Source organism: Syngnathus typhle, linkage group LG8 (assembly GCF_033458585.1).
Source record: "Syngnathus typhle isolate RoL2023-S1 ecotype Sweden linkage group LG8, RoL_Styp_1.0, whole genome shotgun sequence".
In the NCBI taxonomy this organism is placed as follows: domain Eukaryota; kingdom Metazoa; phylum Chordata; class Actinopteri; order Syngnathiformes; family Syngnathidae; genus Syngnathus; species Syngnathus typhle.
The window spans coordinates 131,713-239,547 of NC_083745.1; the positions used below are offsets into that span (position 1 = coordinate 131,713).

General features: G+C 43.7%; 3 protein-coding genes and 1 long non-coding RNA gene across 6 annotated transcripts; 3 read left to right on the forward strand and 1 right to left on the reverse strand.

Moving 5' to 3' along the window:
* The first annotated feature begins 2,846 nt into the window (after positions 1-2,846).
* Positions 2,847-8,583, forward strand: pwwp2b (PWWP domain containing 2B). The gene is made up of 3 exons (XM_061285433.1): positions 2,847-3,420; positions 5,338-7,075; positions 7,840-8,583. The coding sequence occupies exons 1-2, from the start codon at positions 3,281-3,283 to the stop codon at positions 7,073-7,075; spliced, it is 1,878 nt and encodes a 625-aa protein (XP_061141417.1). The 5' UTR covers positions 2,847-3,280; the 3' UTR covers positions 7,840-8,583.
* A 1,126-nt stretch (positions 8,584-9,709) lies between these two features.
* On the forward strand, positions 9,710-17,368 carry LOC133158313 (uncharacterized). Of its 2 annotated transcripts, XR_009715194.1 has the most exons (4): positions 9,710-10,284; positions 10,501-10,983; positions 14,854-14,926; positions 15,802-17,368. It is a non-coding gene; the product is annotated as an uncharacterized LOC133158313 (long non-coding RNA). The 2 variants fall into 2 exon arrangements; XR_009715193.1 differs by having other exon boundaries at positions 9,710-10,983.
* Positions 17,369-20,846: 3,478 nt separating this feature from the next.
* Positions 20,847-94,735, forward strand: LOC133158178 (inositol polyphosphate-5-phosphatase A-like). Of its 2 annotated transcripts, none has more exons than XM_061285173.1 (16): positions 20,847-21,352; positions 29,766-29,807; positions 34,082-34,182; positions 34,323-34,410; positions 52,901-52,964; positions 54,356-54,459; positions 58,685-58,737; positions 59,861-59,980; positions 65,602-65,686; positions 76,855-76,950; positions 77,286-77,360; positions 82,404-82,477; positions 90,562-90,673; positions 92,486-92,554; positions 93,558-93,645; positions 94,573-94,735. In XM_061285173.1, the coding sequence occupies exons 1-15, from the start codon at positions 21,272-21,274 to the stop codon at positions 93,636-93,638; spliced, it is 1,245 nt and encodes a 414-aa protein (XP_061141157.1). In that variant the 5' UTR covers positions 20,847-21,271; the 3' UTR covers positions 93,639-93,645; positions 94,573-94,735. The 2 variants fall into 2 exon arrangements, with proteins under 2 accessions (XP_061141157.1, XP_061141156.1); XM_061285172.1 differs by having other exon boundaries at positions 93,558-93,594.
* Positions 94,736-96,833: 2,098 nt separating this feature from the next.
* nkx6.2 (NK6 homeobox 2) lies at positions 96,834-101,172 on the reverse strand. The gene is made up of 3 exons (XM_061286119.1): positions 100,503-101,172; positions 98,145-98,317; positions 96,834-98,063 (listed from the first exon to the last, which is right to left on the reverse strand). The coding sequence occupies exons 1-3, from the start codon at positions 100,990-100,992 to the stop codon at positions 97,806-97,808; spliced, it is 921 nt and encodes a 306-aa protein (XP_061142103.1). The 5' UTR covers positions 100,993-101,172; the 3' UTR covers positions 96,834-97,805.
* Between the last annotated feature and the right edge of the window lie 6,663 nt (positions 101,173-107,835).

A 107,835-nucleotide genomic window follows, 5' to 3' on the forward strand; every position in this document is an offset into this window, starting at 1 on the left:
ACACCTAACTGCTTCCCGGCAAGGTATTCTGTATGTAGCTCCCAGTGATCTTTGCATCCCTTGAAGGAAATCCGACCCATATACTCTCCCAAATGTCATAATTGAATTTGCTGCGAGCGTACCTCAGAAATAATAGTTGCATCGGAAATTGGCTTGCACAAGGAAGGTAGCTCTGCTTTTACTCTTCTGTGCTGACTGACTGCTAACATTTGCCTTTTCTATTAATATCCTACCTTTTAAGTAGATGCCAAAATAACTATAGCAAGAGAATAAATACCTATAATTTGATATCTTCATCAAGAAGTCATAATGCGCTTTGCCAATGATCCCATTTTCTATTTGAAAAGTTTAGGAACAACGAATTTTAGCATTAAAAATGTCATTTGGTTGAAGGGCTTTTAAAAGGGGGTCACATCTGCCTCACAGCTCTGAAGTAGGGGATTGGAATTGCATCAGGACTTCCTGTGCTTAAATGTTTAATGTTTAAGATCAAATACAATTGGTGAAGATCAAAACCGACAACCAAAGTGCCCCCTTCCATTGACATTGTGCATGAGGGTCTCCAGTTCCCTCCATTAGCCGAGGAGCCCTATCCCAAAGCGACAAGGGGGTGACCGACCCTTCCAGGTGAAACAAAGGCACCTTAACTTTCAGCAAACCTTGTTTCACCACGCACATGCATCTTTGCCATCTGCTCCCTCTTCAACGAGACACTGTCTGTCCACTAAAATAGCTCCCCGGCCTGCTTCTCCAGTGTCACCTCTGTTCCCTTGGAGACATCATTTGCCACACAGTTGAAGCCTTCCAGTTCCAACTCTGTAATATTTTTAGCCAGATGGAGAAAAAAAAATAAGAAAATCGATGACCTGCGGGTTCCAAACGGAAGCACTCTGGCCGGCCAAGCGCTGTCTGTGGCTAATCACTGCGAGAAGACCGAGACAGGCCTCCACAGGAGCGCTTGCTCCTGCACAATGAGCACAGTCACCCCTGCTCATCTCACTTCCGCCAAGGTTATTAGAAAAGACAAGCCTGCAGTCTCCTGGGAAAGATCTGCTGTCTTGTGATAATTGTCTTGGACACAGTACCGTTTTCAATCGTAAATACTCATTCTGCAACATAGCTTTTCATTTAAACCTGAATAAAAAATGGATCATTTAAGATAGCAATTGAAACCATTCCATTTTCCATGTTTCCATCTAAATAGTGAGCTCTCGTTGTTCTGTTGTCCGAGAGTCAGCGTTGGAAAGAAACATCCTGCATTGAGATGACTGGACAACAAGCGAGCTTTTCTGAAGCATTTACGTATTCTTCAAGATCTGTTAATCCTGTCGTGACAATATTACATTATGGTGACGCACTATTATTTTGTCCTAACAGAAGGCTAAACACTCACGAGGTCACATTCACGAAACTGTTTTTCTTTCATCACAATCCACTACAATCTACTTTGTTTGGCTCACCCACAGAAGCCAAGAATCTTTTAAAGAGTTTTCAAAACGAAAAGGTGTTGAAGAAAGGGTAGTTTAAGTACTTTCTCTGAAAAAAAAAAAAAAACAATGTACCAGCCATTCTCTGAATAGCAGCTTATCCTCTTTATATATTTTTTTTATAAAAACAAAACTGTATGTTAACCACTAAACACCACAAGAGGGCAGACAAGCCCTACATCTGCCAGATTACAGTCACTAAAGTGAAACTAGCGACACCTAGTGGATTTCTTAAGCCCTGCAAAAGAAAATCATCACTTCTTTTGTTCCACTTTGCATGACGTTAAGGAGGAAACAAATGATGTGTGCAAATGTTGAATCATCCGACTTCCACTGACAGACAATATCTCACATGTGGTCCAATCTTCCCAATCCACAATAGAATAGACTACGATACTCGAAAGCAGCAACATTAAGCAATCTTTCGAGTGCCATGGCGTTCGTTCAACAGAAGAAAAGATCCACTGCAAACAAAACTCACCAAATGAATATGAGCTTGTCTTGGTTAACTCACCAATTGATGTTCGTGCCGTTTAATACACAGCTGATGCTCCAAGCGAGCCATGACGTTTTCTATTGTATGAATGGCAACAGGTGGATACAAAGGTTAGTTTTACCTTTGGCCTTTGACCTTTTTCGGCCCTCCATATCTGCTAAGTAAGATCTCAAATGGCAGCTCATCTTAGGGGGCATGCAAAGGAACAAAAAAAATGCAAATAGGACGGACGGACAGACAGACAGACAGACAGACAGACCTGAGGGGCACAGCTGCTGTACACATTGCAGCAGTTGCACATGAAGATGTGGAGGCAGTCTGACCTAATTCATTACCACAAGCAGCCATGTTGATGTCATTTCCTTGACTTTTTCTGAAGGGAAGATGAGAGAATTCAGATTGGATGTGATCAAACAATATTTTGCAATGATTAGAGGAGACAATTATACTGATCATTTATCATGAGGCATTGCATCTATTTTTAAAATAAAGGCAACACAAATCCCTTTGAGTATACAGTAATTGTCATGTCCTTACTTTGTCATCTTTTCAACATCCTACTAGTTTGTATATCAAATATATACAGTCTCTTTGCTAAATACAAAATAAATACGACATTAGGTGATCGATCATCTATGTGACCAAATTCATAGAACCAAGTGTTTTTTGTAATACAAACCAACTCTAAAATGAACTGAGTCAGTCTGAGATGACTTCACCCGACATTTTTTTTAATTCAATCAAATAAAAGAAACAGAATCAAGATAGAGCCCATCTCCGACTGGGATTGCAAAACCCATCTTATATCGTTGTTGTTTTTCTTGTACGCTGGTGTATTTTCTGTTAGCTGTAACACATGATGTAACACATCCTATTCAAATGAATGCGAATACATTTCGCGTGTAAAACATCTCGTGGTCTTCGTCAAGCTGCGGACAAAACGGAAGACATTTCCGAGGCAAAACGTTGCCAATAATGACTGCGAAGTCAAAGTGAGGCAGGGAAAGGGAAGGCAAGGCAAGTCAGGGAAGGGAAGGGAAAGGAAAGGAAAGGAAGGGAAAGGAAAGGGAAGGCCTGGTCTTGAGAGCTTTTCGCTTCTCTTGCTTGCACAGGCAGCGTGATGTCAGCGGTGGCTGTATTGGTGTCATTGACTCGGTAGGGGTGATGGCGTCATTTGATGCCCTGCCGTAGCCTCCTGCTTCAATAGCGAAGGGGAGACGGAGCTTTAGCCGACGCGACCGTGGCTCCCTTGGCCCGGATCGAGCACCGCCGAGCCGGATACCTCACCACGGGAAACATGGAGGCTGCGGCCGAGGAGCTGCTGGCCGGCTCTCGGCTACCCGTCACTATCGATCAAATAGTTAACGATACGCTATTGGTGACGCTGACCTACCGAGAGAGAAGCTATACGGGGATATTACTCGACTGCAACAAAAAGTGAGTCGAATTTGTCTCATGTTCACTTTGATCTTTTAGAGCTCAAATTAATCGGATCGAGCTTGCGGCTAGTGGACCGTGGATGCTAACTGCTAGCACAGGCTAGTTAGCCACCTGGGCCTCAATAAGGAAAGCATATGGCTTGTTGTAGCTGACACTGTAGCTATCGTGCTAGCTTTCAAGCTAATATCTTTATTTTCATAATAGCTGACGATAATACAGCCCAGAGCGTCATCTCACCTCCGCTGTGTTTCGAATGTCAAGAAAGATGGCACATTTACTGAGATTGCAAATGGCTTGATGTGAACAACAGCAAATGTCAGGAGGTTCACCTATAGCTTATTGTTAGCACTAATCGTACAAATCTGCTCCTACGTTTTGAGCATAAACAGGGGATGTTTTCTTAGCCATTCAGTGTGTATGTAATGTCTCAAAACGTCGTTACATGTGACAACTTTTCCTTAGTGATGCCCCTTTTAAAAGAAGTCAGGTATTGTAGCAAGGCTGATTAAAAAGGCATCTTTTTCTTCCATTACAGATTGAATCGTATTATGATTGAATGTAGTCACGCAGTGGTGACAAGGAATCAAACTTGAGCTTCCGAGTAACATTGAGTTCTGTTTGAGAAATGGGATCTTTTGACAGTTATAAGTCAGCTCTTTTGAAAAGTGAGGGAAGGCCATAAAGGCAGACATTGTTGTTGGCAAGTGCCAATGTGTCATGTCTTCTCTGCTCCTCTCTGTGTGTGTCAAATGGAAGCGTTGTTGCACCTTTTCAAAGCTATTCATAGACAATCACATTGGGACACAGTTGCCCACAAAGTATGTGTAGGTTGCTCTTCATATTACCCTTCCTTCATTTCAAGTAGGCCGTGATCGAGGGTCACAAAATGTCCATTTTGTCCTCGTAACATTGTACATTTCACAATTGATATAGCACATCTTAATTAACACAACATCAAGTGTCATCATATTGAGCTATATGCCGTGTCCTTGTGGTATGCTTGACCTTTGTGTGTGTGTGCGTGTGCGTGCGCTGTAAAGGTGAGTATCGTGCTTCCCGAGTGCCACATCGATAGAGGGGAAACATGTCAAGAGACTTTTATTCAGAGCTGACTGCTTCTTCTCCAGGGGATGACCAACACACTAATTGTACACTCATTAAAAATCTCACCACACATAACCCCAAATTAGCCAGGAACGTATAAATAGATGTACAGATAATAAAAACGAGGAGAAAGGCCGTCACTTAGTGGCTTTGTCTTCTCGTGAAAACAACACTATTGTAGCACAACCATCGTAATGTTTTGAGAGTGACGTTAAATCTTCGATTGAGTGCAAAGGCCTTTGTCCCCAGCCCCCACAAATGAAGGATTTTCAACATACAGGTGAAAAGAATTGTTTCACGCTTTGTGAGTGTGGCCTCTTGACAACCTATAAAATAGTCAATTGCCTGCTGTCTATAACTTTGAAATGCCATAATGGTCAATACGTATTGCCAAGTGCGGCAGGAATTGCCTTGTTGTACTCGCATCATTTTGGGCACCTTCCGCAACCTTGAAATTGTTCAACTTTAACCTCGTAAACGTATTTATAACACTGTAGATGTGCCGGAAACGGTGACTATTTTTTTTTGTGTGTGTGAAACTGTCAGGCAGATATGACTTTATGACCGTAATATTACAACTTCCTTATTGTAAAATCACAAGTTGCTTTTCTTTTCTGTTCAGTTTTGTGCCGTTTCTATTTTAGCTCAAACACAAGACGTGTATTTGTGCTACATTCAGACGTGGTGAAATAAAAGCACTCCACTTAAGCTAGGAATGTAATTGTTGTGTACAACTGAAAAGTAACAATGCCATTGGAATGCTTGAATGAACTTTACTCATGTCTTTTTTTTTCGTCATCCTCGTTTCAGGACCGGGCTCTTCTGTTTGCCAGACTTAGCGGCCAAAGCGGTCGACTTCCCGGCGGTATCTCAAACAACTTGTGAAATAGCAGACGTTCTGGGTGAGGAGCAAGCTTCCAAATCTCCCAGCCAGGCGGCACAAAGACCAAAGGATGAAAATAGTCTCCCTGAAAGCCGTCTAGCTCCTGCGCCTCCGCCACCGCCACCACTTTGCCCAGTTCCCACACCAGTGCCAGCTGGGCAGACGCCCTACCCTCCTTATTTTGAAGGAGCCCCCTTCCCCCAGCCTTTATGGGTACGCCACAGCTACAACCAATGGGTACCGCAGCCCCCTCCCCGACCCATAAAGAGGAAGAAGAGGCGGACGCGGGAGCCCGGCCGCATGACCATGAGTACCATCCGGCTGCGGCCGCGCCAGGTACTTTGCGAGAAATGCAAAAACACCTTGAATAGCGACGAGGACAGCAAGGACGGCGTGAGCAATGCAAAGAATTCCAGAAAGGAAAACACACTACACAGCGACGATGACGCCGACGAAGACAAAGATACACCGAATAAGCTCTCCAAGAAAAACGATGCCGCCAAGGACAATAAGAGACGGGAAAACGGCACCGGCGTGGACACCAAACGTCTCAGGAAGGACAAAAAGAGTGACGCTGAAGGGGACAAGTTCCCCACAGGCGACATTATTCCTCACAGTCCTGTCATCAAGATTTCCTACAGCACTCCACAGGGCAAGGGGGAGGTCATGAAGATCCCTTCCCGAGTCCACGGTTCAGTCAAACCCTTCTGTCCCAAGCAGCTGGCGCATCATGGCTTGGGCGAGAACGGCAAGATTCCTTCCAACGCCACCAAGGAGCAAAGGCACATTTTAGACGCTCGCCGCTCCGGTCTCACTGTATCCATTCCCAAACTCAAACTGACGAGGCCCTTCACGACCGTGTGTCAGGATTTAGCACCCTCGCCCAATATCCGCCTGAGACAGAGGGAACACCACGAGAGCGTGGTGGAGTACGAGGCGCAGCTCGTCGGCGACGCCAGAAGACGAAGTCCGAGGGCGCCGGGACCTTGCCTGGGCCATTCCGAGGACTCGCGAGAAGGCAAGAACTCTCTGGAGTTGTGGTCAGGGAGTTCGGGGGAGGAAGCCGAGCGCGGCCACAACGACCTAACGCTTCTCATCAATTTCCGTAAACGCAAAGCCGATTCGTCCAGCCTGTCGGTTTGCAGCAGCGACAGCCTGGACGAATCCAAGTCGTGCAGCTCGGACGGCACGTCGCCGGAGCTCTGCGACTTGGCGCCCGGCGAAGACCTTTCCGTCACCTCGTCTTCGTTACCGTCACGGGACGATTGCAAGACGGTGCCCCCCCTCACCGTGCGCCTACACACTCGCAGCATGACAAAATGCGTGACGGAAGACGGACACGCCGTGGCCGTGGGAGACATTGTATGGGGCAAAATCCACGGCTTCCCCTGGTGGCCCGCACGGGTCCTCAGCATCAGCGGCACCCGCAAAGAGGAAACGGCCACCTGCGAAGCCCAGTGGCCCCAGGCCAAGGTGGCGTGGTTCGGTTCGCCCACCACATCCCAGCTCTCCGTTGCCAAGCTTTCCCCCTTCAGAGAGCTCTTCAGGTCTCGTTTCAACCGCAAAAAGAAAGGGATGTACCGGAGAGCCATCTTGGAGGCGGCCAAGGCCGTCGGACACATGAGCCCAGAGATTACCTCGCTCCTTTCTCACTGCGACCCATAGGTTAGTTGACTCGCTGACAACAGGTCCAGGATTGCATTTCAGTCAAGCGCTTGTAGTACTATAGATGATACGGGTCATTGGAAATGTACTTTTTCCACAATCTGAAAAAGTGAGTTATTGGCATGGCGTGGGATGTGTTGTGAGTCCATTTTATTGGAGTAATCAGCAGTAAAATATCAGTTGGTTATAGTACAGACATAGTTCATGCAATACAGTCACTGTTGTATAGAACGATTGCTTCAACGAGTCCTCAAACATCTGAAAAGTGCTTTTCCTCTGCAAACAATGCAAATGTACCTTTGGGTGCAAAATAACATTTCAAATGCATCGCCAATGGGACACTTTTGACAGTTGACAAACTATTTGCCTACTATTAAAGCTGAAACGGGTCCTTGAGTACTTTGACTACCTCGGTTTAAAAAAAAAAAAGCTTAAGGGGTTTATTCCTGCCTCTGTTGCAGCTAGACTGCTGAGGCCGTCTCGACGCGTAGTCCCGAGTGTAATTAGGGAAACTCTTTTGCTCTTTCAAACAGTTGGCACCGACGACGCAATGCCGTTCTGAAATCGAGTTCAATCGCGAGTAAAGGACACGAAAAAGAGCTGCCATTATATTGCCAGGGCTTAACGGCCGCTCCGGCGTTAGCAGATAAGAGCACTATCAGATTGAGGTTTACATCTGTGATGAAACTTCCTCCCAAAAGAAAGAAGAATAAAAAAAACAACAACGTTGTTTGCTGATTGTCTTTGTGCTTTCTCTTGTACAGGAAGCTGGGTGCTGAAGGGAGGTCTCCCAGGGTTTTTTTGTGACCCTGTCATCAAGACCCAGGAGGGGAGTATGCGCGGTTGCCTCGGCGACTATTTATATGCTGCCCTCCGCCCCACTACCACCTCCCTCCCTTCTTCTTCTTCTTTCGTTTCTTTTTCACAAGGCTGTTGTAAAATGGCTGCCAAGGTGGAGGATCGTTTCGGGCATGGGAGCAAAACAAAACGACAACAAGAAAGAAGGACCATGCAGCACATGGTCTGCTGGGACTATTCCTGTTCCCCCCCTGCTGCAATCATGTTTCGATAGAGCCGAACAATGAGCAACATAACAAGAACCAGAATGTATTTATTGCTATATTTTCAGAATCCATCTTTCTATCTGGGAAAAGCGTGCTGCTGTCATGAATCCCTGCGCGCGCCGCGCCACCCTTTGGACATTTAACGGAAGGGTTCAAAAAGTCTTAAACAACCTAACATCTCCAAACTGTGAACAGCTCCATCCAGTGATAATAGTAACTGTTCCTCATCGAGTGACCAGTGTTCCATCCAACATGACTCGGATTAGTGCATGTTTATACCGATGGTCATCCTTTGTATGTCACCCTTACATTTCATTTTGAACGTTCGATATGTCAACCCCTCTTTCTTTCTTTTTTCTTCCATCATTTGTAATTATTTAAAGCATTACGAAAAACAAAAAAAAGCACTTTATCGGTACCTTGGTGGCCTGCTGTAAGCTCACTGTCTGAAACACTATTGTGAGTGAGCTGCAGCCCAGATAGGCAGCAGGGGCGTTAGAAAATCCTTGTGGTTGACTATCCACGGCCTTGGAGAAACTTTTTCTTTTAGTCTTGTCCACATTTTGATTTTTTTGGGGGGATGTTTGTGTACACTGTATCGTCCACTCACTACACTCTACAAAAAGCCCACGTGAACATTTCTTTCCACTGGACAGACATGGGTCAAATCGGTGTCGACACTCCCTATGCAGTATCAGTTAAAGCTTTACGATTGACTTTGGGAAGAATGAAATAACGTGCCGCAAGAGTACTGTGAAGTCAACTGCTCGTCGTGTTGAAAGCAGGGGGGGGGGGGGGGGGGGGGGGGCAGAGTCAAGCAAAAACGGCTGCGTTAAGCACAGTCCAAAAAAAAAAAAAAGCTGCACACGGTCCTTCTGATTTCTGCCTGCCTCCAAAAGCTTAGCTGTGATCAAGGCAGAAAAACTGCTCATTGATTGCCAAGGAAGGAAGTATTTTTTTATTTTTTTTCCCCTCCCTTCTCGGGGAGCAGACAACCACCATTGTGATGCTCTATGCGTTGACTGCCATCAAGCCCGGCTACTTTTCCAGGCAGCCTTACACAAGATTCTAAATGTACAGTATGTATGCCTGACAGAGGGGAAACGTGTCCTACGTATGTGCAACATGGCTATCAACTGTTGCCCATATTGGTCAATGTTCTTGGCTATTTTTTTTTTTTTTTTTACATGTACAGTGCATAAAATAAAATATACAAGCAATATAAGTGCTGGTGTGGATTGGCGTGGTCATTATTTGTAGGGCTGCCAAAGTTACATTAAAAATAGATGTCATTATTAATATTGGATGATATGCACATATCATATGGGAAGACACTGCGAATGATTTCTCACCCAAACTATTTGCATTTCACCTTCAAATTAAATACATCACACACATAGTGTGTCGGGAAAAGAACCATGAGGAAAGTTCCCATCTGGTTGCGCTTGTGTGTTTATTACTGCTGCACTGTTTGTTTAGTTTCAACGTTGGCGCCCGGCCTCCGTCGGGCAATGCCTGGCGAGGCATCTGAGTGGGCGGGCCCTTTGGCTCCAAAAGGGCTGCCCAGGTGAAAGGGAGCACCAGAGAGGCAAAGCTGCATTTGCAAGACTTCCCTGGGAGACATTTTGTTCACGCAACAAGCAACGTTTTCACTCACTTAACTTGGCATGTGCCGAAGAACAAAATGGCTGCTGTTGTTTGTTCCCCGAGGGACTCGTGGCACACATTCCAGCTTTATCTGACACACTTAGATGGCGAGATTAGATTTTATTCATAGGTGCGAATTAACCACCCGCAAAGGAATTGCTGCAGCGGGTAAGGCTTTTCTATTCTTCGCCAGTGGATTTCGAAAAAGACATGAAACAAGGCTCGTATCCTGATTTCTTTTGAAATCAAAGCAAGAAACGCACCAGGAGTGTTTTTAACTTTTCAGTTTTTGCTCTATGCCTTTTTTTTTCTTCAATCAAATGAAACAACTAAAGGGACAACATCCTCTGAGACTGTTGATTCCATTATTTTGCCGGGGCATGCACAAGATAAGCTTGAAAGTAAACAAGCAACTGTCTTCTAACAGCTGAGAGCTGAATTTGGTGCAAACCCTTCCTATTGGCTTAAGCAGAGTGTACCTAATATTGTGGACTTCAGGTCAGTTCTTGGCACAGCTCCATTCATTCCCATACAGGTGTTGTACGTTCATATACTTCCACAGTGTTGATGCTTTGCAATCTCCACATCGTGATTGTGCATGTATGAACCGGTTTTTAGGGAGCAGCTGCCCTAATGTTTGTATAAAAACATACGTTTGCTTCTCCATATACTTACACAACAAGCACACACTAATCCCTTTGTTTCCACAAACAGCATGGAGAAAATACAGACAACCGCCCCGATTTCGTCCCTCCCTCCCCTCAGACATGCGGGCACATGCTTGTACATGGCAACCTCGATTTGGGCTGACTTCTCCCCATCCCCTCCCTCCCTCCTCCATGGATGAGTGCAGCGTAACTCGGGGAGAAAAAAAAAAGGAGAGGCAAATGGCGGAGGGATGCTGTGTGCAATTACTGCTAATGATATGGCTCCATGCAAGCTGCGGCCATAATTAACTTGAGTGGAAGCGCGGCGGGCCTGCTTGAGAAGAATGTCGCTCGCAGAAAAAGGTCTCGAGCCAGGAAAGCAAACCTTAGATGACATAGCTGCTTTCCTAAATTAGTCACCATAGGTGGCCCAGTGTGTAGCTGTACTTTTGACTTCTTACTTTGTCTTCTTTTTTTGCATCATGAGATGAAGAGCCCTAGAACCTTCTGTTGTTCAAAGATACTCCGTCTGATGTGGAAAACCATGCAGGTACGGTGGACCATTCCGGCTGCTGTCATTAGTTAATCAAGCACAAAGATATGGGGAAATATTTTCAAGCTGGAGCACGATAAAAGAAGCAAAGTACGTATGTCGTGTGTATTTTTCCACAATGCCAAATTAGACATGTATTTTGTGGACACAAGTCATTTTGCCACGTCTGCATCCGTAAGTCCTTGTTCCACCGTTTAGCAATATTTATCTATTTTGTAAATATGGGTGAGAGGTCAGGCCAGAAACTAAAGGGTAGGGGGGGGGGGGGGGCAATCATTTGATATCATGCTTTAGCAATAAACTGCATTTATTAGGCCCTGAGCGGTCCCATTTAAAAACTGTCTATTGCATGTCATACTTTCATCGAAATAACCGACGGATCTTTTCACCTTTGATTAGACCTCGGCCTGCCTTGAGGTCATCCTGTCTCATGCTAATGAGTCACTGGGGTGTGCTCGATTCAATTTCCATTGACATGATGGTGAAAGATGATTACATCTGCTGCACCCCCGTTCAATGTTGTAATTATATTCAAGTTTGTTTTCCATTTGGGTTTGAACGATGTACGGGGGATCTACAGCAAAACCAAACAAGCAGACGTCCATGTTCGTGACAAAGTGATCAGTGGGGAGAAAATTGTAAAATGGCTTCCAGACACACAACAAACTGAAACTCAACTCAGCCGACTTTGCCAATAAATCAATGGTTGTCTTTCCTCATCTCTGGGGCTTCCATTCGGTTCAAATCTACATCAAGTAGGATAAAAAAATAAATAAAATAAAGTCTGCATTTTATTCGGATTTTGACTGGGCAGGATGCAGATCAAGCTTGGAGGGGGAGGCTGGTTAAAAAAAAAAGTGAATTCATTTGAGTCTTTTTTTAAGCGACAACTGTGAGCCTGAAGTAAATCAGAAGGAGACTTGATACATTTTTCAAGGATTTGGGTGTGGTGCACTATTTACATGACAAACCATAGGTCAAGCCATGTGGCCTCTGTAATGAGAGTGTGGGGAGGGGGCTGCAAGAACCAGCCGCCGCTCACGATGCCCCAAAAACCTTGAAACGGTGTGTCATGTTGATCTTCTCCCCCCCTTTAGCGACTCCTCAAATATTTCCAAAAGCGGACAGATTGAGTCAACATGGCCGATGCCTTCATTTCAACCGTGCGGCCGTGAGCATGCATGAGTCCTCCCCCAGGATGCGGTTTTGCCTCTCTGTGCCCGGCAAGCAACAGCCTCGGGCCTCCTTGAGCAGCTGTCGCTCGGTCGCTAGGGCTCTGGAGACCCAAAGAAAAGCCATTGGCCGCCCTACCCCCCAACTTTACCAGCCTGCTTGCGTTCAATGCGAGGCCCGAAGGGGGATGGGCATCCACACGGAGGGATCTAACGTAATAACACAGGGCACGACTCCGCATCTCCTCGTGAAATTTCTTGAAGCGATTGTGCAGGCGGTAAGCCGATTCATTTGTTGATGTTTTCCCAAAGGACGACGCGAGTGGCTTTGTTTGGGTGTGTTTGTCTTTCCTCAACTTCCTTTTGCTTATCTCATGGCTCCTGCATTGTCATCATGCTGTAGTCACGTTCCGCAGTCGTTCCAAACGGCAACCGCTCGGAGTCTGACGCGGTGGAACCGCAGAAAGAAAGCATCCTCAAAAAAATAGTGTTCCTTTGACTCACTTGGCACCAAAAAAAGTGGGATAGTTCAAAGGTCAAGTGGGCAGAGCAAAAGCAGCAGTATTATTATTGATTAAATTGAAATGGAAAAAAAAAGTGAGACTATAAAATGATGCTTGAAATAACTGCGCTGCAGTCAAATTCTTTTTGGCTGTTTTTAATTCTGTGACGCCAACACTAGTGATTTTCACTTCTGCAACACAGTGCAGAGTTCTGGGTTTGAACCTGGACTGTGTGGAGTTTGCATGGGTTATCCCCATCTGTGAACCTTGCCTCCTCCAAAAGCGTTGCCATTGTCTCACTAATCCAAGACTATTAAGATTGCCGCAGCACACATCGGCGCTCGGAGCGGCTTCCAACAGCCCAACAGACCGCCATCTAAATGGGGGGGGGGCATGTGTGTGAGGTTAACAGGATCCAGTGGATTAGCGCCAGCAGCGGGATCTGAGCTGACACTGGGGCCAAAAGGAAAAGGGCTTCATTCAAGTCATACTTCAATTTCTATAGACAGAAGATCCACAGAAATGCTCATCCCACCCGATATCCTTTTGTGTAGACGTGACATTTGAGATCTCTCATTTTCTTAAAGTGATGCTATATGAGTATTTCCTATTTATGACAGGCAACAGAGTCAGAGCAGGTGGAAAGGAATGAAAATGTCTAAATGTGATTCAAATAGGCGAGAGGGCTCATTTTTTCTACATGGTCTTTTAAGGTGAGTGAGTCTGTTGTTTTTTTATTTCCTGCTTCTGTTGGAATTGAAATGAAAAAAGAAAAACAAAGCCTTCTCCTCATCTCTCTGGGAGGAAAGAAAACAGCTCTGCGATGGGGTTGTTGTTGTTTCACTTGCTTGCGGTAAGTAAGTCAGTAGCAGCTGAGCTAGCACAGCTTCCATTTCCCCAGGCCTGGCAATTGTTGGTTTGTCAATATTTCACAACGTGCGTCCTTTGTCTCTCGGCACATGTGGCTTTCTCTTTTCATCCGTGAATCCTCACAGCTATGCACGGGGAATGTGTTCATCCAGTGAAAGAAAGGGAAAGAAGGAGAAGCTCACTTCATGCATTCCCTGCCCTCCTTCATATTTGACATTCTTTAGCCTTGTATGGTAGACGGCCATCAGATGTTGCACCACAGGAGACTGCTGGGGGCGGGGCCAGGGACGACAGTACACTTGATCGACGTACTATAAAGCTAAAATGGCTCCTGCCTTGTCACTTGTGCAACCTGTCAGGAAATGCCACGCAGGAAAAATGGAGGACAAATGTCCAAATGACTCATTGCCTGGATTGTGGACTGTCTGTCATCCCAGAGGAAATGCCAAAGTGCGGATTCATATCCATAGACGGCGCCTCCATTATCTGCACTTCTCCACAATCATTGTGAATCATCAATGCGATGAGAAGCACCATTTGGTGACAAGAAATGAGATCTTTTGTCAGGCTTTCAAAGAATATTTGCGGTTGACTAATTGATACTTCTTTTGAAATTTTCCATCCAAGCAATATCAGGCTGAGACGACTCCAAATGGCTCCCGCAATTTTTGATTGCCCACACAGCTCATTGCCTGCTCGAATATGAGTGACTCACATGTGCATGGATGCGTAAGCGCACACTGGAGAGAAATCATTGAATAGATGGAATCATGACTCTGGAGCTTTGTCACAGCCATAGGGATTGGAACGAGTCTACTTTAATGGATATGTGCTCGTCATCTTATTATTAAGCAACAAATAATGACTCCCTCGTTGGATGTGGCATGTTGTGTAAATGAATTGGGATCAGGTCGAAAATGATTACCGTGTCAAATTGATTATCATAATGAATCGCCTGGATCACAATGGTGCAGCCCAACCAACATAATCACATTTAGTCCAAATCGAGCCAGTCACGTGGACTGGAATTTATGACACTGAGGCATGAGGAACAAAGGTGAATCAACAAGATATGTACAGTCAAGCCAGGGAAAATGTGTTGATCTCATTTTTAATATGATGAAGAAGACTTGACCATTATTATTAGCAGTTCATGTTGGATTTCACAAATGAAAGAGAAATAAGAAAAGAAGGTGTCTCTGTTTGCTTTCTCCCCTTTGAAAATATGGATGAGCCGAGTAAACAATCATATTTTGGTGTTTTTATTTTTAATTGGATTCTCATTGACTTGTGTTGTGGGTTCTGATGGATTTGCTTTACAGGTTCAAGATGGTATATGAGCAGGAATCAACTCAACGGGATTGTGGGACGTAGTACCTCGAAAACTTCAGCTCAGTGAGTCGTCCAAAGTTTTCCATTCACTTGAATACTTTGTTCCCCGTGACAGGAGTTGTGAAAGGTTCGTTCTGTGCAGGGCATACGTATTCTATGTTTGCAATTAGACAGAAAAGCTGTCCATTTATGGCAAAGACTCCCGCAGAGCCGTCACAACGTCTGCTGGGAAGCGTCGTAAAACAGCCTCATTGCTGACTCTCAGAAACTAGAAAGAAAAAAAGATAGTGGATGGTAAAAGAAGCTGTAAATATGCAAGCGGAATGCAAACGTAAGGATACAAGATTTGCAAGATGACTTTGCTAAGAAGATCATTCTGCAAGCTGTTGGAGTGAAGTTTACCCAGAAGGACAATATTGGGGCATAGCAGCGCAATCGACATGCAACAGAGATAATGACTCACTGCTGTTGGCCAAGTAGGACTCATTTTATGACTCAAGAGCAGCACCTGTTTAAGTTACGATATTTCAAAAATTCCAACCCGTGTGCATAGTCACACTGAAGACATTAGCAATCATCTCTTTCTGAAGAGTAAGGAACAAGTCTGGAGGAGCAGCGCAGTGACCTCATAAAAAGTCAGAAAACATTTACAAACTCATCTCATGTTCTGAAATCAGATGTATTTCATTTTGCTACATTTTTGACTGTCAACCTGATGGGAAGAGAAAATAGTAAATCATTGACAGTACCTATGGGCAACTCTCTACATTCATAACCATTTATGAAATGACATCGACAGTATAACCTGTAAATCAAACCACTTGCAACCATCATGGTGGCTTTCTGGTCAAAAGATTGGGATCTTCACATTCCTTCAATGAGGCAATGTCTTTTAAGTTGAAAGCGAGAGCAGGTTCTCTTTTCACCAAATGATGTAGAAAGCTGTGAAGGAGGAAGCGGTGAGGACAAGAGGGGCCCAGACAGCTGTCACCTCCCTCTGTGAAGAGACACACATTGATGGACCGGGGATGGATTGGGAGCACACAGCTGCCATGGAGTTGTCACTCACGTCTTATCATGCCCTCTCATCTGGACTGCCTAATGGACACTGTGGACCATTTGGCAAAACCAGTACTGGTCCAAGTCTTTAGGGGGCCCTCAGCAGAATTCTATTTGGGGCCCTCTACTGTGGTGTCGCCCGTGCTTGACTACCACTGAAACACGTTTGTATTGATGACACGATTGTGATGTTTGTGTTACCTCTTTCATTCTTTTCATATGAAGAAAAAAATCATCCTTTTTTTTGGGTGGGGGGGCAAACAGGCAATTAGGTCGCTTGAGTCATTGGGCACAATTGATGCACGTGACAACCTAAGCACTGCATATCATTTGAAAACCTTTATTTAGAGTCAGAGGGATCTGAAGTCAATAACACTGACCCTTGGGCAATAATAGTCAGCTTGTGCACGAGAGCCATCAATAAGCGTCTGCAAATTTAAAGCAAACGCCTTTCAACAACAGTAAAGTCCATCCAACACTGACATCTAGTGGTCAAATCGAGTTATACAACACCTACACCAACAACAGTCAAAATGAATGAGAAACTATTTTCAAATATATATAAATGCTTTACATACATAGCATGAAAAAAAAGACCTGCGGCATTTACTTTGGCAGTTTGCGAGACTTGATGTAGGAAGAGTATTTGATAGTTCCTAGTTCCAAAGCAGGGCATGTATGCAGCTGAATAAACAGTGCGAATCAAACAATACTCCAATCGAGATCCCATTCTCCAGGAAACGTCAAATAAATAGAAAACAGGTTTTGAATCCTCATTCACGGTGTTTTCCTTTCAATGCACTTCAATTCATTACACCATCAAAGAATCATGGGAACAATGCTCTAGTCTTAAAACAACAGACTAGCAGCAGTGGAAATGCAAGAAATAAACGGAATTAAATAACATAATACTAATCTTAGCCAAAATGAGACTTACTGTAGTGTTCTTGATTTATTTTCCCATTCCTTTTCTTTTCCTCCAAAACGTTGTCATACGTGTTATTTTCTTATGTTTGTTCATAAAATGCATTTATTATTAGTAGTACATAATCCGACACATTCACTGCAACAAGTCTTTACTATGCGCCTAATTTAGTGTCTGTGCAAACTTTCATTGTAATCTTACCCTACAATCCTGCTTTAATATAACTTGTACAGTACTTGGCCCCCGGATAGAAAGTAAGACATTCAATTGAGCCTTGAGGAAAGAAATGTTTTCTTTCTGTGCGCGTATATTTCTAACAACGTACTATAAATTCTGCATTTCCAAAGGTTATTTACACAATATATTTGCCAATAGTAAACACTTGGAGATCATGTTTGGCAATTCAAATGTATGTTAATAGGTGAGTTTTTAGCATGACTAATTTCGCCCCTCATATTTTGTCCCCTTGATTTATATGCTCAAGTCAAAAAGGTAAAAAAAGCTAAGAAGGAATCAAATAAATGTACTGCAAAATAAATTGGCCTCAGAAAGAATTTCTCTACTGCCCTCTATTGGAATAAAAGCCATACTGCAAGTGAGCTAGCATCTTCCTTGGACCCACAGAATTCAATCATCATCAAGATGACCCATCTTGTTGAGTGAAATCAACTCACTCTCTCACTTTTTCATTGCTTGGAGCACCAGAAGTAAGTGAGGTACGCTTAGGAACATTCTTCCAGACTTTCCACATTTGCTGCCTCCTTCCGTATGAGCCAAATTCAAAATGATGCTCTTACTTGCTTTGCGCTAATTCCTACTCACACGCTCTATCCATTACAAAATAAAAAAAGGCTTTTCCAACATAGTCAAGTGATGGCATGGAAACCACTTCTGAGTCCAGCAGAGAATCCAAGAACTGGTGTGATCTACTCAATGGCATGGTGTGGAATCCTTTTCTTCCGTACGATTTGAAGTGTTTTCAACTCACAAGCTTCCCACTTGACATTTTTTGTTCACTGTTTACAAGAGCCTTGTTTGTCTTGACTTCAGTCAAGCTTGTATTATCCTTTGAGTGTTTGCTGTGCTAAATTGTTCGTTACTAGGAGACCGTTTCCACACTGGCGCTAACCCCAAAATATATAAACACATTGGAAGGGAAGATTCCGTTATGATTCTTTAAGTAAACACGTGCTGAGCCCAAGGTGGAACAATTTTGTCATTTCTCAGCCGGGCTGCGGCACCACTTAATGCCAATTAAAGCCCTTTTCTGTTGGGACATTTATATAAGACCTGTGGAGAGAAGCACAGAGCACGGCTTGTTTTCCATTCTGGCAACAGACGTTTCCTAGAGACACTCAGGCCTCTTTTCAGCACCTTTGGGAGATTTCGGCTTGACATCTTCTCGGTTTATATTTAGGACAGACCTCTCTCATTACAGCTTGACTCACAGGGTCGCTCTCTTGACTTTTTTACAATTTAAATGGATTGAGGGCTATAGGATAGAATATGTCTTCCGGTAGGGCCAGGGTCACGCACACAATTTTAGATATACTATATTTGAAAGATTTAACTCATTCAGTGCCGTTGAAGGTTATAGTCGTCAAAGATATGAACTGGGTTGGCAGTGAATGAGTTACTTACTCTATACTTGACACCCACCGGCCAGTTTTTCAAGTAGCACTGGTTAACCCGAAATAAAGTTGAGGTGTTTTAGCAGGCATTTCCTGACTGCTATTTGAAAGGCTTCCTAATTCCCTTGCTCCAGTTGCAGGTGAAGAAAATGGTGCCTAAAACAAGATGCAGCAACGCCAAGATGAGAGTTGAAGCGAGCAAATCCTCGCAGTCAGTCTCCCCTGAAGTAAAATGGGTCATCACCAAGCTCTTTCGGAAAATAACTGACCTCTGTACCGCAGGAACAATATGCTCCAATTTAATTGCTAAGGAGGATAAATGAGTTGGGGCCACATTATAAAGCACGCAGTGGGAGCTCCAAAATAGGCCTCATCACAGTGGGATTCACTCGGAGTGCTGGAGAAATATGTCAGCAATTTAAGGGTACCATCAAAACAGAAAGAGACTATCTTGGTGTAGTGACCCAACAGAAAAAGCAGCATGGGTGCAAAATGATTTCCTCAAATAGTATGGTCTGTATGAATGGGCCAGCAGACAAAACAAATCAATCTGAAACAGTACTCCTTTGCAGACATTAGAATGCCAGATTATTTCCAGGGTTTTCTATTTTTAGACCTGTCGTTTTGAGTCGTTGTGACACCCAGGTCAAAGTGCACAGTTGTTTGCTGTCTGGAATTCCAACACTTTTTTTTTTCCATTTCCCAGAGTGCAAAGGGTGGAGTTTGAACGTGTGTGCGTAGGCATGTGTGTGGAAGCTCTTTATCAGCAGCATACATAACACGCACATAGGGACACCAAGCCATCCCCATCCACGGTGGTTGCATTTCCCTCTGGGATATCCTGCCTGCAACTAATGCTCTTGTATTGACCCACTGTTAAACAACATGCACACTGGCGCTACTGTTATCTGTGTGCACAGACTTCCATCCATATTTGCCCTGGTATTTTTAGGACTATTTCCACTTGGTCCGCCTTTAAGCTGTTTAATTAGGACAATGGTGGAGGCATGCCTCCGTTGTCAAGCAGTTGGCTGGGATGGTTGGTGGAGTCAAGTTACTACCTGATGTGATGATGCTTAAATGTATAGTTGGAGTTGTGTAGTTGTGTCATGCATGATGCGGCTCAAAGTGAGAATGTCAGATGGTCCATACTAAAGCGACTGAAAAGAACCAATGAAACTTTAAAGGCTAAAAACACCTTCAGGTTTCTGAGTAGAATTGTCACAGTTGTCAAAGTACCTTTTAATAATTGTACGCCATTTTGGAATTCCCGACACAGCGGTGAGAGCATACTCTGGCAGTAATTGCTCAGCTCCTCCACTTCCTAGGTACACACAATAAGGAATTCATGAGCCATCGTCCAATTCACACACATCATCCAAGTGGAAATATAGTACCCAAAATGTTTGTCCATCCATCACATTGCAAAATACATATGTTGACTTCATCAATCCAGAAAGTGGAATGTTTGCCTCATCAGGAGCTAGCTCATTGTGCGCTTATCCGGTGTGTCATATCCCTGCCCCGACCGAGCTGCTGACCCCCAGCTACCTTAAACTGAAGGCGGCTATTTTTACTCTCAGGCTTCCTTCCAATCGCCAGGGGAGCTCCCATAATTCCGCCATGATGATCTTTAAATGGCGCCACATGTTGGCTTTCACACGCAAAACCTGATGGGAACAATCATTTATTTCATGCTGCAAAATCTCAATGACTCAACTGCTGGATCGCAATTTTGGAATATGAGGAGCATGAATACCACACGGAATTTTTAAAAATCCGATTGTGTACTGTTAGTTTTATGGACGTGGAGGATCTGCGTCCCCTTCTGAAGGTTTCTCAGTTTTGTTTTTTTTCCCCTCTTGCCCTCCTGGGGCTTAAGATCAGGGGGGATGTCGTAAATATTTGTCAACTGTGGGTAAGCAAAGACCTTTAAGACATTTCTGTGATTTACAGCGATATAAATACATTCGGCTTGACTTGACTCTGAGCCACGGTTTGTTTTTGTGTCAGAAAAATGTCATGGTAAACCACCGGAACAAAAAGAACAAAAAGTATGCATAGTGAAATCATAGTATCATAGTGCTGTGACTATAGCGAGACAACTGTAAATCAAACTAAAAGCAAACTGTGTATTTTGCAAAGCATTATGCATTGCATGATGGGTGGCCATAATGCCCCCAGTCTTCTGATACTAGACTCGCCCCTGCAATCAAGCATGCGGCGGCGAGGGAGGGAGGGAGGGAGGGAGGCGCACTGGAAGAGCACCAGCTGTTTTTTCTCGTAGGCGCACTGGCCCTTTAAGTGAGCGAGCCCCGTGTTTCCGATCGGCACCGTGACGTCACAGCAGTGCGGGACTCCAGCCTATCGTCGGTTTGTGAAGCCTGAACGCAATGGTCCTGCTTGCCTGCTTGCTTGCTTGTCTGCCTGCTTCACGAGGGACACTTTTGCACTCTCCCCTGAAATGCATCACAAGCCACAGGCGCTCGCTGCGGATTAAAAGGGAAACTTTTACGATGGACGGGGGAAAGTAGCGAGAGAAGCAGCAGCAGGAGCCGCAGCAGCAGCAGAAGCACGGTGACGACCAGCGAGCAGACCTTCCACTGCAAAGCGTAGATGCACTGCTGAAAAATATGCTCCAGCCGAGCTGCCTCCTCCCCGGCTTCAGTCGCGAATTGCCCGTCTTCTAAGCAGCTGTCCGAGACGATCTCCTCCGCTCCGCTCGGCTCGCTGGTTGATTTCTTACCTGTGAAGTTCGCCATCCGGTCCTCGACCCACCTGCGAGAGAGAGTCATGGCTGGAAAGCTGACAACAGCGCAAGGCGGCACAGGAATACTGCTGGTGACAGCCAACGTTGGATCCCTGTTCGAGGATGTGAGTTGCTCCGTCCGTCCGTTCGTGCCTTGCTTCTTCCCCTATAGCGCTCCCAGCGTTGTGCACGCACTTGTCTTTTGCTTGACGTTTTCAAAGACGCGGAACATATCGGCTTGTCACGACTCGCGCGTTTCAAGTCGCCCGCCTGACCGAGCCCGCGGGAGCCTCAACAGCAACGCTCTCGCGCATAAACACGCGAGGCTGTCATAGTTTTCAAACACCCACCGGGTCTTTAGCTTGTACGTTTCCTGTTGTTTGCCATGGCCCACTTTCACTCATCTGCATGTGTCAGGCGCGTATCTAAAGGATGAAGATGTCAGACTGACTGTCAGGAGATCCACAACACAAGCCCACGTTGTTTGGGTTTGGCAACGCTAAAAAAAAACTCATCCATTTTTGGTCTAGGACACTTCTAGAAGGGTTTGATTTGGATGCTATCAAGATCTAAAAGCATTTCACTTTTGGAGCAAACAGCAATGTGGTTTGTCTTGCCATTTCTAGAATTCAAATTCAACCAAAATGTCCCCATTGAAGTCGTGCAAAACAAACAGCAATGTGGTTTGTCTTGCCATTTCTAGAATTCAAATTCAACCAAAATGTCCCCATTGAAGTCGTGCAAAACATCAAGCTTGATGCAAAGGCTTGACTTCAGACCATGACTTTTTGCTTTTTGGGCTTTGGGACTTGGAAAACGGAATTTACACACATCTTGCATGGACTGATTTGTTCACAAATGGGATGTTTAGCTTCCGCTGTATGACATTGTTATTGTTTTGAGACTTGACAGCTTTTTTTTTTTTTTATGCCTTTGTGACATTGACATTGTTGTGTTTGGCAAACTTTAGTGTCACTTTCAGTTGTGTTAGCAGTGTGTGTCCCTTTTTGTTATACTACAGATCAGATGGAAGAGTTCCCCCTCCTATGAATATGCCGCCTCTCAACTCAGCTTTGAATGTCTGGTGGATTTTTCTCCCCCAGACGTTGAAAAGACTCAAGCCCAAATGGTCCTGAGAGTTTGTTTGTGTTGGTTGAGTGAGTGTGTTCTATTTATAGCTCCTGGTGTGTTGATCCCCCTTCAGTCACAGTTGAATGAAGTCTTTGTAGAGTTGGATTCCAAATTTAGGTCTGCTCACGAGAAGTGTCATGTGAGACCCCAAGACACAAAGAGGCCATCTGAATTTGCTCAGAACTTCCTCGGATTTTATTCAGTGAGACGTTGTCGACGCAGATGCAATCGTTTGTGGACAAAAAGTTCTTTTTTCGCCGGATGTACAGAACTCCAACAATTCACTACTGACCTATTCCAGATTCTTAGTCAACGCTTGTGAAAATGTCACCCATGTGAGATGTTTAGAAATGCATGTTGAAAGGCGAGCTACTCAAACTTTCAACTGAACCTCATTCCATGACTTCATAGTTTGTTGAACTAAAGGAGAACGTTTTATGATTGAAAGCACGTTAAAGTCGAACTTAGTGTTCCCTGACATGAATTTAAGTTACTGCCTATGGATGTTTATTTTTTTTAATTGTTATTTGCCTAGTGGCCTGTTATGACTTTTTATGACTACTATTCAAAATACTCCATGGAGACTGTCACTCAGTGCTTCCATTTGTTTTCCCTACTTTTCTTTTCTCTGTATGAAAGTCACAGGACCATTATGGGGGGGTGACCCTGGAGTTTTCTGCCTTCAGAGGTAGTAGCAGAGCTGATGCCGATGCGAGCGGGATGCCAACTCTGTGTAGGAAACTTGAACACTGAATTGTTTTTCCCACCCTGAACGCAATTGTAGCTTTCCTCTGTTCGACCAGATGCCGGCATTGTCAAACATCTGCCGTAATTATGCAATTGCGTCGTTGTGGGAAAGCTCACAAGGTTGTGGCAAGAATACCGCGTTGCTGAGTTACGAGTCGGTGATACAACGCAGACATTCTGCAGGATCTCGGTGTTAAGAGTCCTTTTCCTTGATGATGCCTTCTAAGATTCTTTTGTGCTTTTCATCTTGCGTGTAGTAAGGGACAAACGTCACGGAAGAGGGGTGGAAGGCTTTGTTTAAAAAAATAAATAAAATAAACCGAGCAGGCCACACTAATGCATCTGAAATGATATGAATAATGATGATGTTGTAGTAGTACAACAGTTAAGACTGTGACTAAATGACTGTTTTGATTCTGAAGCGTGTTACCAAATGGAAAGATTTGTCAAACACAGGTGAGATGTGCTATTTTGGTGTTCTCTATGGCGCACCAACTTTCAGCCAGGCCTTGCAGGCATTTCCCACAGTCATGTCCAAGTTGAAAGGGTTAGATGAACATTTCCTTCCATAATATTCCAATAAATATGGAACTGTATATTTGAATGTTCTGCTTGTAATTTTGCTGCTCAGTGACAAAATTTGGAGAGTTTGCGTAGACATCAGCCTGTTTTCACATTTGTTGAGTGAGCAAGGTATAGAGAAAATAATCGACACACTTCTATTGGAGTGTCATTTATTTGTGATATATGTACAGAAGCGAGATCCTTGAGATAGGAGTGACCCGACACTTTCGAGCAGCCGTTTGGGCGATTTATTTTTTTGCTTTGACTTGAGATATGAGTGCTGTGTGATGACTCAATTGAACTCGCAATGAGAAGCTTTTTGGCAATTAGGGAGCAAGCCATCAGAAAGAGTTGTCATGCTTTAATGCCGCACCCAGTTGAAGTCTCTTGTCACACTAAACATAAAACAGACAATTGCATCTATTATGTTTGAGTCAACCACAGCTTTGCCTTAGGAAAGTCTACTTGGCTTGACTCTAAAAAAAAAAAAACAATGCAAAATGTCACTTGGAGTAGTACTAGTCTTATTAGTGTGTCTGCACGACGGTATTAGACTGCCCCCTGGTGGCCAATACAGGCGCACCAGTAGGAGCAGCACAATGAGCTGAATTTCAGTAATAAATCATCATTCACACACTTTATTTCTTTACAATCTATTTTATTGTGAATACTTTATGTTTCCAAAGTACATTATTTAAGAACACAAAATTTTTGTCATTTAAAAACAAAACCACATTTTTGTTTCTTTCGTGGCTAATGTCAATGTTACAGAAAATAATTAACGTGCAGTACAATCGACGCCAATCCTGCCTTTATCCGATAACACCGTGAAAACATGCACGTACGCGTGATTGAGATGAATCCAAATTTCAATGCATCTATCTATCTATCCTCACCTTTCAACAGGCTTCTCCAGTTCATCAACAGCCCTGTAGTGTGTGTGCGCACCAAAATGCACGTGTGTGTTTCCTTTCACTTGTCTTATCACACTGCTCTTTGCACTTGGTCTTCCCCCAGCAACAATTAAGTCTCCACTGTGAATAGCTCCAAACAATGCAACGTCTCTCAATCTCTATTTTTATATTTCACCTCGGAGTCAACAATAGCTCTGTCTCGGGCGTTCTGCTCGAAATAATGTTGTTCTGAAAATGCTTTGATAGTAGTGTGTATAACTCACAGTTTGAATCCAAGCACCCATGGAGAGGCATTATGGAGCGCTGCGATGTGAAAATGACGATTGTTACGTTTCGCATGTGTCAGTGTGTTGAGAGGCTTTTGAAATACTTCACACTTGGCAAGCGTGGCCATTTGCCAGATTTGCCATTTGGCTGTCAGTTCATCTTGTGGACTCCCTGGCCAGGCCACACATCAGCCAAATTTGACAACAACTCAGAAAGGAACTCATTTGCCAATTAGGCTCTGACAGTAATTGGCCTTCCCCCCCCCCCCCCCCCGCCAAACATCCGAATCGTCCTTTAAAAAAAGAAAATCTATATCGCTCTGTTTGGCCCGTATCATACGTTTGTTATTTGTCAAGTACGGTTGCAAACCTGGTCAAACTGCTTTTGTCAACGTCCTGCCCAAGCCCGTTTTAATAAGGTTGCTTGTATGATAGAAGCACCCGTCTTTCCTGTACCACGGAAGCCCAAGATGTCATTTGAAGCTGTCCAATTCACATAAAACAGGACACTTATTTTTTATTTTTATTTTTACAAGCTCTGGCATCTGTTTGGTGCATCTGGCTTGTAAAGTAAGTGGAAAATGACGAGTTTGTTGTGTCACAGCTTCATTACAAATCACCTCAGAAATGAACCGCTTCAAGTTTAGGCGAATCCTTTGTGGTGCTTTTCTTGAGTCACAATTGAGTAGATATCAATTTCCCAACTTCTTGTCACGATTTCTGTACGGATGGGTCGGCGACCGGTTCAGGGTGCACGCTGAAACAAGTTAGTACGGCTTCCAGCACATCTGAGACCTGGATAAAGGTTAGGTGGTGTAGAAAAGGAATGGATACATCATTGAGTATATCATCGGAATGGGGTAGTTGTCTGTTTTTTTTTATTTGGTGCCATTTCACGGAACAAGAAACTCTCCATTCTCATTTGGTATGTTCGGATTCCTCTTTGTAATTGCAAATACATAAGTGTCTGACGCATGCAGAAAATGTGATGTCTGTGAAAGAGCGTCACGCAGAGGCAAAGTTCCTGTCCCAGAGCAAACAGGATGCTGTGTGCATGAGAGTGATGTGAGATAAGAATAGATGACAGCAAAAAGAACAGAAATTGCATTAAACCAACGGCGGCGGATAGAATAGCCAAGATGGGAAGTCACAGTAACGGCCACTTCAAATTTCCTCTGCTGCTGTGCACACATGAAGAAAACGAATTGGTGACACGTCTGTTTGTATTTTGTTTTCGGGCCCTGGGAAATCAGCTAAACTTTGGTCCGGGATGGGGTCACTTCAACCGCTGACCCCAATAACGTTTTTCTCACTTGATGAATGATCTTGGTATCTTACCACAAGTACAAACTACAAGTCAAGCTTAAAAGAAACGGAATATCTAAGACTTCATTGGAATTCAGACTCTCCTTACTATGAATCATGATGTATACATTTGGATAGTAACAAGGTTCCTTGAGAACCACACAAACAATTTGTATGTGAAATCAACTGTTTGTACAGTTTGAAACTTGCTGCACGGTTGTGTCATTGTTGTCATCAAGTATTTGCTCCTCCAATATCCCCCGAGCAAAGTTTGCTTCTTCAGTGTGTTGCCAATGCTCTTTGCAAGACACCATTGGTTTAGCCAGAAGATAAGAACTCATGGAATAGCGTCCAGTCCATTCTTCCTCAGCCATACCTTTTGAATTTTCATCTTCTGGATTGAATTCCGACTGCAGAGGCATTGCTGAAGACGGCGGCAATGGAATAGCTGAGAAAAAAAATAAAATGTACGTTGTTGAGTAACACATGGCAGAGGTGTGAGTGGGAGAGCTCAAAGCAGTCAGATACTACAAATGACTCGCACGGCTCTTTCCAACCCTGCTGCGGATTGCACAACACCAACCGACTGATTTTTACGCAAGAGATGCGATCGCGTCGTAAACATTTCGGACGTTTCAAATCCTGCATCTTTTGAATTGGAGTACCGTAATTTTCGGACTATAAGTCGCGTTTTTTTTCATAGTTTGGGTGGGGGGGGCGACTTATACTCAGGAGCGACTTATATACATATATATGTTTTTTTTCCCACTTTTTTGGGCATTTTATGGCTGGTGCGACTTATACTCCGGTGCGACTTATAGTCCGAAAAGTACGGTAAGTCTTGCAGCCCAGAGTAGTACAAGACATTGAAGCCACGCACCCACGCAGCTTTGTTGTGGCTGTTGTAATTTCCTGTATTCTGATGACATACATATCGTTGACACAAATCGCAAGTGACTGCACACTAAAATGGGTGTGTGAAGCTAATTTACCGACACACACATCACTCCACTACCATTTGCGTTTTGCACAATGTTTCGTTTACACAATGGTCGGAACTGCCATAAGATTGTTGTTTTTGATGGAGCAACAGTCCAATTTCCCCAAATCTCAACTATCTATTTTTTTAAATCAGACCCAACACCAATGCTGGCTGCCTGCACACTCTGATTTCAATCAGCACAATCATTACCGAAGTGATTTCCACTTAGTTTCAATATGTTGGATTAGGAAATCTGATCCTAATTTGATTTGATTGGACTTCCTCTATTTATGAAGATGATAAAACTTGATATAAGATCACGTTACACTTGATTCAGCCTTGATTAAGTGACTTGCTCATGGAGACTTGAAGGTTAAGACTTGATCCGTTCACATATTTGACATGATCCCACCTTTGGTGCATCTTGTGGGAATATGAGACATTTCTCAAAGCAGCAGTAAGGAATGAACATTTCTTATACATTTTGAATCCAGCTAATAACAGGATAGCAGGCGTGGGACAATTCAAAGCACTTTCAAGGTCCTCCTCCTCAAGGATGACATTTCCCAGGAGCTTATCTCATCTCTGGTGATTTGTTCCAATGCATTTTAATGAGCCTCTTCGGGTTCCCGAACACTGCGTGACACGTCTGAATCTGACTAGGACCCGACCATGGCACAAAAGTTGCCATCTCTCATTTTGACAGATGCCTCGGAATAAAACAAAAGTTGTCACAGCGTCCAATCAGTTTATTCCTGTCATATTTCTTCTGCTGACCTCCTTCCGTCTTCTAATTTGCTCCAGTGTCCTCCAATCTAGGCAAGGTATTTTTAGGCAGCTGCCTATGCCTGTGAGAGCCAATGACCTTGTTTCAAAAATGTCATTTACATTCTCCACATGTTTTTCTCATTCCTAATTCCTTTTGTAAATTAAATCCATCACTTCTGTTTGATGAAGAAAGAGACATCTGAGCGTTAGGAAATATTTTTTGGGTTGCAGCTAATCAACTCTATTTGATTAAATTCTTCCACCCTGAATTCACACAAACACATACAGCATCCGGGCCCAGACTTTGATTGAAGTAGGCCATTAAGTTAGAAACAGGAGTGAAAACTAGGTGGCTGAGGGTGCCAGAGGAGGAAGTGGAGGTGTACAGTCTTGGGATGCCATGGGTTTATTTTTACCTCTTGGAGTGTAGCCTCCCTCTCTAATTAACTGCAAATGACATCCTGATAAGCACCATGGGTAGCCATCCAAGTCTCCAAAGACAAGTGGCACTCAATGGCTTTTCTATCAGACGGACTCGCTCTCCAGGGCCGGGCCGGGGCCTCGAGCTGCCTACTGGGCTTCATCTGAGCCTCCGCGGCAAGGTCAACATCTGTTCCACCGAAGCTGGGTCAGCCTACATCTGAGCATGCTGGAAAGTACTGGGAATCATGCTGCAAGAGTTTTTTTCTCCCCCCTCCTGACTTCATGTTGGTCGAGCATGCTATATATTCCACAGGGACAATTTTAGGGTCATCAGCAGCGTCCTTTTATAGCCTGGCACCCTGCGAGTTTGATTCTTGCAAGGTTCATTCTGAATTTGCAGAAATATTGATTTCAATGCGGAAGAAAAGCTGTCAGTCGAAACCTCATTTGACTTGAAATACCATGCTCCTAACCACAAGTTCTCCGCATGCACCATAGGGTTCATGAGCACCGACCGACTCCATATTCTCTGGCACGTCACAATATAGCGAAAACAAAAAGCGGTCGGTCATCCAGGTGATCACTTTCTTGTATTACTCGGTGTCTCTGTGCTAGTTTTTCCCCTCTATTTCTCTTCCTCTGTTCATGTGACTAATGACAAGGTCCAGCGCTCATGTCCTTATATAGCGCTACAATACGTGCTGTCGGATCTGGCTGAAGCTTGGACGATGGTGCGTGCGCTCACAAATCCACCTTTTCAACCTCATCGCAAAATGCAGAGATGAGACGGATTCTTTCCGAATGGATCTTTTGCCAGGTTTCGTGGGATATCCTGACATTTTGCATCTCTAGCAAAGGTCCTGCTTTCATGAATTGAGGTCTTGCTTCAAGCTCCTACTTGTGTCACTTTTATACTTGTGCAACTTACAAGCATCGTTTGATCATTCAAAGACATCTGGAGCATTTGACACAAGAACTCACGCACACACACACACACACACACACACACACACACACACACACACACACACACACACACACCAACTCATGCATTCATGTACACACAACTGCGGCTCGTCAGAGCGAGTTATGGACAGAGGAAGATGTCTCCTTAAATGGTACAGTAGACAGCCCAGGGCCCTGACTCTTTTCCCGTAGCACAGTGGAAATCAAGTCCGGTTTTCAGAATCGCCTTTTAAAGTGGAAAGAAAGAGAGAAGCCGCTACGATGATACAGGCATAGCGAAATAAGGTCAAAGAAGTGGCAGGGGGGAAGCTTGATGGCTTAACGTGACTAGTCTCCAGGAACGTATCTCCTGTTGCTTTTTCCCCCCCCACTTTGCACCAGCAGGTGTCTTGCCTGTCAAAAGAAATCCTACCCAATTGGAAAATCATCATGAATGATTATTTTATTGACCGTTTGTTTCTTCTCCTTGCAGCCTGACAATCTACAGAAAACGTGGCTGAAGGAGTTTTACCAGGTACGTATGGCTGACCTCGACACATATGGCACACACATGGCATTAAAACAGCTGAAAACTGTTCCAAAATATATCTATCTATATATTAGGAGACAAATTCCCTCCTTGATAATTCCCTGATGAAAATGATTTCCAATGTTGTATTTTTGCGCTCCAGAATTCTGCTACCATGCATGGTCCAAATGCAAATTTCACATTTCTGTTATCCCAAATGAATTAATTCAACAAGTTTGGACTGCAAACCAAATGTAAACTAAGGCCCCGGTCCCAATTGTGGTCTGACTCGCCTTGTACACACAATGCTTGATTGACGTCCCTCTATTTGGCCTTAAGTGTATAGACGAATACCATGTCTCAACTATCCAAATATTGCCACAGGAAAACAATATGGAGACTTGTCAGTTTTTCACATATTGCTGCAAATATTTGCCTCGCATGCATTCGAATAACTGCATATTGCTAACTGTACACAAGATAATGATGTCATTAGTTACCTGTCAAGCTAGCTTTGTTGTTTACTTTTCCGCGGCGCTACATGTCTATTACTTATGTCATGTTGTCACCACGCAAACGGCATCGTCGAATGAATCCGATTGGGAACCGGAACGCCGACTGTAAAATAATTCACAAACATCACGGGAAACACAACTGAGCATGCCCGGTCGGGGTCCGGTCTTTCTCCATGTGTCCGTTGGGAAAATACCACCATATATCATATTTAACATTGCAATATGTTATATCAATAATTCTCGTCAGGTATGGTAACTGTGTCAAGCGGCGGCGTTCGCTATTGCAACGTGCACTGGTTGCATTATGGGAGAGCAAGCTTACACATCTTAGAGAAAAGCCTAACATCACTTCATGTTTGCATAGTGGGGGGGAAGGAGCAGGAGGGAGGGGGTGAAGGAATGCACGAGAAGAGCACGAAGAGGGAGCGTGAGGTGCGGCCTGGGTGATTCAGGCCGGCCTGCCAGCCAGCCAGCTCTACGCTGCTCCCGGCTGACGTCATGGAAAAACGCATGACTCTCAACTTGTGCGTGGTGGCCGGGAAAAAAAACCCTCAACGGCAACTCGACTAAAATCAGCCACGGGAAATAAATCATCGTGGTCCATGCATGCACAATACGCTTATTGTATCCTCTGGCTTAACGTGAATCTCTTACAGCTGCATCTGTTCTATTTTGGAAAAGAAATGGGCTGTTTCGTGAGAGAGAACATTTCCCAAGCAAAAAAAGAGGCTTGATTATAATGGCCGCTGTTTTTGGGTCGTCACCTTGCTGCATAAACCAAGATTGTTTGGCCAGTATCAGATTCAGACGGGCTGCGGCCGGTGGGTGAGTTTCGGGCCCGGGCTTCCAGTGACCAATTGAATATTCTAGGTAATAATAATTGTCAATGTCAAAATGTCCTATTTTTCCCCCCCACAAATGTATACTTTTGCCCACTCCAAAGAAAAAGGAAGAAAAAAAAATCGAAAGGGTGCAAATAAACAAGTATTATACAAGCAGTAGAATTTTACAAATTCATTTGACGCGGCGCGCCTGCACGTCTTTATGCGGCGGCGTATTTTCTTTTGAAAACGACCCTGCTTCTCCCGCCAAATCGAGGTAAAACAATGAGTTAGGGCTCACTTTGAAACACAAGCTGCTAGATGCAGTTGCCAGTCAATCCACGGTGACTGACCAATAAGGAAAGGCTTGCTTATTTTCAATGTGCCCTCTGAGGTTCCTATGCAACGTCCTGGAAAATAAACCAGACAAGCTGTTAAAGTGGCTTTTATCGACTTGCAACTGTAGCAAAGGTCACAGTGTGCCGCCACCCTGTTTAAACCTCCGCTCCTCCTCCTCCCCATATTGATATACTTGGAGTCTGGCTGTATATGCTAACTCAGATAAAGTGAGGGAATTCCTCAGAAGAATGGAACTCCTTCACTTTCTGACACGGACTGGTGACGTATCTGCCGCCTTTAACAATGCAGTGGTATCCCTTTTATGATGGAACAGTTTGTTATTTTGCATTTTTATTTATTTTGATTTATAGTTTATTATTTTTTATTGATTTATTTCTATTTTGCAACAGTGGAGTTTTGTCTTGTTTTTTTAAAGTCCTGCACTGTATTTGAAATGATAAAGCAATACATTCATTTTAGAACATTTATATTGGTTTTTTTTTTATTGCAGAACTTTAGTAAAGTTAGGGGTGATGCCAATAGTAGCCTGTTTATAGTCAATTTCCTTTTTTGTCTCCTCCTTGATTTTGATCAATTCATTCATTAACCAATCTTCCGAAGCGCTTCTCCTCCTCATCCGCTTAGCGTGCTCGAGCCAACCCAGCAATCTTTGGAGGATGCTTGGCGGAGTACGCTCTGAACTGGCCGCCAGCCAATGGCCAATTTTGATTAATTGTCAGAGCTATTTTTAAAACAGGAGGAGTGCCGGCCGGCCGGGTGTTGTGTATATAAACAGGATAGGATACTATCTCAAAATGGTGTCTATTTGGAATCGTGCTTTGAACACATTCTTTGCAAATGCAACATAAGCCAAGTCACACTAAACATTCTTATTGTAAAAAAATAAAATAAAAAAAATGGCTTGGTCTTTGTGTGCAAAGGCCTTGGGTAAATGGAGATCCGGCATTGGTCTGGTAGGGTAAATATTGATTTGCATTGTACCACACTCTTGAATAGGCAGTCACACGGCCCAAATTTGCATTGTCTGCATCATCACAGGCCAGTGATTGTGCCGGGTCTCCACATTCACTTCGGAAATGTCCAAATTGCAGGGATGTGTGTTGAAGGTCACCATGTGGTGTTTTGAATATTCATTGAATATGTTTAGATTTGACAGCACGTTTGCATTTCACACTTTTCAAATTCACCGATTTACATTTTTTCCCTGTGGAACCAATCCCTAGCTATTTACTAAAAAAAAAAACTATTATCAATTTTTGGCAGACAACCAATGTCTTCTCTGTTTGGATCCGTATTCCCTTTATTTCTAAGGGTAATTTAAGATTGGTTTAATAGATTTGCTGGATTTTCGTTTGACTGTGCTCTTCAGCATAGAAAATCAATGTGAGCTGCGCCGTCTGTCAAGGATGGACATGTTTAATGGACACTTAAAAGTCAACATTGTAATGAAATGTCTTTCTAGTGTTGTCGTGCGAGGGGGGAAATAGCATTAATTAACCGTGTCGGCTTTAGAATAATAAAATACATTTGTGTTGACTTTAGCCAAGGCCTGTTTGCCAAAGCGGGGCTAAATCTACATCCATCCAGGAAAGACAAATGGAGTGCAGCCGAAGGAGCCAAGAAGTCCACGTCAAGTCCCACCCTCCCCTGCTAATAGTTGCAAGCTTCTTGAGAATGCCCCCTTTCCCATTCCGAGCCCATAGGGCCACTCATCTTTCCAACTTTGAGCTGCTTTCGGCCTCCTCGCTCTCGGCTCGTTGAGATAAGTGACGAGGCAAGAGGTTGATGGAAAATCCATAGTGTTATTGCCGTACATAATTTCCATTTGATTGGGCCTAATGCATTGCTGAGGTGAGCTGCCTGTGAAGTATCAAGAATGGGTTAGGGTCCACGCAGCATTTATAGCTTCCTTGGCTCCCCCGAGCCAGCCACAACCCAACACCGGAGTGACATTGATGTAAAGCCTTGCCTGCCATCCGTCGGCCGACCTTGTGAGTGCCCGAGCGCTGTAAATCACTCTGTGCTATTGATTTTCCATTAGAGCTCGCTCGCCTGGCCTCTCCGCACACCTCAGACGGCATATTCACAAACACCTCCAAACGCTCAAGTGTGTCATAGCTAGCAAACCCATGACGGACTCCTTTTTTTTTTTTTTATCCTGAAATGCATTGCTAGGTGTTCGATTCTTGCTTAGCATTCCCCCCATGTTGTTGCAACAGGAGCTAACCCGCTTTTGGTTTATACGTCTGGACAAATATTGACATAGGCGCATCGGTCGCACCTTAATGTACATGCTTTCAGCAGCACCCGAGGCGAGGCGAGGCGAGGCGAGGCGAGGCGAGGCGAGGCACATCCCTAAGTAATGAGAAGTGAAAGCTCCGTGTTGCGCTTGTCACTAAGTCACTCCTGCTGTCGTTATCGAGACACGCGTGTACATTGCTGTGCTTGGATAGGCGACCATTCAAGCCGCCCAACATATAATACATATGTAATCAAATGTAATGGCCGAGGTTTGCTTTTTGCTGAGTGAGGTCCAGTTTTGACTCCTTCTTCTTTGTCTCTCTCTCTCTCTCGTTCCTTCCAGACAGTTCAGTCACATAAGCCTCATTTCTTAGCTGTGCACTGTCAAGAAGTGGGTGGCAAGAATTATGAGGCTTCCATGTCACACGTGGACACTTTTGTCAAGTAAGTCGAGTCCATTTCCACTCTTTTCTTTGGATGGAGAGAGAATATGGCCATTTGGATGACATGAGAGCACGACATTTTGATTTCAAAATTAAATCCAAGCCACTGCTTGAATGAGACTTTTGTCATCTTTTGACCAGAGAGCTGTTGTCCAGTGATGCCATGAAGGAGTACAGCAGAGCTCGTGTCTACCTCGATGAAAACTACAAGTCCCAGGAACATTTCACAGTAAGTCTACAAACACAACTCGATAACGTTATCGGTTGGTTGTACTGCTACTTGCAGATCCTGAACATGTTCTGATACACAGATTGTAACACTATTCTATAACCACAAGGTGGCAGTAGTGCTTTGAGAATCTATTTTTGCCTGGCCTAATTCCTCAAGATGTTTTCCTCATGACACAAGTGAAGGTGTATTTATATTTTTATTCATTGATTTTCCAAACAGTAAGATATGTACCTGCTCTACTTTGTTTCATTTTCTTCAGGAATGTGTATTTGGTATTCATAACGATTCCATTTTACAGAGTCAATAATGGCTTATTATCTGTGAGTGAATATATGTTTAGATGTCCAAGAAGTTAATCCAACTGATGGGAACTTTACAGTTAATAGTTCTCATATAATAACAGTATGTTTGTTCCAATTCTGGATATCGCGCGGCCCAAAAACTGAATTTCAAAATCAGGTCGCCCCACTAGCACACAAAAATAACAATGTACAAAACTGTAGGAATATAGCCGTAGAAATAAAAGAAAGACAAAATGTCTTTCAAACTACAAATGTACTGTACATGTCGTTGTCCTCTTGATGGAGCCAAAGACTCAAACTAGCTGGACTGAGTGAGGATTTTCCCTCTGTGGGTTTTTCTTTTTTTTTTTTTCCCCTTTCTACTATCCAACAGCCACTATTGTTAAGACATCATGGCTTCAAATATGTTTTTGTTACATTGAAGGCACCCTCTACTGGACACGAGTAGATTATGTCCCAAAAATAGTCATAATAGGTGGAAAACGTAGTGCGATCACATTGTGTGCGTGCGTGCGTGCGTGCGTGCTTGAGTGTTTGTTGAGCTGTGTGTGCTGGCCGATGTTCTCCAACACGTTTTCAGCATTTCCAACGCGCTTGGCTGCATCTCCACAAACGCTCATAAATCACCGTAGCCGCTGAGTCACATATGCTCTTTAAAAGAATATTACAAACGCTGGCCTTTTGGAAATGTAATTATGTGCCATTTCCTATATCCTGGCATTATGAGCTGTTTATTTCATAGTGTTTGTGTATAGATTAACCTTTTTTTGTTGTCTTTTTATTCTCATCAAATAGAGATGAGGGTTTGCTCTCGTCTCAGAGAATCGCTCTATGGAAAGAGAACGACGGCATGTCCTTTCCGTGCTGTTTGGATTGAAATTCAGGCAACAGTAAATATGAATAGACTCCTCAGTCTTCCTCACACAGGGCTTGCCATTTCGCCTCAAACACATCAGTCCTATTTGTTTTCGCAATCTTCGATTTCTCTCCTCGGTGCTGCGGGGATAATTGTTTGTTGTCTGTGCCACCTGTCAATTTTCACATCATGTCAGTGGGAAGTTTTCCTGCCTTCTTGTATTCCATATGCAGTTGCCTGCTGTTTTAGGAAGTGAATTGTTTGATTGAGTGCGAGTATGGAAATGTAGCCAGCGGGCCAGCGAGCAAGTGTGTGTTAAGATAAAGGTCAGCTTGTTTATTTGCTCTGTGTCGTGTGTGTGTGTGTGTGTGCAAGGGAACGCCTTTTTGACTCGGATTGACACATTTTCAAATGTGAGCTCCATTATAGCCAGAACACCTGATTTCCTTTTCATTGGAAAAAATCAATATTTGCAAGTGTCTCATTTAACAATGTTTTTTTTTCTAGTTTGAGAAAATGTATTTTTTTAATTTTATATGCTCTCACATTAGTAGTACAGAAAACAAAAATGAATTTTGATTCAGTTAATGATCTGGTCAGTATCATGTTGTCAATTTTCAACGTAAAAGCAAATGTTTTATTTTTTATTTCATAGAGAATTAATATTTACCGTTGACAAATGAAATGATGAGACAATTTAAAATGATAAAGACATCTAAACAATGACTCCCTTATCAAAAATCATCATCCACCAATGATAATCAATTAGTTGTCAATGAATGCACCTCTAATCTCATTGTGAGCGTATTTCCTCCTAATCCTAGACAACTCAAAACAAACGTAATGTAAATGCAACTAGATATTAATTCCTAAGAGATAAAGGACACACCACGGTGGCCGAGATCTTTTGAGTGACACGACTCCCCTAGGGCTGGGAGTGGACGCTGGGTTTTACAACCCGCGTTAAGGTATACAGCAGGTAAAATGTCAATTAGAAAGGCCTGCCCTGATAACTCAACTCCCAATCCACTTGTTCTCGCCCATTAATATTTATGGTGGGCTCGGCCCTGGACTTACATTTCATGTCATCTGAAATGATGGGCTCTAATGTCTCCCAATGTTTTGGACATCTTAATAGTTGCGCGGCCATGCCGTGCCAGCACAGCACAGCACAGCACACTCATTGGTGTCTTCAACCTCAGTTGTTCCAAAGCATTATAATGGCAAATTAAAAGCAACTGTGGTCTGCAGGACAGCAATGAGAGCAATGACAGAGAATAAATCAGCCTATGTGGCTTGACAGGATACAGACGATATATATCCTCCCGTGCTCCGTGTGTGTGTTTGTTTTTGTGTGTCTGTGATTGTGTGTGCCATTATCCGAGTAATAAACAGAGACTTAACTGTCTAACGGACACCTCTTAATCAATCAGTGGTTGGACAAGACTTCTTCCATTCAGTCTGTGTAGATGGACGCATTACAAGAATGATGCTTAAAAAATAAAAAAAGGGAATGTGCAAAATCAGAACTTCAAATCTAAAATTGAATGCACTATAAATGTGTTAGTATTGGCTGACTTTTATGAAAATGAATGTGTAATCCCTGTCATCAAAATCCTAATATTCAGAGCTAGGCATTGAGCAAATGTTATTTTTCTACAAGGGCTCCTTGCTGTAAAAAAAAAACAAACACCTTGTATTGACATCATCTTATTGTGTAGCGGAGATTTTAAAGAACTAATTGAAAGTAGTCGCTATTTGATTTGATCGCTACATCGTCCTCGGCACGTAATAATCCACGCTTCGACAACAGATCTGTCAGCAGATGCCCGTAGCTCAGATTCACTCGACTCTCGAGGTGAGTCCTTAATTTTGTTCCAGGCAGCATGCTGTAATGCAATCATCGGTACCGCCTTGCTCGGCTAAGAATTTATGAACACTTAGTGTCCTTCCCTCCCACCGTGCCGACGAGGCCTCCTCCGTACAGTACGCCTCCGGAATGTGTGTCGCTTGCATTTATCACCTTTTTAAACAGCCTCCTATATCACCCTCCTGTTCTGTTTTTACGGTAAAACAAAACTGGGCTGCGCGTCGAGATTATATACAGCCCCGCCCGCCCGCGTAAGAGAGAGTGGGGTCAAAGAGGGGGGGTCCCTGTGTACACTCTGTTGGTTTTACACACGGAGGTTAACTAGCAGAAGCCCCCTCCCAGCCTCATAAGCAGGTTCGAATATTGCAAACTAAATCCAAGCGAGCTCTTATTTCAATATGCTTCGAAGTACGCCGCCGGCTGAGGCCACTTGAATGGAGTCGCTCTGTAATATCGCTAAGCAATAACTCTCTTGGACCATCACTCATAGGCATAAGTGCATATGCCCCATGTCAAAGTGGAAGAAACACTCATGCAAACAGGCGCACTATCACACAGCCACTCATGACACCTTTTGAGCAACAATCGATGAATCTGCCATCACTTGAGTTATGTATGCCCTTAAGGGAGAAGGCACTGACTCTAAAAATATTCCCAGAAATGGATATATAATGAATGGCTACGGAATAGGAGTGGGCCAGCGGCGGCACGGCGAGGTAGTGGTTAGCACAAATTGGAATCTCTGCTCCAGCCTTCCTTTGTAGAGTTCTTCCGGTGCTGCCCCTAGTGATGGGAGAATGAAGCTTCACATTTGCTTCATGAACCCATTGTTGTATTTTTTGACCCCCTCAAGGTGGCACCGTTGCTTTCAGCCCATTGTTAAATAGTGTGCCATCTAGAGGAGTCAAAAAACACCACTGGTTCATAAACCCAATTTGAAGCTTCATTTTCCCATCACGAGCTGTCCCTTACGGGATTACCGCGGGTCGGTTCCTTACACAAAAACTCCACCGATAATGTCGTTATTGCAGAAAGAGGCGGAGCAGCTTGCTCCTAGCACGCGTCCCATTATGATGTGTTGCCCCCCCACGTCCCCCCATCCCATCCACGCAGGGTGCAGAGTGAAGGTGAGCCTGTCATATCGATCTTTTTAGTGCTAAAATATGAGCCACTTTACGCCGCACCCGGATGCAGCGATGTGAAAAATAATAACTCGGACCCAAATTAAAAATATTGATTGCTTTGGAGCTGTTGAGAGCAAATAAACACGACGTGAAGGATTTTTATTCCTTCCTCCTTTTACGTCGTTTCCCGTCCACTGCTTTTTCCCACCGGCCCAGTGAAAGGGCCGGCCGGGTCGCTGATGTCCACCTCGGCGTTAAATTATGTCCAAGCGTCTTGTTTTTGCCTTGGATTATAATCTATCCCAACCTATAAAGCGCACGATTCTCTTTACCGATCGCGGGCACAAATCAAAAGGCAACCATCTCCTCCTTGATAGGACTCAATAATCGAGCGTTAGTCTGGCTTTATTCAGTTCTCGCTCTCCTTCGCAAGTCGTAATTCTTTGTACATCCAAGTATGACTTTTTTTATGCTTCTCAGTTTTAACAGATGAGCTGACACGGAGCCATCAAACGCTTGGGAAAACAATTGCCACAAGGTTAATTTTATTGCTTGCTCCATGCATTCGCGAGCAGGCGGCAAGTGTCCTCTGCCCCGGCCCTGATGAATGACTGTGCCGAGCGGGCGGGAATGAAAATGAAAGGGGGGGAGGCCAAGCCTGCCGCGCTGGTCCCCGCCACCACCCCGCACCTGGAATTGAAATTTTTCCGACATGCTCAAAATTGCCATTCTGATATATAAGAGAGGTGATGTTCCAATTATTCTGATGATAAAAGCTTTCACGTCTGTTGCATTTTACGATATGGCTTTACCTCATCCATCCGGAGAAGGTTAATACGTACCTGCACACTCTCAATGAAGAATGTCACATTGTCCACAGTCTATAGGAAAATAAACTCTTTAGTGTATCTAAATTCTGTCGTAATACTTGGCAGTCGGGAGCGCGCCGCTATTGATTGTCCGCAAGGACGTTTGTTGTGTTTGGAGGCCAAGATGCTCGGTGGAGTGTGGAGAATGAGGCTGAAGCCGTAGCTGCATCTCGGTACCGATGAGAGCACGTGCTGACAACGGTGAGACGGAACTGGCCAGATCTTGAAAGCTCACGTCTGTTTTTTGGCATCAGGCCTCTACACTCCCTACTGTGTGTGTGTGTGTGTGTGGCAGCAGCCGTGTCCATTTGTCGCACATCTGATATAGGGCTATCGTTAGCCACCGTCCATATCGATCGTCCCTTCGCCAGTGGCTATCGCTGCTTCATTTGCATGGCCCGCCTGACCCGGGCAGTAGCTGGCCATTATATTCCCATTAGCTAATCTCTTTGATTTCCATAATCCCCCATCTATTGAGAGCCCTCCGTTTTCACAGTCCTCTCTTCCTCCAAGGAGAAAAAAAACATCACCCTCCCAACTCCCCCCCACCCCCCACCCACTTCACTCTAAAATAATCAATCAGTATGCATTATATTTTCAAGCAAGCACGCCCGCATAGGCAAACACTAGAGGGATGTTGTCATACGATTTATTATTGACATTTATCGGTGGACATATCACTGTCCAAGGGTGAGCATATTAACATATCCATAACAAATATTCTTATTATTTGAATGAAACAATATACAGATTCATTTTTGTCACGTGTGGAGCCGGATATGGACAAGTTGTTGAGTCACCGACAGGTCGCAACCATTTTTGTCGATTTGATCAACGCTGTCATGGCGACTGACAAGATTATATATGTCTTCCGATATACTTTTCTCATATTTCAGAAATTCTGTATTTTTTCAGCCCAAATGACATTGGAGCGTAATAAAATCTCCCAGGTACCCAAGGTTGAATTTCGTGGGCGTATTTACAAAAGTTACACGAGACCGTTGAGCACCGACAGACTACCGTGACGATGAAAATGGAATTCTGATTGTATATTTTGCTGATTGACTATTGAAACGGGTTACCTTGTAAAAGCGGGAATGCGAACGTGCCGTCCCTGATGTTTGCCTTTGCTCACTGAGCAGCCCACACACAACCTTTGAGCAACCTTACCTCTCCTGGAACAAACAAGCCATCTGACCTCAATCACCCTCAGTCGAGTTCTGGTGGCTTCAATTGATCACCCGCTCCTGTCAGCCATTTCTAACACTCCACTCTTGTCACCCCCTCCTCCAAATGAGCTGATAATTAATATGGGTCGGCTCTTCAAACCGGAGCCAACACGCGAGCGTGATGGATCGGACAGCTTGGACGGAAACCAATATAATGGCACGTTTCTTCGGCCCTCGGGGTATCTTTTAGCCCGCTTGATCGGTCGGGCTCGCATGGCAACTGCTAATTTCATCCCCGTATGTTGCCGATTGTTAGCGTGTCGATAATCGCACCTTGTTTAAAGGTAATCTGAACATTTGTAACGGAACTGACATGAAACTCCGATAGCGACAACAGCTTTGTCTCTTCTGTGGTGTGTGTATTTTGCTTAAGGAGTGGAGCATCGACAAAATGTACACATCCATGACGGATCTTTGCGTCTTTGCTATTGGCTTTTCTTCATCCCCTTGCCTCGACGGCCTTGTTGGGAGATATGGATATGATTTTCTTTGCCCTGCTATTTTTTTTTTTTTGGAGCAATTTGCAAAGCACATGTACCGTAATTTTCGGACTATAAGTCGCGTTTTTTTCCATAGTTTGGGTGGGGGGGGCGACTTATACTCAGGAGCGACTTATATACATATATATGTTTTTTTTTTACTTTTTTGGGCATTTTATGGCTGGTGCGATTTATACTTCGGTGCGACTTATAGTCCGAAAATGACGGTATAAGATTTTCACCGATAATGGATGGCTATTTGCTAATCGTGCTGTTTTTCCCATAAAGACAATCGTGCCAGTGGCCCCTCACTGGTGTGACTGGACATAATTGGTGAATGTGGTCTATGAGGAGTAGCGGGTCGCCGGCTATTGGCTGTGAGCCTGTCATAATAACAAGCAACAATGTGATCATTTAATTTCCTTTTCACTTACACATCACCTCAGCTCACATGAGGGAGGACACACACACACACAGACACAAGGTTAACGTTGGGCCCTATTTGTTTCACTCGAACCATCACAATGACTCTAAATAGCATTTCAAAAACAAAGTGAGGGGGTAGACACAAATAATCCAATCACACAATTACTGCTGAGCTTCATTCTATACTTAAGTGCATTTTTATTGTGTAACATTCCCTTTTTTTCCCCCCCACCCCTATTATTTTTTTTCCCTGATTCCCTCCGCAAGCATTCTCTCCCTGCCACTTCTCATCTAATATGGCCATAATTGGGTTTGCTTGTACAAATGAGATTCCAGCAATTGGGTTAGCCTCCTCTGAAATTGGAGAGGTCTCCGGGCCGGCATGGGTGGAGAGTTAATCTGCTTTTGTTAAACCCTTCTTTTTGTGACTACAGCGGCAAAAATGTGCTGTTCTAGTTAAAGCGTTTTACCTGTCACTGTGGACACGGCCCCCCCACCCCCAGCCCACCCCACTGCAAATCCCCCGGACAGTTTGTACGCACGTACACACACGCACACGCGGACAAACACTCACACAGCAAGATTTCTCCTCTGCTTCTCCTTGTGCAAATAATGACATTTGAATCGAGCATTAACAGGCTTAATTACTTTAAAATTGTCATTTTAATTTACACTGATATAGTATTGATCACACAAGCAGAGATTAAGGCCCTCGCTGGAGCGCTTGATGTGGAATTAAACAGAGCTGGGTCCTCCCGGGGCCCGCCTGGCCTGGCCTGGCCTGGCCTGGCCTTGCCTGGCCTGTCCTGCAGCAGTCAGAAGAGGAATGACATCTTCCCCCTAATGAACTGGCAGCATGCGCAGACATGAATTTCAGGCCCTGTTGGAGAAGGAGGGAAATAATGGGGTTTGGGGAGCCATGGCGGGTTATTCATTCACTGCCATGCACCAATTCTCCTGTGATTCATCCGCGGGCTACCAGTTTGCCAGTCACATTCAGCCGGCCTGACCTTTTTCCTGCTTTAGACGTGTATTCCTATGGATTGACGGAGGGACGGAGGGAGGGACGGGTCGACAGTCGCTCAGTGGGTCCGAGGGGAGCGCCTTTCCCACTGCTCGCTATCATCTAGCGGACAAGAAGGTTATGAGAGGGTGGCGCTGAATGTGCCGTGCGTCCGTGATTGTCGCGCTCATCCCGGCTCATCGGCCTGTCGGAAGAAGACGAGGCTTCCCGGGGAATTGATCTCCTCACTCCGGCCGAGTGTCACGCGCAAGCTGTTGTAATCAGTCGAGGGCTGCCGGGAAAATCATTACATGAAATCCAAGCAATTTCTTCTCGTTTGGTGAAGAGCTGTCTGGGGCTTGTCTGCTGCTAAGCGTGCTGTTGTGGGCTAATTATTAGAGTTGAAACAACCTCTTGACACCTGTCTCAGATGAACACACTCGGTCGGCAATCACACATTAAACAAGTGCCTTTTTTTTTTTTTTTTTAAATTCCCTGTGCCTGTAATTGGCTAATAAAGCTGATGCTTTGCACACACATGGGCTGAATGTCTTGTCCGTGCCAAAAGGTTCTGTTAAAGAACAAAGTGGTCACTGATGACAGCAAGGCTAAAGAAAATGTGCTAAGTACGGAAAATCAGACGTTCCTTTATTTGTTATTTGTCTTTTCATGATCTGGTTGTCTGTGACGTGCGGAACACAAGTACATATATGTGTTGAATTTCCTCTGGAGGGATTATCATGACTATAATAAATTAAAATGAAATAGAATTTAACAATTGAATGAAATTAATGAGCGCTGTAGCTAATATTTTGGTAAACTCCATTTTTTTACACAAGTGTAGTGCTGAGTCATGTGGAAAAACGATTTGACACGATAGAGATGATGTAAGGGATTGTAGTTGAGATAAGCCATTTGAAACTAAAATCAAACTTTTTTCTCTTATTCAAAGTTTCGTCCAACTGGAATTCATTTAGTTGGAGTGAAGCCGTGTGCGCACAGCGTACTTCCCATTATTAAAGACTAAATATTAAAGATAGCGATTAAAAAATAAAGCTAAAAAACAACTATCAGACTTCTTGACCGAGAGAAAAGTAATACATCATGAAAGTCCGCTACAAGTCAAGTCTATATGCACGCCCTTGAGCGAGTTGACTAAAAGGGTTTTCGAAACAAACCGAACGTCCCGGTGCAGATTGAAAAGCGGGACGTCTCGTTCACCAGGTCTTCATTTGATTGCGTTATCCGTACCTTGATATAGCAAAAGGTGGAAGCCATCTCCACAAGGAAGGCTAAAGGAAATAGCAACAGCCCCTTTTTTTCTCTGGGCTGGCAGCTCACCATGACGGATGTCAAGTTGTCTCCAATACACATAATGGACTTGGCAAGGTCCAAGCAGGCTCGGGCGGCATGGGCCGTCTACTCTACTCTACTCTACTCTGCCGTCCAATCGCCTTATTCTAATGCTATTGCATTGTTTAGTCAACCAGCCTTCCATTTACATCAACCCCAAACCACACTGCTAGACCACAGAGGCACTTAATAGAATTAGTAGGTATTGTGCAGCACATTTCAAACACATAGGCCATTTCAAACACTCACTCACTCACTCACTCACTCACTGCTTCACTCACTCACTCACTCACTGCTTCACTCACTCACTCACTGCTTCACTCACTCACTCACTCACTCACTCACTCACTCACTCACTCACTCACTCACTCACTCACTCACTCACTCACTCACTCACTCACTCACTCACTCACTCACTCACTCACTCACTCACTCACTCACTCACTCACTCACCAGATGATACCTCGCTTGCCGCCCGTCAAAGTAATCGGGCACCGCATCGTGCAGCCATTTTCTATCGCATACAATTAATTGGTCAAACTCTGCATACCATTGACACGTTGTTTATAAAGTCACCTCCAAAAGTATTGGAACAACAAGCCCATTTTATTTTCTATGGACTTGAAAATATGTCTATATTTTCATTGTAGTTGTTTGATTGTTTGGTTGAAGTTTTTATTTTTAAATGTCGTTACTTTTAAGAAGTTTTCAGTGTTTTATTAGTTTTAGTTTTTCAAAAATTCTTTATTCATTTTAGTGTCAGTGTCATGATTTTATTTGCTTCATATTTTTTGTGTGCTTAAGAAAAACATCTGTGTAAAAATGTAGTTATTGGGTATAAATTTTGAAATAGGTTTCCAGTATGAAGTTTGTTCTGTGCATATTTATAGCTCCCAAATCACATTTCAACTCAATTACATGGCACTTTTCTTTGCAGCAAATTGCAAACATTTGTTCTTAATGGGAACAGCTTGTCATTCATAAGATGATCATTTCCTAATGTCCTTTTAGGTAATGTTGCAAAGCAGCAGATAAACAGAGCAATAACAATTGGAAGGGCACATGGCCTGCAAATTGGCCCAATTTGCTCCCTGACTCGCTGCATTCTTCAAATCCCAACAATGTCGTATTGAACAAATAAGTATCATATGCTTGAAATAACAATTTTAGTAGCCTGAAATTTGTCTTAATGGCCAGCTGTTAGAATAATGATAAACACGCCGTGTGTGGTGGCTTCATTTGGAATGTCTTTCATGCGTCGGGTCATAGGAAATGAGCAATTCCTTTGTCCCCTAGCTGCCAGCGGCTGTTAAACTATTACCGATAAAAAACAACCATAAAGTCTCAGGCTGAGGGTGTGCCCCGCTTGGTGTATTAACAACAAGCTTCTTCTTTGTCCTATTTCTTGGCCAATTGATTTTGGTTTGTAAAATTAATGTAGTCGCCGTGAGGTTCCCGAGGTCACGTTAGACGGCTTTGAGCAGATGAGGGGCGGTGCTGGGCAAACAAGCAAGTAGGGGACCTCCAGAGTCTGCCTGCCTGCCTGCCTGCCTGCCTGATGAAACTTACTCTGGACGTGTTTAAGGGCGGAGCATGCAATAGCTCATGGGGAATTGTCACAATGTTGTTTAATACACAAAATACATCTCCATATGTTTGACCACGGGAGTGCATTGGCCCATTTATTGAATGTATTCAATCACACCCAAGTTGCTTGATATTTTTGCCCTTCTTTTATGCTGTCTATTTTTCTCATTTTGTTTGGGCACCTCGTTGAGGCACGAGGCCACATATTTACAGTCAAAGTCAACAAATAAAAAACAAACAGTCCTATTTATTCAATTAGCTCCTCATTTTGAAGCTCTAATTATAGAACACAGTTGAGCCACACAAATATTTACAGTCAAAATAAAAACATTTATTCAATTAGCTCCTCATTTTGATGAATTAATTATAAACGACATTAGCTCATTTGCTGTGGGGTTTCTCTAACTTGCCAGCAATTTCAGAGCGTTTGACTCAAGAGCCACGTAATGGGATGTTTTGTGACAATATAGCACCAAACCTATGGAAAGAAACAAAACTCTCTTCCTTCTTTAATGACCTAGATCCATTTTCAGTAATAGAACCTGGCAAACAAACATTTTACACTTACAGAAAGTAAACCAAGCACCCCAATCATTTGGGGCCAACCAGGAATGAACAACCCACATGTAAAAATGAAAAAGCGCTGTCCATAAGTGCGTACTGTAACATCCCTAATATGAAGTCATCCATTTGAAAAGTTGAGGCTGAAAAGGTGAGGCTTTCTTCTAACCACGTCAAGTATCAAACTCCTGTGGCCCTCTTAAGTTCGTAGTAATCCTTCCCAAATGGCAAGTCATCGAACACAAAGAGTGCCTCAGTCAACAGGATCTCAGCTAAAGTTCATATCGCAGTTGCACCCTGAACGCGCCATTCTGCAGCTAATTAAAGAGCCCTCTAATTAGATTGGGTGTTGTCCTCGTTCAAATGAATTCAAGTATTTTAGTTTCAACTGCCTAATTACATTTGTGGTCTTTGCAACAAAAATCTAATTCTTTAGCCAACACACAAATGGTGGCTTATCTATGGATTCTTGGATCTATGATTTGGTAATACTGGTATGCCAGATACATTGGAGTTTGCCTCACTGACTCTGAAGGATATACGTATTTTCTTTCGGATGCGTTCCCTCAAAGTCTGAAACATTTGCCACTTCTTTTCTCATATGGGAGTAAACATGTGTGACCTTCCAATATTCTGTCGTGTACAGTACGTAGCACCTGCTCAGCCGAGACTTGCATGTTTTCCTTTCAAATCCTCTTTTGTCTAACGCTGGGAGGACGGACGGAGACGTTGCCACTCTTGGCCCTGGTACAGGTCTCCCTCCAGCTCCCAGGCATATCAAAGTCCTTCAATCTTAAGAGGGATCACGTAAAAGGCTGGTTACCACCGCCATCTGAAAAGAAACATCTGCGTGAGGGAAAGGTCTTCTGTTGTTGCCTTTTTGAAATTGATGATTAGAATGACACAATAAGAGGAAAAGACCTATGCCATCATTTCTCGATATCTAAGGAGGAGCATTTCCATTTGCTTTTCACGCAGCGTCCATGCGCTCTTAGTGGCAATGCACTGGAGTATAACTAAGCTAGCATGGAGGATATCCAAGCGTTTAGATCAAGCCTCTGGGAATTTTACATAACACATCATTGTCGCACATTGCTTTTTACATAAAGACAAAGAAGGTCACAAAGAAGCACTGGACGGGCGTCTTAGCCTCAGACGAGCTGCTGCCTCCCGCCTGTGTTTTGCAGAGTCCTCTAAAGCTTCACGCTCCTGTGCTCACTGTTGTGCTCGGAGAACGCCTCTGCTCGTACCCAGACAGAAAGCTGCTTATTTTTTTTTTTTTCCATACAGGAATAATAATATTTTGCTGCCTTTTTTTTTTTCGGTAGAGCGCAATCCAATGTCTCGACCCGAGGGGATCGACTTGCATCGATTGTCCGTGTGTTGATGAAGCTGTCATTATTTATAGACGCTTCAAGTTCACGTGGCAAACCAAATGACATGGAGGAGTTCTACTAAGGGAGGTCGAAAAATCTTTTTGATGAAATGAATTGATAGGTGGCAATGTATCACGATTCAAATAGATACCACAAACTAAGGCTCCCTTTACTATATTTGGATGTCGGTGTGTATACGTGTGCCAAAGAGGCCACTTTGTCATGGGAGAGGCCGATGACAGAGGCATCTCCAGACACAAGCTGACTGATGACTTTTTCCAGCTGACACCACATGACATTCGCCCCGGTTGACTTTGCCCAATCCAAATTATTTGACATTTAATGCTCCGTTGTCGCCTTTCGTCTGTGTGCGGCCGCACGAGGCAAGCCAGCGAGTTTGAACGTCCCCACGTCCAACTTTTATTTACGGCTTCTTGAGCAGCAACCTCTTGGGATTCATTCGCTTCCATTCCTTTCAGTCTGTATGATCCTAATTCAATCAATGGTTTCACAAACCAGGCCACGTGAATGGGCGCAATATCAAATCAGTCCAAACTATTGATGGATGAACAGTCCGTGACAGCATTAGCAGCCTCTTTAGATTGCAGAGAGAAAAAAGAAATCAATGAATTTGAGGACCTGTCATTTGCACAGGCCTATTTCCCTAATGGGAACGTGTTTCAGATGGGAATTACAAGTTGAAATATTCTTTTGGATTATTGGACATCCATAGCCCAATATGATTTACATGAATGAGGATAAGTGTATTAAAGGCATTTTTATCTTCCAGCAAACGAAACAATTGAATAATGGCCGTGCCAAGCCAGCAGTGGTCTATAGAGGATGTAATGCCACTTGAATTATCTCCATTGTTTGATCTCATAGGGAGTGCTAATGTTTTGTATAAGAATTGAACTGCTATAGCATTTGATCGATCGTAATGCCTTTGCTGTGCTTTATCTGAAGTCCAAATCCAAAGTCTGAAAATAGAAACCAGGTGCTATAGTGCATTTCAAACATTTTAACAAAGTTATCAAACTCTTCTTTCTTGATTAGGCTGGACCATCATGTGCTCTTGGGGGAGAAAAGTCCATTTTAAAGTCCAATGTATTTGTATTGTGTGCGTGCATGCGTGCGTGTTTGATTTAGTTGGATGTCAGTGCTGTGATGGTTTTATTGCTTTAGACCCGGCCGGGCAGGTTAGAGGAGGGAGCCCACGACTGATGAGCATGGCAGGAAATTGGCAGATGGAAGCATCCATTTCACCGCTAATTAGGGTGTCCAGAAGCCGGCCGACTGACAGGGTTCAACTGGGCAATGTAGTGCCTGCCAGCTCCCATCCAGTGCGCTTTATAAAATGCTCTTTAATTCCCCGCCACAATATCATTAACTTTGTAAGTGGATGAACACAATGGACAAGCAATTTAATTAACTTCTACCATTGAATGTTGGAGGGGAGACTAAATGAAATTAATGCACAATATTTCCCAGCGAGGCAGCCAACCTTGGGAGCGGGCCTGGATTGTTGGCAGGTCAGGCGCTCGCTGCCATGGCTTTGGCCTATGATGCCTTCTTTAGCCCCATCCATAATCTTTTCTTCCAACCAAAATACAATCAGTGCTTTTGAGATCAATGGTGAGCGTGTGTCGCTCGGCATTCTGGGAGATTTCACAAGCCTGGAAACACGCTGCCTGCCGCCTTTCGCGGTTTACCAATGTGAAGTCGGACCTTTACGGCAATGCTCGAAATTGGATCCATTTCGGTCAATTTCGCCAACGCAACAATCCGACCTTTACTCGGCAAGTATGCGGTATTGCACCGTTGCAAAAAATCCCCATTTGCAGTTCAATTTGTGCGCATTCGGATGTTTAAAATGATATATAGTTGTTGTTTTAATTTGAAGTGATTTGGTGTGCTGAGCAATCATCTGTATCCAAGTACAGTATCATCAGATTCTAATTCTCTTTTTATTGGAACAATTTTTTCTTTTTATTTGATATGCAACAGTGTACAAATATTTTTTAATTGCGTGTGACACGATTGCGTCGTTCCCATTTGAACACTGACAAGCTTTTTGTTTGTTCCCCAATCAACTGAGACACATACTACCTTCTATACTATACCTAAATTTTAACCCTCCAAAAAAATTTTTATTTAAATCCCTTTCTGACGCGTTTAACACATTTGACTCGACGTCCCGTATGCGTGGCGTGTCGTAACCCGTCCCAGTTGAGGAAAGGGCTTATTCAGGCCATGACAGATGGTTCCAATACTTGGGCCTCCTTCAAATCACAGGAAGTGATAGAAGTCGTTTTAATGAGAGTTTTTTTTGTGTATCCAGTCAGGCTTTCCAGGCAGCCAATGAATAATAGAGATTGTGGCTCAATACTGTGAATACTCAATCAATGGCTCAGCCAGAGGGCCTTGGCAAACACATATGGCAGGTTGGGGGTGGCCAGTGTACTCAGCAGCAGCAGCAGCAGCAGCAGCAGCAGCAGCAGCAGCAGCAGCAGCAGCGCTAGGAAATACTAAGACCTCTCCATCTCTATCAGTGGGCTGAATCCACACAGCCTACTTTTGTGGCATTGATGGCAAACAAGCTGCTGGTGCAGTATCAGACCAAAGTGCTCATTGAGCCCAACGTCTTGCATATCAATTGGGCTTTTGCTTTCCATAATTCCTCCAAATCATTGCTTTGACAATAGATATCCTTTTCCCGGCACGTACGTCTTTGCCAATAGATTTGCTCTGCCAGTCTTGGATTGGGTTGGGATGGCTGGACATAACAACCCCAAAAAGATATTTATCAATATCTAATTGCACAACAAACAAGGCCTTCTTCTTGGTTGATGTGCTGGACGGAGCCCACCTGCACTTTTGCCCTATTAAAAGCTCAGTGGACAGCCAGCACAGCAAGCCATTCTGCTGCTCCATGTTGTTCCTGGCAGAATACGACTCTGAGAAGCTTTACAGTGACACCGGCATGACACCGGAGTGTGTACGTGGCCCGCGGCTCTCTCGGGACCGCCGGCTTTCCCTTCGCACATATCGGAGGTGAGACCTTGAAGAAAAATGATTCCTTTTATGTTTGCTTTATGGGCCATTTTTCACATTAAATGCAGAAAATCTATTCAGAGGTCAGAGGAACGGCGCTTCCCTCCATTGGCCAGAACTAATTCCCGCAGTCCCGGCTATCGATAAAGCATTCATGGGAGCAAAGTATGCAGGCTATGTACTGCGGCACTCAAGTCTCTATTTTCTACTAGCTAGTCTATTGGGACTTGTTCAGCTCTTATCTGCCGCAGTATTAGAAATGTCAACTGCACACTTGCATGAACACACACACACATGGACGGACGGCGGCCACAAAGGGAGAGGGGAGCCAATGTTCTCTTATCTTTGAGAGGCATTGGCAATACAAGTCGCGATAAGAGATAGCATTGGCAGAAGCGGCCATAAAATCCCAGCTTTTATGGTGCACTTATTGTCTTTCTGTCTACAATTACGGCGATTACTCATTTCCCCCTTAGCCGCCCCCCCCCCCCCCCCCCCCCCCGCATCATGCACCTAATAGAGTGCATTTTACTAATGGGGAATTAAGTAGCCGCTGTGGCAGCGGGGGTTTATAAATATGTAAAATATACTTTTAATTATTTCATGGAAATCTGGCAGCTAATCAATAAAGTGAGCCGTGACAAACGTACGTTTGACACAGGCCATTGTCAAGCTCCTGGTAAATGATAAGCATGGCCTGTCAGCGCAGCCCAGCCCAACCCAGCCCAGCCCTAATGAATATTTGCTGCCTGTCATGTTAGGAGACAAATGGATTAATTGTAGCCTGCTAATATAATAGCTTCTTCATGAAGAGCCGGCCCGCCGGCCGGCCGGCCGGGCAGATGAGAGCCAGCGCTAGGAGCCACCTTTGTGCAAATGGAATATTTGCCAGGGTTAAGTAGTTTACAGAAAGCTGCCAAAGGAATTCATCCGTTTCCATCCATTTATCGTAAGATTGGCCAGTAGAAAGAGAGATGTGAATATTTGGATCATTTCATCTTATTTTTATTCCCACTTTATCTTTATTTTTAGGGCTGTGTTCAGAGAGTTTTTTTTTCTGAAGTAACTTTAAAATTTGTAAAGATTGAGCATTGACTTTTGAAAGATACTCAACTCATCTGTGTTTTTTAAACTACCGTGTGCATAGAGTAAAAATACATCATGCAACAACAAACGCAGTTAAATGCACAAAAAAAATAACAGCATGTGAAAATGCACAAATCACAAAACATAAAACCAAACCAGGTCTAGTCCAAATCCCCCAAATAAAAATGTATTTGTAATATACAACACTAATTTCAGTTTTGTTCCCACTTGTTCAACATTTTCGTGCGTGCCTCCCTCCCTCCCTCCCTATCAATGTAAACGAGATTTACTGTTTGTCAAAAGATGAAAGTGAAGCCAAAGACAAGTATGCACCGAATTTCTTGGAAGGCAGGGAAAAACGGGAAGCTGTGACCTTGACTATTGCCTTTGCCCAATGCTCTTATTCTCTCAACCAGCCCCCCCCCCTCCTTTATGTGTCCCCCTTTTTTCTCTGTCCTCCATCAGAGCGAGGAAGTAGGGGAGCGCACGGGAGGCACAGGTCACCAGCCGCTCCTCTCATCAATTAAATGTGCGACAGTGTTTTTTTTTTTTTTCCTTCCTATGGCTGAACTTCTATGTCAAGGAGATGAGCAGGACCTCATGTTTGTGCTTTTGACAAATCAGCAAATGTTTAATCTCAAGATGTGCCAGCACTCATAAATAATGCAGGCTGGGCGAGGACTGTCGAAGAGAGGCGTTTTCTCCAGACCTCCACGGAAAATCGAGCAAGACTAAAGCCACGTCCTTTCCCCCCATGCGCTCCTCAAATCGTCACTTCATCACTTCTCATTCTTTTCCTCCGCCTATCTTGACTTGACTTCCTGCCTGTCCTTTCTACTTTTAGCCATGAACTTCTCGCAATAGCGCGACGACGTATTTCCATTTGGACTCTTCTTTACGGAAAAACTTAGCGGCCTTTTCCTAAGAATTGAAAAGAGACTCGGAACGAGGTCTGCCATGTGAAAGACGTTGCGGATTGAGCCTGAGCCTGAGCCTGAGCTTTTCCTTCGCTTGGCCTAAATGTAAATAGGGCCAAGAGAAAGCAGTGTAGTGGACTGTGAACCGCATCAAATCCCCATCTGGGAGACTCACTTTTTCCTGGGAAACTTTTCCGATTGTTCACAGAGAAAATTTCGATTTTAAGCCTATTGAAGTGGATCTTTACCCATTCAAGTGTTCAGCTCAATGCGTCCTTTAGTTGATGACACTGTACTGTGCGTGAACTTTAAAAAAAAAAAAAGAAATCTTAAAGATGTGCGTGTTTATCAAAGACTATTCCAAATATATCATCTTCTGTCTTTTGTTCTTCCAGGCTCTGGGAAGTTTCTACTTCATTCACGAGTCTTTGAAAAACATCCAGCAGTTTGATTTCAAAGGTGAGTGGAAATGAAATCCCCCTATGGTGGCCCCTCATCCATCCCTCCCCACCACCATTTGTAGCCTATTCCCATTTCCATCAAAAGCAACGAGCCAAGATTGTCGCTGTGGATAATGTAAAAGGAGCGATCATGCTTATTAATATTAGAATTTAATTCCAAAGATTTCGGGCCTGCGGTAATGGCCTTCGGCGGGTTATTGGACAGTTACGGCAGTCTCATCATCCCATGGTGTCAGAGGGCCCCGGAGTCCCGTGGCCGCGCTAATGAAAGACACGCTATAGATGTGGAGGCCAGGCGAGGCGAGGTGCCGCACCGCGCTTCTTATTAGACCCAAGTCAGCATTAGCACCAAGGACAGGACAGGACAGGACAGGACGATGGCACAAGATCTATGCATTTTCGGAATTTTGATTTACTAATACTTTTCCTCTTCAATAATACACCTATGAGGGCCCGACAAGTGTTTACAGCCCAGCCCAGCCCCGTCCCGTCCCGTGCGGCATTTGAAGGGACATGACCATTCCCCAGACCTAAATCCAGTCGAGCATTTCTGGGACATCATGTTTCATTCCATATACATCAATGCCACGTTGCGCCAAAGACTGTCCACCAGCTGACTGATGCGTAATCCACTTCTGGGAGGGGGATCCCTCAGGAGGCAATTGGCTGTCTCATCAGGAGCATGGCCACACATTGTTGGGAGGTCATACTGACATGAGGAGGCCACGCACGCGCACACGCACACTACTAAGCCTCATTTTTCGGAGGAAATTCCGCTCAAATTGGATCAGTCTGTATTTTGAATCCCCTCTTTTGTGTTGGATTCCGTTAATCAGTTATTTTTACTTTTACTTATTGTTATTTTGTTCTCAATATTTCCACTGTATGGTTAATAAATAGTTTCAAGTGATATCCCGCATGTATTACTTATTTATATTAAAATATTAAATTTAAATATTTAAAGTATGAATTGAATAGATGTGAGGAGTTCAATGAGGATAGTAAACTAAATGAAATCAATCAAATAACTTTGTCCTCTGCTTTCTAACTTGCAGCTGTTTTTAACTAACAGCATCAATTCTCCCTCACACACTTTATCAAGTCACTCACACAGGCAAATATGGTATTCTTCTTCTACACAATCTGCATTGCAACAATACAAAGCTGCTCGAAAAGAATCACCCATGTTCATAGCGCCAGACTTGGTAGTATTGGGCTGGGCTGGTCTGGGCTGGTCTGGGCTGGTCTGGTCTGGCTGTTTGCCTGTTTGCTTGGTTATGTTCTGTTTTCAGGCCAGCCAGCAGATGGTGCAGTTGTCTGTACAAGGTTGTTGCTCATAGTGCCCGCTAATGCTTTTTAAAGAATATTTTTCCCCATTTCAATCTTCAGCAAAGAAATACAGGAAGGTGGTTGGGAAGGAAACCTGCTCCGAGACCCTGGAAAGCACCCCCTCGCTGGAGAAGGAGAAGTTTCCACAGGACTACTTTCCCGAGGTGGGTGATGGTTTGTCTTCCTGCGTGTCAGGACATTTGAATTTCTCTCAAAGAAAGAAATGACTTTTTTTTTTTTTTCACTCTGAAACAACAATAGTCTCTAAATGAAAACTGCTGGTCGGTTCCCGGGGAACAATTCCACGCTGGCTCTGATGCGTTCACTTTTCATGTATGCTACATGATGGTGCTGAGCTGTGCTGATGTAGTCATGAAGAGCACGGGCGCCCGCGTGTCATCCCGGCGCTCCCCACTCATCTGTCAAGCACGCTCCAACGCCCGCCTCTGCACATATATGCAAAACAGATGGAATGAGCCGGCCCCTATTTCCATGTCTTTGGCAAACTCTCGCTTCCTTCCATCCATCCGACTTCTGCAGACCAACACCGATCCACACATCCAGATCCCCAATCTGGATATGATATCAAATTAACTGTTGGACACAAATCCATTCAAAAGCATTTGTTCAAAGCGCTATTCTGTCTCTCGCGGGCGGGATAAGCATCCAAAAGCGTAAAAGATGACGGAACGTTCCATCTCGAGCGGGAGAAGGGGAGTGATGTCGGAAGAACAGAGGTAGAGGTAGCTAAGAAAAGTTTTTTCCCTGTGATTTATGGCCCTTTCCTGACTGGGATATGAATCTGGGATGATGCTCCGGAGAGCGGCACTCCAGATAATGTTCGGCCATTTAAAAAGAGCAGATTTGTGTAGTCTATCAGGGTCGCTGAGTATTTTTCTTTTTTTTTTCTTTGCCGTCTCCCTCCTCCTGCAGCCCTCCATAGTGAGAAATTGGTTGTTATCATAGATCACCGATACTGCTCAAACCTCTTATGAAAGATGAATTAATTTCACTAATGCTTTAATGCAAAGCTCTCATGAGGGAGCCAGACTGGTGATAACCCCTGGCTCATCCCTGCTTCCTCCCCACCTGATTTATGCCCTCTTTTAGTAGATGAAACTGCCTACATTTGCCATCCATCTGAGGCTTTGAGGAATCCTATTACATGCGGATCTTGGACTCAGCAGCGGTCCCAAACCAGTTGCTCCAGTCTCAGCTTGTTCAGCTTACACAGTCTTAGCAGTGATATTGGAGCCACACATTTGGAAAAAGACATTTAGTATCAGGTCGACCGGCAACCGTATGTTTTTTTTTTTAACTCATTCACCGCCGTTGACGCATGCAGACGTCAAAGATAAAATACAACTTTGAGTTAACATGCTCATAACTGCAGTTGGCTTCAAATGAAATATTATATTAGGTTAGATTAGATATTTGATCATTTCTAAACTACTTTTTTATTTGTCGCAAGAACTCGACTGTCGGAGGTTATAGAGCGAGAGCAGACAGATGAGTTGGCCGCTGGAAGACGGATGTTTGCTTCACGGCATCTGTCTTACCTTTTATAGGTTCTCATCAATAAAATGTCATTGGGCTGGATGATGATGATGATGACATCATGCTGTGACGGTACTCACTGTGTGTGTGTGTGTATGTGTACATCTGAAAAAATCAGAAACAACTTCAACTCCTGACCTGAAAAATGTACAAACCCCAATTCCAATGAATTTCGGACCAAGGTTATCATAGTTAAAAGCAAAATAGCTCAAACAAAAAACGATAGCCAACATTTTCTTTATTTCTATCATTATCAATTATCATCATACACGCCAGCCAAGCATTCAACAACTTCACTGGGTGTGAACTGAACCCAAACTGCCCACAGTCAAGCCCACAATTTGATGTCAATGGTGTAATTCTCCGTGTAATACGTACACATGATGAACATGATGGGGGAAGCTAAATTTGGTCTGTTGCCTTCTGTCGACACGTAATTGTCATTTAAAAACTCGGCAGATGAATTACATTTGCAATTCATACTCCCGATCATTTATTATCATTTGTCGATGTGTAATGTGAGATTAATTAACATACTCATTAAGAAGGAAGTTTGCAAATATCTTTTGAAAGGTTGCCATAATGAATTTGCTGTCTTGTTGTCTTGCGTTGTTTATATCATATTCCCCCCCCCCCCCACCTCGCTGAGCGTGAATCTATTTACACGCCTCCGCAAAGCATTGCATCATACGCATTTGTCATTGGCCAATATAAATAAAGAATACGAGCAAAACCTTAACGTGCCCTTGCGATTGATTGTTTTACACGGGAGTAGGAAAACAAAAAGAAGCGGGAAGAAAATAGCAGCCGGGCAGTAGATCACCTCCCGTAGGAGTTTGGATTTGTTGTTCACGCCATAAGCATGTCCATAAAAGCATTGAATTGATTCCAGGCCCCTAAATAATATTTGTCTGAATTTGTGTTGCACGCGTGTGTGTGGATGTGTGCACATGTTGCAGTCAGCCCGACCGTCCGTCCCTCCGAACGTATATGTATTGCTTGACATCCCTGGACCTGACCCGCCGTGTAGCCGCCGTTCATCACTGTCACGGGCAGAGACGCTATCACTGACCTGCGCTGGGTCAGCCAATGTCACCTGGAGCCTTGCGACCTTCTACCATTGCCCTCTGACACTCACCCTCATCCCCGCCCAGTGACTCTTCACTGCCACTAAATGGGATTTACGATATGATTACACGTCACTTATCCTTTTAATCCAAATATGTCTCCTGTTTTGAAGAAGCGACACTATATTGCCAACATGAATCTTTTTGGAAGATGTGTGCGCGCGGAGTTTCGATGAAGCCGGCCGGACATTCTCCGTGTCACCGTCCGTCTCTGCTTCAATGTCAGCCGCCAAATGATGATGTCATTTTGTCAGGCAGTATAGCGAGAGACACGTTACTTCCTCCGCCTTTGAATGATTTCACCAGATGATCGTATGAGCTGAATTTCTGCTAAAGCGGGAATTGCCTCTGTTGTTTAGAAAAACAAGATGTGGGTGTTGCTGGTTGGGAGTGTTGCATGTGTGCGCGCGCGTGTGTGCCCGTGTGTGCGCCCGTGTGTGTCGTGTTTATAAGCAAGCGATGAAGCGGAGGGCCGATCAGTCATACGTAGAGCAAATGGGGCAATCTGGGGCCAGGTGTCAGGGAAGTGATTGATTTTAATGTTGTGATTGCAGTTAATGGCTCTTTAAATTAAATCGAGATTAAACGTCTCTGGCTGCAGTCGGTGCTTGTATGGACGCTGAGCACCCCCACCCCCAGCATCACTTTTCATCTTGTCCCTCATCATCACTTTCTTTCCTCAACTTCACCTGAACAGGTCGCACATTTTACTGTGTGGTGCAAATGGATATTTGTCTTTAGAGTCATTTTTAATATAGCCTTAATATTAATAATCCCCCCCCCCCCTCCCCAAATTTGATTCGTTTATTTCTTTATTTCCAAATTCAATCGTTCGCACGCATCCAATTCCATTTGCTGCTTTTAACGTCACAACGTTCGGGCGGCAACTCATAATTGAGTCCATACGTCCTTTTAAGGCCGTATGGATTCATTCAAGTATGCTAATGTCATTCAATTTGATACAGTTAATCTTGTTCTAATGCAGATTGAAGGATGTGAGGCGCAATCAAATAGCTCTTAGGCCTTTAATGTGAAGCTGAGTTTTTGTTTTTTTTTTTGGTTGTTTTTTTGTTTTGAAATGAAATGAGTCCATTTGTAATGATGTGACCTGGCCCATAATTAGTTTATTCATCACTACAATTAACTCCCCATTAGGAGTATGAGAGAGCAAACGAGACGCTGCGGGAAAGAGACTTATTTATCCATTTAAGAAGTAGAACACTCACAGCATCAATTTGCCCCTCATTTAATAACCAGCTTCATGTTGAATCATGTGGTGTTTGAGAAAGAGCTTTAGACTTGTGATTGGATAATTCACTTAAGACGGGTGGGACCTGATCAAACAGCTGTTGTATACCAGATGTCCACACTCTGCATCAAACTTTTTTTTGGTGCTTATTATTTTCAGTACAGTCTGTTTTATTCGGAATATGCATTTCTCTAAAAGAAGAACGTGGATCCGAACAGGTGGTACTGAACAGACAACAGAAAGTTGACCTGAAGCTGGCAGAAATGAAGAGATTGAGGTGTAGAAGATAGGCTTAGGTGATTGTTTTAGTATTATTTATTATGACTTGCTGATTGTTTTATTTGATTTTTTTTAGGTCGTGCTTGCTGCTCAAATTTGAGTACCCCTATGCAATGATGACACAATGACAATCAAGTTTCTCTTTCATTTTATTCTAAAATGTGTTGTGCTTTGCAGTGCAAGTGGTCCAGAAAGGGATTCATCAGAACTCGATGGGCCCTACCTGAGTGGTGAGTTTTTTTTAATTGCCATCACATTATTGTTTAAGACGGCCGTAGGGATTGTGAATCAAGATGAGCGTTCAGATGTGAGCGTTATGTCTTCCACTTGACAAAGAAAAGCTGTGTTTGACAGTTACTCACATAGCTGCATCCTCTCCGGGCGGGCAAGCCAGCCAGCCAGCCAGCCAGCCAGCCAGCGGGGATTTGATTAGACCTAATCGTGTTAGTCAAGGAGTTGCATATGACAGATGACACCAAACATTACATGCAATTGAAGCTGTGCGGGAGGAATGCAAATGGCAGCTTCAAGTTTGCAAGAGCAGAAGATGCTCGCTGGGTGGAAGGGAAGGGAAGGGAAGGGCGGGTCGGAGTGACTGCTAATCTAATGGAGGTATGACATGAGAACTAAAGAGTTGAAACGCTAGGCATTTAATAGAGGCATGATGTTTGACAAGCGCAGCAGGGAGAAAGACAGACTGACTGCTTAAGTGATAGCAGCGATAAAGGAGCACACGCATGCATCATTTTATTCCTCCGCAGAGGAAAGCCCGGGAGATCTTTCATGCAAGCAAACACAGTAGATTGATATGATCAGCAAGGGATAGCAATGTATTGAGCTACCGCCTCCATCTTGACATGACAAAGTGAATATAAGCTGATTAGCCCGTCTACGTCGACTGCTGAGGATTCTTACCAGAAAGCGTGTTACATTAGTCCAGTCTACAGGAATATACAGGTTATTATTATTATTATTATTATTATTATTATTATTATTATTATTATTATTATTATTATTATTATTATTATTATTATTATTATTATTATTATTATTATTATTATTATTATTATTATTATTATTATTATTATATTAATACTTTTATGATTCTAATTTCCAATGAAATATGAGTTGACCTAGTTCACTGAACGCTGCCATGTTGGTCAGTAGAACATCTGAAAACTACATTAAAAAAAAAAAATCATTCAATGCACCAAAGAGCAATGCCGCAAAAGGCCCAAAAACCCCCCCAGCATACACACATCTAAGATAAATGTTGAGGCTTTGTGATTAATGCTGATTTGTTGTGGGACGTCATGTTTGTTTCACGCACTTTCTTTTTTTTTTAAACCCCAGTTGTTTGGACCTGGTCAACATCCACCTTTTCCACGATGCTTCCAATCTGGTGGCTTGGGAGAAAAGCCCTTCCATTTACTCTGGGACCAGGCAGAAGGCGCTGGGCTACGTTTTAGACAGGTACCTTTGCATGGCTCATTTGTTTTCTTGTGCCATGCCCACGCATCCATCATTTGCTATATTGACAGAATTGAGAATAAAGTCCTCAGATGAGGGCTGTCCTCTACCTGCTGGGTTACTTCCCGGAGAAATGTCATCAAAATGCACAACATGTCCGCCTGTCGTCTCCACTTTGAATAAGTATACGTATAAGGGTGACGCGCTTGAATTACGGGACACCTTTTATTTACGCCGTTCTCTCGTTGATGAAAGAATGGCCCACCTTTTAATGGACAAGGATGTTTTCCCGCATTTTTATGATGCCCTTACTTAACTGGATTTACTGGCATGATGAAGATTCTATTTTGATTGAATCCTCCACTTTTAGTATGGCTTGTACAGCTACTGTCAGCTTGTAAATAGATGTAAATAGTTGAGTGTCAGACTTGTACTTGGGTGGCAGAAAGGGCTGAATGGAAATTCCCTAGGCTGAGTGGCGTTTTCCACGCTCCCTGCTTTTAAAATCCTCACGTTTAACCTTGCCGTTACTTCTGGGTCATATCGTTTCGTTTAAAACTCCTTTTTCTCCGCTCGGGCGTCGGGGCTAAGTGGCGCGAAGGAAAAGACGGGGCGCGTTGCGGACAGGCTAGGATGTCCATGGGACGACCGCGCCTCACCCGTTCACTTTGGGGGAACCTGCGGGGCGCAGATCCGGAGCACCCGAGTGAGAGCGAGAGAGAGGGGAAAAAAAGCTGGCAGTGCAGAAGGAAAGGAGGTGGAGCACAAAAAGGGTCCTCGGGCTCTGTAAAGGGCAATAAATAATGGGTCGGTCCTTTCACAGAGGCTGCTAACCTTTTGGCAGCCACCAGCAAACTCCATTATCCTCTGCTGATCTGGGAGGACAATGTGCTGGAGCGGGGCTTTGAATGAAGTCCTACCACCAACAGTGTTCCCATTCACTGGCTGGTTGGGAACCATCTTTTGGACTATTGTCCTGACTGTGACTCCCCTACCCCCAGAAAGCAGAGCAGGAAAAGGGACAGGGGGAATATCTAAAGCCAATCCCCCTCCCTTCCTTTCCTCTCCTCTTGCTTGCCTCTCTCAGCTCACATTGCAGGATAAGGGGAGAAGCAAAAAGGGCAGCAGCACACCACCAGCTGAGCTCCACAAGGAGTCATTACAGAAGTCCAACAGAGAGCGAGAGAGAGGACAGATCTGGGCTAGCGGGCATCAAACCTCGGCTAGCTAACACCTTATCTGGGGCCCAGGCTGTATAATGCAGCAGCTTACAGCCCATTGAGAAGTGATCTGATCTGATAAGCCTTTTCCTCAGTGCCTCTTTTAACTGCTAAACGGTGTTTATCTCCAAAGTGCCTCAGGGGAACAATGCTGAGAAGGCCAACAGGCAGCCAGACCTCAGTATTAAAAAAACGCACAGCTCTGTCAAGTGTTTTGATGCACTGATGCAAAAGCAGAACATTTTGCACCATTACGAATGAGGTTTGTTGTACTTGCCAACAGCAGCCATCATGTTTGTGCACTTGAATCCAGTCTCTCTCTGGACGCTATTTCAAGTGAGACAGTGTGAGATAAGAAGATGCCCATTGTGTTTTGGAGTTTGTTTCTTTCCCCCCCACTTCCATTCAGAGTGCTCAGGCTCATTCAGCGAGAACAGTTTTACATTACAAGTGTGAAATCCTGCCATAAAGGCTCCTTTGGTGGCACGCCATTATTTTCACACCAATATAGTCCATTGTCACAGCGCTGAAGTTAATTTGATCAACATTGAGGACATTTAGCCTTTTTGTTGGCTGAAAAGGCTCGTTTCATGCTCATTTCGGGGACCATTGAAAGGCGGTGATTGGCAGAAAAATAATGTTGCCCTTAACAATTCAAAGCAATTAGTTTCCCATGGGGAGGCAGTGGGCCACACTGGCTACCACACAGCCATGCTTTGTCATTTTATGGACGCTCATCAGTCAAGTGTCAGAGCGGCTCAAAGAGCCCTACAACCTAAATGTTTCCCTTTCGCCTTTTCCCAGAACAACGGGCTGAAAGAGGCCGGCTAGTCTTCGGCCAATCGACATTTGAAGCGCAACCAGGGTGAATTGATTCATTCCAACGACACTAGTCCTAGTGTGTGGGTGTGTTCACGTCCATATCATAGGCAATGTTTTGACATGACTATTGGCACTATTCTTGGAGCGTCCAAGTATATAAATGGCTTGCATTATTATTACTATATTTGCAAACTTTTGAAATTCGCAACTTGCGATAGGGATGTGCATGCTTAAAATCTCATTTTTCGATAAGATTGTTCGTTCAATGAATCATTTGAATGACTGTTTGTATATAATTCAGTTAAAATGACATTTTCAAAGTCATCGATTGAATATACGTCGATTTTGGTCAGCCTTCAAGAATGAAAGATCAGTTGGCGCATTTTTTCATCCATCTATCCATCTTCAGTCTCGGGGTCCCAAGTCGTTCAAGAGAGACACCTGACCGGGTCCGCTGTCGATCTAACGTCTCCATTCTCAATAATAATGACGCTTTCCATTCCATTTCTTTGATTCAATACGATAGCTGTGAAATTGCCGTAGTGGCCGCTTGTTCTCAAGGATTTCTCACAGTTGTTCTTGCTTTAATGGACTTATTTCCTCACCTCTGTGTGACCGTCCAAACATCCCACACAGCACGCTCGCACGCTCTCTCTCTCCTGTGTGCTGTTATCGCTGGAGTGGGCGTTGCAGAAGAGCTGCGCGGTGCAAACACGGGACGTGGGGACGGCCCGCTCGGCAGTGTCAAAGGCCCTGTCAGGGCCACCCCTGACCCATTCAGGAAGATGTCACCAAGCACATTCTTCACAATGTTTAACATTGGACCAAATTCTCCACATTCACTGACAATGGACGGCCCAGCCATTGTGTGCAAAGTTGAATTTGCCGCTCCAAATTATGCTAAGTCATCTTGTCAATATCATCATGACATGAGCCCCACGTTCACCCTCTTAATCCCGTACCGGCTGTCCATTACGTCCCAGTTTAGCTGCCAATCACGGTAAATAATCCCGCTCAAAGTCAGCCAGGAATACGGACTGAGCGGAGAAAGTGCCAGGGGATGCGCGCTTGCTTTAAATCTTCTATCTGCTGGTTACCTATCTGCCATTTGCCCATGTCCTTGGTGTCTTCATCACATTCAAGTGTTGCTTTGAGAGCAATTTAGATGCAGAGGAAGAGAATAGTGGTGCTTTAAGGAGCCTGGGAGCAGAGTTGGGGGGCCATATTATAAATTAGCGTCTGACCCCTGTCTTTGTGTGCCCCCACCCTCCACCCCAAGGAAGGCCCTATGAAGGCCCAAGCCCAAACCTCAGTGAGAACGGACGGGCCTTGTGAAGAGGCTCTTTCAGGAGTGTCACTGCACGATGAATTGGCCAGGAGAGAGCATGTTTATAGACTGTGGAAAGGAGTGTGTCTTTGTGCTACAATGTCACTGACACTGTTACAGTTTGCCTCAATGAACTGTGATGACGAGGCTAATGGGGGCCCCGGCTAAGGGTGAGGGTCAGCCCGCCAAACCCGCCAGCCAGCCAGCCAGCCAGCGGGGGTGGGTTGGAAGCTTTCTCTGGACCCCCCACTCTCACAGCCTTTTCACACCCACTAGCTGTAGCTAATGTTGCAATTCTTCGTTCCACACACAAAGGCAGGAGGGGAGGGGAAAAAAAAAAAGTCAACTTTCACACCAGCGGGTCAGCATGAGTGCTTTAGGAAATGATCGTGTAAACAGAATGTTACCTTCTGACCTGTGGCTGATACCTTGGAGCAGCGGACAAAACAGCCAAGCTGTGGGTATTAGACATGGCTGTTAGTGGGATCAAGCTACAGAATGGGTAGACTCCTCAAGGCAACTGGGAAACATACATGGCACACAGCGCTTGCTTTGACAGACAGCCCAATGGTTCTTTTTTGCAGCAGAAGGATTGCATTAACCGTCTCAGCAGTTTACGGTGCAAGTATTCATCCTTTTCACAGCCCTCCATGTAACCTAACAGTAACCTGAGTTGAGTCTCTTTGCACCTGGATGTGAAGTCATTAAGAAAGAACAACAGTGCACGCTTAAGTCTTGTGGGATACAATGGGTGCATTTAGAATACTTTTTTGGACAAGAGCGATCTGGTGACAATTTCTTTTTTTTCTTCTTATTCAACTGCTGCCACGTCAATTAGGTGATGAGCAATGACAGATCATCAAGAAAATAAATAAATGAAGAAATAAATAAAACTCGCACAAGAATAAAGTCACATGTTGAAGTTACTAACATAGCTACATTTTAAAATAGTAGAATTATTGTTTGTTTCCAAAAATACAGTAAAAAAAAAAGTCAAGCACATTATTATTTATTGATTATTAAACATAAAAAGTAGTTGCAGTGTTTCACGTGATACTTATTTCATTGGGCATCTTAGAGTAGCTCAAGTTTGGATCTACAGTAGAAATTCCATTCCTATGCAAAACAGAAAACTGGTAACTATTCCGTGTTCATTCATAATAATAATAATAATAAAAAAAGTAAGTGCTGTTACGAAAAAGTCCGATATGCATTAAACATTGGCAAATTGCCTGTATGCTTTCAGCGCTCTGGTCGGCATTTGGAAGAAGCCGCTGGCTGTATTCACTCAACACTCATTTCTCCCACTTGCTCCTTTGGGCTCATGTCACTTTCATATAATATAATGTTGAAGTTATAGCTGCATTCCTTGTCTTATTCCTTCACCTTCCTGCCCTTCACTCTCACTGACTCACAGAGAGGAAGTGAGCGTGCATTAAGACAGGCAGGCAGCCACAACAGCAAGAAGTGGCCTCTCGCTTTACGGCCCCATAAATATATTGTTAGCGCGGCCTAGGAAGTTCACGGCCACACGATTAGTAGTGATAGCGAGACAAGCGTCCTGGATCGTTAATTATACAAAGGCTCCTACATTCGCCTCAATTTCCAACATTAACACAACAAATAGTTATTCTAATTTGATCAATGTCAGTTCAATCTTATTCCCCAAAAGCATGTTGTCAATATTGGCCCTTATTTCTTATTTTTGTTTCAGAATCGATATGTTCTCATTAGGGCTGCGCGGGAGTTGAATTGGAGCGTGATCATGATTTTGTCTGCCAAGATTCAACTCATCAGCGATCATTCAAAATGCCCGATCTGCTGCAAATCGAAACCACTTGGTCAGCCAAAACATTTCAAGGATTCATTCATCTGCTTTAATAACAAGCCAATGCATCCCGCCAACAGGAGCCTAAAGTCTTACACCTAAACTCTTGCACCGAGCCAGACGCTAAAAAGATGTCTTGCAAAATACAGTGGATCTCATGCAAACCATCTTTTCAGAGGAATCACGCCACAAGGTGGCGCTGTGACCTTCATCATCTGATGACTTCAAGCGGTGCAACGTTGAACTGTAACAGACAAAAAAAAAGAAATATTGCATGGTTGCTGAAAATAAATATAGACATTTGTATTTTTCAGAATGGAATATTTCCTGTTCAATGATGTAGTGTCAGGAAGCTTTTTCTGCGTGCACTCTCCTTTGTCCATCCCAGATCATCCCGCTCAATACATTTGCTGGTCATGTTTTGCAGGATCACGGACCAGCGCTTTGAAAGGGTGCCATATTTCATCTTTGGGGATTTTAACTTCAGGTTGGACTCAAAACAGGTTATTGAGGTGAGTGCTCTTCCATTGTATTTGATGAGCCGGCAATCAACGTGCTAAACAGCTTCACGGTGTCTTTGTAATGTGTGAAATATGGACGTAGCTGTCTAATAATGCACTCAATGCAAGCAATGCAAAGTCCTATCAAACTAATTGTGACGTATGTGAGAGAGCAAGCAAGCGGGACTGCAATATAAAGGAGTAAAAGTGTTTTAGTAGCACTGTCTTTTTAGAGTTATGACTCATTAAAGGTTTCACCGTGGATGGTCCAGCTGTGTTTGCTAACGGTGCCTCCAAGTGCATTGTTATGTTTTGGTGCCATTCACTGGCCTTCCTCTCCTGCACCCCCTCCATCCCTCCCTCCCTCCCTCTCTTCTTTCTCCTTCTCTTGGTGCAAATGAGGCCAGCAAGAGGCAAGGTAGTGCAGTCATTCAGCATTCCCCAGATGCATGGGTGGTAGGGTTGTATCACAAGTCATAAAGGCACACTGGAGACTCAGGGTGTTGCTTGATAACAGAGTGGGAGAAGCCCTTGTTGCACAATCCTCTCCCTCCGCTTGACTACAATGCTCTTGGAATCAGTGGCCCTGTTCAAGGTGTGGGCATTGTGCGCTTCAACCAAAAAGCCATTCATGGGAGAAAGGAGGAGGGGAACTTTTCTGAATGGAGGGTTTTTGCTCAAATGGCTTAGGAAGGACTTCTCTCTGTGTGGTACACAGGGCCTCAAAGTTTGTGCGCTACATTTGATTTGGCTTTTCCAATTAGCTTACATTAACTCACAGATCATGTGAATGTGTCTCTTTGGAGATAATGACTCCAAGGCAAGGACTCTCAAAAGAAGATTGTACAAACAGTGGGGCCATTCAAAAGTCAGTCATTACAGTTAACTGTCACGTGGTGCATATTTAGCTTGCCGTAGTAATTGGATTTGGATGGATGGATGGATGGATGGATGGATGGATGGATGGATGGATGGATGGATGGATGGATGGATGGAGCTGGCATGCCTATAAGTCCATAAAATACACAATATCGTATCATTAGCAGTACTCCACGCCATCCCTTCTTGAACACGATGGTATCATGTGATCTTCTCAGTCGGTACACCTGTGTACCTAATCTAGATAACTCTCCTCATGTTTCCTTTCTTATCCATTCAGCTCTGTGGTAGGTAAGCACGAACCTACTCCTTGTCTCGACCACACTGACATGCTGTTTGAGTGTGGTCGGGGTCATGACCCCTTTTCCAGGGATGTGTAAGGCTTGCATCAGTATGTGTCCATCTCTACCCCCTCCCCTCTACGCTGCTCCTTTCATATGCACCTTACCCCCCATTCACATCCACATTCACATCCAGGGTGAATACACACACACACACACACACACACACACACACACTCATCTAAACTAATTTGTTAAGGCCAAAAGACTGCGAGATGCACCCACTTGAAGGGGGTGTGCCGTCAACGTTGGGGGGCTTTTGGTTCCGGAAGTCGACTTGTGGACAAATACACTCACAAACACAGAAGTAAGTCTTGAGGGGTGTTTCTCAAACATATAGAGGCAACGCAAGAAAGTGATGATGTCATTGAGCTACCAATAAAGAAGCCGCTCCACTTCAAATAAAGCCGTCCGACCGACCGACGCAGTGGTCAACTTGTCTGAGTTAACGGCGACCTACGTATTAGCAAGCGCGAGAGCTGTGATGTCACCAATAAACAAATGGCTTGCAAGCATGCCACAGGATGTAACTCACAGCCAGTAGGCCCTTTGAAAGCCTCTAATGACAATTAATGTCAAGTGGACAATTAGTGCACATCCACCAAAGTGTTTAACTGGATCGATGGCCCATCTTATCTGAAGACACACGCGGCGCTCATCTTCACTGGCTCCTTTTCCATGTCAGCTCTCCTGTTGCGCTGAGGGCTTTGTGTTTGAGGCTTTTAGATACATCAAATGGATTTTATTTTATTTTTTTTCCAAGCAGGTGGCTTTATTATTGTCCCAGGGTAAATTCCAGGTGGCAAATTCCTGGCATGCTTGCGGCAGGATCAGTAACCAAAGGCCCACAGTGTCCCCTCCCCCCCCCTTCTCTCCAGCCTGGGCAACCCTATTTATTGTGTCCGACAGAGGGAATTGGTTTCAATTGACCTCTATTTGGCGGCCCTTTGACTGGCAGACAAAGGACACAGCCACGTGGAGGAGACTAATGTTAAGGCTGAGCAGCCTGGGGCCCATCCAGTCCCTTTCCTCATGCTTTGGCTTGATCATGCTTTGCATCAGTGCTAATGTAACATGGGGAGCGTTTAGATCACGTTTTGTTCTCAGCGCTTTCGCCTTCACACTCTGTCTGGTGGTGATGATGTCAAAAGTAACTGTACATTTTTAAGATGTCCAAGCTAGATGTGATGTTCCAATAATTGCAATCAATAATTGAGATTTCAATGATTACCTAAGTATATGTATATTGTTTTGATAATCACCATTGATATCAGCAAAACATTTCATTTGCCTATGATTGTAAAAATAGTACATTCATGCAATTTTGCATATGATTGAAATTGACTCATGATAGCGTTGCCTGGTAGCAGCTGCTCCCCATAAAAAAAAAAACAATATTTCTGCCTAAGGGCAAATTATCCCCATTTTTTATACTTTGCAGACAGTTTTTGAAACAAAATCAGAAGCACAAGATGTATTCTGAGAAGGTGCGAGTGAATGCAAGCGTGCACGTTTGTCACTGCGCATCTTTGACGTGGCCCGTAGCCGTGAATCAACTGCAATGGTGACTCCTAGTATATTTAAAATCCCTCCTAATTAAACTTAATAGAATGTAAATGTAATATCTGTAGAGAATGTACGCCGGTAGCGAGCTTTCTCCAAGTCATGGATTGATCGAGGCCGGCAGGAAGGTTAATTGCCGACTTGATCTACTGTCCCCACGACACGGCGTGCGTGCGTGGGGCTGTGTAAATGGGCCCGATGTGTCGCTACATGGAGAGCTTTCATTCGACTTTGCTTGCTTCTCACAAGAGAGCGTTTTGAATTAGCACCACCTGTCTGTTTTTGCTTGAAATGCAGAGGGAGCGAGCAAGCATCAATCTCTTGTCCTTTGTCCAGCGTCTTTTCTCTTGCTTGAGCAGCATGAAATTAAAGGTGGGGCCCTTGACTAGCCCCTTTCCTAATGAATGCCTGTAAAATGCCCTTTAATGATGCCTTAACATGATAGATCATTCATTTTGTACAGATTGAAATTACCCAACATGCACTCACACACACACACGAACGAACAAACAAGCTGTGGAGATACATAACATCATCAGCAAGTACTGTGAACACATCCAGAAAGATTATTCTGTCATTTCTTTACTGGCGAAATATATTTTATTGTACAAATAGTCACTTGATGACAATCAATTGTTTTTTCACGAGTGTCCAGCACATCCAACGGACCTCCCTCCACAGTTGTTTGTGATATTGCAAACATGTTCATGAACTAGTTCATGGTCATTGTCGCGGTTGTTGAACCTAGTCTGAGTAAATAATTTGCATCAGTAACGGGTAAGCAATTTTGCCTTTTAGCCCGTCTTTGACAAGCATGTGTGTTACTTGCTAGCTATAAATCAAAAGCCGGCGAGTGTAATTAAGTGTACACTACATTAGTCAGGCTAATTAATTTTGGGGGCCATCCATCCATTAACCAGCGGGCCAGCACTGATTGGGCCTCTGTTCTATGGAACCCCAGCCCACTGCACCCCCCCAGCTCAACACCAGGGATTTGACTTCACTCAATTCTCCAAATACACTCACGTATTTAAAGTGTGTAAACGGTGTGCATGCATGTAAATATGCACTTGCTATTGTATTTCTATCGATATCTTCTATATATTATTATATCTATTTTTAAGGTCTGTGGTTGTAATCAATTAATTGATTGGATCAATGGTGTAAAATTGGTTGTCGACTAATCAATCCCCTACGACTGCAATGTCATTGTGGGTGCAGACATCTTTGTAGTTTCTCGAGACTACAAGTTAAGCTTTAGCCTACCAAATTAGCTGTCTTTTTTTTTCTTTTTATGTAAGACAATCATGCTGATGCTATCTCAATTGCCTGACTGCAGGTAACACCACCCATTGACAGCACTATGCAAGTTAAACAGCCACCTCTGCTTGTTTATTGCCATATAGTTGATGCCAGTGCTTTCTTAACAATACAATGAAGGCATATTATCTGGCTGGAACCGTCCAATGGAGCACAATGAGGAACCATTATATCACCGATAACCCATCTGGATATAGAAGGCGACTATTCCCTCTAGACAACAGTGTGTGTCCTCTCTCTCTCTCTCTCTCTCTCTCTCTCTGTTTGTGTTTGATGCTAATGAATATAGCGCCAAAGACACTAGGAAAAAAAAAAAAAAAAACTGTTGAGCTATGAGGGCTTAACTTGTGCGACGCGCCTTTGCTGGAAGTGATGTCCATATCATTGAAATGCTGGCAAAGAAAGAACAAGCAATGGCTTCTGTTGGTCCCACTCATTAACAACAGGCCGTTTGAGCCCGGCACCAGCTATGCTTTTGCCATTGTGTCCTCTTTCTGTGACTGGCAACACCATGCCAACAGTAAGATGGTGTGATTGGCCAGGCCAAGGATGAGCGCAGAGCCTGGCACTAACAGGGCCTGGGAGAGAGAGAGGGAGGGAGGGAACATGGCCTTATAAGCCTTATATGTAGGTCTGAGTTCAGCGATTTTGGGCTTGTACTCTTCACATTGATATAAAAAGAAAAATCACATATTGGGCAAAACATTTGGAATTGCCCTGCAATAATAAGATGGCCTTAAACAAATATAACCCAAGTGCTCGGCCGGCAACTTCCCTCAGCCACACCCCTTTTGTCACGGTAATGTCTGTCACCTGCTTCCTCTTGTTACCTTGTGTATTTAAACCCTGCCCGTGTGTTCCTCCGGTTCGGTGTCTACTGTTGTTTTGTGTCCGTGCCTTGTGTTCCTGTCGTCTGGCTTCTGCCTGGTCTTGTCTGGAGGCTCGTGGTCACAATTGTATCCTTGTCCAAGTTGACTTCTGCCTGTCTGTCGGTCGGTCGGTGTGTGTGTCTGTTTGCTGGCCGCGAGTGTCTGCCCCGCCCGTTCCCCACCTGCCTCCCTTCCAACTCCCTTTCCCTTCAATCAACCCCGGCCGGTTCAAGCGCTTCATTTGGTCTCAAGTCATTCCTGACATCTTAGCTTCCTCTTTTTCAGCTTTTGGTTAAAGGCGCCGTGCCGCCTCTTGTATTTGTTTGCAAATATTTCAACCACTGTTTTTTTTCCAATCGTGACATTTGGAGATGCTGGCCAACTAATGTATTGACTGTGGGGGGTTGTGCACATAGCATCCATCCCCTTTGCATTGTACTGATTTGCTCTATGCATATGCAAAGAAGCAGTGTGTAAAAGAGAGGCTGGCTCCACATGGCTGCTCACTCAACAAGTCAGTCCCAATTCCTATTCACTTGAGCAAAACCTTTAGCTCATGCTCTTTTAACGGCTTGAATTCAAGCCTTTGCAAAGTGAGAGAGGAGCGTGATGAGTAATGAATAAATTGTCTTTTATTGCCAAGCTAGAATGGACGGTACTATCAACTTGGTGTGGACTCAACGTGATCTTCATCAGTGGCGCTTCTCATTGTTTCGCTGCTGTAAACGCCGTGTTGGCACGGTGAGCTTTGGAACAGCGCTGCCCACTGACATTAAGTTACTAAGCTCCACTCACACCTGCTCACAACTATCCCATCATATTAAGGGCCACATTAGAATTCATGGGCTCTTAGTCCTCCTCCTGTGATTTATCAGTGATGGACATATTGACCGGCCCTTTTGGGAATCTGCTCCCATTTTTGTCTTAGTGGGTGCCCAAAACAATGCATTTCAGGCCCATTTATCCGAAAGGGCCTCCTTTTTTTTTTTGCTGAGAGAGAGTCGGGGCTGGCCTAACATCTGTTTGTGGCCAGAGCCAGGCGGGACCGGAGCGGCCCCCTTCTCCTCTCCCTGGGGGTCTTTGTTCCCGATTTCATGCTATCAGAGCGGCAGCATGTTTTCCTGCGCAGAGCTGTCAGCGGCATAAAAGGCCCTGAGTGGGGTCACATCAAGAGGGATGGGCATGAAAAATTGGTAAAATGTATCACAAAGCCCACCCACTAGATGGTTGCCTAGCGCTGGCTCTGCGGCGGGGTGTCAACAGCCCGCCCTTCTCCCACTACCTTCCTCTTTCCCTTTCCCTGGACTGAATTACACCTCTTTCTCAGCCCATCATTAAGATGAAATGATGCAAACAAATTAAAGGGTGGTGCTCCAATGAATCAATGTTCTTTGTGTGTGAACGGGGGGGGGGGGGCTTTTTAGGCCTCACTGGGTGGGGTCTTCGCCTCACTCCAAAAAAAGCTGCTTGCTGCTCACCTGCCTGTATGAAATGGTCTGGGAATTGTGGGAAGCAACAGACAAATCTTGTAAAATCACTGCTGAAGAGACAGAAAGAAGGAATCGTTTGTCTGGCTCGCTGCTCCGTATGAAACTTTTTTTTTCCCCCCCCCCTTTCTTTCACTATTTGTTCCATCACGTTCTTTGTGGAACGCCCGAGTAATGAACCCACAGGACTCTGCATTCTTATTGGATCATCACTAATCACTGAGTGCCTCTTCGATATCCAGTAATTGACTCAGCGGCAACAGATTACCTCACTATCTGTTTCCTTTAATTGATTCCTAACTAGAGCAATGGTGGGATAGGTAAATTAAACGAGCGCAATGTTTTTCAAGTGCTTAGTAAGTGTTTATACTCCATCAATAGTGATTCTGCTGGCTATATGGAAATGGGATTCAATGGCCATGGCAGAGTTGGACCTGAATTTGTTTTCTCATTCATTGGACAAATGTTCTCATAAATGGCATTTCTGAAAGCTTGCTTTCAGAACGGCAGCGAAGCGCATCTCTCCGTGCATGTCTGGCATTATAGAGAGGTCAAAAGAATGGGCTCCGTTAAACAGTCTTGGCGACATCTGCCGCGCTTGGTTTCCAAACGCTGACAAGAAGGGGCAGGGGAGGTATCTCCAATGAAAATCCCTCATTAGCTTTTCTTTGTACAGGTGGCCGTAATGTGTCAAGAGCCCCGGCCAGCTTTGAGACAATGACCTCCTCTTACTGGGGCTAATGCGCCACAGAAGAAGAACCCACCCTCCTTTTACTGCGACTACTTTACACAGAGCCCGAGTCACAATGAAGCATCTGGTGGCCTTTTCCTGCTTTTCCATGCCTATTGTGTTTGGCGCTATGAATGTCTGAAGGAGAAGCTTTCCACATTTGGGAATTTCACTTATCTTATTGGACGGGGTTAACCCGACAGCGTTTGGAGTATCTTCCCCAATAGTGGTTTGTAGCGTTGAGTATAAGTTTGGTTGGCTCGTGCGTTTTTACGCCAGTGTGTGCGTGCGGGAACACCCCCTCCTCGGTGGCAGGAGGTCGTCGGGGTCAAAGTGATGAATTTTTATGGGCCTGTTCCCTGTGTTTCAGCCCTGTCTCTTTCTCTGCGCGCTGCACTGCCTCTCAAAGACATCCATGCTGGGCAATTTGTCCTGCGGGGCCCTGCAGAATGGGCCAGCACACAAGTTAAATACCAGGGGGGAACACACACACACACACACACGTACATAGACATACATTGGTGTTTTCTCTCTCGCTCTCTCTCACACACCCTGAGCTCGCTCGGTCCTGTTGTCTTGAATGATTTGTGGCCTGTCTATTATCTATTCCAAGAGGACAAATGCTTTTGGCTGGTTTCTGGAGGTAAAACCCAAATGGCAGCCCTCAATGCTCACCATTGTTTTTAGAGAAGTTTCCCAGATGTTATAATGCGCAAGATAAATAGGGCACATTATGGCCCTCTCGCTCCAGAGTGTTTTTTGACGAGGGCGTGGCACCTTCGAAGACCTCCTAGGGCGCATGCATGGCAAACAAAACTCACAATGACACAGTCCGGCGGATCGACGGGAAGAGTCGAGAGTTTCTGCTTCACTTGCCGTTAAGGATGTAGCCTCAACAGTTGACGGGCGCCGGGTCACGCACAGGCTATCTTTGCTCTTGATGATGTGTCCACTCTCACCTCACCTCCATTTTGAATCCCAATCCTGTTGTGTTTGTCAGTGATTAATCTTTGTTTGGAAGCATTAAATTGGCCAGCCAGGGGAGGCAAGAGTGGATGACTCTGGCTTGTGTCCAGTCACATTGGGTGGGGAGAGTCACCACTGATTTACTGGCTTTTGGGTGGAATAGCCGGCTGTAAAGGAGAGGGCCAAATTTGGTGAGACGCACCACTTGGGCAGACATAGCCATCACGCATGCACAATTGCTATGATGAACGACGGCCGACGGAGGAAAAGTGATCGGGTGCTAAGCTATTTTGGTGGAACATGCCAGCGTGGCTGGCACACGTTGACTTAGCTGGCAACGCAAATACCGCCGGATTCTGACAATGCCACTGCGCTTGTTGACAAAAAGGAACCTTGTCTGCTCATCTTGCAATCGCGAAATTCCGTAAGATGATTTGTGAGTAAATTGAATAATACTCATTTCTTAATCATTTCCACTTGAAAAGGATAAATCAAGAAGATGAATCCATTATTAGATTTATTTCATTCTACTCGTAGATATTAAACATTTCAGAAATATTTATACCATCAATCCCTTCATGCTTGAGCGCGGATTACTTTGAATTTCAAATTAGTAAATGAAAAGTATGACATTTGAATGAATCCAGCCCGGGGTAAAGCTTTTCCCCATTATAAAATGGGTTTTAACTCTTCGTGCATGTTGTTAAGGAACAGAACACTTTGGAAAACAAACTTGACTTTGACAAACAAGCCGTGCTACTACTGCTTTTATTTGGTAGCAGACAATGAAGACAATTCTGTCAAACCCTTATCAATCATGATTTTTTTTTTTGGATTGGAAATCATGAATGATCATTTATGCAGAGGAAAAACATTGCTGCTAAAGGGTCTTCTAAGAAAGTAGTCTGAGAACTAATGCGAGTTGCGCATCACGTTGACCATCGACACTTCATACATACTAAAGCACTCGTGAGCGTAGGCCAGTTTGATTTTTCTTTTTTTTTTTTTAACCTATTGGAAAGAATTACAATGAGTTTCGAAGGCGTGTGTGCGTGTGAGATTAACCACAGTATATTAATAGTATTCAATTAAATTAAGTTAAAATGATATGTCCCCAGGGGGTAGTTTAATGTAACAGCTGTTCACAAAAGAATCACCGAGCACGCTACAATTTGCGTGGCCCTCCCTCAAAGGGGATGAATGAATAAGGAACGCAAATTAGAATCCTAATTAAACTTGCAACAGGCAGTGTGGCTCTTTTGTACAAAAAATAAATCAATTTCACGTGGCTGCACATTGGCCAAATATGATATGTTTTTAAACCCCCCCTACGATTGACATGGTCAAATGTGGGTTGGGTTTCCTCACTGTTTAACTTTGGCATAGTGGTTCACCTCCATCTGCTGGAAGGACCCGAGACAGAAGGCTTGGGCTTGGGTGTGTGTGTGTGTGGGGGGGTCTTTGGTCTTTGAAGTGGGGCAGATTGCTTTAACCTCTCCACTAAAAGGAGCAGCTGGAATAGAGAGCTCCTTTAAACAGCCGCTTCCTCCTCCGACAGTCATGAGATTATACTCCATTGATGCATAAAGCCAGCGCCTTTCTCGGCAAGCTCCCATCCCGTCCCTCCCGGCCCCCCCCCCCCAGCTTCTGGCCCTCTACAAACACTCATTGTTGACCTGTGACACATAATGCAGCAATGTAATGCCAAGTCACTTTGCAGGATCTGATCAAATGGCCAAATGACTGAAGATATCCTCCCTTCCTTTGCTAATATCACTTCTCGGGATCGATCAAAGTGTGTCTACGTTGCGTGTGCTTTTGAATGCGATGATCACTTTAAAATGAATGAATGAAATAACAGTGCCAGACCCTGGAAAAGGGAGCATCGGGCAAAGACTGTCTTACAGAAGGGGGAGCTGTGGCAGGTGCGTTCCTATTTGCTGCCACCATCTACTATATTGCTACTATCGTTGCATAAAAAGGCAATCCTGCTTTTATCTTCATAGTTTTGCACTCAAGCAACCAACAAACTGAATCATTGAAATAAGATAAAAGTATCATGCCTGTGTTACAGGTCTTGTTTTTTTTCATTTTCATTTTACACACCAAAAAAAGCCACATAGTTATTATATTAATTAGAATTGTAAATTCCATTCTTGCATAATTAGGAAATAATGATTGTTATTTATAATATGTTCAAAAAGGAAAAAAGTGAATGCTGTATTTTCTAGTGCTCAGTGTTAAGTGACAAATTCTTCTGAATTGAAAAAGATGATTTTCCATGAATGTAAGGAACAATGACTTTTGGAGCGAGAAAGTATCTTCTCTTTGCCCTCTCACTAGTGCCTTCTTTGGCCTATTCATTGCACAAAGCTGCTTAAGCGCACTTAAGAGCATTAGCATTTCACTGCCAGGTGACCATATTGACCCTGCATTTGGATTGCCTAAATGAGTGGAAGATGGAGCTATTTGTGAGGGATTTACAAACGTGCAGTTGTGGTTTAGACCGAGACGGCGGCGGCGGCGAAATCGAGTCGCCGCTTATTCCTCTTCTCGTCATTTGGGCTAATTTAGTGTGCCGTTCCTTCCTGGCCAAAAGCAGCCTAATTTGGGCCATTTCAGTTCAAAGGGCTTTTTCTGTTGGCTATATTAGTTTGACCCGATTATCTAATCTGTGCTTTGAATTGCAATCAGCTCATCCAGTGTGTGTTGTGCGCTATGGGAACCACTGGCTCGCTCGGGGATTACCTCATTCAACTGTCTTCAAACACAGATGGTCCAATGTTGAACTAATTGTTAAAAGAGTCCACAAAGGGGAATTTAACCATATACACAGTGCATGGTGTCACGACATTGGTCCCGAAAGGACAGTGAGGTGATCATATGGTTCTTTCAAATCATTCCAATGCTTTGTGTTGCCGTCATTGTTTGGCAGCACACAACAAAGGGAATGACAGTGAGGGTATTTAGTTGTCCATAATAAGAAGAAGCATATTGTCTTTTCTCTTCCTTTTATCACCTTCAGACTCTGTGTTCCACCGCCACCATGCAGACAGTAAGGACCACGGACACCAATGAAGTGGACAAGCTAATATTCAGGGAAAGTGATAATGACAGAAAGGTAAGACAGAATGCCGATGCGTCCGCTTGTCACTATTGGGTTCAATTCAAATGAATTGAAGCTTTGACTTCAGCAAGGTAAACCTGTGGAAAGTTGCATGGAGAAATACTCGACGTGGTTCAAATAAATCGTACGCGATCCAACGTATTTGGCAATACGAGCATGTTTTCATTGCCACGTTGAGTGTCATTTGATATTATAGACGCGTGTAGAATGAAGTGCGCAACACTGCAGCCAGCGCACAGCGCTCTTCATTAGAGCTCTAATTACTAAGTGCTGGTCCCATTAGTAATGGTATTAATCAGAGGTCCATCTCTCTCTTGCCACCCATTCAGGTCGTCCTTCAGCTTGAAAAGAAGCTTTTTAGTTATGTCAACCAAGACGTTTTCCGGGAAAACAATGGGACCTCGGTAAGTCACCCAAATGCCTCCTAACCTTTTGTATATTCATCCACTCTCCATCATTTCTTCATTCCAACTCACTTATTACAGCTTTCATTTCTTTTATTGACCATGTCGACTTTCTCTCCTCAAAGTATAATGGCTACGGCTGCCGTTGATCACGTTTCGCATTGATTTTCAGTACAATTTAACACCATCTGTTTTTGTTGTAGTGTACGGCAAATGAGAAATTGGTTGTGGTTGTTGTTTTTCTCATTGTAGGTGTTATGCGTTAAATTATATTACAGAATATGTCATTGGGTTCCATTAGATTGGCCATGTCCAAGTGTTTATATTAAACATGTACTGTGGATCAAATAGGATTTTTTTTTTAATATATGTATCTTTTAGCACGGACAAACAATTCAATTTCTAAGAAGACGAATCCGAGCTGCTCTTCCCTCCTCCTCCTCGGCCAAGTCAGACAAGATAGACGACATAATAGGGGCTTCAGTGATAATCTGACGGTCTGGTTAAACATACCATGTTATGATCCTTATAAAACAAACTACCTTTCCAAATGGATAAATATCCCTCTACCAGTTGGAAAGGGGAAGGAAAAAAATCATTGCGCCCTTCATCAACTGTAAGACTTGTACCAGCTTGACAGAAATTTAATTCGAGGCAGCGCTTAAAAATAATTATTGTATTTTGAGAGGAGTAATCATTGGCTGGGACATGATTGAATGTGTCCATGCCTATTGACTTTTGCTATGATTAATAGGTTTGTTTAGTCGATAGCCCCATCGAAATTGTATAATTAATTATCCCCGGCGCTGTCATGGCGGGACGATGGAGAGCCCTGATGAGTATTTGGGAAGATTAAATTTTCCGGGCTCTTGTGGCGTCAAGGGGCACGGCGGGGCTCTGCTCCAGTGGAGAGATGGAGCTGTGTGCATGTGCGTGCGTGCGTGTGTGTTTTTTTTTCATGTTTGTGTCGTGTAGAGTCCCCACATAGTTTCTACACACACATCCGTGCTCATTGATTGTGTTTCAGAATCTCTTTATTGTAACTTTATCAGTGTAGCGTCGGCAGATGGGGGGGCGGTGGTAGTAAGTGATGAACCTTGCTGTCGTCTGACCTGGCCTCTTTTTTTTTTTTTTCTTTTTTACGCCAGCAACATATTACTCAAGTGCAGAGAGAGAGAAAGGTTCAAAGCAAAAAGAAAACGATAAAGATATTACAAAAAAGATATAAATATGATACAAATATTTCTAAATATAGCAATGGAGAAGCTAGGCTGAATGAAAGCTGACTGTCAGAGTGAAATCAATCATTTGCTGTCAGTGCATGTGGAAAAGACCTCATGTACTTTAATCTGATCTTCAAGATTTGAAAAGTTACTCAAAGGCATTTCCTTCCGTGCGTTAAGGCAAATTGCGGACTTGGTGTCCTTTTCCTGACATGCGTCTAACTTCTTTAGCACCTAATTCACTTATGGTGGAAATGAAAGTTCAGCAGTGCAGCTTTGTTTGGTGTCCTCTCCACCGTCCCTCGCTCCCTCTCTCCCTCCCTCCCTCCGTCCGTCCCTCCCTCCCTCTTGCTCGGTACCAATCGGCCACCTCTCTGTCACTCCCTTTATGGCTTTTCCACACCAAATAATGAAGGTGCCATAAAAAGAAGGAAAAATATTGCCCTTGCAATGAAAGCCAAGTATGAGGTGTAAAAATCAAATTAAATGACCTTTCACCTCCACATTTATTGATGGCTTTTAACGGCAGCAGGTGTTGTCACTGAGGATATTTGACAAGATTTAAATCAAAGCACAATTACAGGTGGGCGACAAGTATGCCGACAGAGGGACAGTTGGGGGCCCAACGCCTCATATCCCCCCCCTTTTTCTTCTCCCCCCTAGCCCTCAACTTCCGGCCTCAACCATCAGCCGCCTCTCTGATTTAGGATCCGATTTTTCATCCGAGCAAAGTCAGAAATTCCAGCTCTTGACAGGGTACTTTTTACCCAGACACTTCTTCATCTCCCCCCTGTGTGATATTGTACTGCATCATCTGGCATCACCTCCTCCACAACTCCCAAGGTCATTTCTGCTTGACAAACTACTGTTGGCTTTATAATGTCAAGAGGCCTTGAACCAATATAAGCCGATTTTTAAAGCAGTCACCCGCCGCCGCCGCCGCAGCGGCAGAGCATTATGCTTAATTGACCTGGGATTAAATGTAGTGTGAAATTCTGGCGTGCCGTCTTGTCCGTTCACCTGAATGAATGACTCAACATTCACTTAGAAGAGATGGCGGGCGGGCGGGCGAGCACACACGGCCATATGCCACTCATCTGCTGTATCAACTCTTCCACCCACTTAAAGTATTTGTATTCTACCCCATTTACCTCAATCAGTGTCCAAGCCTCAATCTCGTATTAATATTAATGATACGTCTAATGTGACCACCGAGCGGAATGTATATGTAAAACGGTACGTATTAAGATTAGAAAGTCCGTTAGATTCAATTAGATGAGCTCCTTAATTGATCCCCAGAAGTATCATTTTTGTTGTCATTCACAAGCTTGCAGTTGGCATGAAGATCAAATTGACAGAAACAGTTACAAAGACATTCTTGATTTTTTTCTTTTTTAGTTAAACAGCATTGGTTGTTTTGATGAAAGCACATCAAACTGAAGTCGACTTCAGTTTGGTTTGTTTGCTGTAATGTGCAATAATGTGCCTTGAACCAAAAAAAAAAGACCTTTTCATTATGCTGCTGTGAATGTGTGCCTTATTTGAATTTTTTATCATTAGCTCATGTAATGATAATGGTGTGCTCGGCAACAACATTTGGATTGTTTTGACACACACACACACACACACGCATGCGCGTGCGGTGGATGGATGGTGGCACAGGGTGGACAGTGGAGCGTGGGCTTGCATCCCATCCCATCCCATCCTCTGCCATCCCTCATCCACAGTGTGCGAGTCTCTCCTATGACCCCGGCAGCGTGAGTTTGATGAATGCGTCGCATGTGCCCTCTTGAACCGCAGAGACTCCGACCGGGAGGGCCCCCTCCCGCTGGCTGCAAGTAATGGCCGCTGTTCTACATGGCTGACACATAATCACAAATACACAGCGCCACCGACTTACGTGTCAACTCCACGACGATTTGAGTCCACGGCAGAAATCTGTCAATTGTTACTCTCCTATTACAAGCCGCTTTCCTCTCAAATAGAAGCCATGTCATCGCTGTTGATATTTCATCTTGAAGGCGTCAACGTAGCGCCGTGTGTAATACACCAATGTAATGTCATTAATGTCCACTGGCCTGTCCGCTTTACGTCAAATGCTTCCCATCGCGGGATCGACAGACCGTAATTGTTCCCCGCTGTGGAAAATGTAGCACGGCCCGTTGTACGATCAAACCAAGCGTCCCAGATCCAAGAGGAGGTTTTGAAAGGGAAAAAGGCCCGGCCCGAGCCGGGCCCTCCAAGGGTTGCTAAGAGAACATCGCTGTCAGTCCCTCAGGGAAGCAGTCATGCAGGTGCCATAGCTACCTGTTCATCTCCCAGATAATTAATGTATACAAGAAGCCACTAATTGCACTTTTCACTAATGATTTATGGCTTTTGTGAAAGGGGGTAAATTGGGGGACGTGTGTGTGTACACTCTAGCCACTGAGTACAGCTGGGTGAGGAGACATGATTAATGAAGAGTGTGGAGATGGACTGGCACTGTGGCCAGAGAACCCCCTTGTCAGACAGGGCAACACACACACGCACACACGCACAGTGACAGATATTGCCAGTGTTGAGAAAGTGTTATTCAATTTTTATTGCTGTTGTTTTTAACGGTTATTGCAATTTTGTGTTGTTATTATTGTTGTTGTGAATGTTCATTAGTGTTATTATTTACAACTATATTGACTACTACTAGGCAAGGCATGTTTATTTGTATTGCACCATTCATGCATCAACAATTCAAAGTGTCTTCCAGAATTCAAAACAGTTAGAGGCTGTTGTTGACAGGAATCCGTTTCCAACTGATTTAAAGTATGCATTTGAAAGAAACAGACTTTGAGAATACATTTGAATCTTTTAAAACAAAGACGGCAGTGGAAAAAGTTTTTTTTCATCAATTGGTGTGGGTCAGGGTGATAATAGTTTGGGATTTTTTTATTATGTTAGTTTTGATTTTGTTTTGACTTTGGTCAGTTAGTATTTGGAGTAGGTCTGTTATTTTTATTTATTTATTTTCAAAAACACTTCATTTTAATTTATTTTTTAGTAGTTAAAGTTTTTGTTTGCTTGGTGTTGTGTTACAAAGAAAGGTGAACTACTATTGTCAAAAGGCTGTTTGACCTTCCTTCTTCTGTCCAGCAGTACCAAAATAAATAGAAATGACGAACCCTGAACGTGACAAAACCTGTATTTTTCCCTATAATTGCAGCTATAGTTCCAGTTTTTTTTTTTATAGTTTTTATTTTATAATATCAAATGTTTTTGTGCTGATTTGTGAGTTTGAGAAGTATTTTCCACACCCTAAGCTGAAGTAAAGGCTGCTCTTGGTTGAATGAATTGGACAGAAGTTGCCTCCTCAGGTTGAAAGCTCAGCTTTGGCTTTTCCGCGGAGAGTTGGTTCCACAGTAAATGCGGTCCAGACGTATGATTGAGAGTGCGCCGCTATCTGTCAGCTGGGCAATTGTGCCCCGCCTTACGCCATAGGCCCCATGTCTCAGCGACCCTGCGCGGGATAAGCCATAGCGATAATGGATGGATAGTAATCAATCAAAGTAGTCACTATTGGATTTTGCGCTTATTGAGTAGTTTGTGTCAGTGCAGCTCTTCTATCAGAAAAGCTGTCATAGATAAAATGTAAGTTGTCATTGCCTGTCTGTTTGTGAACACCTAGCAGCTTTCCAAAGCCCAATTTTTCATGTTGACACGTAGAGTAGATTAGGCTTGTGTTGTTCATTTGAAGCTTTGGAGTAGCTGCAAAATATACTAATTGAACGGCTTGTGTCTCCTTGCACCCTTTCAATTGGTTTTTGTTTGTTTTTTACCTCCACAGCTTTTAGAGTACGACAAAGAACTGTCAGTGTTCAAGGATCGACTGCACGAATTGGAAATATCCTTCCCACCCAGGTACGCGCAAACGCACACATGATGGATATTCATTCAACACTGTACGATACTTTTTCTTTTCTTTTTTTCTTGTACAAACTTATTATCAGCTTACTTATATTTACAGTAAACAATTTATGCTGCAACCTTTTTATGCAATTAAGAAATTCAAATTAAAAAAATGATGTTCTTTTTTTTGTCATGATAAATCTACTGCATTATATAAGCCAAAACATAGGCCATGTTTTGTTTTGGTTTACAATTGGCAGCGTAATCTTTTTTATTAAGATCAGGCAATGGAAAATGCAATTTCCCACTGCATGCATCTTGTCATGTCAAACATGTATTTTACAAATAAGGTGTGCAACGTACACAGTAAAATCATATTGAGCAAAACTGAATACAAATTGAGTCTGTGCTATACTTTGTATACAATGACTTGGTGCAGCTGCAGTAGTAGTAGTACAGATTTTTTTATGTCCTGTCATAAAATGTTGGCTACAATGACAAAAAGTAAAGCCTGAAAATGTTATTTTATCTGCCCGAAGTAACAATTCATCAATCCTAGTTAAAATGTTGACCACTGTGCCATCGAACTTGTTATCTAACATAAGAAAATATTTCCAAAACAGTTTAATGGCAGTTAATGGATTAATCATCAGTTGGCCTAAACCTCTTTCAATGTGGCCGCGCACGTCTGAATTTGTGTCAGTTCCTTTTTTACGGGATTAATATTGGTGCGTCTCAGAAAGCGGCCTCCTCTCTTCTTTCCTCAAACAAATGCATTTGCAATTAGCCCTTTCAGAAGGAGAGGGAGGGAGGGAGGAAGGGAGGGAGGGCAAATCTGCTGTCGGCGTGGAAATATGTTTCGGGAGCTGCGCGTTAATGGCGCTTGACCTTTGCCGTTGCTTGTGACTCAATCAGCGCAGATAATGAAAGGCTGTAATCAAACAATAATTACTTGATAAACTGCTCTGGTGGCAGGCACATGGCTACGGGGATTTTATTCTCTCTGCGTGTGGGAGAGACATTTGGAAGTGGTTATCAAAAGCCATGTGTTGTACTCAATGTTGAATTTCAAATTGACTTACCGTCTGTGTGTGTGTGTGTGTGTGTGTGAGAGCCCGAGATGCAGTAGGTGTGGGTGTGTGTCAAGGTTCTGCCGGTCCCTGTTTTTTAAATGACTGTGTGTCTTAATCAGGGGCCCCATTTACATCACTTTGCATAAGTGACATGGCGATTTATTGTCCTTTTATACAGGATGACATTTGCACCTATCCATATAATACTTAATCATCTTTCCACGGGGAGGCAGGACTGTGCCGCCGCCGCCGCCGCCGTGTTGGAATACAAATGATTTCCTCACGCTTGAGGTGATGATGAATCAAATAGATGAAACCCAGGAGCAGCACATGAAATTTCATTTGATCTACTCTGTGTGTGTAACAAACCACATCATTGTCAAGGCCCGTAATGGGTCGCAGTGGCCTAGTTAAACTTAAACAGTCCCCCCCCCCCCCCCCCTCCATTTCTCTTCCCCACACACACACACTGATCATGGCACATTGCGGAACCCCTCCTCCTGTCAGCTCTGCCTTGTGCTTCTTGAGCAATCAAGCCTCAATGATTGTTCTCCATCACATAGTCTGCTCCAGACCAGCCCCTCACCATCTGTGGAGTAATTACTCTTTTTAGTGGCAGCCGTCAGAAGACAACCTCACACACACACACGCGGCTCACTTTTTTTTCAAATCTATAAATCAATTCTATTCACAAACATTTCATCTGCAAGTGAATTTTCTCTGTTGTGTTGTGCTCACCAAGTGAGATGGCAAGATGACACAGATGCACTTACTATTATTGCTATGGTTGGAAATGATCTCTGGCCTTTTGGCTAAATGAAGCTTCTATTTTGAAATGGACATTCAAATTGACTTTTGAGATTTTGCGCCAAACTTCAACGGCATTGTGAGGAATTTACAAGAGTGGAGCTTTAGTCCCATGCCAAGCAAAAAAAAACGGATCAGACAAACGACGGTCCGTTGAGAGGGCGGCTTTGAGATGTGTTGAATGTCAGACACAAACTCAATTCTCTTTGTTCGTCTTGCCGGAGGGATTAGAGAGGATGTTGTCCGAAAAACGCAGCAACCAAAAGGATGCAACATGCGTCATTAGTTTCATTCATCTAACCGGCGCGAATATGACAAGTGAATCATCTCTCCATGCTTTTTATCCAGATTGTAACTTTTATCCCACCGTGAATATTTGGATGTGGCAATTTTTCCCCGCCCCCCGCATTTGCAAATTGTTGTTTTTTTTAACTCTCAAAAATTGTCTGTCAAAGTTGTTGCTGACAAGTATAAGTACTCAAGCACAGAGGTGAGGAATTTACCCTCAACTTGTTATAGCTGGCCCCGGAGCCAATGGGCTGCCATGCCCTGCTGATCAGCCACCGGGCCAACACACACCGACACTTGAGTTGTGAGGAGAAGTACACTGGCCGTATTCTGTACAAGTATCACTTTGTAAATACAGCACCCTCCATCATCATAGGCCACTATCCAGTAGATGTATATTCCAATAACATCCTTGATCAGTCCGACATTGGGTAAATTGGATCTATATATCCCGTAAAACATACCACAGCATCACTTATATTTAAACTTATTCATGCATTTTGATTGATTTAGTGGAAAGCTTTTAGTATTCCTCTGATCCAATTTATTTGCTCCTTTTTTGCACAAAATCAATGGGAAAATGAAATCGGGAGCCCGCCGTCAGTTGGGAATGCAGTGGACAGGGAGAGCGCAACAGAAGAATGTATTCACCCCCTAACACGGTTAGTGGAAATGGGCTTTGAGAAAGATTTTGAGTGACATCCACCAAGAGTACAAGTCTACGACCCATGTGGCTGGCAAACCATGAGTGATTTCTGGGAATGAAAATAAAAGGGAAGCAAAGTCAACGTGGAGAAAGACACATGACCGCAATGGGACTTTTTCCTCCAAGAAAGAGAAAAGCCACTGAAGATGATTTTCCAATACGTAGAAATAATTCCCTGCACTGACATCAATCAGTACTGTCAATGTTTTAATGAAGCTGCATCACTCTTAAGGCGCTTTGGGTGTGATGTGGAATCTAGAAAATGAACTGACTTTGAATACATCGTATTTATTACCTCTGATGACACGCATCAAATGATGGGAATCCAAGAGAGCCAGTAGAATAGTCAAAGTTGTGTGTGGGTTTTTTTTTGCAAGTCTAGACTTGGATAGAGAGAAGCGCAGACCTCTTGCTCTGGGGTCAAAAGGTGACTTGCGAGATGCTTACTGAAAGCTCCCCTAGAAACAACCTGGCCATGTTAGCTTCTTTTTTTTCTCCCTCTAACGCTAGAGATGGTGGAAGTAAGACACTATTTCAGGCAGAATCACCTTGGCCATTTCCAAGAAAGATAGGAATAATTGCACATGTGGCCTCCCGCCAATTTCTCAACTGCTAATAAGTGCGCTAATGAAGAGTCCATTTCCAGAGCAATGAAGATTTCTTTAAAGTGGCAATTTACGCAAGCCTGTTCTCAGCTGAAATACATAGCGGAAGTTTTCTAAAACGCTAGATGCCACGTTTGAATCTCACAGCCGGAATTCAATTTCATCCATAAAGACAATGCATTAGTGCACAATAATAGTGTTTCTTCTCAATATGCCAACCTGGCGTAGCTATAAGCCTTTTCGGCCATTTTTGCAGGTTCAACATTGAGCCCGTATGTGAAACCTTTCCAAAAACAACGAAAAAAAAGGTCTGCTGTCGTAGCATAGCGTAGTACGAGAATCTTTTTGCGACCCAAGCAGTTTCTTGTGAAGCTAGCCCCTCGGCCTCTGACGGCTACACGGGTGATGTCATCCACCCCGTATTTATTTGCGCATTTGCTTGTGGCCGTGTTTGTCCGATGGCGCCGCGGCTTCTGCTACTTCCAGCGTAAAAGCGCCTTTTTGTTCTCTGCCAACAAGTCATTGTGTCCTGATTTAGATGCACGCTCTCCATTTATGGAGAACAAACTAAATGTTTCATTAAAGCGCTGCTGTGCTGTGTGTGTAGCTGGTGAAGGGAAACAGCTGATCTCCTGAACACCAACATTGTTTCTAATCATCTGCGCATCCATCATTCTAACTACGAGAGAGCCTGTGAAATTGGTGAGGGACCATTGTCTCCATAATAGCTGAATAATGTCCACTGTCATGTGTCATTGCCCGGGATGATGCCACTGAAGGGAGGGCTTTGTTGAAAACAATCTTTGTTCGAGACGATTGAATCGAGGCCATCTGTGACTTCTTCCCTGGCCGCGGAGAAACGAAACGCTAGGCGTGTCGTAGCTGAAGCCGAGCAAGCTGTGAGCAATGAGCTAGCGATGGCATTTGACTGTGTTTGTACTGCGCTGTGCCAATGTTGCGCCTGCGAGGCTCCCAAGCAAACAGCCTGCTTTATTGATGGCGTTTGGCTGATCGTTTGGCGCGCCCGCTACGACGTGCATGTCGCCTCGTGTTTTTCCAGGCCTCCCCTGACAACGCAAACAAACTTTGCGAGCCGGCTTTTCCTGACGTTCCGGCCGACTTCGAATATCGACAACGTCCCGCCGTGCCTTTGCGTGCCCTTCCGCTCTCAAGGATTCGTAAAGACTCGTACCCAGCTTGCCAGTTCGGTCATTGCAATAACTAACTAAATTCTTCCCAGTCTCTGGTTTCGTCTCGGTAACATTATTTTATTAGGAGATCAAAGTCAGTCCAGACTGGTGTAGGATTTAAAAGAAAACAACTTGTGACTATGACAAGCCCCCTTGGTCAATAGGTAGGGGCGAATCCAATAGGTAGGGCCTCTCCTCGCCTCGCCTCGCCTCGCCTGCTTTTACTGCGTGAAAACAAGCAGGCAGGCCGAAGTAAATGTGAGTAATGCGTCTGCAGTCAAATCAAACATTAAGCCCTAAACCAAGCGTGAATGAGTGAGCTCTTGATGGGCTCTACACACTCTGGATACGAGACCATACTCTCATGCATCATCGGCGATGATAGGTCAGCGCCGCAGAAAATGGCCAAACAAACCAATCAGAAAATCGAAATGTCGACTTAAATAAGACGTGTTTTGCAAATGAGTTTATTATTCTCGGGCAGACCTGGCAGTTATTACAAATGACGACAAGATAATTGCTTTGCCTGGTGTCAGCCGGGCTAGACTTTAATTGAGCCGCCCTCGCCTATAATTTACTGTAACTGGGATCAGAAGATCATATTCATCTTTTTGTGAAGTTCAACTTTGAGGAGTTCTACGTGTTTGCCGATGGCAATGTCATTGTTCTAACAATGCGTCATTTATACGGTTGGATGGTAGATTGACCACAACTGACCTTAAAGATACTGACTAAAAAAAAAATTGTAAGTCAGTCTGTGCTGTATTTAATCTTTTCTTTGCGCCAGAGAAAAATTCTTGGGTGACTTTGGCAATGTTTTTTAACATATATTTCTGACTTTCAGAGGATCTCAGGTGAATTCAATTGAAACTGCTTTTCAGAAATGAAAAAAAACTGGAAAATTCACAAGTTCTGGAGGGTCTCTTTTTTTTAAACAAGTAGTATAATAATTCATATTGTGATGTGGTGCAATTGTACACCACTGCAAAATACAATTTTGAACATATCATTCAAAATATCAGACTTATTTTTCCTGCTTTTGAACATATCATTCAAAATATCTGACTTTTTTTTCCCCTGCTCATCTATTGGATATTCAACGGGCAGTGTACCTACGTACGTAATTTTCTTTTCTCTTGTGTGCGTCCAAATTGCGTCACGGCTTCTCTGCAGGTGCACAACGTTATCAGCGTGGACAATTAATTACTGTAATTAGTCTTGCTATGGGCAATGAGGGTCTGATAGGACCGATGGCCTCCAGCCCACACACCCTCTCAGACCGTTTACCCACTGTGATCAATTTGTAAAGTCACTAATCGGACACGTTCATCACTTTGGCCAGAGCGCCGCCGCGTTCAGCTGTTTGCCGTTGCATTAAGGCGCGTTATCGCGCTCGGAACCAACACAAAAAGGGGAACGGCCTTTAAGTCCACACGCACGCAATTGTGAGACTTTCATAATCATCTTTTACAACTGCCAGTTGCCCTAAAAAAATGTTGTGGCTAATTGCTATCCGGTGGAAGTTTATGGTTTGAAGGAAGGGAGGAGGAAAACTTTTCTCATCTTCTCTCAATCTCTTTCTTGTTGGTCAATAAAGCCGTAATGGAGTCGGGCACTGATAGGAGGATTGTTCACTGTGAGGAGCGCGATCCCTCCCTCCCTCCCACCCACCGTCCCTCAGGAAGCAGGAGGCCACCCGGAATTCAAGCATCTCCACAAGTCCTTTGAAGATTTTGCTCTTTTCCACCTTCCCTCAGCCTCTTTCTGTCTGATCCGTCCGTCTTCATCCCCTCTCTCTTGGATGTGTTTCACTCATCCTATTCTTGAGGCTGTCTTTTATCCGGATCACTCCTTTAGCCTTTTTGATTAGCATCGAAGAGAAAAATCATGCATCTCCCCTGTGGTTTAAGTGCTATTGATGCTAATTGGAGGCAGGGAAACTCTTTAAGTTGTGCTCCGCAGGTCTGTTTGCTCACCTGGTGGGGGGGCGGCCGGCCCTGTGCGTGTGTGTGTGTGCACGTGTGTGTGTGTTTGTTGACCCTGTTTGTGCCCTGGTTTTAACCCCATAGAGGCCATTCTCAACCAGTGTATTGTGAGAGCTTTTAAGGTGTGCCGCGGGAAATGAACACATTTCACTTCATTTGTTAAAAGACAAAATATTTACAAGTGTCTTTTTTCATTGGTCAAAAATCTATTAGCACTGTTTTAACATTTGTGCGATGACATTTTTCAAACTTCAAATTTCTGCCTTCGCTCAGTCAAGGTTGGCCATTTTGATTTCATTGGGAAATCAATCGTCCACATGGTGGTCACAGCATGCACCATTTATATGAAGTGCTTCTGAAATGAAAACCTGAAAGTTACAATTGCCTGATTGTTGAAATTGCACATTTTCATCTTCGGTTTTGATGACATCGGGACAAATTTTTTGTCCATCACTGCTCAATGGTATTGTAAGTCGCTTTTGAATATGTTCAATCAATCAGCGCTTAAGAAAATGACTATTTTTTTTTTTTTCCGATATACATAAGAAAACGTCGCTTGCAGGGAACAGCCACTTTGTGTTCCGTTACAGTTAGCAGAGGCGCTATTGAAGGAGCAAATTGGATTGGCATTACAGTACGTAAGCCTTCCCTTCCACCCTGATGAGCGCCGGCAAACAAATTGGGTTGGCGCTGTGTAAATCTAAAGCCGTTTGATGAGCCCAACGGGCAAATTGAATTCTCCACAATGTAAATCTTTATCAGCGCCGTGCCGTGCCGTGCTGTGCTGCACCTCCTTCTGCTTAAATCAAGTGATCATTTCATGCTGTTTGGAGACACGTGCAATCTCCATTGGCCATTTGCCGCCACCGCTGCACCTAATCTGTTTTTGATGACTGTGTAGGGATGTAGTCATACTTATCGGCAACTGAGTCTTCCCCGGCCGTCCAGCCAGCCAGCCAGCCAGCCAGCCAACCAGCCAGCTCCGCCTAGATTGCTGTCTTTCTCGCCACTATTCTGCCCCTCCCTTCCTCTCTCCCTCTGTCTTTCTCTCATTTCTCTCCGCCAAACACACACTCACAACCTGCGCAGTTGGCAGAGAAATATGACTTTGATTAAGCCGTTCGTATGTGTTGATTCAAGAGATTACTCGGATGACTAGTCATGCTAATGGACCTCCTGTTGTTTTCTTGAAATGACTTGGATCACTTTGTGCGATAAAGCAGAAGATGTCATTGTTTTCAAACACTTTCATATTCATATCTCACATTTCCATCTCCACGTTACAGGTGGCACTTAAGATGTATTTGCATTCATGTTGATATGGATTCTTCATATCTCTGCTTCTTTATTATTATTATTTGTTTAAATCAATGAAAGTTTTGATTGCAAAATTCAATTGAAACAAAACCTGAGTGATGAATGTTACCGATTGTGTGTGCCAGCTACCCATACAGTGAAGACAGCAGTCAGGGGAAGCAGTACATGAACACCAGATGCCCTGCCTGGTGTGACCGAATCCTCATGTCTTCAGCTGCCAGAGACCTCGTCTTAAAGGTCAGCTTCCTCCTCCTGATTATCATCAAATGCCATTTAAGATGTTTTTCTCCATTTAATGGCCATCACAACCTGTTAGAGTGAGAGCCGCAAATTGGGATCTTTAGCAAATCAGCCCTATAGAGTTCCTGGGGCCCTCATCTTGTTCCTAAAACCACCGTTTGTGTCTTCTCTCCTGCTTCACTCATTAGCTTACTGTATGCTTTGCAAAGCAGCCCTGCTTGATCATGTCAATGGAAAAGAGTCCAAGATCAAAAGCTTGCGTGACCTACGAGAACTAGCAAGCAAGCATTTTTGATCCTGCCGCTCGGATTCTGAGCACATATTTGGGTGCGGAGAGGCAAACCTTGCCGTTGTTCAGCTGTGAAACGAGATGTACCCTCAACGGGGGTCCGCTCAGGAAGTTGGACTTTCTTTTGTTCGGCACAAATGAGGAATTCCTTCCTGACCTTTCTTCTTTGCTGACCGACCGGAGCGACACTAAGCGCAGAACGCTAAATTGAAGAAAACGGTTGGCGCTGAAAGCCCACCTGGGCTGTTTGCCGTGTTTCCGTGGAGCGAAAGCTAATGGCTTTTAATGCGGACGACAGTTAGTGTGTCCGCAGATTGGCTGATGATTCACTGAGCACACGTTGCCCGGCTCTGAGCATTACAGATTGTTGAGACATGGGCCTGTAAACAGGCCAGCGCGTGGCGTCATCTATCATGGCACGGTCGGTTAACTCGCCATCATGTTATTTTCTGCTTGCCGAGCCCTAACACGCCAAAGGTTGCCTGCCGGCTGCGCGGCGTGGCGCGGAACCACCGGCTCCACGACCGGCGGTAATGAATGTTTAGCCGAGCGAGCCAGCCAGCGAGGGCTCCTCCTCCGCCGCCGGAGGGGCCCGGGGTAATTTGTTTATCTGTCTAAAGATTACGCAGCCTGAAAATGCACAATTTGATGCCGCCTTTGTAAATGATCAAGTGCGCCTTTGATGAATGTACGCGCGGGCTTCGGGAGGCAGCGGCTCGCGGACGTATAGAGAGGGTGCCGGTGCAGAGAAAAAGGTAGCGTGAGGTGGCGCCGCTGCGCGTGCCGACCCCGCTCCACCGTAGGATTGGCCTGAAGTTAATTTGGATTTGGCTTTATGGTTCATTCTCGAGCTCCCTGTCTCTTTTCTTCTGAACCGCTTGTGCACTTGTGCATACGCACGAGTGTGTGTGCTGTTCTGTGCGGTGGGGGCGGGATGATGGCTATTTAAAAAGTCTTTAGTTCAACCAGACAAGTGTGATTTATTCTCCAGTCTGCAGATACACGTCCGCATGGGTAACAGCTTCTTTGTGTGCACAAAGTGAAATTGAAACACGATTCCCTCAGATGGGCTGGAGATGACGGCGGCAGTGCATGGCCTTTTTCGAAGCAAAACACACACACTTTATAAATGACTTCTGTGTTTCATTTCTCTTCACTGGTCAGGGCACAAGTTGGGAAGAGGATCTCAAAAGGTGTTTTCGCCTCAGTGGCGACAACTGTGAGAGAGGTTGTTTCTGCAACTTATTATTGGGTTGCGCTAACTTTTCCTTTTTTTTTTTTTTTTTAAATTAGCAACTTTATTACAAATATTGAAAAAAAAATCTACAAATGGGAAGTTTTCTGTTATAGAACATTTGAAGCTAATATGACATGCAGGTGTAATCATTTTTTAAAAACTTCTTTATTCATGATATTCCTTTTAATTTGATATTTGATTTTGAACCAGGCGTACCTTATGCATTTACAGACGACTCGTTGTCTTCTTTGCTGTACTCATCGTTTTCTTGGTTTGTTTGCAGCCAGAAAATGAGGAGAAGTCTGTCGTCTATGATAACATCGGGGCCAATGTCTGCATGGGGGACCACAAGGTGTGTGGCTTTCTTTATGTGTATGACTTTAATGCTACCAGGTTGAGGCAGAAAGGTTACTACAGGTATTTGTAATCCCTCCCATGTTTTATAGTCCAATGTTAATTTCATTCAGACCTTTTAAATCTGTTGAAGTGTTTGTACTCACTGACCACCTTAGGGACACCTGCAAAGTCTAATACGCCAATAAAAGAGCAGCATCAACATTATCATTAATACCTGTACACTTAAGTTATATGATCCTACTGTATTTGCAAAAAAGAGCATTCTTTTCTCGTACTCATGTATTGGATGCTGTGAGGGAAACGGAGTCGTCACACTAACACAAAAACACAGTACATTTACTTGAAGGATAAACCAATGTCATGGAAAGGACGCACGTTGACAAAGAAAAAAAAAAAAGCGAACTACTGACACACTTGAACGAGATCACACGTATGACGGTCGAGCTGCCGTGTTTGCATGATGCCGCAAGGCTTGGGAGGGCATCGACCGCTTCACCGTTCAAGGATCTTCAGGAGTCATTTTCAGATCTATGACCCAAATGTATTGCAGAGGACCAGGGGGGGCCCTGATGTTAAACAGTGTGGCTTCAGTGTGCTCCGCGTCAGACAGCGGAGCGGCTCTGGCTGTGAATGAGAGGCGCCTTAAGTCAGGTCTTTCATGCTTACTCACTGTGACATAGGCGCTGACGTGTGTGTGCGAGGTGACCCGAGCCGGCCGGCCGGCCGGCGAGCGCATACTCCGACGGGCCCTCGGCTCTCAGCCGCACACTGGTGCTAAAATCACAGCTGGTTATGTTTAAAAAATGTCCCGCGCTGTTAGCGGGAAGGCTCCAAAACACACCGGCCTGGTATGTGAGTTTAACCTCGGTGACATACGAAAGCTTCCACTTGTCAAGCGAGGCAATAATAATCAAGTGTTCAGGAAGTGCTTTCTTCTGAATGTGACTTTTCGCCATCTTCTCACTGCCATTTGTCTCTCCCTCCCTCCCTCCTTGCAGCCTGTCTTCCTGTCCTTCCGAATAACACCGGGGGCAGGTAAACGTAATGCAAATAAGCACAAGTGTTGTGTGGTGCAGTGATGTCGTGGTAAATATGCTTTCTTTTTATTTCTTACACTTACTCCTCCTTTTTTGATTTGTGAATCCCACATGGTCACTTTAAGAGTCTCCGTTCAATCCGTACTATGGACAAATGTGTTAGGACACGTGCTATAGGAATTGTGAGTCATGAAGACTAATCATCGAGCTAAAATATTTATTATAAGATGTGCGGTGTGAAAAGTTCCATTCATTTTCTGTGTCTAAATTATGTCAATGAAATTTCATATCGTTCTTGAATTCATGTCAGACATACCAACGAACCACATGATCAAAAAATGATCAACAATATTAGTACACACCTCCCGTATATATAGAGTGTTCTTTGTTATTGCATTACATTGCACATTTTGGAGAAACTTTTTTTTCCTACCACCCGCAATTGCCTGGTGACCATTCCAGGGTGTCTCTTGCCCAATGGATGGCTCCAGCTCCCGCGCGGGTCTCTAATGAGGTCAAGCGCTATACAAGTGGATGGATGGACTTGCGTGGTTCCTATTTTGCCACTTTAAGAGCATGTGTGAGGTCGGAGGACACTCGTAGGGGACTAAGAGTCAACGTCTGTTGTATTTCATCCCGAGGTCTTTGAGAGTGTTGAGGTCAGGCTTCTCGCATTCTTTCATTCCAAACTATGCATTGCCTCTCTGGATCCAAAAAGGGCCCTTCAATTTCAACGCATAGACTTCATTATTCACAATGGCCATGGTAAAAAGTTGATGATGACTTCATCACAAAATGTGTTTTAAAACCTTTGTCCAAATAGTATGAGCTCCCACATCACGTTTGCTAATTGCTTAAAATGCTGCAGTCATTTTAAGACATTTACTCACAAACTTGAGCTTCGGTGTGCGTTAAAAAATGTCGCCGTTACATTTCTACTTGTACTTAAAAACATATCCTGTCTTCCGCCCCACAGGAAATTGTTGCCAAAGGGGGGAGAATATATTCTGTGAAGCGCCTCTGTGAGAACACAAGGAGAGGAACACACACACGCACACATTTGACCACACACATACACTCACACACGTGCAAACACATCCACGCACGCACGCACGCACGCACGCACGCACATACACTTTGCACAAGCATACACTGAAGAAGAAGAAGCTATCCAAACTTTTCCAGCAGTGCTGAGCAGCCGTCCCCACAGCTCATTCAGTTGAAAGCACGTCGTTTTTCCTCTCCATAAAACACTTGTTGAAAATGTGGACCAGCACCCGAGGGTGTGAGGGCCCCGGCCGGCTCCAGACAAGTCACACATCGCTGACCTCACCGTTGCCATGCAACCCACGCCCCCCCCCCCCCCCCTCACCCCCCCCCCTCACCCCAGTGCCCCTCACAAAAAGAATTAGAAGAGGATGGACGAATGGGACGGCGGGCCTAATTGTTGCCAAAACTCTAATGGAAAAATCAGTCGTGCAACACATAATTGCCATTTTTTTCTGCCTTTATGTCTATATGTAAGAAGTTTTAAGAAAAAAAAAAAAAAGTGCAATGCAAACGACTTCTATCTATAGGTTAATTTGTACGTTGGACAGAATAACGTTAGGCTCGTTGCTGGTTTTAGTGCTTTTCTCTTATTCCTTTGAAAGAACTTTTTAGTTCATTTCAGCCGTCTATATAAATATAAGGTGTGTGTTTTTTTTTGTTTTTTTCTCTTCGCTGCCATACATGACCACATCATTTGAGTCTTGTTTTATATACTGTACATTTTAAAGAGAGATAATTTATAATTCTTGCGTTTGGGAGATCCTTGCAGCCACGATGACCTTTGAGTAATGATGAGAAAGTGTCCAACCACGGTGATTTATTCCTCTCCAAGAATGTTTTTAAGCAGTGCCATAGACCATGCAAAGTGTATACATTGTCATATATAGCACACTCACGTTATTGCATTATTATCATTCTTACTCTAATTTATTTCTACTTCATAATAATAATAATATGGTTCTGAATGTAATATTTTAGGTAGGAGTGGGTGTCCTTTTGTCAATTTTGTTACTGCTGTTATGGTGCCAAGTACACAGAAATGAAGTGTGGAAATAAGGATATGGTTCAAGACAATGGTTATTTTAAAAAAAAAAGATTAACTCTAAATGCAAGAAGAGACCAAGTAAAAGAATTTGCTTTTATTTGCCTTCCATGTAGCCTGCAACAGTCTTCGGTGCAAAAAAAAGAAAAAGAGCATTTATACGTGACTGGGAATGCCTGTTTTGTTTTTATGGTTTGAATTTATTACACTACACGTGTTAAGTCATTAGATTGATCCTCTGTGATTTTTGTTTTCATTTAGAACACTGCAAGTGGAAAATAATTTCATGCCTGCTGCAGAATGTGTTTTTGTGTGCGTGTGTGTGTGGATGAGTGTGTGTGCGTGCGTGCGATTTGGGTTGTTAGGCAAACAAGTAGGGAAACGATAAAACAAAGTGATGCTTGTTTTTGTTCCCGCTGCTCGTCGTGAGTTTACTGTGGGACTATGAGCCGCAGTTTCCTTCACTCCATTTTACAGTATCAAAGCAAATAGAGATTTTATTCCAGCCCCTGTGGAGCGCCTCATGGCCTACAGGTGATGCACTTGCCAAGCAATAAACATTAGAGCTCACCCAATGCCTCCTTGTCCTTTTGTAACTAGTCAATAATGTCTTTCTGCACTTAAATTGATCATAAATTCAATCCATTTTTTATTTTTATTTTATTTTGTTAATATGTGCTGCATTCCAACTCAGAACAAAGCTGCAGTCGCACAGGAGCCACATTAGCCGTAGGCCTTTATCTGTTCAAACGTTTCATCGGCCTCTTTTTTTTGACAAAAATAAACGAAAAACAAATGCGCAGCAGTGTTATTTAGAATGTGTAGTATCTAAAATTGCTTAACGTCAAAAATCTCATACTAGAGAATTGAGTTATAATTTAAGACATTCTGAGTTTTCCATAAAATTGTGTCCAGTGTACAACTGCCATTTTCTTTTGTTATAAAATAGAAGCGGTGTTATTCATAAAAAATAGTGTAAAAATTGTCATGAATAAATATATAATATAGTCCCCAAAATTATAATTCAATCATAAAATTTAACGTTATGGTTTCTACATGCAATTTCAAATTATTTTATTTTTCAACATTCTATGAACATCAACTTTCAGTAATTTCACATATTGAATTCATATTGAGCCCATACATTAAGACAAAAAACAAAAAAACAGATGCTTGTTAAATAATTTATTCATAATACAAAGTGTTTTTTTCTTTCTTCCTCTCTATAACCTCCCCACAAGCTGCAATAATAATACTCTTTAAAAGCAACAACGAAAAAAAAAAACATGGTCCAGTTTTCTATGGTGACGTGTGACGATGAGGTCAAAACAGAAATGTGCCAATTACATTTTTTTTTTTTCTTTGCACCGTCTATTTACAACATTTTAAAGTGTGCGACTTGAAAAAAGTCAAAAGGAAGCAGTGTCTCTGTTATGGAGGAAATAAGCGCGTATCAGGGCTGCGAGGAGGACAGTCCCCCTCCCCGCTGCTTTAAACAACATAAGTTATTCATTCTGTAAAAAATATATACATACAATCTCATGTATACTTTGTGGTCTTTGGGCTGCCACGTGCAGCCCCTTAACTATCCGTTTTCGTTCTCTTTGAGCCTTTTAGGACAGTGGATAGATACCCTGCTTAAACTGAGCTTTGAAAGCTTCAGAGCCCCTTCACACCCGACATGTTTTCACACTGCTGTTGAGTCCGGATCAGGAAAGAAAGGTGAGTCCAAATAATATCCATCCATCCATCCATCCATTTTGCCCCTGTAGCTTAGTTTGTCCTCGGGGTCAGGGGTGAACCGAGCCTGCGCCCTGGACTGCTCGCCCCCCAATCGCATAAAGACAAGCATTCACACTCATTCACAAAATGATGACTCTCCATTTAAATTGTCTAAATTATATGTGGGATAAAAATAGGACCTATGGGGATCCAAACAAGCACATGGGTTCACTTGTGGATTAGAGTTGCCATCCAGATTGCGTTTACATTTTTCTTGGAACTCCGGTTGTCCCTCCCATACGTGACCTCTCCACGGTGATGGTGTCAGGTGCAAATGGGCTCCGAAAGTCTCGTCCGGAGCATCCCCGCGCTTTGCCGTGCTGCGGGCGGGGTCATCACAAGGTGTCCGAGCTGTTACTACAGGGGCTGATGAGGGCCAAATTGCCGCCGCCGGCGCTTTTGTGCTTTTTCAACAGTCTCGTAATCTTCTCGTCGTCCGAGTTGGGGTCCAGCGGCTTGTTGTACTCGTCGTCCTCGTCGTTGTCCGAGCTCTCCTTCATCTTCTCCGTTTCCGAGTCGTGCTTCTTCTTGGCCGAGGCCATCTCGGCCGCGTGCCTCTTCCTCCACTTGGTCCTCCTGTTCTGGAACCACACCTGATTGTGGACACAAGGCCGCAAGAATGCTCAACAGGTCCTCCCCCAAAAGAGCGAGTGAAAGAAGCTAAAATTCCTTACTTTGACTTGGCTTTCGGTCATCCCCAATGAGTAGGCCAGGCGAGCTCTCTCCGGACCTGCCAGGTACTTGGTCTGCTCAAAGGTTTTTTCCAGTGCAAAAATCTGCTGGCCAGAAAAAGTGGGCCTGGAGTGCTTCTTCTTGCCATCCTTGTCCATCATCAGGCTTGACTGAGCTGCAGAAACAAAGACATGTGCATGGTTACATTTATTGATGGAAAGAAAATTTGTTAGATATCTCTTTTATGACCAAAAAACAAGTTGGGATTACATCTAATATGGCCTTTTGGTCAAGCCATTATAAAGTTGGCATCATCATTTTACAAAAAGCAGTAAAACACAATTTAGACCAGGGGTCACCAAACTACGGCCCGCGGGCCGGATACGGCCCGCGGGACCGTTTAATCCGGCCCGCCAACCCTGAATAAATTGTATTATTAAACTTTTTTTTTTTTTTTTTTGCTCATTTTGCCTGCAATGACTGCGTTTCCCCAGTAGATGGGGAAGCGCTCGCCTGCGCATTTACTACCGGAAGCCGTGTCAGAAAGCTCGGTGCACACTCACAAGTGCGTGTACGGACATGGCGCACTCGCGCTCTATTTGTATCAGTCCCGAATTTAGAGCGTGGGCTGTGACGACAGCATTCTTGTAATTTGCGCGCTGAGCTTTCAGATGCAGTTTTGCGCTAAAGCCACCCACAAACCTTCCCCTGGAATCCTTCCGTTAAAATGTCGCCCAAGTAAAGCAGGGTGAACAGTGCCGAGCGTTTAAAAGAGTTGCCAATTTGGCTCGACGTACGCGACGTGACGTTCAGCCACATGAACGTCAACATCTACCCGTCACAGATCGAGGTAAACGGACCAACACCTCGGATCTCGCCTAAGAATTGCCACAACAAATTTTACTCCAGACTATGACGCACTATCAAACTTTAACAAAAAAGACAGCAGTATCTACAAGCCTACTGGAACCTACAAAAGGATTATAAGGAAGGAACACAGGAACTTTAAGAGACTGCTCATGTGTGTCAGAGAGGTTCTGCTCTGACAACTGAGCTGAACTTTTATCTGTTAAGATTGTGCATGGCACAACAGAAAGTTAATGTTCCATGGTTTTTTTTCTATGAAGAACCCAGAGAGAGTTATTTAGTTATTTATTTCCTGTTTTTTCTGTGAAGAACTCAGAGAGGGTTTAGTTATTATTTATTTCATTAATAGTGTTATTATTTGTTTCCTGACTTTTTTTCTGTAAAGAACCTGGAAAGGGTTATTAAATAACCGTTATTTGGTTATGTGTGGCTTTCTGGAAAACAATAATTTTTTTAAGCTCCCCTACGATCGTCACACTTTTTCTGTTACAAACTGCCACCGGCCCGCCATCAGAGAAGGGAAAGGTTATGTGGCCCTCACAGGAAAAAGTTTGGGGACCCCTGATTTAGACTATCATTGTTTTTTTTATTTGGATTTGAATTGAACTTTAAACTGCGCTTGGGTATTTATTCAGCTCTCAGTAAATCTTTTTAAAAAGGTGTAACAAACAAAAGCACTTGTTGAGCCAATGTGGCTTGCTCAGCTTGTTTCACAACCATAAGAACCTTTCAATAATAATAATAATAATAATAATAATAATATCACGGGATAAACAAATTATTTTGCAGCAGTCTCTCATTGTATTATTGAACTATGTGAAGAGCTTTCTGGGTCTTCTGAGGAAAGTTCTACTATGTAAATCAAATGAACTAACAGAGCAAAATTTCCAAGTGTGTGTATAAGTCTATAGCATGTGTCAAAGTCAAGGCCTGGGGGGGTTGGGGGCAGTTGCCAGATCTGGCCTGCCAACTGATTTAATGTGGCCCTCTCGAGCAAATGAAGTATTTACTTCATATTTATTGCAAAATGGAATTGCTCTTTTCACGAGTAAAATGAAATCCCCCGAATTGACCATTTGTCTTCCCTTAAACCAGATTTACAAGCATTTATTTTTGCAGAACCGCTAATAAATTGCCAATGATCCAACAGATTGATTTGCTGCTTTTGACTTCTGATTTCAAATAATATTAAATATACCAATGGCAATTTAAGTCAGGGCCAATTGTGTAAACGTATGTAATAATAAGATGAGGTGGGTGACACGTTCCAACGGCCCTCGCAAGTAAACATTCACTCCAGTGAATGTGACACCTCGAGAAAATGGCAGAAAATGACAAACATTCTTCAATTTCTTAGCAGCAATAAATATGTGTTCGCTTGATATATTTTGCAAGTTTTCTTTGGAATATTTGCTCGAGATGACTTGAAGCGCTTTGCGCGACCTCTCAGCGCAGTGGCAAGAAGCATTTCCAAAGTATTTGCAGGTACTTACAGGGACAGGGCACGCGCGGGTCCCTCCACGGGGATCCCTGCATGACGCCCGGCCAGAAGATGGGCGCCCTCCCTGGGAGCTCGGCCAGCGGCTTGGGGTAACGGGACACGGCGGGGCCGAAGTACATCCCGGCGGCGGCGGCGGCCGCGGCGGCGGTGCTGGCCAGCCCGTTGATGCCGTTGATCCTCGGGAAGCCGGCGGAAAGCAGCTGACCAGCGGTGGTGATGGGTCTCCCCAGGATGTCGCTTATTCCGTGCGGGGTGGCCCCGCTGGCCAGATGCGAGTTGAGGCTGGACAGCGACGGCGCTTTGAAACCGGCCGCCGCGGCAGCAGCCGCCGCCGCCGCCGCTGCAGCCGTCGGGCTCTGCTGCAGCGCGTAAGGAAACAGGGACGTCTTCATCTCGGTCATGTTGTGCAACGCCGCCAGCGGGGTGCTGCCCAGGACGAAAGCACTCTGCCGGTTAGCCTCCATCTGCCCCACGGCTAACATTTGTCAACATGAAGTCGCCAATGAAAGTTAATGGACTCTTCAGACGGGCGCGTTCCCCGACTATCCTGGTGCGGGAACACCGATTTCTTTTTTCCCCCCAGACGTCCTCTCCTGGCTTGCGTGGGCTCCGGGCCAAGTGACAGGAAGTCGGACGTTCTTGTGATGTTCTGGCCGCTTTTGACGGACTCTTTGCGGTGTGTTGCCAGCGAGGAGAGAGCCTCTGATAACAGCGCAGCCGTCAAGACGCGCGGGCCTCCCATTGGCCGAGGCCGAGGACCGCCGTGCGTTGATTGGACAGGATATCCGGGCTTCTCTATTCCCATTGGATGACGCAGAAAAGTCCGCTTCTCCAGCAAGCTGCGGCTGCTTGGACGCGCTGCCGAAAAAAGGCAACTTCAACGTTGACGCCGAAGAAAGGACGGACTCCTGGCAAAGAAAACACACTGGATTTATTATTTCACTGCGGGCCATCACTTTTAAAAAGTAGGCTAGTATATGTAAATGTCATTCTACATAATACGTCGTCTTTCTAATTGTTTGTTTGCGACAAGGAAATCCGTCCTGTATTTTAAGAACGATTGCACCAGTCGTCACAGTTGCAAACTTTTTTCTCGCTGAGAAGTTGCGAAATATGGAATAGGTTTAAGTGCTCGAATTGGTGCTGTCCATTTTATTATTATTATTATTATTATTATTATTATTATTATTATTATTATTATTATTATTATTATTATTATTATTATTATTATTATTATTATTATTATTATTATTATTATTATACAGAAAATGGATGGGTGGACGGGTCTATAAAACGTTTCAATATGATGTATCCACATCTGCGTCAATTTAAATGCAGGAGATACTGCAGTTCATCATCATGACGCATCTAATAGAAAAGATATAACAAATGCACGCAATCAAAATATTAAAAGATGTTACTGGAGGTAGCGAAGAATCGGAACGATTTTTTATATAATTGAATTTCGTCGTAATTCAATAATTTTAGACTTTTCATCAAAATAAGATGTCAAATGATTATTTTTTTCATGTGATGTATTTGAAATATTGCTTTATTATTTCACTGCTGTATAAAAAAAATAATCTGAAATTAGACCAGAGAAAACTTTGCATTGAATATTCGATTTTAATTATTTTAAACATTTACCTGACTTTTTTAAAAAGGTTTTAACTATCCCTATGTTGACTGTTTTTAAAACAACAACAAGAAGATTAACAACGACCAGTTATCTGAAAATTACAGTGTAAAGGACAAAGTTTTACACGAGTTAACTAATGCTTGCATTGGACACAAACAATGTTATCACACTAGGAAGGGGGAATGTGTGTGCGTGTGTGTGTGTGTGTGTGGGGGGGGGGGGGGGGGGCTTCAGTCATCACTGTGAGTGCTGTAATATTTTATGGAGATGTAGGGTTGTAAGAGTGAAATATGACCATGTTGTCATTTGAAAGGCACCAAATGCACCTTGCTTCTCATTTTCTCACCAAGGAAAAGATTGTGATTTTTTAAAAGGTTTTCAACGCGAGCTGATTCCCAATTGTGATAGTATGTCTTCAAAGTTGAAAGGGTACACATTGGGAAGGTTTTCATTTAAATATCACACCTGGCCGCTTCTCACATGTGCATTATTTTATAAAATACATTTAGATAATCACTACTGGAAGCGCTTGGGAAAGAAACACAATAAATCCCAAGCTCCATCTCAATGGTACATCAAGCAGTCAGTGAGAGATCAATGACAAAAAAATGGGCACTTTTTCATTTTTCATGCAGTTCATCTGCAGCCAAACGCTACTCTGCCAGCCCATACAGGCCGTCACAATAAAACTAAACGGCACTTTCAATTGAATAATAATTGACTTGCGTTTACATCACTTCATTTGAAACATTCCAAAAATAGCCGTGGTGCTCACAAAACCAAGATTTAAAAAACAGATTTGATCAATAGCATATTTTAATAGAATAATCATTTTAAAATGATATATATCTGTGTGTGTGGAGGTGTGTGTGTGTGTCTTACATAAATGCTACATACTGTAAATAAACTCACACGTGTATTTTGGTTTCCTAACTATAAAACGACGGTACTATCAACATTAAACAGTTTATGACCACAATTAAATAACAATCTGAACCTGTTGCTCGGCCGCCGCGATGCGGGCAAATAAGAGGCTCTGATTTATGCCATTAAAGTCTATTGTTATTTGTAATAATGGCTCCCTCCACCAGAGGCCTTTGTCTATGGGAAAGGGTTAATAAAGATAGAAACGATAAGATTATCGGCCTGCAATCCGGGCACAGATGGCAAGGAGAAAGCTCTCACGGGGCAAGATAAGCAGATGTTTGCACACAAGAAGACACCAGCTCGGCTATCTCAATTCCTGATTTCTTTCATTTCTTCCGTTCAATGTCTCACATCATCTCATTACAAATGACACACTGAACGGCCTGAAGATGAAAATACATCGTTGGTGTTTTCAGGTGAAAACAGGGATGCAACAATTATTTGTCAAAGTTTAATCGATGGCGCAAAGCGCTGAAAAGATGTGTGTTGGTTGCATGGTGGTGGAAATTAAAAGAAGCCTCACGCACTGAACAGCGAAGGCGCTTGGAAAACAGGGAGTTGGCGCCACCCTGTGGTGACACTCTAAACCGTGACAGTGAAATCTGCTTGCCGGTCAAACAAACGCTATAATGATAATGTATTGTTTGTATGCAAAATTCAAAATCAATATTTAAATATGATATTTTTATACATTGAAATATTTCAAACTTTAACTGGGCGTAATTCGGATTATTTCATCTAATTTATAATGAAAAACTACATTCTGTTTTCAGAAAATTGAAATATTACATGAGACCAATTTCTTGAATAAAACATTTTAAGGATGTTTGTGACATTTTTCAAGACCAATTTCTTTAAAAAGTTTGAGTCCATCAACTAGTTAGTTATGAGCGACGCATTTAAAAATGTGTATAGGAGCACTTCCTGCCTTCATAGACAAAACTGAAAGAAACATTGTCCAATTACCGAAGCCAATTTAATGACTTTTCTCCATCCAGAAACATTAAATAACTTTTTAATGTTTCATTTTTTAATGAACCTTAACCACCCAGAAACATTCAATACATTTGTAATGTTAGCTAATGAATGATATCTGGGTCTTTCAGGATGAGTGTATCATTCATGCTTACATGTGTTTTCCCTGAATCTAAATCTAGTAGTAATCCATATTACTGGGACTCATTCACTTCAACGTTTGCAACCACTAGATGGCAACATTCATTAAGTTAAGCACTGATCTGCAGCCTTGCAGCATCCCCTCCCCATCTTTATAATATATATATATGCATATATTGATTAATATGAGATTAATTTCAAGGAACCTAAAATGTCCTTTAACCTAACCTAACACGCATCTTGCAATACTACAAGTTAAGGGCTTGCTTGAATATTTCTCCGCTGTGTTGTTTTCATGTCTCCACAGAATAAAGATGCCATATTATTTTTTCATGTCCATGGCCCACTGCAAAGATGAAAGATGGTCAGTTCAAAGTTGGATGTTTTCTTTTGCCTCATGACCCTGCTGCATGCCATGCATGAGTGTGCGTTGCAAATGTAAGGATAGACTTGCAAATTCATCATCCTTCAACCTAGAAGTGTCTTTGCAGAATGCTCAAGTCGGCACTCGTTGGTCGAACCCTTTCTGTGGACCGGTCTCGAATGCGTCCCGCTTCTTGCCGGAGTCGCCCATGATCCAAATGAGGACAAGCAGCAAAGCAAATGGCTCGATGAAAGGAATGAAATACAGTATGTGCCAATCACGAAACATTAACCTTTTACTAAAATGCTAATGCTTTGGGGAAAAAAATCACAGTTGAGAGTATTCTGAAAGTTCATTTGTCAATGATTTCTAACAAATGATGTCTGTGTCCTTTTGGTGAGTCACAGTGTTTGCACAAAGCCGAGAAATGCTTGATAACTGGCCTCATTGAATGGCCCTTAGCTTGAATTAAAGACAGGGGTTACCTTCCAATGTTAACTTGGTTGAAATGAAATGAAAGTTAAGCATGTTGAAGGTGTGAACTTGTGCTCGGCGTATGTGACACCGGCGTCATAAGTGTCAGCGCGGAGATTAATGTAATGTCTCCTGTTAGGCTGCCATCAAGGGTACGGACTGGCTGTTTGGGAGAGTTGGAGCACCCACAGGGTCAGGTTGATTGATTGCGTTGACACGCAAAGGTCATCATCGCCAGGGCACTGCAGCCTCCGACGCAGCGCCAAGGTCTCCAAAGCTGGCGCCATTTGAATTGCCTCCATTTTCCTGTAAATATTGAGCATTGTTTTGGTTCTTGGAGGCCTTTTTCAGGGACGCTGTTGATGTCTGCTGTCGAGGGAGCCAAGTGAAGGCGTGAGAGTATTCAAGTCAGATGAAGGACAAAGGAGCGGATGTAGATTTGGCTGGCATTGTACCGCGTTGTTCTCTGCTTTCAAACCCTTGCAGCTTTTGCATCCCTCCTATTATTACAAGAAGTTGCTGAGCCCAGTGTACAGGTTAGCAGGTTACTTTACATTTGTACAAGTGTAGGCCAACGTGACATTTTCATCACAAGGCTTTTATAATCAACAGCACAATAGATGGAATCCATCTCATGGTTGTATTATCTTGACTGTAGCTGTCCTAAATGAGGGAAAAAAAAGCATTTCTGACTTGTGCTCCATCTCCATTCATGCAATGTGGCTGGAGTTCAAGGTAAACCTATGTCAGTCCCAAAAGCCTATTATGGAACAGAAGCCTCTTTAGAATTTGATGAACGTTTCACACAGCCAGCGCAGGCCTGAAAGACTCTGCAAAAAAGGTGGCTATGTCACGACTTGTCCCCGGTCAGTCCTTTTTGTGGACATTTGGTCATCATTTTTTTCTGCGTGCTCGCCCCTCCCTTCCCCTCCTGTGTCACACCTCACAATCAGTGTCGTGATCACCCTCACCTACCTCTCGTTAGCTGTGGTGTATTTAAGTCCCGTCTGCGTGTCCCTTCTGTCGGGTTATTTCATGTCTGACGTTGTTATTTCATGTCTGACGTTGTTATTTCATGTCTGACATTGTGACGTTGTTCTGTTTATCCCCTCGGTTGTTTTCTGTTTGCCGTACCTGACTGTCGGTCATGTTGTTAATTTGCCTGTGCCTGTCTGTTTCCCTTCATACTCCGTTCCAATTCCCTTTTCCCTTGGCCAAGCTGCGTTTGGTCGCCTTGCTCCATTCCACTCAGTGACACGCTAATGCTCGGCCGACTATAGTAAAATGTTGTGCTCCTTTACTACGTCTGAGAAGTATGAGTTGACTTTAATGTGTTTTAAAAAGATGCTGATTCTATGTGCAGGACAAAGAGGAGTGTGATTCCAGTATTGACAGCTTCAAGTCAGACCAAGGATAAGTAAGTCATGAAAATGTGCGAGGACCTTCAATGAGTCTTTCAATTGAAGACTCGTTTACTGTTGAGAGATTGGGCAAGAGCCGGGCTTCTATTGAGCTCCTTTTGAATTTCTCAAAGTATTATTCTCCATTGAGATTTGGAATTGATGCTACCTCCACCAACGTAGACTGCTCACAAATATCTGACCACTTCTTTTCTCTCATGCAATTCCTCATTCGAGCAGCTTTCGAAGCAAAAAGATCGAAGCAATTCAAGACAACAAAGAACACAAAGTAGCAAAAGACTCTGATCTGATTGGCGCTTGAAATTGCAAGGAAATATCAATTGCAAAATGCCACAAGAGAGCAGGCAAGGCAGATCATTGGCTATGTGAGCTGAAGGGGTCACTAAGTGAGCTTTGACAAAGGCAACAAAACAATGGCTCCATTTTGACATTGCAAATAGGCGTTGAGGAAAAGAAGAATAAAGACATTAATCCCTAATAAATGGCCGATCACTTGAGCTCGCTGGCTGATATTGATTTACATCAGTGACACGAGTGAAAAAATCTTATCGACGCTACAATATTGCGCCAGGAATATTATTTTGCTGCATATATGTTTAGTTTAACCTGTGTACATGGAAGTGTTACACCATCTGACATGCATAATTGAAATAAAAGCACAGAGACCTGATTTTGTTAGAGGGGTGTATCTTTGTAGGTGATATTAATTAATGTTTTTTTATTTGTAGACTTAGAAATTGTTTTGCATGCTCCCTCTTCATTCTCTTTTAATATCGGAGTTGAAATGAAAACGTTAACTCACACAAATCTGGGGATTAGGAATAGAGTTTGAACAACAACCTAGGGATTATTAGGGTAAAGACATATTTTCACCGGTCTATTTTGTTGGGACACGTCCCTTGACCGTATGTTCAAGTTTCAAGCAGGATAAAATGGACCCTCAGGTTATGAGCGACCTAATTTATAAATAGAAAGTCAGCAAATTGAAGCAGTAACAATATAAAGTCCATGCCAAAATGTTTGTTTTTTCTCCTTTTATAAAGAGTCTTTTCACTTTCCTTTATTGTTGACCTTACACACCAACAAAAATAGCGCTATTGATTTCTCCCCCCCTCAAATGCCCAATTACAATGCCAGTTACATCCGTTTTGCAATAAAATATTGGCAAGATTTGGATTCAGGTCGTCATTCAGGTGAGTTTAAGCACTCCCCTGGGGTCTGCTGCTTGTGGCCCATTTAGTGCTTCGCTGCAGGAGAGCTGGAGGAAAGAGTCACTAACACTGTTCCGGGCGGGCCCATGAATTCACATGAGGATGGGCTGGCCGGATGTCCCTGCCTGAGGATCACTGTCAACACACAAACTCCAGCGAGGAGTCGGCCAAAC

Excerpts from the sequence above, each read along its gene's own strand:
- nkx6.2 (XM_061286119.1), bottom strand. The coding sequence starts at position 100,992 with ATGTTAGCCGTGGGGCAGATGGAGGCTAACCGGCAGAGTGCTTTCGTC. Across the intron at positions 98,318-100,502 it reads CCCGCGCGTGCCCTGTCCCT|CTCAGTCAAGCCTGATGATG; the intron begins GTAAGTACCTGC and ends TTGTTTCTGCAG. Across the intron at positions 98,064-98,144 it reads TGACCGAAAGCCAAGTCAAA|GTGTGGTTCCAGAACAGGAG; the intron begins GTAAGGAATTTT and ends GTCCACAATCAG.
- pwwp2b (XM_061285433.1), top strand. The coding sequence starts at position 3,281 with ATGGAGGCTGCGGCCGAGGAGCTGCTGGCCGGCTCTCGGCTACCCGTC. Across the intron at positions 3,421-5,337 it reads TTACTCGACTGCAACAAAAA|GACCGGGCTCTTCTGTTTGC; the intron begins GTGAGTCGAATT and ends TCCTCGTTTCAG.
- LOC133158178 (XM_061285172.1), top strand. The coding sequence starts at position 21,272 with ATGGCTGGAAAGCTGACAACAGCGCAAGGCGGCACAGGAATACTGCTG. Across the intron at positions 54,460-58,684 it reads CACAGGACTACTTTCCCGAG|TGCAAGTGGTCCAGAAAGGG; the intron begins GTGGGTGATGGT and ends TGTGCTTTGCAG. Across the intron at positions 76,951-77,285 it reads AAAGTGATAATGACAGAAAG|GTCGTCCTTCAGCTTGAAAA; the intron begins GTAAGACAGAAT and ends CCACCCATTCAG.